This window comes from Uloborus diversus, chromosome 3 (genome assembly GCF_026930045.1).
Source record: "Uloborus diversus isolate 005 chromosome 3, Udiv.v.3.1, whole genome shotgun sequence".
Taxonomy (NCBI): Eukaryota; Metazoa; Arthropoda; class Arachnida; order Araneae; family Uloboridae; genus Uloborus; species Uloborus diversus.
Window position 1 is genome coordinate 140,449,293 of NC_072733.1, and position 144,179 is coordinate 140,593,471.

Here is a 144,179-nt window from a genome sequence, read left to right on the forward strand (position 1 = left end):
TATTGTTTATGACAAGAAGACATATTGTTAACTGGAAGCAACTGATAATTATGAATCATTCACTATCATTTTTATATTCTTCTGTATCTTATACAAAAAGATTTCTGTAAAACTTTCGAGTTTTGACGGGTTTACACATTGTTTGATGGGTTGAACTTATGGTGGACATTTTTGAAAATGTCTCTTTGCTTGTATGTGTGCCCGTATGTATGAGACCAGTCTTTGTGGAGGCACTAACACCAAACATACTTGATTGAAATTGAACAAAATTTGGTACAAAGTGTTCCCTCGTGAATTGGTGCTGATTATATTCTGGTTCGAATCACTTAAAAAGGGGTGGGGAGGGACAAAAAACGACCAGCATGACCGCTAAATAACAAATCTACGACTTCAGGGGGGTGGCGAAATGGAATGCTTTTCTCCTCCAGAGGGACTGCTGTATCTTAAGACGTAAGGTCTGGTGGGTTAAAGTGGTCATAAAATCGTAGGTTTTCGACTTAGGTGGATAATAAGTACAATAAATTCTTTAAACACTTCAAATTTTTTTGTTGTTATTTTACATTGCATTATTAAAGAGCACGGTACATTGAATTTTAAGGAAAAAAATATTGATTTAAGAAGTTTTATAGCACATTCCTTTCCTTATATATTTATGACCACTTTACCCCATGGAGTGGGGGAAACTGGTCATAGCATGGGGTAAAGTGGTCATAGTTAAAAATAGATGCAAAACCATTATAAATAACCTTAATTTTATCTTTCGGTTATTTTTATAGTTGCAAGTAAATGCACAAGTAGATGTGTGTAGACAAGAATATATACGTGTACTGTAAACAGGAGTAAATACGTTCATATATGAGAAGATACATGTATAAACCAGATACATGCATGCACGTGCCTACTCAAGTATATGAGTGAATACACGGGTATAAAAGCATGTATACGTGATTACCGACAGGAGTGTATACGTGTCTACACGAGTATATACGTGTCATGTGTATATACGTGTATATACGCGTATTTAAGTGTACATACATACATACATATACGAGTATACATGAGTTAATTCGTGGATACATCCAGTGCGTGTTTGTACGTGTCTACTCATATATATATATGGAAGCAGGAATGTATGGGTATGTATACGTGTAAACACGGTTACATTCCTATACAGACGTGTATACGTACATTTACGCGTATACACCAGTACATGTATGTATACGCGAGTATATACGCTTGTATACATGTATGCCTACGGAGTGAATCCAAGTTCTTGGGCAAAAATCTAAAGGATGTGAGAGGGGAGGCCAAGAATCAAAGAATCATAAGGAATTTACGATCGTTTACGCGCAACATGCATACAAAGCCAGAAACTGATGGATGCAAAACTGGTCACAAATTTGTTGCACAAAGATGATTTTACCCAAAATTTTAGTTTTTAAGAAATATTTAGGACAGTTGTTAAAAGTTACGGTCTGTAGTAGCTCTAATACACGCATTGCAACAAAGGCGACTGATGAAAGTTTTCCACAAGTCTCGTTATTGCGACAGAGAGTGTTTTGTGATTGCGACGCATGTATTACAGATGCAGGCTGCAAATTTCATCAATCGCTTTAAAACTTTAAGACCTAAAATGTTGTGTAAAATTGTCGTTGTTTAATAATTGTGTGACCTGTTATGCTTACATCAGTTTCTGGCTTTGCATGCATGTAGCGCGTCAACATTGTGTTTATGACCATATGTTCCTTATATTTCTTGCTTCTAATCTTCCCCTCTAACACCTTTTAATAATTTGCCAGTGAGTTTAAACTCACCCTGTATATTTGTATTTCATATGCTTGTATGTAAGTGTCGACTCGAATGCGTACGCGTATACGTTACGTGTCCACCTAAGTTTATAAGTGTTCGTATATATGCGAGTATAAGCGAACATATACGTGTATAGTCGAATGTATATCTGTATACATAAAAATACTTTCAGATAGCCATATACGTATTTATTGGCGCATTTATGTGAATACGTCTATATACGTACCTAGACGAGTATATGCCTTTGCATACGCATATACTTGTATATTTAACCGCGTTTACTGTAAAAACAATACATATTAAGTTTAATATAATATTTAATTTATATCTGCCTTATCGTCACTTAAAGAGTAACCCTAGTACAGAAAATATACCAGCAACAACGTCTGACATTCAACAGAAAATATCATAGATTGAAAAAAATCCCCGCAATGAAAATTTTGGACTTGGACCTCCATGATTTCGACACACTTGTACATGACATTAACTTAAAGTCACAGTATACTGTTCATATTTGACCTAATAATGACGCTTATAAATACTTTCTCACTAATATGACTTAGTGAGTAGCCCTAGTACAGAAAATCTACCAGCAACAATGTCTGACATTCAACAGAAAATATCATAGATAGAAAAAAATCCCCGTAATGAAAATTTTGGACTTGGACCTCCATGATTTCGACACACTTGTACATGACATTAACTTAAAGTCACAGTATACTGTTCATATTTGACCTAATAATGACGCTTATAAACACTTTCTCACAAATATGACTTCATGTTCATAAAGAAAACGCAAATTAATTTTGATTGGTTCATAAAGTCATCTTATCGTTCATAAAAATCAAAGAAAGTTTGATGAAATAAACCTGTATGAAAAAGTAAGAGTAGTTTATGGAGGAATTTACACACATAATTAATAACACGATTTTTGCATCAATACTGTGGACTGTCACTAGTAACATATTTTTTTTCTGATTTTAAGCTTCAACAAAATGTTCGTAAGTAGCTTTTAAGAATAAAAAAGATTTGTAATAAGAGGCGAGAAGATTTGCCGCCTTAGAAAAATAGAAATATTAATAATAATGATAAGATACGAAGTTAGAAAAACAACATTAATTAGTTGTAAAAAAAATCACCTTTTTCAGTAATCAGTGAACATAGACGACACACCAGAAAATAACGTTTGTAAAGAAAAAAGAAGCAATAAGATATGAAAAGTTTTCCCGTTTGATAAATATGAATAAATAAACAAAACAAAGAAATAAAACAATTATAAGTGAAAAGATATATCGTCGAAAAAAAAGAAAAAGGTGCAAAAATATCTCTTGTTTGCAAAAAAAAAAAAAAAAAGGGTGAGATGCAAAAAGATTAATTGTGGGGGAAAAAACCACGAACAAGTATAGTACGAAAAGTACCTTTTTCAATTGCCAACAAATTTCATTTAAAATAACAAAAGACAGACAAATAAATAAGTAAATAAATAAATAATTAACTTTAAGAAGCGAAAGAAATTGTCTCCTGTAAAACTAAACTAAAATAAAATAATGAATGAGTAGTGCCGTTTTTTTAGACATATGTGCACTTCAACAAAACACCCCTAAAAACGTTTGCAAAAAAAAGCAATAAAAAAAGGAAAAGTTTTGCCGCTAATAAATGAAACAATAAAAAAAGTTAATAAGACGCAAAAAGATGTTTCTTCTGTTAAAAAAAATCAAGTTAAGACATTAATATGATAAGGAAAGGTTTATCGTCAGAAAACAAAAAATCAGTGTGTAACTATTTGCTTTACAAAAACATCACAGAAAATGACAATTTGTCAAATGAAAGTTTTGTAATAAAAATTTTATCATGTTCAATCAATGGAAAAATGTGTGTTCTTATACGGGTTAGAGGTGCTCATTCACTCGGCTGTTGCACTGCTTTCATTTGAACATCCGCAGAAACCTGAGACGGTACTTCTCACTTTTTTAATATTACACTTAAAAAAAAAATTACTATTACGTGACTAATATTATAGTTTTTAAAAATACTACAGTTTTTTTAATGAAATTGTGGATAAGTATTAATTCACTGTTTGTCTGCCTTATAACAAAACTTTTTATAGTCATTTTAAAAAGAAAAAAAAGAAATCTGTCAATAGAATTTGTTTGAAGGGATGAATTACTGTACTACACCTCAAACCATAGCTAACTTTTTTAAGTCACAAGCGGGTTTTTTCCCTTCCCCTCATTTTGTTACAAACAAATTACCGATGTCGAAACATTGCTTTTCTTTTGTGAACGCTCCTATACGAAAGAGAGATCTATTTATTTAAAAAGAGTGCGAAAATGCTTTTTCACACCTTCTAAAACATTAGCCCTTATTCATCTCGCAATGTTTTATTTATTTTTTTTCCTTTCGTTTTATTGAAACTTCTCTGGACTTCGAGTTTTTTGTTCAGAAAATTGAATTTTTGATGATCACGTGTTAGTTAGTTGTCAGTAATGTTTTACGCTTGGGTTGAAATATTTCAGTTTAATTGAAGTCAATGTTTGCACAAAATTCTTATTTTACGTAATCTGTACACTTCGTAAAAAAAAAGGAAAAGTTAAAACAAACATCAAAAAAAAAAAAAAAAAAATTTAAATTTATGAGATTTGATATTTTACCCCTTTTTTTAACAACTTGAAACATAAGGCTTAATTGAATTTTTCTTCTTCGAATAATGATACTTATGTTCAAACGTTATATGAAATTACACATTTTTTTATTTTTATGAGAAGCTTTTTTAAAAGTTAAAACTTTGTTGCCTAGTGACTTTTCCTTCTTCCCATTATGCGTGTTTCTTACTCGTTTATGACTTATTTATATGTATGAGAGTTAACTGCATAAAAATTTTCTTGAACGTAAATAACAACTCGAGTATCTTTAACGTTCGCAATGAAAAAATATTTCTCATTTATCATATCATTTCATATTTACTTGGAAGTTGCAAAAGTTACAATTGTTAATCATAATAATAAATTTATGTAAGTTTTAATCATAAGTATATAAGTAAGAGTCAATAGCAAACAATTGCACATACGTATGTATGCATAACTATCCTTTTTTTTCAAATAAAGATTCATGGTTGTTACTAATAAATCAATAATACACAATGCAACCGAGTAAGGAATTATAAATGCTTTAAATCACCTATTGAGAGAGAGAGTTTGTTTTATTTTCGGCAAAATTTTCCCCTAAATGTCAAATTTCAGTTTCAAATATTCTTTGTTTCAAAAACTGCTTTAATGAGGCAAATTTTAATCGAAATATTATTCTCATTCCCCTATGATTTACGACAATTGGTAGGAACAGTGTGGTAACAAAATATTACATTTTCAATCTCCTCTACTCTCTCGAACGCTGCAGCTTTTTAGTTTTGCATCTTTAATGCTTTAACTTTTTTTAACATTTTTAATTTTTCCGTGTTTCAACAAAGACAGGATTTTTTGGCGGGAAAAAGGCGAAGCGGGCATATCAGGTGGAACCTGCGCTTTTTTTTAAGCATATATTTTTCTTTTTTGATATATTTGTGAAGTAAGTTTTGATCGTGGACTCAATGAAGCTGTATTTGCACAAATTTATTTTTTGCTTAAAACACGAAAGATTTTTTCGGATTTTTTTTATTTTTTATTTTTTATAAAGATTTGAAATAAGGCATTTACTAAAGCTTTTTCCATCACATTGTGTCGTTAGAGCAGTTCACGTTGTGCTCTGAACCAATTTCCAGAGATTTATTAAGGAGTAAAATTGACTAAAAGTTAGATTTAGTAGGATTAGAAAGAGAGAAAGAAAGTACGAATATTGAGGTGAAAGAAAATCCTTCCAGAGAGGAGCAACAAAGGCTTTAAATTTATCATTTGTTAAACTCATATATTTTAACCTAAAATCACTCGGTTTTCTTTTTTTTTCACTTCACTTTAGGTCATCTTCAATTTTTGTCGCAGGTAATGTTGTTCAATCGGATTTCTCTCAGTTATTATTTTTTTTTCGAGCTTTTGCTTATAGTTTTATACTGAGTGTCATTTTCTTTTTCCCTGTGTTCTGTTACACAAAATAGGGTTTTTCTGATCAATGACCACTCAATATACGCGCCATTTAAACTATTTTTTAGTTTTCCTTTTTGTTTTTTTCCGGCAAAACGCCAATTATCTTCAAATAATTTTTAAATTTCACTCACACATTATACTTCCTGACACGGAGGTAAATGGAGTGACATCGGTATGTATTCTTATTTCTTGGATATTCAGTCTTGTGAAATTGACCGTTGGCTGTGGTGTAATCTCCGATCAGGAAAAAAGCAATTTTTCATATAAACCATGACTTTCCTAAAAACCCATAATTTTGACTTTTTTTTTTTCCGGGAAATCAAACTCGCATGCAATTTTTCAATGCATTCGTCAGTCAGAGAAATGTCCAAAAAAAATCAATAAATATTTGCAAGTATGATACTTAATTTTCGACTTCCAATTAATTTCGTATGTGACTTTCAAATGAAGCGCTAGATCTACCCCTCTCCTGTTTTTGATTCAATCTTTAACAATGGAAGAGCATTCTATCTGTTTTGTTTTTAGACCCTTCAGTCTTACATTAAGTGATACCTAATAATATAATACGGTGACAATAATTAGTAGGCAACAAAACGTCTTTATTCTCCCACCCGTTGGCAAAATTATATATTCAGAGATCATGAGTCCCCCCCCCCCTCTTTTCCCCAACAATCCCAGCTTTGTATTCTTATAAGGACTAGGATAAAATCTTTACGCTTTCTTAGCCAATTTGCACCAAATTAAAGATTTGTATTTTAGCAGCAAATGATGCATAACGAACCTCGCAAAAAGAAAGATGACAAAAGAATCGCTTTGAAATTTTCCAGCGGCTTATTTAGTGTCAGCACAACAATTTCTCCCAATCATTCGTTCGTCAATGTATGGGTAATTGGATGGTTCCCTTGCTGGTTTTGATGGTTTTGCTGAATTGATGGTTTTGAAAAAACTCGATAAAGTGAATCATTAGAAGATATATGACGCTTTATCATAATTTTCCTCATATCGTTATAACTTAAGTAATTTGAATACAGTTCACAAAAAGCTTTTTAAAAATCTGTAGTTAGATTGGGTCCGGGAAAAGCAAAGAAAATTTCTTTAAAATTTCTCTCCAGAGCATTGAGTGTATAACTTGCTCATAAATAAGGTCTTTTGTAACCAGGGGATGGCAAATTTCGGTAGTTTTGGATTATAAATATCAATACCAAATTGATACAGGGCAGTAGATATTAGAAATGGACTTCGATTCATTTACTCGCTTTTCTGAACTACTCGCGGCTGTAACTACCTCTCTGTTATCATCCATAAGCCTCGTGGTTTAATGCTTGCACACCGAGCCTCATCAAGCCAAATTGAAAAACTACTTTCGGTTTCCAAGGCAAATATGTTGTTGTGTTATCTTTCCTATAGCATAAAAAAGGTGTTCTGATTACTCAATCCCTGTCGAGATCCAAGAAAATGCCACTGCCAAACTCGAGAACAATCGAGCTATTGTTCGTACGGTGTTTCTTCAATTGCTGCATCTGTATTGTTTTTTGTCTGATCATCTGTTTTCAAATCTCTTCAGGATGCACCAAGTGTAGTTTGGGAAAGTGAACTGCTATTGTCAAATCGTTAATCCTGTTTAAATGACAATAGAAGTTCATATTTTGAAACTGACGCTCAAGGGTATTTCACAAAATCTTACCCTTTATTTCGATAAGTTTGCTAGCTATGCATGTGACATCAAAAAAGAATTGTTTTTGTTAAAACATTGCGTTTTTGCAATGATTACATAATTTCTGTCAAGTGAGTTTCAATATGTGTCGAGAACCATCGTATTGTCAGTTATGGAAATAGTTCAAAAAAACAAGAACCTTATGTCACCTTATTAAATATTCTTCGAGATGTTTTACTGCTTTCAAAAAATAGCACGATATTTTTTAATCGCATCTGAAACACATGCAGGGAAAAAAAATTAAAGGAAACTAAATTAATCCCAAATTTTATTTAAATATGAAAATATGCTTATAAATTGCATGAAATATGCGCCTATCAGTTTTCTACTAGCATTTAAAAAAATTGCCCGATTTGTGTGAATGTAACTTTCTTTTTTGTTCTATAGATGTCCATAACAGCACCACGAATCCCACATTATGTTTTCTGATTTGAACAATTTTAAATTCCCTTTGGAGCAGTTCAAAATAGCAATAATAATAAAATTGGTAATAGGAATAATAATAATAGAATTAATAATAATAATAGAAAAAGAAGAAGAACAGTAGTCTTTGTGAATGAATTTAAGTTCCGTTAACTCTGATAAATAGGTACATTTACTTCCGCCGCTATTTGTGACAAACAACTCCTGATGGAAACAGTTTTTTTCGGTTTGATTATTATACGGTTATATTTTTGAGTAGTTAAACAATTAACATCATTGTGTACCGGAATAGTTAAAAGTTTTTTTTTTTAATTATTATATCACTGAAGATACGGATTTTTGTACTGAGTAATTGCGAGGAATTAAAATATATTTTCCTTCCTTGGTTCTCTAAAAGTCAAAAAACATTTTATAATTGAAATTTTAATAGTCTCTGATACTTAACATTGATGTAGATAACTGCATGATTGATTGGATTAAATTTACGAAATTGGGGGGATTTTAAAACTTTTTTTTTTTTTTTTTTGAAAGGGAAAGGACAGTGTTCTACCTTTTTAATGATGGGATTTTCTTTCTTTTGGAAACGATGAAAAAGGGAAACAACTTGCTTCCTATAAAAAATAGGATGGCAATTTCAGGTAAAAACTAAACTACCTTAAAACTTTAGGAGAATAATTTTGAGGTCACTAATGTTAAAGTTCAAAATTCCCAGTTCACATTAAAGCGACATCTATTGCTTTTAGAAAATTGTTAGTTACTCTTTTTCTGCTTACATAACTAAAACATGTTTCTCAATTTTAAAATTCTTTAAAATATTGAATGCCTTAATTGAAGCCTAAATCGACTGATGGATGTACAAATGTCACTAAATTGATGTTGGCTTGTTGGAAATTAGCCTCATTTAGAACTAGAAGCACTTTTTCAAAAAGAAGATTATAGTTACATAATAAAGCATAAATTAAATATGAAGTATTGGTACATATCAGGTCTCAATTTTTGGATACATCGTAAAATAATGCAACGTTTGTTATTGAACACTCAATCAATAAATATATTACAGGTGATTTTATAAGGAAAAGTATGGTTCAAGCACCATACTTTTGCTTATAATATTACTTGAATTCATTTTCAGCTCCAGAATCAGAATATTTCGCTACACGAGCGCATACCATGTCGCGTAAATAGAAGAACAATCTAACTGATAGCTGCAGAGCTGGTGGTCATTAAACATAAAAGCAAAAATCATCAAGGGCATTGACGGATAGCCAAAAAGGATATCCATGCTGGTGCCAAGTGATTTGGCAGTGAAATATCTGTCAAAGTGTGAACACGAATGGTTCTGTTAGTATACGCCAGCTCGTCGTTTGTCAGCAGGAGCCAATTATTCCTACGTAGGAGCAGATATTCGATAGAGGGAGCAGAGGGCTGCTTCCCAGTCGTCAGCATTGAACAAGTTTGTTTTAATGTCCCGTGACGCTCGTCGCTTTGCATAATTTCAGTGGGGTTAGAATGCTATTTATTGCTTTTTAGGGAAAGAAATATTTTACATAACTCGAGTTGAAATAATCAAACCTACCATAATAACAACGGATGACCGACGAATTATAGCACCAAGAGAAAAGTGAAAACGAGACACGTGAAAAAGAAAAAGACACGTGTCTTCATTGCGTAGCGATTCCAATTGAGAGTTACTTTCTCTACTAAAATACTTCTTTTGATGTCTCTACTGAGCCGTGAACAACTAAACACATTTTTTTTCAGTCTAGTATCTCCGTTAGAGCGCGAAAGAAAACTACTGTCCTCTGCGATAACGCTTTGCGCATTCTTACGAGCTGGTGGAAAGAATTAAGTGGTATAAATTCAAAATCTTTGACCCGAGATGTAAACTCACTCAATAAGACCGTACTTTATAATAATGAGACTCTTCTAGTAGGGTGTACCTATTTTTCATACTTGCATTGTACGTCTACGGAGAATGTCAGAATTAGTTGTCTAACAGTTGATATTTTGTGATGTGACCAGAAACAGTGAACAGCAGTTGTTGAAGTTATAGATGTTTGATCGTGTCACGGTTCGATTAGTAATTACAGTGCTACAGTAAAAGCTTTTCGTCAAAAATGACTATAAATCATAGTCAATGAAAATTTCACATCTAAAAAGTTGCAACGCCTAAGTTCTAACAGCGTGAGAGTAAGTTTCTTCTATGAACTAGAACTTCAGCGTCACAGTTCAACAGCCCATCCAAATTTTGAAAAACCCTCCACCATACCCGATTAGTTATTTACCTTTTGGTTAACTTTTATTCATTCCAGAGAAAATCCCCAAAACAGGCAGAATGTCAAACCTTTGTCAACCAGCAGACCCTTGTCAAACAGCAGAGTGGCAACCTTTTTTGGTGGTTCATTTTCGGTCTGCTTTTTCCGCGAACGGAGTGTAGACTGAGCATTAGGTTTAGCTTTAGATTGTTAACTTTAAAGGGATTATGGCTACGATCAAGTGTCCATTTGGTGAGCTGAACGGCCTAACTTTTGGCTAAAAGGTTTTCAATAGAGATAGAAATTGACTTTCTTTTTAATAATCCTTCATCAGAGGCTCGGATGTTTTTTTTTTACCCGTTCATTGAACTCGTTCATTTGTAAGACTTCGGTTCATTAAAAAACATTGCAGGTGATATCTCTACAAGAAATACTCACTGCATTTGAAATTTCTATTTTATAAGTAATATTCTTTTAAGGTGAAACAACTTAAATTTTAAAAAAAGTAAAAAAAATATGCCGATAAATATTTAATCAAAACTTTTTTTAATTTAGTTTAGATGTAAAAAGCAATTACAGTTCGCTTCGTAGATATTCCTGAGTTGCCGAGTAGTAAAGGTAGGTTTTCCATTTCAAAAATTCAGGTTCAATTTTAGCAAAGCACAAAATGAAATAATTAAATTCAATTTTAACAAAATCCACAATGAATATCAAAATAATAATGATAATAACAACACCAATCTTTCTGCGTGTTGATCTGTTCACACAACAGATACGTTCCAATGCCAGAATATTCCATATTAGTGAAAAGAAGGAAAAAGAACAGGGAGGAGGAAACACACACACACACTCATATATATATATATATATATATATATATATATATATATATATATATATATATATATATATATATAATATGAGTGCATAAGGTTAATTTGGGTAGACTTTGGTAACTGACCTTCTTTTGGCTTTAGTACAGTCATCTGTTAACTATGGCATGTACCCTATGAAAAGAGATATGTACGTTACCACATTTTATTTCAAGCTATAGCAGTGAATGCACATATAGTACAGTAAAATTAGACCAAAAAATGGCCAAACCCAAACATCCAAAAAAAAAAGGTGAAACCTGTTGCAAATTACTTCTTACCCTTCCAGCAAGAAGGGGTAAAAAGTCCCAGCACTTTGCGCGTCGGGTTTTGGGGGGAAGGGGGGGGGGCAAATAATCCTCTATTTAAATAAAAATAATTTCTATTCCTTAAAAAAAATTCTCAAACCTCGCAGAAACCATTCTATAATAGTAAAATAATAAACTCTCACAGAATAAAATTCTAATTAACAGGGGTGCACAGGTGGGGGGGGGGAATGGGGGGAGGGGTTCATGGAGCAGCTTTGCGTCATCGAAATTTTTAAGGAAGTTTTTTTTAAGGGGCATTTCTTTCTTCTTTGAGGGCTTTTATTCAAGTTGGATACTCCGTCACACTTAAGGGGTGCGCCATCGCTTTGGGGGGGGGGGGGACCCTGAATTTACATTCTAAAATCAACTATTGCAGTGAAGTTCACGAAAAAATTTCCCTGATTTAAACTTTTCCGAAGTACAAAATGCTACACAATGATATGGTAATGTCAGAATGATTATTCTAAAAGATCTAAGCGAGCTCAGTAACCAAATTATTTGTGATTAGAGTTATTAAACTGTTTAAAGCGCTGGAAAACAAAATTCCTGTGCAGCAGAAAAAAAGTCCAAATTGACCAAGTTTCCCTACTTCTTCTGGATTAACTTACTTCAACTTTTCTACAATCTTTTGCCATCACCGTAAGGGGGAAGGGGGGACAAACCGAAATTGCCAATTGTGAGACGGGCAATGCTGCAATTCTGCACCCTCCAAGTCGGTAGGGTTCTCATTGGCAAACACCGAGCTACCTCTCTTTTACGCAGCTGGTTATGTAAATTATGCTAAATATGCAGACATATACTTGCAACACTATCTCAGACTTTTGAGTACATTATGCGATTTAAAAAAAATTGATCACATCAAACATCAGCTAAAACATCAGCTATCCAACGTACTAACACAGTGACAAATTCAGGTAATCTAGAACCTGTAGTGATTCAACGATAGAACAAGTCTTGATGAGAGCAATGAGCAATACAACAATAGAATGCTAAATATTTACACCTCTTTGCCTGCCACTTTGGAAATCACAATACGTTTCTAAAGCCCCCAGAAGTTTCTTCCCTCTCAAATTGGTAGTGGTATTGCTCGCTGATGATAAGATGAGTTGCGATGAGACCTTTAACGTTCGGGTAGTAACATCAAAGGATATTGAAGGCAAAACATTTTGTGGCATTTCTTTGCAAAGGATGTAAACAGTTATGTCTTTAGCTTCTGTTACGAGAGTAGTTACTATCTGTAAAGATGTGTAAGCCCAAACCATCTTTTACACCGAATGGTATGAACAGTAAAGATGGAATAACAAATTGTTAAAAACTTCTGGTACGAGTTATGCGCTGATCCTCCATCAGTATTCGATTAATCTGGTTTCAGAGGGAAAGAAATCTTGTATCGTTAAAGTGTTATTATTTGAAGCAAAAGGTTCATCCACCATCACAAAACGAACAGCTGGTGTCATATATGAGGCAGTGAGAAGCAAAGGGATGTAAGTGGACATTTTCAAATTTTGAATAAAACGCGTTTAAAGATAAGATCCTAGGTAGGCTTTCACTGATTTTCTTTTCTAAATAATGCTGAATAGAAGCAACTACCAGGTCTACTAGTACCATCTCTTGGCTCAAGATAGAGGAGAGGTACACCAACCATTTGTGCTGGTTATCTCCAAATTTTTAATTTTGCCACTTACATCCCTTTGCTTCTCACTGCCTCATATGTAATAGATGGAAGATACCTGCTTGATCATATTTTTGGTAATGATCTGTAAGCTTCAAGGAAATATGCCAGCAATGCAGTGTATAATTAACTTGTAAGTATGGGAACGCTAGTGTCATTTTTGATGGGTGCAAAGAAAGCACCACAGAAATATAATCTGCGTCCTATTACAACAGCCAAACCTTCTGCTCTAGAAGACTTTCTGCGTCTCAAATCTTGTGCTTTCTCTGAGGGGATATATTTTAGTACATTGGATATAGTGAATGTTTGAAAAGTCTGAAAGTGGACTGAACCCCAGTAGCACCAGAACGTTCAAATCTGGTACAGAAATCGTGTTATTGGTCGAATCGAATAACGGTGTTAAGTGTTACTTGCACGTAAAATTAGACGTACAGCAACAGTAATATTATCACGGTGCCAGTTTAGTTCTGAGGTGATGTCATATTAGACGTTCAAAAAACGTTCTAATGCCACGGTGTTATTCCCGTGCTAAAATAACGTAATATTTGACGTTCCGATATCACTGCATCCGAGCGCAATCTATATCTGTATACAGATATAGAGGGCGCTCGGATGCATGGGTATACCTTGGAATAGTTCCAGAAACTTTCTTTGCTTGCCAACTTCAACAGCTTTCGGAGCAACTGCTCAAAAACAATCGGAGCAAAGGTAATTCTTTTATTAAAAGTAAGTGATTAATTTAATTATATTTATTTTTAAATCTTTCACATGTAAATTTTGTCTATAAGTCGAATTTCATTTAAATTTTGAGTTTATTGGTTTTTTTTTTCCTTAGCTTCGAACATTCTGCAAAACTTAATTGTTCCATTTGTATAACTTAATATCAATGACTATTTCGCGGATACATTTTTTCCTAACATTTCTTTGTGAAATTTTCATTTCTGATCTGAATCCGAAATGATTGCTACCTTTATTTCCGTAAAAGGGGTTGTTTTAGTTATTCCATGCAGAATGCGTATTTCTTGTTTATTTTATCGCAACAAAACAAAATGGCGAGCGGCTACCAGCTGTTGATTGTCATCACCTGGTGCTTGAAAGTTTTCTGCGTTTATTATTTCTTCACAGACTTAACAAACAAAAAAGACTGGCAAAAATCAACTAATGAATTGGAAACTGATGGGGAAAGAAAAAGTGTTTGAACTCGGATTTTTTTTTTTTTTTTTTTTTTTTTTATTTTAAGTCTTTATTTAGAGTTTTAGATTCGGGTTTTAAATTTGTAACATCTTTTTGACGGGAAGAAAACAGCCTTGCTCTTGAATCAATGGGCATCTTATAAGTGGAATTAAATTGTATTTAATTATGAGTTGAGTATGTTTTGTGTGCAATTTTTAAATGGGATCGAATTTATGTCGAATAAAGGGGCAAAAAAATCCCCAACCTGACCTTTTCATATTTTCATGAAATTTTCAAAAATCTTACTCTTCCACATCTTAAATTTGTAAATAATTTAAAAAAAGAATTCAATCATCCATAACTTATGATTTTGAAATTCGTTAAAAAGTTTGTTTTGCTGGTCGGCAGTGCTTTCATGCTTAACTTCAATTCTATGGGAACTTCAGTCTTGTAAAATAGCTCCTTTTAAAAGACAACTACGTGCTCCTTGATTCGACACGTAAGTTGAAAACCTTTTCAAAAAATGCTTCTCAAAAAATTCAAAATTTTTTGAGATATTGTCTTTCATCTCAAAAAATGAGTGCTAATCAGGGTTGTTTGTGATCTCTAATTTCCGAAAAATTTCGGCCGACAGATTCTAAAACTAAAAAAATAGTTTAAAAAAATCTTTTAAAGTGGTACTTTTCAAATGATTTCAAATTATTTTTCTATGCATATTTGACAAGTTTTCTTCACGAGGGGGGAGGGTAAAGGGGGGGGCAACTTCCAAAAATTTCAGTTTCCAGAATATTTTACTTGAATCCACCATCACCCCTGGTGCTAATCTCTCAATAGTTCCAGTGAAAATCTTTTTTTTTTTTTTCAAAATCTCAAAAAGACAAAATCTTAAAATTGAGAATTTTTTTTCTAAATATTAAATTATGTGAAAAAAATTTTTTTGAAGAGTATTTAAGTTACTGACCACCACACACAAATCAAAGTGCATGTAATTGTCAGCTATTACACAATCCTGATGCTCCCATAGCTTTGAGATATGATTTCAAAAGCACCGAAGGAAGGTACATTAACAACCCTCAAAACTTCATTACGCACTAGCTGCTCTCCCGGCTTTGCACGGTCTACCTCGAAAATGAAAGTTGTGTCAAGTGACGCGTGTTCAACAATCACGCTTGAACAAAACAAAAAAAAAAAAAGAAAATTAATTTGAATTCTGAAATTTTGAATTCAAATTATGTTTTTCGCAATCACGAACTGAGACAGGACCCTCCTCATTGGAGTTATTGTTTCTAGAAACAGCTCCGTCCCCCCCCCCCAAGCCTGCCTCTCCTCCTGGGCGGTTACGTGTGCATAGTTGTGTGTGTAAGTGTGTAGGCTTGTGTGTGTGTGCGTAGACCTGTGTGTATGCACGTAGGCGTGTGCGTGTGAGTGTACGTGTGTGTGTAGGATATTGACGCCTTCGACCAGGAGAAGCGGATAGCTCAGGACCGGAGCAGCCGCGCCGCGCCGCCTGCAGAGGAGGGTGGGCGGTGGTGCTGCAGAGGCTTCTGGTCCAAGCTGAAAAAGGCACGGAACATCAAAAACAGTCATATGAGAACAATAAGCAATCGTGATTGCTCAAAAAAAAAAAAAAAAAAAAAACACAGTAAAATTTTGCGACAAATTCCGGAAAAATAACCGAAAAGGAAACGTTTTAAGTCTACCGATTGCAGGAAAAGCCTCAAAGCAAAACCCAGAATTTTATTTGTTTATGTTCAAGAAATAAAATGGCAACAGATATTCCTTGGTTTTCTTCACGCTATAAATTTCAATTTCATGTCGATAGAGAGAATAGAGATTTCATGTCGAGAAGTATTATCCTATGTATTATCCTCATATAAATAATAGTCGGTGATCAAGTAATCCGCGTGTTTCAACAATGAAACTCTGAGAATGTTTTGGTAATGTTTAACATGCAGGGAAGTGCTTAATCGTGACAAGGCTGAACTCGATCCGATGACTTAACTGTTTTACTGGTACTAAGACTCATTTTAGGAGAATAAAGAAACGTAAAAATGGTCAACAATGACCACTATCTACTGGAGTTAATGTTTAATCCACTGGAGTTAGGGTTTTTTGCCAAATTTAACTTAAACTACCAAAATATCACCAAACAGGCATTCGCTGCGTTTAAATGTATATCGAAACAAATTTTCACTAGAGTTTAGAGTTGATCCACTGGAGTTAGGGTTAAAATTTAAAAGTACCAAAATATCACCAAACAGGCAATGGCTGCGTTCAAATGTAGAAGCAAATTTTCACCTGTCATACCATGACGGATGACATTCTAGTAATAAATAGTTTTCAATTGACATCTCTGCTAATTATTATCGGAGGATTATGTTAAACAGCCAAACATAAGACGGGAAAATTACGAATCCAATTGTACCTGGTTTGATGGTCAGTTTACTGGCGTTCGGGAGAAGTTACTCGGACATATGTATATAGATTAATAATAGATTGATAGGTACAGACGCTCAGATTTTAATTATGTAGGATGATTTAGGAAAGATTTTTTTAAAACCATATGTATCTTTATGATATAAAAGAGCAATATTTCTGAAAGTTTTATGTTAGTATGAAACGGTCAGGTTCAGTGCCCACCTGATTTAACATGAAGTCACCCAATACGAAATAGAACACAATGAAATTAATACAGTAACAAATGAAATAAGCTTATTAATACGTTTTGAATTATACTGTCTACAACTCCTAGACATTAAAGTCAATGACAAATCTTTGCATCTTTCGAATTATAAACAAAATAAAATAGTTGAAGGAAGTACATGTATTGCAAAATAAATAACAGGTAAAAGCATCTAAGCACTCATTAATACACTTGTTATAATTCGTTACGTAATTATAAAATTATTGGAAGACAAGTGTGTTAAATTACATACTTTATAGCATGAATTTGGGGGAAAAAACAACTAAAATTAGACATGTGATCCTCGCATATAATTTTGTTTCTTGAAAACATGAAAGTAAGATGCATACAAAATAATCAAAACACCTATATGTCACACCAAATAATTAAATGACATTTTCCCATTAAACCCCACGTATTCTCAATATAAAAGATACAGCATGTGCTTTTCTATACATAATGGGTCTTCTACAACCTCAAAATAGTGAATAGTATCAGAAAGAGAAAATTACTCCATCCAATCATGAACATTTTTAGTGAAGAGGCTTTGTTTGTCTGTATTGGAAAGGTGGAAAGGTTTTCAATTCCTCCAAAATATACCAGCTTAATTTTGGGAAGATTCTGATAGGGACAAAAACTTTTCTGTTTTTCGCAGGATATGTTACCGGCAGGAATAAGATACTTTAGCTGTCCGTTATTTTCTAGGAACATTTCGAGGTTTTTTTTTACAATGAAAAAAAAACAAATTAGTGCACATCTCTTCTTTGTCCGACAACTTCCATTTCATCCTTTGTTAGAAGTCTTAATAAACGCGATTTTGGAAAAATATCAATGAATATTTTCATATCTTGAAAATAATTCTAGTAATATCTCTGAATATATGTGTGGTACATTGATTCTTACCTTTCTTCATTATTTACTCTGAGATGTGCACAAAATAGATAATTTAAGTAATGCAACTAGCATCTTCTCCTGAAAGCAGCAAGCCATGTTTTATATGTGTGCAAACTAGTTTTACTGTGTAGAAGTAGAATCAAGTTATGACACCTAAAATTTTTACCCAATCAGACTAAAAATACTAACCAACTTAGGTTCCAAATCAAACAACAAATAAACACGCGAAAATGATGCATAAATGCAGAAATAAAGAGTATCTATTTTTAAAATAATGAAAATATGTTTTTTGCAGTATGAAATGGTGGGAAAAAAGTACTATCATAGGAAACGCATAGAACTTTCTTAGTGATATTTTTCCCCATTTGGACAAATTAAGGGTCTTGACCGATATATAGCACACAAGTCACAAACATGGATACTCGAGTTGGATTTTGAAATTCCTTTAAAAGCAGCATGGTTTTTCCATAATTAAAATTAGAATCATCCTTTATGTTTTTTCTTTCACATACATTATTATGTTTTTTTTTTCATCAAAGAAAATCAAAGTCAAATTGTCTCTTTTGTTAAATAATGTATTCCCTTTCTATGACTATTTCTAAAAAATGATAAACATACTGGGCTCCCAAGGTATGATCAACGGTTGTATTGTACTATTGGATTTGAACATTTCGGGTTACATTTTTTTCCAACTTATTTAGTTTAGTTTGTATCATTCAAAAAATAAGAATGTTTACGTCAGGTGATTTCTGACTGTACTTCAAATTTTTTACGCACTTAATCTTATTATAAGCTGCAATTTTTGTCTTTTTATTTGTATTTTAATTTCAGGCAGCCAAGGTCATTAATGGGACGAAACGATCAACGCATTTCTTTTTAATTCCTTTTCGGTTGTTCCTAAAATCAAAATATGTGTAAGAGTTTATTATGTAAAATGAAGGGTATTTTGTGATTAAATTTTTTATTAACTTGTATGTATTACTTCATTGATTTTCTGTGTGACTTACGTGATTCTTTTGCAATTAACTAAGGAATAGAGGAATATAATTCACATGAGTTTTTCTGAGGACTAAGAAACATTTTGCATTTTAGAGAGAGAAAAGGGGGAGTAGAGGAAATTCAAGGTTTTAACCATTAAATTCTTTAATCAATCAAAAAGTTAATGGCGTAAAATAGATTTAATAGGGAAGTCCATTGAAAATTTGAGACCCTTTTCAAGTAGAATCATAAAATGATTCAACTAAAGTAATTTTTTTATCATCCAAATGTTATTCATCACAGGCCAACTAAAAAGAAGCAGGCACTTCAAAAAAAAAAAAAAAAATCCCTAGCAATTTTTTACATTTGTGATAGTTTAACTAATATCGCTGTATTTCATTTTTAAAATTTATTTCTCCATATATGTAGTAGACACATCTTAGCCATTATAGTGCATCATTTGAAAATTGTAAGAACTTTTAGGGGAGTCAATACCCTAAATACTTTCAAAAATTCGATTTTTTGATTTCTAGATGTTTTGATACTCCATTTAAACACCTTTTTAATGATACAAACTTTTTGATTGTGCTCATATGAGAAGTAAGTTAAAATAAGCTTTAAAAAAATGTAAATATATTTTGATAAGGTATGATTTTCTTCTTTAAATTGCTATATCGAGAAATGGTATTTTTGAAACTAAATGTTCCCTTTCTCAGAACCTAGATTGTGTTAGGCTTTGTAATTTTTGCCACCAATTCCATACATCTAATTAGAATATTTTAAAAAAGTTTTCTTTCTGTAAAATTTTACTTCAGTATAGAGAAAAAGTCTACTTAAGGAAAAGAAAAAATTCATAATTGTATCTTTAATAGATTTTCAGAAAAAGGTACATGAACATGTGGAAATTAACATTAACGGTATAGGGGGTACTAACTCCCCTTAAAATATGTATTTTATTTATTGAATTATTTAAATTTATTAACGTACAGGATTCGTCAAACCGGGCACAGCACGAAAAAAAAAAAAAAACTCGTGGGTTTGTTAACTCGGGCCACTTGAAAAAAATAAACTATCTCGATAAAGTGGATTTTTCTTTCAAAATTTACCGCATATTGAAGCATTTACTTCAGAAACAAACTACATATTAGATCTAAAATAAATAATACCAAGTATGAAAATTGGCATCTGCCTTTCTGAACAATTTCTTAAGTTTTAGTAATTAAAACTGCATAAGGATTTCACGATTAATTAAAAAAATATATTTTTGCTGGGAAGCCAAACTAAGAAATTTACTTAATTTATTTCAATCACTTTTGAAGATTTTATTTTATTTCCTTTCGTTTTTTTTTTTTTGTATTGTTGAAAAAAAATGATTTGATTAACTCCATCAGGAAATCTCTTTTTTTAATAGATGTTTAATGCAAGATTTCAAAGTATAAAGGTAGATTACAATAATCACATAAAATTAACCAACCTGTGTGATGACTATTCCAGATTCCATAAACTGTAATCATACCTGAAAATTTTCTCACATATTCTGAATTATTGTGTGCAAAATTATTTTGTGACTTTATAGTTACTAATTTTAATATTTTATACAGTTCAAATTTTTATTTCCAACTTCTTGTGTGGAAGGATATATAAAATACTTGATATGATTCATGGTTATGGTTCATGCGGCTCTTTTTAACGCAAAATTTAGTCAGAGGTTTTTTTTTTTTAAACAAACTGAAGAAATAAAATACTACTAAATGCCTTTTGGGACTAAAAGGAAAGCTTTTCTCAAAATGTGACATACTTGCTTCTCTATGGATGAATCTGTTTTGTATTTATGGTGTGGTCGTGTTTCAGAAAAATTAATTTTGATAATATTTCACCTAAATGCTAAATATTTTCAGTAAGTTTTTCAGAAATTAGCTAGCGGTGTATTTTATGTAAATGCACATGGTTTTCAAATTCATTTTTTTCTTCAATTTTGACGATTTTTGTAATAAATTTGAGTAGAAATAAATTCAGGATTTAAAATTATTCATATCTCTATGAAAAAAAAGTAACAAAGTAGTACAGTTTAAACAATGTTAAAATAGTGATCAAGATTAATTTTTTTTTCTTGTGAAAAAGTCCGCAATTTTCAACAATGACCAGGGTACTTGATAAAAAAAAATGCAGGGTAACTAAGGTTTTTTAAATTACCCCGGTTTTTCTTCAAACCCTGTTCATGTACTCATGGGAAATTACTTTTAAAGTTATGTTGTAATACACCTTGAATAAGCCCAAGAGTCGAACCTCGAAATTGTGGTGTGGCTGCAAGACGCACTGCTATAAACTGCTATAGGGAGTTGCATTTCAGGACAGTAAAGCCTCTACAAGTGTTCATTTCATCAAAAACTGTAAATTAATCAGTATTTTTGTAAATTTTGTGTTGTTATTTAGTCTGCAGAACAGAAAATATAAAACCCTAATTTACAAAAACTGTACACATTTAGCAGATATTGTAAACAAAAGGTTAAAAAAAAACTACTTTTAGTAAAAAGTGCACAAAATCTGAGTATTGTAATTCAAGGTAGTATTTACGGGAGGAATCGAAGTACCTTGTCTCCTCTCAATGTGCCAAAATTTTGCAAAACGTTAAATTTATGTGTGCTAAATTTGGCTAAGCTTTGATATTACCTGGATTTTGTATAAGATATTTTTGCATTTTACTATAGAAGCGAAAACTCCTCTACTTGAGTTTTCGAGCATCAAAACACTTATGTACTAAATTTGGAAAAGATCCGTCGTGAACTTGAATTGTCAGAGGAAAAACCCTTTATGAAGGGAGGCCAAACTCCCCCCCCCCCTTTGTAAATTTTTGCTCATCAAAGGAACTGTGTGCCAAATTTGGCAAAGATCATAAACTCGATTTATTAAAAGAAAAACACTCTATGGGGTTTTTCTTCCCTCAGGGGGTGGGGAGAAAACTCCCCTATGTGAATTCCTGAACATCAAAGGATCTCTTAAACGATCCAACATAAACTGAATTTTGCATAAGGTCAAATCTTCTTTGGGGGAATTTTCACCCCCATAGGGAGGCGAAAACTCCCCTATGTGGATTTTTCAGCATCAAAGAAAGTTATGTGCAAATTCTATCAAAGGCCCAGTGTAAACTAGATTTTTGTAAGAAGGAAAACCCTCTATGGAGAGTTTCGCCCCTATAGAGAGGGGCGAAAGCCTCTATGTGAATTTTTGAGCATCAAAAGACCTATGAGCCAAATTTGGCAAAGATCCGACGTAAACTGAATGTGTACAAGGAAAAACCCCTCTATACATCGTTTCCCATCGGCAGGGGGCGAAAACCCCAAGGGAATTCTTGAGCATCAAAGTATCTACGGGTCAGATTTGGTAAACTCACTTTGTAAAAGGAAAAGCCCTGAATGTGAGCATCTGCACACCATAGAAGGGGGGCGAAGACTCCCCTATGACACTTCTCGACCATCAAATGATTTAACAAAATTGACTGTGTCAAGTTTGTCAAACATCCCACATAAACTGAATTTTTTTTTTGTAAAGAAAAATCCTCATTGTGGTGTTCTTTGCAGGGGGGGGGGTCTTTCTATGAGGAATTTTCGATCATCAAAAGGCTTCAGCTCGAAATTCGGCAGAGATCTGACGAAAACTGAATTTGTCAATGGAAAATCCTCTTATGAGGTACACAAGTATTTTTTTCGATTTTTTTTACCTGTGAAAGCAGAATATTCAGTATTGTTTTGCTAACACCAAAATGAAACGTCATCCTACCACTTTAACATAACGTAATATTCCACGTTCAAAATTGGAGCAAAAGTGGTGGTACAACATCATATTTCGACGTGCTATACGACATCGATCGACGAGACACATAGACGCTTTTTAGACCGTTCTGAGAGAACGTAATTTGAACGTGTCGGCTGGTGTGCTCTGAACGTGTTATAGAACGAGCTTTGAACTCCTTTGTGCTGCTTGGGAAGTGCTCAATTATATGCTCAAACTGTGTTAAACATAGCTGCAACAATAACGATTTTGCTGAGGATCTAGATTCCAAAAAACAGCTTGATAACGAAGACTTTTTGTTACAAGCTTAGGAGAAATCATTTGAAAGCAAAAAACAGTTCAGCGTTATTTTTCTGGCCATTTAATCAAATGTGCACCATCAGAGGGGGTGGAGGAGAAGGATAATATTTTAGTACATAATTTCGTTTTGGGAGGTGAGCTACTGTTCTTATGGGGTGGACAGTCCTGATTTAATGCATTTTAGATTTGCATGAAATGATACTTCTACTTGAACTAAAGGGGGGGGGATGAGAATTTATTTTATTTGGCGTTGGGGGGGGGGGGTGGCCTGTAGCTTTGAGAGGAGGTGCACCATCGATCTTGGAGGATGGACACACTCGATTTCTAACTTTAACTTAGCATAAAATAATATTTTCATATGAAATGTATGGAGGGGGTTTCGGGGGTACTGCTTCGTTTTACGGGAATAGGGGGGGACTCTGTCCATTGGTGGGTTATGTCATCCCTCTTGGGGGTCAAACACCTTTAATTTCATGCTTTTAAATTTAGTATGACATAATATTCTCACTTTAAATTTACTCTAAAAATTCTGGAAAAATACCCAAAACAACAATTTTTAGATGCCCCCCCATTCCAAAACCCGACGCACAATGGGGTGGGACTTTTTACCTGTTCTTATTGGCAGGGTAATAATCAATTTGCACCAGGTTTAGCTTTTTTTTTTTTTTTTTTTGGATGTTTGGGTCCGACCCCTATTTTTACTGTACTAATATAGAAGTACCAACAGACCATATATAAAAAAAAAGTGACCAAAAGTACAGCAGTAGTTCAGCCGGTGTACTGGATAATTTAATATAAAAAAAAATCATTTAAATATTAGGGAACTTCAAAATTATTCCATAGCAACTATGGAGAAACACCAAAAAAAAATGTTGTTTTACCACCCCAAGTGCATCAAAACAATTCACCGTTGAAAAGAATGGTTGTTCATTTTTCAGGAGATTGTACTGAATCGTTCATTTTAAGCGGTCATCTAGACCCGTTCGTGTATGACATTTCCCCATGGAATCGTCAAATGTCCGAAACGCACCACATTCTGCCTTCTTAGACTACAGTCTGAACTATTATCTTTACAGCAGATCAGGACAGTGCGTAGAATGAAAGACGCAGTTTGTTTTATTTAAACTGTGGAAATAAAACCTTTTTGACTTTTTATCTTTTTTACCTAGCTATCACTATTTTTAATTCTTTTTTTATTTACCACTTCTTTAAATTTACTTTTCACATGTACACTAGCTGCGTTTCCCAGATTTGCATGGTCTACCTCAAAAATAAAAGTTGTGTCAAATTACGCATGATACGGCTTCAATAAAAGGGAAAGAAATGCAAAATTTCTCGTCAACGTGCAGAAAAGAGAAATTTTGTGACTCAAAATAAAAATTTAAAACTCTTGAAATGTCTTTAAAACTCCAAAAATTCAGTCATTGGTATTAACAGACGTAAATATTCCGGTTCTTGGAAGTTACGCAGAATATCCCCTTACTCGAATTCCTAAGCATCAGAGAACGTTTGTGCCAAATTTGGCAAACAACCGATCCTAACCTCGGATTTGCATAAGACAAGGATTCGAACCCCCTCCCTCCCCCTTTCCATACGGGAACGAAAACAGTCTTACGTGAATTTCTGAGCATCAATATACTTCTGTGTCGAATTTTGCAAAGATAGGATACAAACTGTGCATTTGCTTAAGGAACAATTACAACACACACAAACATGCAGCCATTTATACGTATATGTGTATTGATTACGGTTCAAATCTTTCACATCTGCAACACTGATGATATTTTACATTCAAAACTTTGCATTAAAAACATACTTTGACTTGTTTAATAAATCTTTTCAGTAGTATTTAGGAATACCGTATTACTGTAAATGTATGACTATTAATTTATTTATAGGTCCTTTTTTATTTCCGTCCAAAAAAAAATGTTTTACTGCAATGACGAAAACCGTCCGTTTAGTTAACAACTTCATATTTTGCCTTCCCTAACAATCAAAGTTATTGAAACAGGAATTAAAACTTAAATTATGTTATAGTGTTGTTCGTCGCAATACCGAGAATGAAGCACGATATATTCAATGCATAATTATTCAACCGAAAAGAATCTAATAAGAAAAAAATATACACTACAGTACGTCACAAAACACAAGCAAACCAAATTCTGCCAAACACTGTATTACGCAGTTACATTTAAGATATTAGTAAACATAATCAAATTTTTAATGTTAGAAGTAGAGCAAAAGACTTGGTGAAAGTAAATTTTTAGTAAGTATTTGAAATTATATTTCATCAACTAACTTCTGTAATTTCCAATAAGAATGATATATCTACATAAAATACATCGCCAGCTCCGTAAACTCGGAATGACTGAGCTGGCGGTATATTTTATGTATTTCTGCCTTAGCCCTGGCTATAAGTCGGTAACTTATTTTTTAAAAAAATGATACATCAAGTCGAGGTTTTTTTTATTTATTTTTATTATTTTATTTTTAAGAGCCTCTATTAAGAGTTTTTTTCATAATGGACAACACGTGTAAAGAACAAAATGAAAAATAAATATGATTTTATTTTATATGATCCCTCAAGATGGTAAAGCAATTCAATCAATTTTGAGCTTTTTGTAATTCTTGCATCATTTATTCTCACAGATATTGCATGCGTTTTCTTTCCTAAATCATATCCTAAACTCTTGATGCGTGCGAGCTCGCCGTCAAAATCGAAAAATATGTTTATCATTTATACGGAAACAGCACATTACCAAATTCATATTACCTGTCTTTTCAACAGAGAAAAGTATGAAGCACGGGGATAAAAATCTAAATAAAAAATCTAAATGTATCACGTTAAGATCATTAAAAACAATTATTCTGCAAAATTGTCCGCCCACGAATAAAAAGGCGGTTCATTGAAATCAACTTTTTTATATAAACTTCCTTTTCTTCCCACAAAAGAAAACGCTTTATTCCCTTTAACATTTTTGAAGTTTTATTTCGTGGTGAGTGTTCGTTTCTATTTCTCATTATGGCGATTCCATTCAGATAAAAGATTCGTCATGATTTTCTGCAAGGTCCTGCTTGAACAATACTACACAGTTTCCATCTCCATTTCTTTGTTTTAGTTACATATCTTCAAGCGTAGAAAAGGTCTTGTTTCACGTAAGGTGTCGTGTTTCCTCGTGAATTGCTTAAAAGGATGCCCAATTGGATTTGTTTCTACCTTAGCACGACTGACCTTGTTGTTTGTTTCAAGGGTGGAGAAAATTATTCCGTGTTGTTTTTGTCGCGCTTCTGAAATAATTTCCGCAAAATTTAAAATGTATGCTGCGGTCTCAAATGTTTTTCTTCTGAAATTTTAATCAGCTGATGCAGTAGAAATGTTTACACACAATTATAAAGCAAGATTACTTTTAATATAAAAATGGGTAACACGGAAAAGCACACAAGTGATACAAATATGCGCGATTATTCTGCAATTATATCATTAGCTTCTTACTATACAAATACCATTTTTTCAAACTTTTGAGTTAGTAGTTAATTAATTTTAAACATCAAAAACAGTGCCAGCTGGGGAAAAGTGGGTTCATGAGGTAAAGTTGGGATGTGTCGCAAAACTCCAATTTTTCTTTTTTATAACTAAGATATTTGTGTATCCTTTGAGCTAGATCAAATATTTTTATTTTAGTTTCAGAAAACTAAGTTAAATAAAACTAAATAAAATGCTTACAAAACCTTCATTTAGGGGAGGGTCGCCCAAAGCGGATAGGTTCCCGAAGAACGCCCGAAAATTGTAGTTTTTGGACTTTTATCTCAACAATTTCGGTTTTATTTCCTAGCAGGGTTCTTGAACTTCAAAATAAAAATTAATTTTTGTATTATTTTAAACCCAATATTAATTTATCATCACACTTAACAAACATTTGAAAAATCCGCTTTGCCCTACCAGGGAGCCCAAAGCGGGAAAGCTTTACTAATTGTGGTTAGGTACATTTGCCAATCAATTATGAAGTTATATAGAAAATCTAAGTGAGCACACGAGTCAAGAAATTATAAATAAATATATGATCAAGTCCTATACCCGCTTTGCACGACCCGCCTTTCCCGAAGGCACGTTTTTGTGTCAATAATTATAACCTTAAATTTAAAAAAGAAACAAAACGGAATGACTATCGTAGTTTGTAGGTGGATGGTGTCAGACTAACGTAATATAATTGACAATAAAAAAAAAGCTGGTCTTTGACTAATCAAAAGCTACAAAACACCATTTTTTTTATTTTAAGCCTTGCTGCGCCATGCCATTTCAGTGCTGCTTCGCTAGGACTGACTAAAACTCGGGGGTGTGCATGTGAACATGACCTACGTATGCATCGCCGCTTACACACCATAGGGGGGGGGGGGCATACGAAAGCCTATCCGCTTTGGGAGACCTACCCACTTTGGGCCACCCTCCCCAATGCTCATTGCATGTGGTATGAAAAAGTATGCTGCCTGATGAACTTTTCTTTAAAATCATTATTCATTAGCAAAAGCTCTTAGTTTTATTCTAGACTTCTAGTAGAACATCTATGTAACAGACTTGCGTAAAAACGTAAATACAAAATTTTAAATCTTGTTTATTCTGAGATGTTTTCTAAGGTGGAGTGAATTAAAGCTATATGGTTAGGTTTATCTAAGCGTTGTATGATAATGTTACAAATTTTGTAAATTGAAGCTATTTTCTTTTCTTTTTGTTCTTACTTCGTGATTACCTTGCTAAACTTGGCGTTTTATCTTTCAAATGTTGCCTCCGAACCCTTGGGTTACTCACAGGCAAGAACTGTGCGCCTAGGAAATGACTCTTGTTGGTTGCTTTTTGTGTACCAACTGTGACTTAAGGCAAAATATTAAACTTCTACAGCAAAAGTTTTGAAACGAGTTTCAAAGTATGTACCTAAATGGTCGAGAAAATATAATGTGGCCGGACTATATAGTCTTATAATGTCTTTGCTTAAAACGTAAACACCTGCTAGAGAAATAAAGAGTTAACTTTTCCAGACAACATTTTTCATTTGGAGAAGCCATTTCTTTCATGTGAGTGCAAACAAAACAACTCACATTCATTTTGAGGGATAGGGCAGGAGTTCTTCATTTGCTAGATATATTTTAATTGCAGTTTCTTTCAAAGTATATATAGGAGAAAATTTGTACAGCTTAAAAAATTGCATTGAAAACGAAGTCAAAAGTGTGCTTTTATTCCTGTACTATACATATCTTCAAAACTTTAGCTTTGATTACTTTGAGAAGCTTTATTTTAATTTTTTTATGCATAATTTTACTTTTTTAAACCTTTCTTATATTATTTGTTCCAGGAAATGTAGGTTTCAACTTGTTTTGAAAAAGATTTCCCAAACTTCTTTCAAATCGCTCAGGTCTTTTTTTCCTTTTCTGTCGCCATTTAGAGGTCACTTGTATTTCATCTCCTTCCTTACACGTAGAAGGAATTATTATTTTAAATCCGGACATATTAGTAAAATACAGAAAGCTATTTTATTTCCTTCCGTATTTGCTTTTTTTTTTTTTTTTTTTGCTTTTATTTCTTTATTATTCATGTAAAACAACTATAGAAAGTAAGATAAAATTACTCTCGGTCATTTTGAACTCCAATTCTTTCATTTTTGAGAATTAGCGTAATATTATTTATTTATTGATTTATTTATATATACACACACACACACACACACACACACACATATATATATATATATATATATATATATATATATCCCGGGAAAACGCGCGCTATAACTACATACGTTAGAACGCGCGGTGGGTCTCCCAGACCCGGTTACCTGTTTTTGTAAAATAATACTAACAAAAACATTTTAAACCACAATTAATGCAATTTTAATGAGAAAATGATCACTGTATGAACGTAATACAAATAAATATTTACAGAAAATACTTACAGTTTATTCACATTCCTTGCAAATATAAATCGTGCGCTCGCTGCAGATATTTTTATTACACCTGGTACAGCAAATTGCAGATTTTCTGTCCTTTTTGCTTGGGCAAATGTGGCATCTTTTCTTTTGGCTACATTTTTGTAGTTTTTTTGGTGGCTCACTATCCTGACTGGGAGAACAGTGCTCGATGAGCTGTTGCCTCAGTTTTCGAGGAAGTGATAGTTGCGTGCTTCTCTCTTGAATTTGTTCTTTTATCAGCTCCAAAGCAAGTTCTTTCAAAAAATGTCGTCGACTTTTGACTGCTGTTTGGCTTTTGGCTGATAATAAGAGCACACGAGCATTTATAGCCGCTGTGTTTAGAACAGAAAAAAACACCACCATTGGCCATCTTTTACTAATTCGTGCAGTAGAAAAGTTTGCAGACATTTCATCTACGACATCAACAGCTCCCTTCGTAAGATTGTAAAAGGTTATGATCTCAGGCTTTTTTGCATCTCCAGTTGATGGATCTATTGAATCATCATAGTGCATTGTTGAGCTGACATTTACACATTTATTCTTTTTGGGAACATACGAAACTAATGTCATGTGTTTCTGGAAGCCGAACAAAGAGGAATGTACTTCTCTATTTTTTCCTGTGATAAACTCCTTGGGTAATTCTCGTTTATTTTTTCTAATTGTTCCCACAAGCATAATTTTTTTCTTTAGTAGGTCCTTGGCCAAATTATAGCTTGTGTACCAGTTATCAACGGTTAGGTTTCTTCCAGAATTTGCGAGTTTTTCTGTTAGTCTCTTTACGATTTCATCACCAGAATTATTTGTCTTATACGGGCCATCAGGTTGTTTACCCGCATAAATTTCTAAATTCCAAGTATAAAAGGTTCTGGAATCTACAAGAGCAAATACTTTTATGCCATATTTGGCAGGTTTGTTGGGGATGTATTGACGAAAACTGCATCGTCCTCTGAAAGCTTCAAGTTTTTCATCAATTGTTATGTATTCACCCACAGTATAGCAATTTTGGCAGTTGCTTACAAAACTTTCAAACATACCTCTTATTGGTGCGAGTTTGTCTGTCTGTCTTCTCTCGGCACGGTCTGTAATATCATCAAAACGTAAGCATCGTAATAGGAACAAAAAACGCTTCTGAGACATGGTTCGATGGAAAATGTCCAGGCCTGTTCCATCCGTAGCCCAGAGATCTTTGACATTCACATGCGAGGATTTGTGAAGGCCTCCAAAGTACAAAAGACCAATCAGTGCTTTAATTTCTATTATTGAAGTTTCTTTGGCATCACGATCTCTGTCAAAATTATGTGCTATAGTCTCTATAAATTTATTTGTGCAAGCTACGATATTCAATAGGATACTATCATCAATCAGCAGCTGCCAGGAATCTAATACGGAAGAAACTTTTTTTGCATCACCATTGTTTCCTGGTAATTTTAGAATAACATTGTGAGAAGGGATTCTTACATTTTGACGGTTTTTAATTTGGCTCCATTTTGTGCCGTCTTTGCCAACGTAGCAGTTTTGAGACAAAATGTCTGTGCTTTCATATAAATCTTCATCAGAATCAAGATCATCCTCTGAAGAAGAATTGTGCTCGCTAAAGATTTCATCATCATTTATTTCTTCATCCTCTTCATTTATTGATTCCTCATCGGTTGGTATATCTCTAAGCATATCTTCAAGTCTTTTCATTTCATCCTTATAAGACAAGTAACGCTTCATTTTACTTTCTAAACTCAAAAACAGCAAAAAAGAAAAAATTGGGACTGAATGCACGAGCAGGCGCGTCGGGTCTGCTAGACCCTAACATCAAAAATACCTAAGTTGCTATATTCTTTTCCCGATTTTTGGATATGTCTCGATTTTTTAACGAAGAGTATGCTGACATGCATTTCGTGTACGGATTTTGTGATGGTAATGCTCGCAGAGCCGAGAAAGAATACCGGCTCCGTTACCCAAATCGTTCTGCATCTAAGAGATGTGTTTGCCTCTATACATCGAAAGCTCAGAGAGACAGGTTCATTTGGTACGTTGTTCGAGAGGGGCCAGGATCACCGTTCTGCCAATGTTGAGGAGTATGTGCTGGACCGAGTAGTGGAAAACCAAAGTGTGAGTTCACGCTCGATTGCTATAGAACGTGGACTATCACAACGTAAAGTGATGAAAACATTGCACCAAAACAAGTATCACCCGTATCATTTTACTCTAGTACAAGAACTGCGCAATTCAGATTTAGAAAAGCGGGTAACATTTTGCAGATGGCTACTAGCCCGAGACACTGAAGATCACGATTTTCTAAGAAAGATATTGTGGACAGATGAGTCGTTGTTCACTAGAGGGGGCATCATATATTTGCATAACTGGCATCATTATACTGAACATAATCTTTTCTTAACCCAAAACTCATCATTCCAAACTCGATTCAGCATAAATGTTTGGATTGGCGTAATAGGAGATCATTTAATTGGTCCGTATGTGTTTCGAGGTAACCTAAAAGGAAACACATATTTAGAGTTCATTGAACATCATTTGCCTGACCTTCTTGATGCTATTCCTGTTCAGGAGAGGGCAGAAATCATTTTCCAACACGATGGAGCCCCTGCACATTCTTCAAATGCCATTCGGGAATTTCTAACTGAACAGTATCCCCAATGGATTGGTCGTATGGGCCGCATCCCTTGGCCCCCTAGATCCCCAGACCTGACGCACCTGACGCCAGTGGACTTCTTTGTTTAGGGATTCTTAAAACAAGAAGTTTGCAAAGCAGAAGTAGCAAGTTTGAAAGAATTGAGCGACCGGCTTGTTGAAGCAGTAGGGAAACTAAGGAATGAAATTTCTCTAACGCTCTTATCAACCAACGCGAGTAACTCTGGGGTTCAAGGGTTACCTGCCAATCGAAGGGTTGACGTTTAAGAGCAACGGTTGTTTCCGTTCGCAAAAGGGCAAGAGCGTGTATCAGATGTGGCGGCGACCAATTTCAGCAGCTATTGTAAATTTTGCAGGTTTATTAAATGTACTAATCGATGTTGGTGTAACATTTTTTTGTTATTGATTTTCCCTTTGTGAAAAGCACGGGAAAGTAATGCTTCTTTTATTTCTACGAATCGTTATCTCATGTGTTTTTTCTCTAAATTAAATGTTAAAACTATTATTTTTATATAAAAATATTATTTTCTTAAACAAAGAAAGCAACATGCTATCGTGAAACAGAAAATTCAAAACAGAAAAGTGCGACTCTTTGCTGGTTTTCCTTTTTTAACGAATGCAGATTTTTACACTGTTTCAAACAAAAGCCTGACTTTCAGCTGAACTTGAAGCCCAATATGATTTGTTGTTGTATCATCTGAAAGCCAATAAAATGGGCCAGGTTTTGGTAGATTTGCCCGATTGTAGCTCTTACGGTTGTTTTTGAAAATGTCGATTAAAAACGTTGGCACCATTTTAATTCTGAGTGTGTCAAATGTTTCAAAGCTTGTAGCTCTCAGTAAAATGCGACTATCTTAATGCGAAAGGTATCATTTTGTAGGATTTAGTCTGCTCTTTCTAAATATGTACTTATTTTCTTTGTAGGTCCTACAGGAATTTCAGAAATCAGTCGTTTTCTCAGAATTTTGTTTTTTTACTCATTTTCCTTAAATTTACCAAAACTCGGTTACGGTTAAGGATTGGACACGATAATGGGTGGTTCTATGCTCCGCTTGGGCTCTTCTATCACCCCCTTTCGTATGGCAGATTCGATCGAACTCACCCTGTATATATATATATATATATATATATATATATATATATATATATATATATATATATATATATATATATATATATATATATATATATATATATTTGTAAATAAACTGAACATAAAAGCTACCTATGAAAATTTATTTAATTCCAATAAAATTGATTTTAATTAAGATCAAACCGCAATCTCTTTAACACAATGATTGTCAAAATACTAGGAGATTTTGTAAAAATTTTAATTTTTGTCATATAGATGAAACACAAAGTTATCATATATTTAATGCGCAGTATGCGTTACATCCTTCTGTATTTTTTGCAAGAATTTAAAAAAAAAGTTTATGTTTATAGGGAGTATGTATCTAGAATGACTGTTTTGTTCTTATGAACCATAATCAACTTAGTGTTTATGAGGCTTTATCTAATTTAAACTCCATAGATCATCATACTTAACTCTCGTATGAATTAGAACAAAATAATTGCCTTCCATTTCTAGATGTTCTCGTTTCTCGAAGTCCAGTTTTGAAACTACTGTTTATCGCAAACCATTTTGCTGTTCCTCTACCTCCACATGGACTATCGTCTCAACCACTTAATGAAAAATATTCTACGTTTGATTCTTTTGTCTATCGTGCTATTAATACTTATTCTGCACCAGAACTTCTTAGTGCAGAACTGAACTATCTTAGAGCGAGGGAGATTGATAGAGGCTATTCGCCTACTTCGATTGATTCCATTTATAAAAAGCTTTCTAAAAAATCGTAATGTAATGTTCTTAAGAGTACTTTCAATACTTACAATTCCGTTGTTTTGCCATTCTTTTCTATTAGTTTTCAGGTAGCTAAGATCCTCAAGCGCAATTCAAGGTGGTGTTTTCGCCAGTTAATAAACTTTCGTTCCCGTCTCTTAAGGATCCTATTTATCCTCTTAATTGTTGGGAAGTTTATAAAATTAATTGCAGCTGCGGCCTTGCGTACGTTGGACAGACCCGTCGTTCTCTGAAATTTCGCTTGAATGAGCATAAAAGCTATGTGAAAAAACAACGTTGAACAGATCTAGTATTGCTCAACATTGCTGGAAATCAAATCGCTCCTTCAATTTTAATTCTTATGATATTATTTAGAAATGACCAAATTCTTCAGATCTTGATTTTTGGGAGTTTTTCCACGTTTTGAAGAATTGTTAAATGTCATGCTGGTGTTAAGCTTCTGTCCTTAATTATTTTTGTTTGTCTTTTCGTTTCCATTTCTCATTTTATTTTACAAATGTTTAGCAATTTGTTGTACTGTCTCCTGAACATTTTTCAGGTTTTTCCTGTATTATGTTCGTTCTGCCTTTCACTAAACGTTACAATCAACTTTTTACAATTTTTTAACATAAATTTATTGCTAGTTTATAAATTAGCGATTTCACTTTGTCGGCAGAATTTATTTTTATGGGATTTTTGATGAAATTTATTGCATAACGGTTTCTCCTCGACGGGAATCATGTAATAAATTTCGGCTCTCAGTTCCTTTTTGTTTTGTTTATTTTGTTAATTTGCTATTTTTGCTATTTAAACTGTCTACTGCTCATTCTTGTTGCTTTTACTGCATGTCTTTTCATCCAAAAGCTCGATATTTGCATGGATAAATAACTTCCATGAAACCTCGAAACACGTGAAGCAATCTTTTAATTTGTGCGTCAAAACGTTGTTAATTACAATTTAATCATTTGTCTATTTCACTTTTTATTAATAGGCAAAACAAAACAAGTTAAAGAACTATGCAGAGTTCTTCCTATGCATGCATTGTTTTGAAATTTGTATTTTCAAAAAATAGTAGCCTGAAATTGTCACACACACTGAAGCAAATAAAGTACGAACAAATCATTGTGCATTCTTATACTTGGACAGTTCCACGAAAATGTCAACCTAGATATCAAAATTTCAATATTAACAAAACTATAAGTATTTTATATCATTTAAAAGCGTAGAAAATATATTTTTAAAGTGCACCAAGTTAAATTTTAATTTATAATTTTTCGTATTGAAAATAAGCCGTAACAGATGCCTGTGTCCTTTTCGGATTTTTTGGGGAAAATTTGACATGTAAGTAATCATGTTTTTTTCCTAAAACAAATTCTAACAAAAAGGAAAACAAGTTAGTGTATTTTGTTATACTCATAATACAGTTTTATACTGGAAGTTTATATCAAAAAATATCTTTATAGTGTTTCGTTCAGAAATAATCTTAAAAACGGTTTATGAATGTCAGTCAGTTACCATAAAAAATTAACTTTTTCCCCTCAGCATGAAAATAATTGGTGGACATTTTCCAAAATTCATATTATCTGCCTATATCAAGAGTATTTAAATGCTGAGTAAGTAGAATTGAAAGTTCACTTCCGGCACACCGAAAGATCCTTGGTAACTGACAAACACACTTGATACGGTAACTGACTGACATTTTGTTTAACTTTAAAATGGCTGCAATATATTTAATTTAATACTCCTGAAAACAGAACCATTTTATTTTTAGCCTTTTAAGTGATATCAAACAACCCAACTTTCTTAATTTTTAAGAATGATAACATGTATTTTATTGGTTTTATTCATTATTCCTTCTTACATAATTTAGTATTGCTTGAAAATAAATTTCAAAAAAAATTGCCTAACATTAAAAAAAAAAAAACATCAACTCAAAACAGAAGAGAAAAGCATTTTACAGTCAAAACAGTCAAAAGAAAAATTTAAAATATCACGACTTTCAGAGGGGGGAATAGAAGTTCAAAATATGGGAAGTGACTGCTATTAGAGAACATTTCTATGGAGTTGCTTGCGATCTACAATATTTTGTAGAAAGACTGATAGATGGTAATAGGGGAAAGGCTAAGGTGAAACTCTTGAAAAAATGACTTGTTCAATCATATGAGTGGCTAAGATAATGTAGAGGAAATAGAAATAGTTTACCTTTTATAGTTCAATAATTTTACAAGGATGTGATCTATTTTTAAACACTGAAGAAAAAGAAAAGGTTTTCAAATTCTGTAGTAATTTAAAAAAAAACTATGAAGGGAAAAGAGGTTATCGATAAAAAAAAAATATTATTTTAATTACTTTTCTTTTCCGTATAGAGTTTTATTTACAAATTTTAAGGCCGTTACACATTCGGTGTTTAATAGATGCTACAAAAAATACTAACGAAGGAAGTGCTGCAGAGTTGCAAGCGCCTACAGTTTTTTCATTTCATATGCTACAGCTAGGATACACTGAGGGTGTAAACTACTTGAACCTAATACTAGGTAGCACAAAATTGTTATTATGATGTTAAAAAGCAATCTTTTTATACGTTTTGTATCGCCCTTGCTTTTAAACGTCATAATTAGTATATTAAAACCATATTTTGTAGTAATTTTATATGTGGTCTAAATAATGCCTAACTAAGTACTAAATAATGCCTAACTAATAAATCTATGTGGTAATTTTCTATTTTGGGGGTCCTCACAGGCTAAGGGTCCCCTTGTCTAACCCTAATGACACAGAAAGCTCTGCTTTTGTGTACACTTATTTGTATGTTTTACTGCGTAATTCCGAATTTTTTATGGAAATTTAGAAATGTCAGTCAGTTAGCTCACGAAGCTATTCTAATTACGGTAATTTTGTTATTTTAGTAATATTTTTGAAATCAAATGCCATATGCGGGAAAGTTATTCATTCTTCCTTGACCCCAATTTAAATTTATGAATAATTCCTTTTGTTTTTGAGGAGAATCTTTCATTGAATCTATATTACTTTTCCCGCAGGTTGCATTCATGTCAGTCGGTTACAATGCTTTTAACATTTTTTTAAAATCATCTAAAATGCATTTTAAAAATTCAATTATATCATTAAAATCAGCTTGAAGAAATCAATAAACTAGGAGAAAATGTTTTTATTTTTTATTTTTAATGGATATTTTGTGTTGCATGTTTGTAATATCAGTCAGTTGTCAATATGTCAGTGAGTTACCAACTTGTCGTAAATACTGCAAATATTTATTTTAGCAATACAGTGGTCACCTATTATATAATTTACATTTGTTCTAAACAGTTTTGAATCAGTAAAGCGACTGATTCAACAGAGCGGCTAGTTTAATAAAGCTGGATTTTGTTCTGTTTTTGGCAATTTGATACATTAAAGCTGTTGACTCAATTAAACACTGAATCAATTAACCGGAGTCCACTGTACCAAATCTAACAAATGTATTTCCATTGCTTACCTTTTGTATAAACTTATTTATTTGTTTTGCTGCTTAATTTTGAACATTTGCATTAGTACATTTAGAAAAATTCAGAAATGACAGTCAGGTACCGGGATGTCAGTCAGTTACCAAGCTATTCTAATTACTGTAATTCTTTATTGTAGCAACATTTTCCAACTCAAATGCCATAGGCCGAAATTTTATTCACTGTCCTTTGATTATGATTTAAATTTACTAAAAATTCCTTTTACTTTCAGAAAAATCCCTTCTTGAATTAGTATTACATTTCACATAGGTTGCATTCATGTCAGTCAGTTACCATGCTTTAAAAAATTTCTAAAATCACCCAATATGTATTTTGGAAATTCAATTATACCATGAAATTCAGCTTAAAAAGTACAACACTCGAGGAGAAAATATCGTTTTAAAAATTAATATTTTTGGTTTATGTTTCAAAACACTTACCGTTTTGCTCTGTGAATGTCAGTCAGTTACCCGTGGAATTGCCCATTTATAGATAGAACTTCAACTTGGGAACGCTATTGGGCAACAATAACTGCCCTGAGTTTCCAGTACATGTTTTGAAGGGTAATGTTGAAAAAAAAAAAAAAAAGAATCGAAAATACAAACAAGTAGTTAGACCTTTATGCCTGCAAGCAACATTTGCAACTGCTTTTGTTTTTCTCCACGCTATAGAAAATATCTTGCAATTCTTTTACTGCGATGCAAGCAATGAAAGGTATACAATTCATCAGTAGAGTCATTATTTTATTGTTTCATACCTTCCAATCAACTAAAAAATGTTCGGCTGCAAAAGTTCCCTTCAAAATACGAAAATAAGTACGGTCTGTAAAATTCAAGAAGCAAAGCAGTAATTTGTTTCGCAGATTAAAAAAAAAGTTCTCAGAATAACCCTTTTGAAAACGTCCACGCCGAACATCAAGTAACTCTTTAAAGTAAAGGGGGTGAAAGTGAATTTTACAGCTATAATTTGGGAAATAAAACGCCGGAATAAATTTGGCTGATGGGTATCATCAGGATAGATGAGGTGTATCGTAGCCGACAAACGTAATAATAGGTGTCATCCAGCTAAAGGAGTTGGCAAAGGGCGTGTCAGTATGCTATGCAGTCGCATCGCTTGCGCTTTAACAAAGTAGTAGCCCGGTAGACCTTCTTGACTACTGTTTAATTAGCAATAATGTGTTCTCGGTTAGACATGCGTTTATTATTGATAAACTCTCCTCGGAATATTTGTGTTGGAAACAAATTTCAGTCATTTTTCTTTTGAATGACCAGGAACGGCACAAGCAGGAAGTAATACTCATTACAAATTTAGATAGAGATTACATTGTCAAAACTACGGGTGCCTTTGAATAGCTATTTGGCTCCCTGGGGTGAAAACATGGTGCCTCAGGGTGCAATGCAGACTAGGAATTGTGAACAAGGTGAATGACGCTAATAAATGTGAAGACGAGCCACCTAAAAGAGAGGATGAAACGTCGGCGTATGAGCTCTGATGACATTGTTCATCAACCACAATCAATGGCGGACGAACGAAGTAACAACGTAGATGCACTTCCACATTGAATGAAGTACGAAATCGGATTAAAACTAAAGGTTTCTGCAATTTACTCTTCGAAATTTCGCGTAAGTACAGGCATTTGATCATAGTGTAGCTGTGAAGGCTTCCGAACGTATTTGTAAGTGTTTCAAAGTATACTCTGATTCTTCAGTTAGCCGTTGTGTACATTTGCTATTTCTCTCATGCATAAATTTTACCAAAAATAGCTATCAGCACTGGATAATTAACATTTATTAATCAAAATGCTTAAATTAGATGATATTTGAAAAGTTATTTCAACTATTAATTTTGAATATGTGGTTTTTCTTGCTTGTACTGTCAAAAATCTTGTGGATTTTTAACTAAGAGATTTATTGTTAACAATGTGATGCACTCAGCAAATGAACGGAAATTCTAACGATGCTGCGTATAAACAAAACATAAGAGCTCGGATAAAAAAAAAAGCTGTTTGAAAAAGAATTTCCTTCTCCGTCTCGATTTTTTTTTATTTATTACCTCATGTCTAAGTTAACTAGCTTTTCTCGGAGTTATTGCTTGAAGCGAATGACTGAGCTTTTTTCGTCACTCTAGTAAGAATGAATATATCGTTAGAATTTGTTTTGGCTTTTTATCTGTCGAAAAATTTCACATTGGGAAAAAAAAAGTGCTTATTTATGATCTATACGGATATTCAAATGTCGAATCATATATACGTACGGCTCTTGATTAAAATTTTGAACGTTTATGAAACGGTTTTATTTTTCAATAATAAATTGAAATTGCATATGATATATGATTGCAATATAATTTAATACTTATGGTTGTAACTGTAAATGATTTACAAATACCTACGCTCTTCAATTTCGGTACGATCGTTCTGCAGTTAATGTCAATAACATATTAAAATTACTAAGCAATTCAAGCGGATGTACGAAAATTATTGGACGAACAGACAAATTAAAGTGATGAACACTTCTTCTATGTTGGAAAGTTGAAATGTAATCCAAATGCATGAAATTACAAGTTTTAATCATTTTTAGAGCTATTCAATGTGGAAAAATGTACCAAGACTTAGTTTTTCATAACTCAAAACAATAAATAATAATTTACACATTTTTATCCAAAAATGCACACAACACGGAAGGGGGGTTGTCAGTAACAGGAAACAGAAAGGGTGCCAATGTTCTGCCATATTGCTCAATTTTTCACTGCGGTGCACGCTGGGTTGAGGGTGCCAGTTTTTCGTCCGTGTTAAGGGTGCAATTTCGACACCGTATAGGTTGTCGCTGGTGAACAAGCTTTTCACCCTTAAAAGGTGACAAATGCAACCTGTAGTTTTAACAGGATAGGAATCGCTTATGATAACAATTATAGTTATATTAAAATAATAAGGGGTATTTCAGTCTAAAGAAATGGGAGAAAGATGGAAATTTTCGAAGAATTTTTCGGAAGACAGCAACGGTAGGCGCAATTAAGGTTAAAGGACTACTAAAAAAAAATGAACACGAAAATGGTCCCTCAGCATGTTTCTGGAATATTCCATGAAATTATACAGATTGATTCAAAGGTTTTTTTCTTTCTTTTGCTTCTTAAACCCTGAACTTGACTTTTAACAAAATTATCGACTTATATTGTGAGTTCCAGATATGCATCGTATTTTGCTTATATTTAATAACCTGATTTCATTATTTTAAGTTTTAATACCTGAAACGTTTTAAAGAAAACTTATTGTTTTTAATTATAACGTCCTTTTGATTTCTTTTTTAATTTCATTTCCTATAATATTCACAAAATGCTGGCTTTAGCTAATAGTTTTTTGCAGGGCTGCGGAGCAGGAGGAAAAATGACAGGCTCCGGCTCCGACTCCAGAAATTTCGCAGCCTTCGACGCCGACTCCTTTTCCTCAAAATAAGCTCGACTCCGACTCTGCAACCACTGGCAGAAATGTGGGCTTAGAGGGAAAATGATTGCCTCCGACTCCAACTCTTTAAATGTTGAACCTTCAATTTCCGACTCCGACTCCGTTACCCCAAAATAGTCTGATTCCGACTGTGACTCTGACTCCGCAGTCCTGAATTTTTGTATCAGAAATCATTGTATAGTTGTAATTCGCAACCACTTAAAACTCATACTTGTTTACTTTTCAGAATAATGTGTAGCTATTTTAGACGAATTACTTTTTTTGATTTGAGATTTAGAATTGAAAATATACTGTAACAAAAGTGATTATATAGATTTTTAGTTTCAGAGTAAAGTAAGAAAGATAAAAATACAATTTTAAAAAATAGACAATTAGAATTATAAGTAGCGGTTAAGCATCGTATCACAGCCGTTTGATTTATCATTATTTATTTGAGGGTTCAAAAAATATGTCCATATCATCTGTGTTTTCTGATCCATCCAAAATTCGTTGTTAGTCTTAATCATTATATTTTTAAAGAATAATGATTATTTTTTTATTTTGAGAAATCACTTTCGGTTAATCAAATGAGAATAAAATACGATGCTTTATTGGACTGTTTTGTTTTGTTCCGTAATTTCCGGCGTGACTCTCCTTACAGCACGCACATAGTTTATGCATGGCGGAATATTAAGCTCAAGGTTGGGCTTAAATCTGAAGATATACTCATTTAGTTCTCTCGTCTTTAACACCGAGTAATAATAAAAGAGAGTGGAAGAAATAGGGAAGTAAGTGATCTACGCGAGGACATGGATACGGTTCCAGAGCATGGGACATCAGAAACATTCTTTGGTACGGATGAATGAAAACAATATGGGAGTTGGTTTTGAGATCTAGCGCATCATGGACAACAAATAAGGACATCCGATGTGATAAGTTCCTAAAAAGAGAATGCATATTGCAGTTGACGATTACTGTACAAAACATGAATGCTGCAAAAGAGAGAAAGGCTTGAATGAGTTCTGAATCCAGAAAGTACATCGACTTGGACATTGAGTAAAATATGTGCCCTCGCATCATTAATTGCATACTTTTATCATGTGCATACACATGTATCCATACTTACAGGAGGGGTCCAAACTCTTAAGCAAAATTTAAAGGGGGTTAGAAGGGAGCATGAGAAGCAAGAATCGTAAAGAACATGTGGTCTCAAGCACCATGCTGATGCGATAAATGCACACAAAGCCAGAAACTGACGGGTGCAAAACATGGTCACAAATTTATCACAAACAGATGATTTTACAGAATTTTCCAAAATGTGTCAAATATGATGACCACACTGGGAAATCTTTCGTCGGGCTCTACTCCAGTGCGGACGAAATCCTCTCCAGGAGAATATTGCAGTCTCCAGAGCAAAAAAGATTTGACGCTCTTCGTACCAGTTACAAAAACCGTCCCAAACAATAGCGTTAAGCAATTTCTGCACAATTTTGACTGCAGAGCAGACAAAACTCTTTTCCCTTGGGAAATATGCGGAATATTCTAAGTGTTTATTTTTACATGTTGTGTCAATCACACTCTTAGGATAGAGGCACCCTTTCAGGATGCCATGCGAACTGTAGTACTACTAGTTCATTTACAAAGTAAGCAACACTGGTTCGTTAATCCCTGTTAAAATCATCAAATACGACACTACTCTCAGGAGTCAGCACATCAGTCAACACCCACACCTTACTGATTACATGTATACTTAATTCGGTGTAGTATCTGTTGCAGGTTTCTTTCAAATCTGTTTAATGTGCGAAGCATATGCAACATGAATTACAAAAAGTTAATTACCAATACTGAACAAAACAATCCTCACTCCAGCTCAGTGGTTCCCAACCTTTTTGACGTCGCGACCCCCTTTTCACCAACTAAACAAATATATATACACACACACACACACACACACACACATATATATATATATATATATATATATATATATATATATATATATATATATATATATATATATATATATATATATATATATACGATTTTCAATAACCTTTTGAAGTCGGGGTCTCCTATAAACTACTACCTAACGTAACTGACAACCCATCGAATCCTGAATTAAACACTAATTTACTAAACACGAAATTAGTCTTTAAAACTAAGCCAGTTATGCAACTAGAACTAACGGTTGCAAAAATAGAGGTCTTGCAGGTAAGAACGGCACACCCTGTATATACTCTCTTAAAAAATTCCAGCGATTTTAACTCAGACTGAGTAAATTTTCACTCCTTTACAGTTTCGAAAACGCACTTTCCTTATAGGAGTGAATTTCATTCCTTTTGCGGAGCGGTTATTTTCACTCCATTTGGATAAGCTAATTTCACTCCCTTTTGATAAGTGTTTTCCACTCTTTTTTAAGACTAAATTAATATCCTAAATGAGTGACTGCTTTCCGTTTTGGAAAGCCGCTATTTCACACTTTTTTAGAATAAAATAGATAAAATCATTTCACTCTCATTTGGTGAAATTGTTTTTTAAATGTGTTTTCATGTGCTTATGCTGTGTATTTGAATTTAAAACTGTTTTTAAAATTGTTATTTCAGTTGAAAAAAAAAATAGGTTAAAAAAGTGTGAAAAAAAAACTGTTTTTAGTGTTTCGGAAGAGGTTGCACAAAAACTGTATGGTAAGTACGAAGACTTTTCTAATTTATTAAAACTTTAACTGGTAATATTTCTTGAACTACTCGTATATCGTTACAAATCACCCACGTGCAATATTACGTACATTTCCGAATTTAAAGATTGAAATAAAATTAAACAAACCCACACAGTTCCAAATAAATAGATTTAAAATTTTGAAACTCTATATTGATATTCTCGGTGTGCCTTTTAACATTAATAATGTTTTAAAAGTTACCTCAGTTCAAATTAATTTAAAAAGTCACTCATAAATTATGACAAGATACGTTTGAATTCAATATTGTTTCTTCGGGGCCATTCATTAATTACGTAAGGACAATTTTGGCAATATTTTTGACCTTCCCTTCCCCCTATGTAAGGGTATGTAAGATTCCCTCCCCCCCCCCCATCTTACGTAAGATTCTTTTTTTTCTTCACAATAATAAAATAACAAATATTACATCACTGGGATCGTTCTTAAATTAACTATCATTATTATTTTTTAAAACCTTTTTGAATAAAGAAATGTTTACTGTAAGGAATCTAGACCGAATGTTTTTTCGACAAATAATTTTTGTATATGATGCGATACTAATTAAAAATAAGACATGCAAAACACAGAGCGATTCTTTTATTATATTTTACACGTTTCATTCTTTGAAACACAAAACAGCTCATCCTATAATACATACTTTTACCTTCCTGAAGCAAATGAAATATAATATTTGCCAAACCACTTGACCGCGGATTTCTAATATAAAATATCGGCTTGGAAAATATTAGTAAGAATGGATCTAACCCCCCCCCCCCCTCCAAGCAAGGGTATGTAGAGAATTTTCCACCCCCTCCCCGTCAGGACACTTACTTAATGAATTGGATGTTACACATATGAATGAGTGTATTGTAAAAAGTTTATGATACTCTTTAAAGTTTATTATACACACAAACAATATTTGATTAATTTAAAATATACGCAGTGGTTGGAGCTCCGACCATCGGGAGCGGATTCGGTATCCGACCTATCGATTTGCGCATGGTCGGGTCTGTAACACCTGCCTAAAATATATATACAGTACACACCCGAGTAGCATCAACTCATCGGCCGATCATCGGCCGTTCATCGAAATCCGATCAAACTTTGATCGGTCGATGATCGGCCGATGATCGGATTCCGATGAGTTTTCATCGGAAATTGCTCCAATATGTCTCATCGGCAATAGTAGAATCCGATCATCGGTATCCGATGAATTTTGCTCCCTATACCGATGAGATTTGGAGCAATATACGAGCAGTGCTTCTCCGAGGCGATGAATTTTGGATGAAAATACGATGAGATTTGGAGCAATATACGAGCAGTGCTGTTCCGAGGCGATGAATTTTGGATGAAAATACGATGAGATTTGGACCAATATACGAGCAGTGCTGTTCCGAGGCGATGAATTTAGGATGAAAATACGATGAGAAGTAATAACAACCGCGATATAGGGACAAGCAGGAGGAAAAAAAATTAACAGTGGGAAGATGGGTCCGCCATCTTGGATGATCACGTGACACTTCCGCCATCTTTAAAACTTCCAGAAGGGGTATTTTCGGATGACGTCATTTGGGACAATTATTCAATATGCTTTAATTTCTTTTAATAACTTCTTTAGTTAATTTCTAATTTAACAACTTTTGATGAACGTGAGTCATGAGCTCAATCTAAGTCGCTTTCGCCTGGAATCGAACCCTAGACCTCTGGAATACGAGATTCATACGCTAGCCACTAGACAAGCAATGCTCTCTCCAAGGAGGAAAATAATGTATTAAATGGAAAATCATTTGTGGCGCCATCTATCGGAGGGTAAGGCCATGACAGATTTCTGAACGGAAAGTGAGAATTTTATTCAGTGAATATACTTGTGGCGCCAGCTAGTGAAGAGTCGGAGTCGATCATTTTGCCCGCGAACCGAGTCGGAGTCGGTAATTTTGGGAGTCAAATTGAACAGAATGGAATTGTTTTGGAGATAGAGAGAAATCATTCAAGAGTCGGAGTCTCATTTTGTTCGCAATTCCAGTGAGGTAATCGGGGTTGGAATCGTGGAGTGAAGTTGAATTGATTTTGCAGCAAATCGGAGTAAACCCTTCCAAAATCCAGGAGTCGGATTCGGAGTCAAAGTCTCAGTCATTTTTCCTCCGATTCTCAACCCTGAATGTTGATCCATATAGCCTTACGTTTGATCAATAGTCGGATATTCGAATAATAAAACTTATCCTATTTTAACAGTTGGGAGATTTCCAAAAATTTAAGATTGGGAAAACTTTTATCGGAAAATTTAAACGACCTACTTTTTTTAAGATGAAATGTAACTCGGCAAATTTTCATCGGAAAATTTGATCGTTACGATCTCTTTTTCCGATGAAATGTAGCTCAGCAAATTTTCATCGGAAAATTTGATCGTTACGATGTCTTTTTTGGATGAAATTTCGCTCGGTAAATTTTCATCGGAAAATTTGATCGTTACGATCTCTTTTTCCGATGAAATGCAGCTCGGAAAATTTTCATCGGAAAATTTGATCGTTACGATCTCTTTTTCGGATGAAATTTCGCTCGGCAAATTTTCATCGGAAAATTTGATCGTTACGATCTCTTTTTCCGATGAAATGCAGCTCGGCAAATTTTCATCGGAAAATTTGATCGTTACGATCACTTTTTCCGATGAAATGTAGCTAGGCAAACTTTCATCGGAAAATTTGATCGTTACGATCTCTTTTTCCGATGAAATGTAGCTAGGCAAATTTTCATCGGAAAATTTGATCGTTACGATCTCTTTTTCCGATGAAATGCAGCTCGGCAAATTTTCATCGGGAAATTTGATCGTAAGGATATAGTTTTCCGATAAAAAACAGCTCATCGAAAACCGTTCTCGGATTCTGATCGCAACGATATCAGCGTGCATTACGCGATGAGTTTAGGAGGAGTCGATGATCGGCCGAGCAAAATCCGATGAGTTGATGCTACCTGGGCACACACACACACACCAAAGATGGTAACGACTGTTTCAAATGTCCTATTTTTGATTCGATGACCGAAACAAAATTGTTGATGAAAGTTTCATTCATTTGGAAGAAAAAGTTACAAAAAGGTCGCCGTAACATTGCAGGTGGATGATTTGTAATGATATACGAGCAGTTCAAGAAATATTAACAGTTTCAAGTTTTAATAAAAAAGAAAATTCTTCGCACTTACCATGCAGTTTTTGTGCACTTCCTTCAGAAACCTCATTCGGCAACAAATATTGTTTAAATTCATTAAATGAAGACATTTAGATAGCGACATCCACTTGGTACTCGCGACCAACGTTGGGTAAGCCTAACGTGGAGGTATAGAAGATTCTCTCTAAACAAAATCACGTGACAGAATCTAACCAATGAAAATGTTTTTGAGTCCTTTTAAAGAATGTTTTTATATTTCGCTCACCAAACGGAGTGTTTCCGAATTTCACGCAAATAAAGAAAAGTTTTAGTCTTGGTTTTTTCGTAAAGCGTCTTTTTTCGATAAAGCTAGCACTCAGAAAGAATGAATGCACCCGCAATAGATTTCACTCTTTTTAAGAGTTATTTTTTCGCTCTTTTGAATTAAGAGTGTAACTTTTCCGCTAGTTGAAAATCGAAATCTCTACCATTATTTCGCTTTTGGCAAGAGCACAGAATTTAGATTTATATTAACAGGATACAATTGAAATTTCTACCATACCAATGTAAAAACGTTTTCTACATACTTGCAGAAATCATTTCCATGTTGTAAATTAAAATTTGAACATTTCACTTTAAAATTATGGACTTTATAGTCTTATTTTCGTTACGTTCTAGCGACACCCGTGCGCTCTGCACGAAAGCTAACTTTCAACTGAAGGGCACAAGAGTAGGTATGAGATTATACCCTTATCCTTTTGAAATTTAATGCAGAAGTTATCCCTCTATAAATCCCGCAAGTCAAAATTTCCCGAATCAAATTTTCATTTTTTGAGGTTTCGGCCAGCTTTTTGGGATGTACCCAGTGTGTGTGTGGGTGAGGTGCGGTGACACTGTCGCGAAATGGATCGTTTTTCCCAACCTCAAAAATGCTCAACGCGCCTAAAGAAGTTAGCACTTCAAAATTTGAAGAGGAATGCAATTTTTTTCAAAAATGAGATTTTATCACAAGTGCATAAACACAATGTTCCAAACTGCTCACCGTTCAAAAGAACGGTCGTTCATTTTTTGAGTGAACGAACGGATCTGTTCATTTTAAGGATTCACTCTTTTTGAACCGTTCGTTCATGAACGACACATCCCTAGTATATTGCAATTACCTACAAACATCAATCTCATGGGGAGAGAAGTTACTGTTTCAATTTATTTTCTTTAGTCTGGTGTGGGTGAAAACACGCTGAGTACAAAGCATAAATCTTTTTCCCTCGATTCAACCAAATGAGAAAGATGGATCGAAACTTGAGGATTTGAATCTCTTATATTTACCCCAACTAAGACTTCTTCAGTGCAAAAACTACGAATCAAAAAAAAAAAAAAGTTCTTGTATGGTTAAATGTAAGTGAAACATACATACAAATAACGAAAAAATTAAAATAATCAATTAACTAACGTTTTGAAGCACAAAAATTGCAAATTACTGCAGACACGTGTTTTGGTGTTACAAGGAACATCTTTTTCAGTGCAAAGAAGTGTGAGCAACTGGATGAAAAGTCATCCGAGAAAAGCAACACGGTGGAACTGGAGACGGTATAAATACCAAAAAATAGAAATTTAACAAAACAAAAAAGACAAAATGACACCTGGAGCCGATATTTATTAGTGGAGACTGGGGATACTTGATCACCACTTTAGCGTTCAATTTTTTCTCTGCTGCAAATTATCAGTTTGTTTTTTTAAAAAGTACGTGAACAAAGGTAATTTTTTCCTCTATCCGACAGTATTTTTTTAGTTGAAATGAAACAGATAGTTTTGGTAAAATAATTTTTTTTAAACATTTCATAAAGGGATCATGTATCCCCACATCAAGGGATACATGATCCCTTCATGGGGGATACTTGACCCCACTGACAAAATAAATAGACTTTTCATTAGATCGGCAATTTATTTATGGATTTTATTTTTCTAAATAATGTTCCTTTAAAAAAAAAAAATCTAATTTTCTTTATTAGATTATAATTATGTGAACACAAAATAACACAGTTTCAAATTTAACTAGACATTTGTAAAAAAAAAAAAAAATACACCAATTGCATGAACTTATGATGCTTTTGATCAGTTACTTATTATCCAACACCGTTGTAAACAGAAAATACTATATTTTATAAATAAAACAAATATTTTTACTTCCTTTTACAAAAAAGGAAGTATTGTATTCGCGAAAATATTTTCACTCAAAAATCGGCCTTAATTTCCATTTTGCTCACCCCCGAATGAATGTTGCGGTTTTTTTTTTTTTTTTTTGACCCGACCACACGGGGATATAAACACATACTAGGAACGTACAGACACCCGAAATATCAATTTTGACGACCCCCACTTAATTACAACGAATTTTCTCGTGACGTCTGTATGTACGTATGTATGTGCGTATGTATGTCGCATAACTCAAGAACGTAATATCCTAGAAAGTTGAAATTAGGTACGTAGACTCCTAGTGGGGTCTAGTTGTGCACCTCCCTTTTGCCCCTTTTCGGGGGGAAATCATTGTTAATTTCGATGTATACTCACGTGGTATTATAATTTGGAGGACAGTTGGCGATTTATCACCAGTCTTTTGGTCGCCAAGTTTTGTCGCCAACTTGGCGACAATTTTGGTTATTTTTTTTTTAAATCTGGTTTCAATGTGGCCATTGTTGGTCATATTTAGAAAGTTAACTCTTGAATCACATTAAAATTGCAATAATGGGGAAATAACATTAATAAATTGGTGTAAAAGAAAGTCATGTGATGCGCACATCAGCTCGTTGTTATAAATCTAACTATTGTAAAATCATTTTCTTTTTCTTTCAAACAAAAATTTGACATCTATTTCAACTTGTTCAAGCTCATTTGGCTGATCAGAACATAATTTATCAGTAGAGTTAATTTATGTTTAGATGTTTGAAGTGTTATGTAGGCTACAAGTGCGTACTGATATTTCAATTGTTTAGCATATTTACAGTAGTGATTGTTTAAATCTTTCACTCAAACTACGTTAAATTTTATTATGTTAACATGGTTTTGAATGTTTAAAGTTAATGTCAACTAAGTAAACAGCATTAGTATTGTTTTTATTGTGCTTATATTGTCATATGGATACTTGATCTCTAGGATCATGTATCCCTCTAAACGAAAGGATCAAGTATCCCTAATATGATGCGATTTTTACAAATATACTTGTTCTGTTATTAACAATCAGTGGCAATAAAAATATTTCTCAATTATTAAAGACTGTCCATACCTTTTAACATTACGCTCCGGAGTTTTTTAAAAGTTGTATTTACCGGATAATGTAAACTTTGGAATACTTTCTTAAAAAAAAAAATCTCTTGTCACAATCAGACGATCATTTCTTGAGCTAAAACAAAATGGCTGGAAAAAAAATGTTGCCAGTTTTTATGTACAAGTATAACTTTAATATAATTGTCAAGCTTCAAATCTCTGCTTAATGATTTTGGTTTATTTTTGGCTATGGGATCACGTATCCCTAGGGATCAAGTATCCCTAGCCTCCCCTATATAATTCCATCAGGAAAAAGGTGTTAATTTTAACACCAAAACACGTGGCTGCAGTAATTTGCAATTTTTGTACTGTAAAACAGAGAAAAACATTTGTATGTATTAAAATAATCAATTAACCAACGTTTTGAATTATTAAGAATGTATCATTTCAAGTATTTCATTTTGTGTTGGAGAGAAATTAAAAAATAACTTTTCAATTGTTCTGCGTAGGGGAAATTTCTAGTGATTCAACATGGAATACTATTAGACACCAAGAAACTGAAAAGCATTGTGTTGCTCCGGAAACTGGATTTTGCTCATACTCTGATGAAAAGGGAAAACGGATTGCATGCAACCTATTGTCTTTAACTTCTAGCTTCCCGTTGCAACATACGCAAAAACAGTAACGTACCAAGCACCGATTCATTCAAATATCCAGGGAAGTTGGGTGCTTTTCTAACTTGAAATACGAATAATTGTATGTGTAGACATTATGGCGGAACTAAGTGTTAGGAAGATAAGATTGATCAAGTATTTGATCCTATTATTCTCTTAAAGCTGAGCTCCAAGGTCTTCGTTTACGGTTTCAAGTTCTGCTGCTGACATGATGATGCCCTTTGATTTCGAAACGAAATGAAAGAGACCTGTGGAACTCGAGTCGTCAAAACAGAAGAGCCGATTTCATAGGGTATTATGGAACATGTTAAACAGCTTAATGGTCGTTGCTTACTTGAATTACAAAAGCGAATATCTAAAATATTATTTAAAGTTTACCCAATGGTTAAAGACTCAAGCTTGTATGTGTTACTTGAAAAAATATCTACTTTTTATTTCAAAAATATGATTAATGGTTTAGAGCCTACATATGTGCCCTGCATTGTTTTGTTTAATTTTCAGTGGAGTATTTCTAAAGTTAATGTTTAAAGAAAAAACGCTCTGACATATCTATATTTTGCGCATAAGAGTTTCAAACATAGATAATATATTTAATTTGTAGTTGGTGGATGCTGTTTTGGAACATTAATGTTCTGCTTATTTGTTAACTAGCTCAATTATGCAAAATCTTTCACTTCATTTGTACACCAAATCATCAAGACTGAAAAATTCATTAGGAGCACTTTGACGTACAGTTTACTAATTCAGCTTCATAATTATGTATTTTTTTTAACTTTCAGAACTTAAAAAACGGACCATTAATGCTTAGGGGAAACTAGAGAAACCTGACCTTTTTTTTATAAATGTGACTAAAACATGTATACTTTTAAAACTCATTTCCCTCAAAACTGAAGGTAAAAATCTCAAAAATTCTAAAATCTTCAATAGTTGTGTGACTGGTCCACCAATAATAAGACTAAATTTTTCCCTAACTATCCTTTTCGTACAAAAAATCCTCATGGATCAAGTCTCCCTATGGGTCAACCTCTCTAGTTTCCCATACCAGCTGTGCCCTACCATCTGTGCTGTCATGTTCCTTTTTAAAAATACTTTTTACGCTACAGTATTTGCTGCAAAATTTATTTCGTTTCCCTCTCAGTTGTCGGTAAATATATAAATCTTCAATTTAAAAATCAGAGTTCTTTCTTGGAGGGGGGAGGCTCCCTCCCCCCTCTTTCCCTGGACTTTCCCTTTTTTCAATTATGATAGAATTTACTATTGTCGCACACAACAGCTATTTGCGAATTTTAAATCTATTATTGTTTAATTTAAATTTAAAATGCTTTGCGAATGTTTGCTTTTCCTGTTTTATAGTAATCACTATCAGTTTTATTTAATATTTTACAGTCTAATTTTTAGTTTTATAAAGACGATTTTCATAGTTTAACAACTGTGTAACTTTTTACAGAGTTCTTACGTAATTGGTGGGAACTTGGTGGAAAATTGTGGTGGTGGAAAAACTCTCGTTTTGAAAAGCAACAGGTGTAAAAGGATGCCGTTTCGTGCTATTTCATTTCTAAGAGAGTTGTTATTTGGCTGATATAATTAAGAAATATGAAACAAAGTGTAAATATTTTTCCGTGCATACATTTAAGACGCATCTTTATTTGCTGACTAATGCTAAAAAAAATTTTGTCTAAGGTAAAATTTGAACTCCTTTTGTTTCGTTATGAACGAAGAACAGGAGGTGAAAAACAATGCTCTTTTTTATGTCTTATCCATTTACAAATGAGTAGGTGAAGTTAATGCAAAATGATACACATTTTGAAAAACAATGACTAAAAACCTAATTACTAAGCATTTACATATTTTATGGTGGCAGCACCTTCTATTGCTGCTGCTTTATCATTATTTTTTTTCCAAATAAAAATAAGCAAATTTTGAAAACAAGAAGAAAACTATGTAAAGTGGCTTAGGGCACACCACAGCATTTTACATTAAACCACGACTGAAATTCGTTCGATAGAAGGTGTAAAACAAGTTTATTAACGTACAAATTATTTTTAATAACCTTACTCACATGTAACGCTTTAAAGCAAAATATAAAAAAAAAACACCTTGTCTTCAATAGAAGACTTTCACTTCTATCAAAATTTTCCAACGGTCTCAAAAAATTTACTAGATCATCGTTAAACTACTCACAACCGTAAATTACTCTATCTCCTTGTTAAATTAATTTAGAGCTTTTTGACAATTATTGTGTGAGTTGTATAAGCCCCAAAATTCCGAAGAAAAACGGATGCCCACTTTCATTCTTATTTCACATGAAAACCTGATAAATCCACAGCAAATTTGAGGTTCTACAGCCGTCAAGCATAGCGTCAATAAACTTTTTTTTTTAATATTAAGTTAGTGTACTCAGTCCTTTTTCTAATCAGAGACTAAGCACTAGACATTAGTTTAAGATTTAAGAGCTTTTCTCTTTAGAAATAATTGTTTAATTTCTGCACTTTGTGAAATATTTCAGGAATGCCTTGATACAGTTTAAATGATTTAAACTGAATTCATTAAATATCCATGATGCATTTCAGACTGCTTGGGTATATAACTTATATATTTTGCCAACGGAAAGTACAATTTGTTTGGAGCAAGATACTCCAGTCAAAATGAGGTTTCACGTCTAACTTCGTAAAAGATAATCAACTATGAACTCCACAACATGTTATTCTGCCGATGGGAATTATATTATTTTTGAAATCTGAATCAATTCTAGATATTTTTTTTATTTCTCAGCTTTGTGTGAAACGAATTAGTTTTCAGGTTTTAAAGAATAAGAGTATATGTGTGTGTGTTAAGCTATGTAAATATTTATGACTTAATTTCCTTTCACTAATACAACGAGTTCATCGCAATTAAAACCTAAATGGCGCAATTTAAGAATTTGAATTTTTTTATCAATTTCGGGAGATCTCGTATTTGCATTTTGCTCCCCCCCCCTCACAGTTGTATTTCGGCACACTACATAGTCCATAGATGTCTTTTGTGGCTCTGTGTCATTTTCTGATTTTAAGACTGTAAGAGAAAGTAGCTGAAGTAAAATAATAAAATTTACGGAAAATGACATGATATTTACATGAGACTTTCAAGTGACTACCTTTTCGCACTTGGGTCATTTTTAAAAAAACTGCCAAATTACTATCCAGGCTATTTTAGATCTGTTAATAATTTTTATATGTATTTAAACAGGAAATATAATTTAACTGTTGCTTATTGAACTATTTTCAACATACTTATTAAAAATGTAAACGATTTTGTGCATATTAATATTTAAAACAATTAAACAATGACAAGAAAACTGTTTTTTTCTGCTGTCTGAAGACCAATTATACATTTTTAAATTTGTTTTCCGGAAAACAATTTATGTTATTCATGCGAATAAATAAATACTTCATATTATGAATGACTTCATATAGCATATATTCATATTTAAAAAGCAAAAAAAATAAACTCAAAGTAAAAATATTGCATTTTTAAAGCCTGTCCTGAAATTGTGTCATGAGTGTTACCTTATTTTGTTTTAAATATGTATAAATAGATAACACAACCATCTGCAAGCTTTTGGCGTTATTTTTTCTCTAAACTAGTGTAACACAGTAAATGTGCTTTGGTTGGATTCTGCGACTGATTTAAGAAATATTGGGATAAAACAAGGCAAAGAAGGGAGAGTATTTTTATTAATAATCATGAGTGTTACTTTATTTTTTATGATTAATTATTGGCTAAGATGGCTTTATTTTTAAGACATAACAAGAACATACACAGGTTATTTAATAAGCCTAAAAAGTTACTTAAGTATTGATTATTACTATAGAATAAACTTAGCAAAGTAAACTTTTGTCAGGAGTGTTACTTGTCATGAGTGTTACTTTTTTACGAGTAACACTCAAGAGAAAACTATGTAAATCAATGCTTTTATAGAATTTAGTTAGCATAATTTGTTCAAAACCAAAAGTAATAAATAAGGATTACATTTTTAAAAAAAGTTTTAATTTGTAGAATATTATTTATACAGAATTTTTGTTGGTTTAAGTTTCATTTCTCGCCCCGATGGATTGAAATGTAAAAAAAAAATATTACTATATGGTAAGAACTAAAGAAATCAAGGAAACATACAAGAAATTTGAACATTTTTTTATGTGACAATGTAAGCCATGCTACTGCGGGAAAGAAGGAAACTCGAACCAGAAATAAATTAAAGGTGCAGAAAACGTTTTTGCAATATACTATGAAAGTATTGAATTAAAAATTTTGCAATAAAAAAAGTACTTTTTTAGCCTGTGTCATACACATTATTAAAAAAATATAGACCTTTTTTGTTTTGAAGCAAACTGATGATGATAGAAAGATACACTTGCGTATAACATGCGAACTTAAAATCATGTCTCACAAACTACACAATTTGAAAGTTCTGTTTACTGCAAACCTGCATGTATTGACATACAATTTAGCTTGTGATAAAAAAAAACAACTTAAATAGTAAGTTCATTAATTATAGAAGCTGTATTCATAATACATTTCCAATATTAGTTTTAGATCTGGACTGTAGTACAATTTGGAGAAAGTGAAGCAAAGTAAAGGAAGAAATATGTGGAATAAAGGATAGAAAAAGTCAGTGTTTTGTGTGACTGTGCAAAAAGTTGAAATGCTTCATGGAAACTGTTAACGACTTGAATAATTATTTCTATAACCAGAATAAAGAATTTAAAGCTTTTTAAGTTTTAAGCATCAACCTGGAGCGTATGTGTTGATTAAAATTTTTGAAGAAGCACAGCACAGATATGTTGGAGTCTGTCAAGAATGTGATGCTGTATATGGAAATCATAAGGTTGCTTTTTTTTAGTGTAACTAGTGAAACTGGCCAGTTGTTTTGACTAATGGAGGATGACACTTCATATGAATAATTTGACCAAATTATAAGTATTTTGCCTGATACTCAACTTGCAATTAAAGGCAACAGAGTTTACTATCGCTTCCCATTTCCGATTGATATTGTTGAAAAAGCATAACATGCATTTTTTTACATCTTAACAAAGTCTAACCATTTGTGTCCTGAGTGTTACTGGATGTCATGACTGTTACTTAGTAAGCAAGTTCTAAAATACAATTAAAAAAAACACAATAAATGCATAATAACTTCATTCAAATTTGTAGCTTACTGAAAAGCAATGTATTTTCACAACAATATTATTTAAAAGTATTTTTTTGTTAATTTCATTTATAGTTAGTACAGGTAGTGAGAATATGATACCTGGTAACACTCATGTCATTGAAGAGAAAAAATTCCTTTTAAAGTAAAATATCTCTGTTCGTATGAAACATTAAGCTCAAACATGACTGTATCCTTAAAAAATAATTATTTCAAAGAATGTATCCAAAGATAAAACAGTTGATGATAATAATGTTTGAACTTTTTCAAATGCTGTTTGGGCAAATATTTTGAAAATGACTCATTTACCAATTACATGTTGTCAAAGCGATGGGTGCTTACAAAAAGTAACAATCCCAATAAAAAATTCATACCGAAACACATTTTTCAACCTTTGAAATATTTATTTTCAAAAATTCACACTTTGAGCAATATTTCAGTTTTATTGAAGTTCGCATTTTTTAAAAACTACTATTATATAATATTTAAATGATTTATTTTTTTAACAAGATTGTTTGATAAAACCACAAATCTTACCATGTTATGAAATTAAGAACTTCACACCTTTTTCAATTTTTATTTCTTTTAAATAGTACAGAACACATGCAGATTTCAGAACTGCATAAATATATGTACCAACGGTCAAATTTCAACTTCAGCACTCCCTTAATTAAAAAAATCTTAAGATATAGAGCAATCTGTAAATAAACTTCAATTTTTGTATAACATATATTTCTCCTCACTGAGTGCGAAAAAAAAATAGAAAAAAATTAAGCGGCAGTTTAGTTGTAGTTTTGTGTGATGATTCCTCACCAAGCAACGAAGTGTCGAAATACATTAAATATCAGAATTACTTTTAGTAAAATGCTTTGGTTTGTTTCCAATTATTCAAAACAGCTGCTGATTTCGTGCCTTAAAAATGCTACTTTCCGATGATCCATAGGCAGTTACCACTCTGTTATTTTAAAAGTAAGCGAAAACAGCGTGAAGAACTATCATTTAGTGTCAGGTGACACTAAATGAAAAAAATAAAAATGTCAAATCTTAACATTGAGTTTCTGAAGCTATTGTTTTTTGCCGTCCCATAAACAATGCGTTCCCTTCTGAGAAATAGAAGAATATAAGAATTACAAGAAAGCCTACAATGGAATTACGTTTTCCGGTCGTGATATAGCACAAGGTTTTGAAATCATGGACAATACGCTTAGAAGAGTGAGTAAACGGTAACTAGCTACGAAAATGTCCTTTGAAAAGATAGCACTATTTATCACTCTTAAAGAATTCCATACAATTTAACACGATTTTTTTTTTCAATTTTTGACTGTTCTGAATGTTTACATTAGTAAATCTCTGAGATTTCAAAACATGAGACTTTCCTTATCCACTTCCTAAATCACTATAAATTTTAACTATTTATGTTGATTTTTTTTTCCTTTTTTTTTTCGTTTAGGAATACTGATAATTATTTTTACATTTAGTAACTTCCCGCAGCCTCACAGCTTTTATTTTCTCTAAACTGCTTTTGACAGTTAAACAGCAGTATCAGCAGAAATGAGTTTTTGATATATTTCAAGAAATGTGTTTTGGATTCAATACACATTTATAGGAATTACATTAAATACGAATACATTAAATAGGAATATGTTGGAATTACGATTTTTTTTTTCGAGATTTTTCCAGCGGAAACCAAATAAGCAAGTTTGTACAACAAAGCTAACGTACAATAGATGACAAAATACCTACCCACGGCAATACAGTTTTTACTTCCTTATACAAAAAAGGAAATATTGTATTCGCGAAAACATTTTCACCCAAAAATCGGCCTTAATTTCCATTTTGCTCATCCCCAAATAAATGTTGAGTCTTTTTTTCAACACGACCACTCGTGGATATGTGCCTAGGAACGTACAGACACCCGAAATATCCATTTTGACGATCCCCGAGTTAATTACAACAAGTTTTCTCGTGACGTCTGTATGTACGTATGTATGTGTGTTGTGTGTATGTATGTCGCATAACTCAAGAACGTAATATCCTAGAAAGTTGAAATTAGGTACGTAGACTCCTAGTGGGGTCTAGTTGTGCACCTTCCTTTTTAGTTGCATTCGTATGCTCCAAAAGGGATCTTTTGCCCCTTTTTGGGGGTAAATCATTGTTAATTTCGATGTAAACTCAAGTGGTGTTATAATTTGGCAGACACTTGGCGATATATCACCAGTCTTTTGGTCGCCAAGTTTTGTCGCCTTGGCGACAAATTTGGCGATTTTTTTATTATTTTTTTTAAAATCTGGTTTTAATTTGGCCAATATTGGTGATATTTAGAGAGTAAAGTTTTGAATCATATTAAAACTGCATATAACGATAAAATGAAATTAAATTGGAGTAAAAGGAAGTCATGTGATGCACACATCAGCTCCTTTTTTTTTTTCTTTTTCTTTTTCCATTTTTGAACTTACTGAAAGATGTGGACCATTATCACAAAAATAGCGCAAATCAAGTTCAGCCCCTTTGAATTTTATTTATCAAGTTGAATAATTTTCACCAACTAATGACTCCTCGATTACGCGTAAATAAACTATCATCAATGGTTTCTGCATGGGTAATTTATGAAGGTTTTTTAAATATTTGACCGTCTCCGTGTAACAGAGTGAACATATTCACTATTTAAGCATCAATGGTTTGTAAATAGGTAATATATAATATTTGGCAGTCTCTGTGTAACAGAGTGAACACATACCAGCATCAATGGCTTGTACATATGTCATGCAGGAAGGATTTTAAATATTTGACAGTCTCCGTGTAACAGAACATATACATTATACAAGCATCAATCGCTTGTACACAGGTAATGTATGAAGGATTTTTAAATATTTGACAGTCTCCCTGTAGTAGAGTGAACATATAAGCCTCTACAATTCGTTCTAATCACAAAGAAAAGTTACATTTACAGAAAAAGCATGAAACGAAATAATGATTCAAAAACCGTTTTTTCGTCCGTATTTTAATATTTTTTATCATTAATGTAAGTGTAACAGAGTGTACATTCAACAATTCAAATTCACAATCGGACAAAAAGAAAAGGACTCACCTTGTTGCTGCCTTGTGTGCTAACTAAGCGCAGAAGTTTGACATTTATTGAGGAAATACATTTCAAGTTCGCGTACTTGGTCCCATTGGACCCGTTTGTAAATTCACGTCCAATATGACAAATAGTACAACACAGGTACATAGTGTAGGACAGAATTTACAGCGCAGAGAAGGAAATTACAAGCAGGGCTAAGGGCGTGACCACCACTTTGAGATTGAAGCGTTTCCCAACTGCGCTATCGAGGCTTAGCGCAAAAGTGGTACAACAAAACTTTTTAACTCTTAAATGCGTCGTTTTGCTTTTTAGCAAAATTCCCAATTCAGTCTTCTAAAATAATATATTGAAGTTATATAGCTGCCAATAACTCGAAAATATTAACTGAAGATCAAATTTTTAAACTCTGAAAATGAAACTTTTAAATAAGCACCAATCTGATGGAAAATAAAAGTTTCTTTTTTACTTCCTTTTACAAAAAATTAAGTACTGTATTCGCGAAAAAAATTTCACTCAAAAATCGACATTAATTTCCATTTTGCTCACCCTCGAATGAATGTTGAGTTTTTTCTTTTTTTTTTCCCCGACTCGACCACACGTGGATAAGTGCCTAAGAACGTATAGACACGCGAAATAACCATTTTGACGATTCCCGAGAAAAAAACAACGAGTTTTCTCGTGACGTCTGTATATACGTACGTATGTGCGTACGTGCGTATGTATGTACTCAAGAACGGAATGTCCTAGAAAGTTGAAATTTGGTACGTAGACTCCTAGTGGGGTCTAGTTGTGCACCTCCCTTTTTGATTGCATTCGGATGCTCCAAAAGAGGTCTTTTGCCCCTTTTTTGGGGGGAAATCATTGTTAATTTCGATGCAAACTCAAGTGGTGTTATAATTTGGCGGACACTTGGCGATATATCGCCAGTTTTTTGGTCACCAAGTTGTGTCGCCAACTTTTCGACAAATTTGGCGATTTCCTTTTTATTTTATTTTATTTTTTCTTTTCTTTTTTTTCTTTTTCTTTTTTTTTTAAATCTGGTTTTTATTTGGCCACTGTTGGTGATATTTGGAGAGTAAACTATTGAATCTCATTAAAACTGCCAATAATGAGAAAATGACATTAAATTGGAGTAAAAGCCAAAACACCTTTTACTGGATGTCTTTACATCTAGAAGTTCACACCTTTAAATTGAAAAAGGGGTTCCTTGAAACCTCGAAACACGTGTATTCTGAAATTTGTTTATTTGTGCTAAACAACGTTGGATATTTCCTGTTATAAGTATAAACATTGTCTCAAGAATTAGTCCTCCAGATAGCTCAAGATTACACATTCATTTTCCTTAAATGACTTATTTCAAAAAGTGGCACCACTAATGGAAAAGAAGTATTTTACCTAGTTCATGAAAGTTTACATTGAGTTTTCATAATCTGCACTGCTTTTGTTAAGTTGTGATATCATCAACTTCATTTTCAGGGTATGCGCTTTTATTACTTATCATCAGCATATGTTGTAGAAAACCAGTAAAATATCAATATTATTAAATTTGTATGATATACAGTGAAAAACCTTGCATTTCAACTCTTATAAAAGTTTATTTCGCATTGCGGACTAATGTACCCCCCGCTTGAGGCATGTTGGTCCGCTTCACTGAGTTCTGTTAAAAAATTAATATAAAAATGGTTCATAAACTGAACTTAAAAAAAAAAAAAAAAAAAAACTGGGAAATATTTAGTGAAACTCATGGTAGAAAATCAAACAGCTCATTTTGTGTTTTGATGATATAAAATATGAAAAGTAGAAAAGTGGACTAACGTGCCCTATCTTCCTCTTATCTTATTTATATGTAAATATCACTTTTCATTCTCAAATTATATTTTCGCGACAATCGTGTCGTCATAAATACAGGAAAACCTTAATAGTATAGACTGAGAAAGGTCTGCTTTTATCATGAATTTGAGTCTTTCCTCTACACAAAAAGTGATGTCTTCGCAACCACAATTCCTCACCGGGAATGTGCCAGAAGATGGCGCTTCTTGATATCGCAAAAAACAATGTAAGCGGCGCATCTCCAGAAATATAATATACATTAATGCATTTAATGTAATATGTTCTAAGCTTATTTAATTTTCTTTTTCAAACTTAACTATGTGAATGTAACTTGAACAAATATACATGTATATAATACAGAAATTTTCTCCACTGAAAATATACTGTGCGACTCGTATGTAACATGCGGTGTTGCCAAGATTTTTCATTTTTCCCCACCAAAAAAAATTAAAATTCATTCATAGGGGTCATAGGAGAGAGTCTGATACTCTGGTTTTCTACTGAGAAAATAATAAATATTTTGTAAAACAAACTCCTAGGTTAAAAATGATCGTTCTTGATGACTTTTTAAAATTTTTGGCGGATAACCCCCATGAGTTTCCCGAATTTCTGAAAATGTTTATGCTTTTGAGCTTTGAAACTCTTCAGCCCCTCAAAAGATTGTTAATGCCCTTTCCCTGAAAATAAAAATAATGCCTAGGAAACTGTCAATAACGGGAAAAAAATCATGCCATTATGTACGTTCCCAAGTCATCTTTGCCCCAACTATCGACAGACACCAAAGACGAACCAAAACTAGCGAGAAACTTAATCAAGCATAAATTATTAATTTCGAAAGCCGAATTCGTATTACATACTTCAACACTTATTGGAGTGAGTTGCGGAGTCCTTGGGTTTGAAAATACTAAGGTCGGATCTAACAGTACCATACATGCAGGGAAACATTCCCCCTCCCTTCAGCATTATACCTAAATTATGGAGGTGGAGAAAGATTGATGCGATCATCTATCAGAGAAAGTTTAAGCCTCCAGGTTTGCTCAAGTAATCGAGATTGTCTTTCCCGTATGGATGGCTATATTGTAAATGACCGATTGGGACCATTAGCCAATTCTGTCACCATTAACGCCTCGTCGAAGGGTACTTGAAACAAAGCAGAACCAAAAAAAAAAAAAAAAACCACAACGAATACAATGTAAACATCCAATAAATTTTAGCACTGCTACTACATGATCTCAATGTTACTGAGAAATATAAAAATATCTTCCTTCAAATTTTAACAAATTGTCTTTTCTCAATGACTAAAAACAATCACTTTCTCCGCGTTGATTCAGTTTTATTACTAAAAATAAATCACTCGTTTTGCAATTCAATGGTCTTACTGGAACAGCATTCTCAACAACGTGAGTGCTTGTTTTTTAACATTTTAAAGTCATGTCGGAACATGAAAAAGCACCCCATCACGACAATGCGTGACGAGCCGACGACTCGTCCTCGAAGACTACGTGATTGGTTCAAGGTCGACACGCGCTCAGATTGCTTTCTTCAACCAATTTTAACGATTACTGGAACAATACTGTATCTTGAATTATTTATTTGATTTATAAACATTGCGCAGGAAGCGATATTTTTGTCTCTTTCACGCTACCGAACAAAAGGAATCTTCCTTGATGGATCATCGAAACTTCACCTTCATTCCGGAGGACAATTGTTAGCACTGCTGTGTTTAATAATTTATAACGGAGTCAAAAACGGCGTCAGAACCACTGGTTGTGTCACAATGTCATGAAAGCCCATTTGGAATTTGCTCGTGACAATTCTCTCAAGTTTGCCAATTATCGAACATAAGAAAGGATGACAAATGCAGGATTTCTTTAACATAAGGTAGTTTAATAGTATTTCTTTAATAACTATTAGTTTATGTGAAACCATTGCCATTACACTAGCTGATTTAATTACCACAAGAAATCTGAAATAATTTTTCACCGCACTTTTTATTAAGTTTAACACTCGCTTTTTATCTGCAGTAATGTTGAAGTACTGTAAAAGCACTTGCTTTCACGAGGCTTTAATTTTCGCGATTTTCGCGAACCCATCGTATTTGCGAAAGTTTTAAGCTCGAGAAATACTTTCTGCAGCAGATTTTTCAGCTTTTGTTTCTGTTAAAATAAAATTCGTGAAATCATCAATATCTTTTTTTTCGTAAAAATTAAGACACGTGAAAATAAGGGTTTTTACAGTATGATGCGCTGAGTCTGTGAAGAGAGAACCAACCTCGATCTAATCAACTGCACAGCAAAATTCATGACCATCTTAATTTTTCATAGTTATGATCATTACTGTACAGTACAAAATTATTACAAAAGTGGTGCAGTTTACTATTATTTCTGCACAGTCTTGTGTTTCATCTTTCCCTGCTACATAGCAAAAACAAAAAACAAAAAATTCTAGAAATTAATGAAACGCTAGTGCGCCCAATTTCTGCCAGTAACATTTCTAGCAAAAACAGAGCAATTCTCGATAAAAATCATTAACCTTCTTGAAATTAACCTGGAATCATCCTGAAGACTTCAGAAAACTTCTCAATAAAAACTAGTTACGGTTCAGGAATAAATCAGGTACTTTCAAGGAAACTCGATAGCTTGGCACTTTCCTGATTTACCATCGGGAGGACTCCTAGAGCATACTGCAGTTATGGTAGAATTTAAGACAAAATTACAATCAAATACCAAATAACTCATTTACCTGCTGTTCTTGCATAACTACAGTAGCCAGAAAGAGCCTTTCACCCTCATTTTGGGCAAAGCCAATCTGGAGTGGCCGTACTCTTTTGGTCCTGTAGGCAAAGCATCAAGTAAAGAAGATGAGGATATCTTCACACTGGTCGCTAAAAACTGGTCACGCACTGGTGGCTTTTTCACAAGTGAGAAGATTGCATTTATGTAACTTGTAGCAATTAAGTTCACTTTTTGCAGAGAACTGTGGAGCAATATTTTGTGTCATATCGTTTTAGGAAAACGATCTAGTCCGATCCATCTCATATTGCATATCTCTTTAGACCAGAATACTGTCTCAACTTTTTACTACCTAGCTCTTTTGGTTTGTAGAGTTTGAGTGAGTTTGTTGAGTTTAAAAAGTCAGTTTTTAAAAAACTCTTGAATTTTCAGTTAGCCGTCAGAGGCAAAACATATTATCTGGTCATGCTAAAATTTTCGACTTTTCTTAGCTGTATGGGTGCACAACGTTTCCTCACCAGTATCATCTGTCCCTTCGAACTTCGTGTGGCATATCTCTCAAGGTCCATGCTAAAAATAAAGGTGTAAACTCATAACTCGAATATGAGCCTTAAATTACGCACTTGGTAGTACTTACAAGGTGCCTCGTTCTGCACTTTTTTCCTGAAGTGAAATGAAGTATCTGACAGAAGCAGTTCCTGCAGACATTAGATTTTTTTTTCAATATCAAATAATATCTTCTCTGAGTAGTTTGGCCTCAAAATTTTAAGCAAAAATGTTCACCAACTTTAGTTTCAGTAAAAATGGCATTAGGAGATGTCAACTCTGATGAAGTTTGATGTTCAACCCTTGAAAAGTTAGTTAAAAACTCTTAGGGAGTACAAAAATGCCTCATTTCGTGCTTGAAATGGGGCCTAAATTCAATAAAACAAGCAGATTGTTTACATTTTCGATGTTTTTACAAGTTTAAGGGTTTTTTTTTTTTTTTTTTTAAATCTTCATTCGTTTCGTGTTTGGATTTTCGGGTAATATCAAGGTGAAAGATCAGTTAAGTCAATGACATGTGACTTAACTGGTCTTTTGAGGTTTGAAGATCAAATTTTAAAACCCTAATTCATTTCCCAAACATGACACGAAGAATATTAGAAAATTCTTATATCGAATATTTAAAAAATCTGCTAATTTTACTGAATTTACGCCCTATTCCAAGCACCAATGAAATCATTTTTGCCCTCTCTAGTAATAAACTGACTTTTAGGGGTTTGAAGTTTGAAAATCAAATTTAATCACAGTTATCTTTTTCTAACGTAAAAGTTCACTTTTTTACGGTAACTAAAATTACTTAACATTTTAGTGTTTTAGCAGTTTTTTTTTTTTTAATTTTGAGGTCATACATCTCGTAGAAGATGTTATTTGATTCGAAAAAAATATGTCTGTAATATACATGGGAGTTGGCTACTTTTGGTAGCTCCGGAGAAAAAGTGCTAAACGAGGCACCCTATTGTTTACTTAACTCCAACATACACTATATGACCAAAGTATTGGGATACTTTCAAAAATTCACATTTTTACGGATTCCTCGAGAAATAAAAAACCAATTGCTCTGTAATTTTTTTCACATTAAAAAGTATACTCTAGCTGTAATTTTCCAACAACAATTAAGTCTGCTATTTATTTAAAGGACCATAGCAACAAATTAAAGGAACCAAAAAAAAAAAGTTTTTGATCATTTTTCATTGTAAATACCTGGGAATAAGTTATAAATTTAAGAAATAAGTTAAAATTCTATCAAAAATTTATTTTTATATTTTCGTGAAAGTATCTCTTATACCCACGGAGATATAAGCATTGCTTTCAAAAATGCAAATTGTTTTGAAGGTTTTCAGCTCATGTCACGCAAAGTTTTTCGTCAAACGTTACTAAACTTTCAGAGTATTTGACAGCGTATTAAAGAAACATAATAATAAAATTTGAAGTTAAAATATTGAAAATTTAATGAAATATGAACGTTTAAAGCAATTAATTTTTCACTGCGCATGCACGAAAGAGAGCAACTTATAACCTTCATAATCGAAAGCCCAGATATATCCAACAACGCATAAAAAAATTCCACATCAATATTTTTAAAATTAAAAAGTTATCAGTGACCTAATGAACCGAATTTCTATAACTCAGGATAGGCGACGAATGGTAAGGGGTCGTTCGCAAACTGGCAACACTTTCCTGCTATCGTTGCAGAGTAATTCATAATAAGAACGGATTATTTGCGAACGATCCCTCACGATTCGTCGTCTAGCCAAGAATTATTAAAATTCGGCTCATTAGATCGTTGATAACTTTTTAGATTTTAAATATATCTAGGTGGAAATTTTTCTATGAGATGTAGGATATATCTGGGCTTTCAATTATAAAGGTTATAAATTGTTATATTTCCCGCATGCGCAGTGAAAACTTAATTGCTTTAAACTTTTTTTATTATATTTTTAATATTTTAACTTCGAATTGTATTATTATGTTTCTCTAATATGCTGTCAAATTTTCTGAAAGTTTAGCAACGTTTGACAGAAAACTCTGCGTAATATGAGCCGAAAACCTTCAAACAAAATTTGCATTTTTAGAAGAAATGCTTATATCTCCGTGGGTATAAGAGATACTTTCACGAAAATATAAAAATAAATTATAGATAGGTTTTTAACTTATTTCTGAAATTTACAGTTTATTCTAAGTTTTTTACAATGAAAAATGATCAAAAACCTTTTTTTGTTTCCTCAATTTGTTGTTTATCCCCTAAATGAATAGTAGACTTAATTTTTGTTGAAAAATGGCGGCTGGAGTATACCTTTCATGTGAAAAAAATTACAGAGCGATTGGTATTTTATTTCTCGAGAAATTCGTAAAAATGTGAAGTTTTGAAAGTTTTCCAATACTTTTAGTCATATAGTGTACAAGAACTCATTACCTAAGAAATATAAGTTAAAGCCCTGAATAGTAGAATAAATAGCGACACGTCCGCAATCTCGAGGCTAAACGATGCTCTCTTCTTCTAGCTACTTTGGTGAAGCAGCGTGTTTTGCATCTTTTCATCTACTTTCTTTAAGCCATTGCTCATATTGTTGTTGAAAAATTACATTATGTCATTCAGACATAAAAATTTTAAAATATTAAGGGATATTTTTAAAATATTATTATTATTGTCTGTGATCAGTAGGCTAACTTAGGAGCACTTTTAATTTAAAATTTATTTTTAGTTACTAGTAGCTATTTAATCCAAGACTTGTATTCCATACTATCAGTTGCACGTGCTAAGAATTTAAAGGAAGTCCGTTAAAGAAAAAAAATCCAAATCCCCCCCCCCCCACACACCTTCTGATGTGAAATGATAATTTTTATTCAGCTGAAATGCGTACACACCTTTTCAAATAAAACTATTACAGTTTCTTTGAAATTTAAAATTATTCACCAAAACACATAAAAAGATAGCCACCTGCGGCGACCAGCTAGTTCACCTTTCTATGCAAGCAATCTCAAAGGGGGGGGGGGGGGCAGGTGAACCTTCAATGTCCTTTTTGTCAGAAAATAACAAAAAGCACGTCCACTTTTATACGAATGTTTCATTTTTTCAAAAACGTGGGGGGGGGGGGCATTGATCACCCGTTGAAGTTCCGTAAATACGGGCCTATCTCTTACTGACCATCTACCTATACCAACCTTTATTTATCTATCGATCTATCTATACGATCCATGCATATCTGCCTCTGATGGTAATTAGCAATCTTTTTGTATGTAGGAGAATGTGGAGCAAAGTGAGATGGTTAAGATCACTTACTTTTTCAAATTGAACAAATTGGAAATTTGTTTTGAAAATTACGGTACATAAAGAAAGAACACTATATTTTATACCAAAACTTGCTCTGAAACATTATTTTTTATTTTTGACAGTAAATTTGTACCTTCAAAAAAAGATTAACATTTTCCCCTTCTCTTTTTCATGAGGCAAAGTGAAAAATAAAATATTTTACCAAATAAATATTTTCTATTCGATTGTTAAAGACATTTTTGATAAAATAAATGAGTAAAAAAAAGAATGAATGAAGAAATGAAAATAAAATGAAACAATAAACGAATAAATAAATATATAAATAAGTTAATACATGAGAAAAATTGAATGAATGAATAAAATAGCTAATAAGGAAAAAAATAAGTGAATGAATGAACAAATATATAAGGGAATTTTTAAATGAAAGATTGTGAATGGAACAACGAACTTACTTATACGTAAATGGTTTTATAAAAGATTGAATAAGTAAATGAAATGGACTATATTTCACTTGGCCCCGCATGGACTTGACTAACTGTACAAAGCATTTGAAATACAAATAAGCTTAGTATTAAGTGAATAAATACTGCGACGTATATAAATAGGTCTCAATTAAAATTTAAAATATTAATAACAATGACTTTATCATTTACTAATGAGAAAAATTTTTTTGACTTACAACAAAACATGTGAATATGAATATCAATTTTTGAAAACCTCTTGTATTATCATATTCCTGATTTTCAGCGGTAATTTTTTCTTGACTGGAATAGATTACTTTAGTTACGAAACAGTTAAATTATTACTAGGCAGGTGAAGCTAAAAACAGTAAATATTTGAACATTTCACATCATACAAAAAACTGCGCGCTTTATGTATTTAATTAAAATGACACCAAAAAAAAAGTAAAAAAATTCTCTGTTTCCCATAATGTGCAAATGATCTCACTGCTTTTTTTGAATCAAAAGCACACAAATATGTAACGTTAAATAACAACAGAAAAGCGTCGGGGCGGGGGGAGAAATGAATAAAATTCCTAAATGGAAATAAAAAGAAGTAAAAGCAAACGCTGCAGTTAGATTACTTGGCCATAAACGTCATTTCCATGACGTAATAACCATCCTAAATTGAAGATTCACAAAACCGGCTATGCTTGGAATATGTGCCGAGTTCCGTATTAAAAAAATTGTAAAAAAAATAACTATTGCGTATTTTTGAATACTTTTTTTTCTGAAGAAGGTGAAACGACTTTACTATTACGTAGTTAAATTTCAGAAAACAGGCCTTTATACTTTTTGCCGGATGAGTTTAGAAAAAATTAAACCCAGCAAAAAATGCAAAATAAATGTTTTTTTAAAAAATTCATTAAAAATTCAAAAATCGCTCTTTCCCTATTGTCTGGGTGAAAAGAACAATCCCTTCTAATCCTTCACTAAGGATTTTACTTCGCCATTTTAGGTTTTTAAAAAGTCGACATGCACCCAGACATTAGGGGAGAGTCTTGTACCTTGGGACACTACTAGTTTCTAAAAATCTATTTTTAGCAGCCTTGTTTTTGTAATCTCTACTATTAACCTTCCCCACTAAATGGTGCCACAGTAAAAATCAGAATCAAATGAGTAAAATTGACGATTTTGTGAGAGAAAGAAAACTTCATGACTCCTCAAATAAATATTTTCTTTATTTTCAATTAATTTTCTGTTTTTGTAAATTTAATCAACTGAATTTTATTTTGTTATAAAAGAGAAGTACTTTACATATTTTGCTTATGAGATAATAATGATAGTGCATCCTGATTGACCATCATTTTAATTATTCTTAAATCACGTGGTGATTGTACCTTGGGACAGACAAACATTTTGTACCTTAGGACACGCGTTCCAAGGTACAACATATGCATAGTTCTTAATAATTAAGATATGTTTAAGAACATGAAACAAGGTTCTAATCTTATGTTGTCTTTTAAACACATTTAATGTTCGATTATATTTCATAATTTATAATTAATTATTCATGATTTAGTTTACTACCATGAAAAAAATGTTTTTTTTTTTTCTGGTGTAAAATTGGTTCAAGTATATAGCTGTTTCCTTAATCATGAAGACTTTCCCATAGTGCAACAGGATGTGTCCCAAAGTACAATAGGATGTTGTACCTTGGGCCAGCTTGGAAATCTTAGTATAAATGGCTGGCAATAATTTATTTTCAAACTGTCTGAATTTAAAAAAATATGTTGCATAGAAGTATGTTAGTGCTATTTATTGTGACTTATAGATTTTAAATTTGATTCAAATAATTGACGTTAAAAATTAAAATATGAAAAGTGTCCCAAGGTACAACACTCTTCCCTACAGCACCAAAATCATATAGATTAAATTTCATTAAAAAAAACTTATGTTGTATGATTATGATTGGGTAAAAATGTATTCGTCTTACTAAAAGAAACAATGATTTTTAGCTGACAAAATATTATATTTTTTGAGATGCAAACAACAGCAGGATTTACAAAATGTCTTTTCGTACCTGACTGAGACAGTTGTTACATCTATTGAGAGGCACATTAACGAAATTTCTGACTAGTCTACCTAAATACGACGGTCTATCTCTTCCGGAATTACCCTATCGATGATTGAACGCACAATTGCAGTCCTCTTTTAAAAAATATTGTTCCTGCGTAATATGTTTGGTTGTAATATAGTTGTTTCTTTTAACTTTTTGAAGAATCATTATATTTTACGAACTTTTGCAAAATAATTACACCCAAACCAGTTTTTATGCGGTGGATAGGGACCGAATTAAAAAATCGCATAAAAAATTAATCGAAACTTCACGAGTAGCTTTAACAGTTGTTTTCGCAACACAGTTAAAAGCTATATATATATTATATATATATATATATATATATATATATATATATATATATATATATATATATATATATATATATATATATATATATATGCGGTGGATAGAGACCGCATAAAAAAATAACCCAAAAACTTACAAAATTGTAATATTTAAGCGAAATCAAAATAAGCCAAGTGAATAATTTTTGCAGAGTACTCGGACAAAATTTCCCGAATAAGGAAATTTTTGGGAGGTCACAGTGACTTTCCATAGGGGTGACTATGTCGTCACTTGAAGATAATACCTCGCATTCGTTTTAAAAATAATTTCGTCAATTGAATCCCAATTTAACCGAAATTTCAATATACAGCACGAAAAAAATTCGCACAAAAAAAATAGCATAAAAAAAGACCGCAGAAATACAGGTTTGGGTGTATAATATGATGCAAAAAGATAGTTCGATGGTATTGTCCGTTTACCAGGAGAATGTACTTAGCTCCGCCTCCGCCACGGGTTTTCCGACGGTTCAGTTTCGCAGTTTTCAGAAGAAGGCCTATGATCATATTATTTTGCCGTTAAAACAGCAGTTTTTAAAATTTTAGAAAAACGAAAGTAACATCAGACAAACGAAACAAGTGACGTAAAAGGCACTAAGACTTCGCAGATTTAAATACGCTCTAAAGTTAAGATTGTCTCACCTATTACAAGCACGGGAATGTGTTCCTCAATCACCCCCCCCCCGAGCTAAATTGAATTCTTCGTTCTATAAGGCGGGGTGAAGTGCCATTTCGTTGTGAACGTACACTACATTAATTTTGCCAACAACTAATTAACTTTTTTTTTTCAAATATGAGCTTTGCTGTGATCATGGGAAATAATAATATTTTCCATTATTCAGCTCTTCTTAAGACATATGAGGCAGTGAGAAGCATAGGGATGCAAGTGGACATTTTCAAGTTTTGAGTAATAAGCGTTCAAAGTTTCGGGGCTAAATAGGCTTTTATTGAAAAGTTTTTCTAAATTACGCAGTATAGCAGCACCTACTAGTGCTATCTCTTGCCCCAAGACAGAGGGGAAGTTCACCTACAATTTGTACTGGTTATCTCCAGATATTTAATTTTGGCACATACATCCCTTTGCTTCTTACAGCCTCATATATAATTTAAAAAATCATTTTTTGTGATATTTATTGGAAACAAAAATTTGAGTGAACATATATTAATTTTTCTCGCCTTACAATAATTAAGGAAATTAATAAGTAATAATGAAAGTAAGTTACCAGTTCTTCTTACTAGTTTAATTCTAAAACTGATGTTATCTAATCATTTAAACTTTCTTCAACGAGAGAAAGAAAAGCTTTTCCGGTAGGAAAGTAATCACACAAATTCGATAGACCTCGGCGGGTAGAGAACAATGCAAAGTAATTGCCCTTTCTGGACCAACTCTTTAATAATGGTAATGCTAACCTTGAAATTTATCCTTGAAAGAGAAATAAGTCGTGTGTTTTGTGGCTTATGAACTTTGAATGGTCAGCGCAGCTCGGTGATGCGAAGAAATCATGTATGATCATATACACGTTTTTTTTATTATTATTATTTTTATTTTTAATGCAGACAGCAATCTTTTCAAGTTACTCTTCATAAAAGCACACCGTAAGCTTAGGAGGAGAAAAAAAATCATATAACGGTTGAACTCAATGAAAATTTATGGCACATTGTGGTTTGCGAAAATTCTTCCAATAGAGGAGAGAGTAGATGGCAGAAAAAAAATGTAATTTCTAAAAATGATTTGAAATTCCACGGATCCAAGAACCGTAAATGGGGAAAGTGTTTCCCAAATTTGGGGAAAAGGAAACACGCCATCCATTGCTGTAGTATGAGAGGGGAGGGGGGGGGACACCTTTCGACCAAATGTTTGGTTCATTATTCAACAAATAATGCCGAATTTACTTCGATTTAAATTAAATTTTTAAAAATAAATTTAATTTTAATGTAGAAAGAGTGAAAGCAGTGATATAGTTCTGGAAAAGTAAGAGCGTACCGTCCCCCTCCAGCGTTCCCTCCCCTGACAGTTGACTGAATGTATGTAAATATGAGCAAAAGCAAATTATTCTGCAAGAAATGATTATGTCTTCCGTAAGTATTATAATGAAGGCAGCGAGACGCAAACGGAATGTAAAAGGATATTTTCAAGATACGAGTAAAAGGCGTTTAAAGTTCTGGTCCTAGGTAGGCTTCCATTGAAAAGTTGTTCTAAATCATGCTGTAAAAAGCTTGACGACAGAAAGATGGCGAAAGGCCTTGATTCAAAAACATCATTTGTAATAGATTGTTTGTTACTGTTTTGTAATAGATAGGATCAGCGAGAACGTGCCTCTTACTACTCGGCGCTTTCTGGCTGATTCTACCAATTACAAATAATTGAAATAAGTTTTCGATTAAAGGTCATACGCCATCTCATACGTCAGTGCTCGGCTGACCACCTAACCAGAACCTAATTTGCACCCCAGAGCCTTTTAGCAGGAAAAAAGAGATGGGCAGAAAAGAACGGAGAAAATTTTGCTAATTTCTCAGGGATTTTATCAACCTCACTCTAGGAACTGTAAAAAAACTGTACGTGTTTAGCGATGTATACGCTGGTCAAAATAAGAACAACACTGTAGGAGACTTTTTCTAGAAATAACACTGAAGAAATTCAACAAGATTGTTCATAACTTTCCTCTGAGAAGACGTTCGTTTCTCCCTGGGGACCGCATTTGGGACAGTAAAACGAATGTTAAACAGATATGTCAGATTATTGCCAGGTGAAGTAAAAAAAAAAAAAAGAGTCAAAAAATACAAAAGACTTTTTATAAATTTTTATACGGGCCCTAGGCCCCCTTATTTATATTTAGGGAAATAATCTCATTGAAAAATAATTCCAACACAAAAGGTTTGACATTCGTACGACCGATATTCACCGAGATGTGAAACGCAGCATTTTGTGACTTACACCACTCTACACTCGCCGTCAATAACACTTTTTGTGGGAAAATATAGCAGCTAACAAGGGTTTAAAATTATATTTGTGCATATAGTGTGGTTTTTAAATTTGATTGAGGTTTTTTAGTGTGTTTTTGAGTTTTATGGCATAGCATTTCCTTTATTTTTGAATAGGAATAAAAAGTACAAATACATTGTTTTTTTTTACTTCGACAACCTGTCATTTTTCTGAAAGTGCGATAAGTTCCAATCTCATCTTCTATATGGTTACATAAAATTTTGAACTCGAATATCTTCTTGAGTTTTGGTCACACAAAAGTCAAATCTTTTGTGTTAGTAATAATTTTCAATTGAGGTTATTTCCCTAAATATAAGTTAGTTGATCTGGGGCTCGTATAAAAAAATGAAATTTGTATTTTTTGACTCACTTTTATTTCCGCTTCAAACTTTCAATATCTTATTTCTGCATCAAGGATTAACGGTTGCGAAAATAGAGATTTCGCAGGTTAAATGGGGAGGGTGACCCAAAGCGGTAGGCCTTCGTATGCCCCCCCCCCATGGTGTGTTAGCGGCAATGAATACGTATGTCGTGTTTACCTGAACACCCCCGGGTCATTATCAGTCCCAGCGAAGCAGCAGTGAAGCGGCATGGCGCAATAAGGCTTAAAAAAAAAAAAAAAAAAAATATATATATATATATATATATATATATATATATATATATATATATATATATATATATATATATATATTTTAAAAATGAAGTTTTGTAACTTGTGATTAGTCGAAGGCCAACTTATGTTTTTGATTGTCAATAACACTAACTTATTCTGACACTACCACTTATAAACTACGATGGTCATTCCGTTTTTTTTAATTATTAATTTAAGGTCATAATTATTGAAATAAAAAAGTGCCTTTGGGCAAAGCGGGTATAGGATTTACTCATATATTTATTTAAAATTTCTTAACTCGTGTGCTGACTTAGATTTTCTCTTTCAATAGGATAAGTATAACTTTAAAAAGTTATTTTTTAGGATGGCACAATTAATTAGTCTATTAGTTGACTCAGTTATTTCTTCATGTTTTACAAACAAATGTACTGACATTAAATTGGATAAGTACAACTGTTTTATATTTTTATATAATTACAGGTAGCTATTCAACTATTTTAATCATTTATTCAACTATTTTAATCATTTATATCTTCATATTTGATTGGAAAATGTACCAAATCACAATTAGTTTAGCTTACCCGCTTTGGGCTCAATGATAGGGCCAATCAGGTTTTTCACATGTTGGTTAAGTTTAATAATAAATAAAGATTGGGTTTGAAATAATACAAAAATCACTTTTTATTTTGAAGTTCAAGAACCCTGCTAGGAAGTAAAACCAAAATTGTTGCTATTAAAATCCAAAAATATTAATTTTCGAGCGTTCTTCGAAAACGTACCCGCTTTGGAACACCCTCCTCTCTCTCTCTCTCTCTCTCTCTCTCTCTCTATATATATATATATATATATATATATATATATATATATATATATATATATATTGGTGTTCCGGTTCAAGCAGCAGGAAGGGATAAATCGGAACGCAGATTTAAATCTTTATTCGTAACTATTCATCCTTTCACAGCGTAATAAAAATAATTAACTTTGAACAGGAGTATTCAAACAAAAAATTTATTTTTTATGAAAGTGATTTCACTTTTTATGACACAGTTTGAAGAATTTGTTAATTATTATACGTTAAACTGTTGTGCAGGTCTGTGCATGGTCAAAAATACTTTCCCTTATTTTAGAACACGAAAAGATCAGTTCTTATACAGTGCTTTGCAAATGGTATAAATGTGAGGTTATTTGACATTACTCGATGTGCGGTCATGTTAATTACCCCAATCGGGTTTCCGACAAAACTTCTTTCCTATCTCTTCCTGTTACTTTCTAAAAAATAAATTGGCAACGAAAAATACCCAAACATACATTTATGGGGAATTTCTATGTATTATTAGGAAGTTTCGTTCTATTTCACCCCGTATTCTGATTCATCCCATTTTACGATAATTCTGCTACAGTCAAATATTAGTAAAATAATTTTATGTTAATGATTTTATCTATTTGCAGATGTTATACGGAAACTTTCTAAATTCTACTTACTTTTTCATGTAGCAGTCGTTTTACTAGGCTATTATTTGGAGCAGTTGTCAAACCGAGGAACAAGTTTCATCGATTATTTCAGAAAGAGTCTTAAGTCCCACAAATGAAACTTTTCAGGATTGAATAAGTAGTGTTTATTTCATTCATAAATGAACTAAATTCTACAAGAATTTTTATGACTAAGCTAGCAATACTTAGGATAATTACGTCACCTATAACTACGTTTCATTTCGTCACTGAAAAAAAAAAAATTTTAAGTGGACTTACGCCCTTTCTGTAATTAAAAATTGAAAGTCTAGTTTAGAGTGATGAAAATGTAAATCAAGTAAAACAGTTTTATTTTAAAGCTGAATTATGAGTATTAAAAATGATATGACTTTGGGACAAAAATAATTAGTACGTACGCATAAAATCATTATCTTAAGAAAAGAAATCCTGTATTTTCCTGTTACTATCGTATTCTTTTTGTGAAATAATAAAGTCTGGTGTAAAATTTAATAAAAAATAAAGACTCTATCAAACTGAGAAAAAGGCAAAAGTTTCACATGTGTATTAAAACTATTCATATTACTCAAATGCATTCTCCATCATCCTCCAAACCTTCTTTTTCTGTCCTTTTCTTGTCTAATTTTGTGGGCTAAGTTCGATGTAGTTGAATATGGGGCAAAGTGAAATAGCGGAGCAAAGTGAAATGGTGAAATAGTTACTCCGCGTTTAGCGCCACTTTACCCAGTAATATTTTAACTATGCAGTTACATATGTAGGCAATTCCAGTCAAGAAAAAAATTCCTCTCAAACTCAAAGCATATGATACTTCAAGCAATTTTTAAAAATAGATGCTCAAATTATAATATTCGGCTGTAAGTCAAAAATTATTTTCATATTATCAAGTGATAAAGTTCTTATTAACATTTTAAACATTTATTGGACCTTCTAATGGTCTTTGCAGTGTTTTTTTAGTTAATATTTATCTCATTCGAATTTTTAATATTTTTCGCAATTAGTCAAGTGCATGCGAGCGAAGGGGATGGTGCAAAGTAAAATAGTTGACTTCGTTTACTCATTCAATTATTTACTAAATCACTTACGTATTGATTTATTAACTAATTTATTTACATTCCTTTATTTAATTATTTACTTATTAACTCATTCATTCACTTATTTTATTATTTATTCAATATTTTATTCACTCATTTATTCTTTCTCTTGTATTAATAAATTAACTTATTTATTTATTGGTTTACAATTATACAATTATTATTATTATTATTTGCTCATTAGTTTGTTTAAAAATATCTTTCACATTTTTTCAAATACAATGTTATTTCTTTATATACTGTAGTTTTTAAAAGAAGTTTTCAATTTTTTCGTTTTGAAAAAGCTCAGTAAACGTAACTATTTCAATTTGCCGTACATTCCCTTACATATTAATATGATTATGTTCAAAATTGCACTAAATAATCATCTTGATATTTATTATTATTTCTTGCATCATGAAAATTTTCCCTTTGTATTCAATATTGGCTAAAGAAGTTAATAGTTCAGCTGACAAGCGTTACTTTGCAGTATGCTCTTGAAAGTCGTCTATGAAATATCTAGTCTAAAAAATCGTTCCTTTGGTGTTCTATTGAATGTTTAAGCCTTATGAATGTTGAGAATTAAAAAAATTTATCTTCCCAGACAATGTTTTTTTCAAAAATCTCAATTTGAAAGATAAGTCCTCTTAAAAATTGAAGGGCACAAACAGTTTCAACAGCTACAGATTTCATTGGCTTCAACAGATTTGACATTGAATCTTGATGTAATTTCAGAATTTTACTCATAGGAAATGGAATTTCGCATGGCAAGAATCTGTCATATCTGTTTAACTTTCGTTTTACTGTCCCAAAATCCCGGTCACAAAGAAAATCCCTAAGAAATAAGCAAATTTTCTTCCGATACCTTTTTTCCTTACCTCTACCCAGACCAGAAATTTCGAACTATCTGGGGGGGGGGGATGTATACTAAGCGCAAATTTTATCGGAAAGCAATGAAAGTCTCGCCCACTAACATGAAAAAGAATTTATTTTTCAAAGTTGAGTTACAACGCGATTCCGTCCTCCCCTACTCCCTCTAAGGTTGCGTTCGACAAACCTCACCGGTCGACCGGTAAGTAACCAGTTACTAACCGCGGCGTTCTATGATCAACCGGTTACCACACCGGTTACCATTCTAAGCAGTTGATTGGTTGATTGGAGCGCGTGATCATTAGCTGTCACGTGATTAACTAACCGGTCGCTACCAGTCGTGTTCGTCGAATGCACTTTAAATGACGAACTTGCCGCAACTGTAATAATGCTAGAATATAGGTGTTATTTGTTTTTACTTCACTAGTTCTTTGATCGTGCAATATTTACACATTGCGTTTTACTTTTCCTTCCATCGCGCTGAGAACGGGAACGGCATAAGTCCGGGACTCATGCCCTTTCTGCACTAAACAGAAATTGTGGTCCTTAAATCACGTGCTTTGTTGTTCAAGGATTAACTTCCCTTCTACACTAGTTGCTTTCTCTGCAGAAAAATATAGTAAAACCACAGTTATATACAGGGTGTTCTGTTTTAACCTGCAAGACCTTTATTTTTGCAACCATTAGTCCTAGATGTATACTTCCGATTGCAAAAATGTTCAAAATCAGACGCAGGGTTAAGATATCGAAAGTTTGAAGCAAAAATAAAAATGAGTCAAAAAATACAAAATGTACTTCTTATACGGGCCTCATGTCCCCTAACTAGTATTTAGAGAAATAATCTCCATTGAAAACTATTATTGACACGAAAAAATTGACATTTGTGCGATCAAAACTCAAGGAGATATTCCATTTCAAAGTTTTAAGGGACCATACAGAAGATGAGATAGGAACTTATCTCCCTTTCCGAAGAACAACAGGTCGTCAAAGTACGAAAAACAAGGTATTTATATTTTTTTATTGCTATTCAAAAATAAATACAAATATTGTGCCGTAATACTCAAAAACACACTACAAAACCTCGAACAATTTGAGAAACCACGCTCTATGCACACATATCATTTTAAACACTAGTTAACCGGCTATATTTTACCCCAAAGGGAGTGATTGACCGCGAGTGAAAAAAGGTCTAAGTCACAAAACGCTGCGTTTCATATCTCGGTGAATATTGGTTGTACTAATTTCAAACTTTTTATGTTGGAATTATTTTTCAATGGAGATTATTTCCCTAATAATAAGTTAGGGGACTTAGGGCTAGTATAAAAAGTTAAATTTTGTATTTTTTTTTTATTTTTTATTATTTTTTATTTTTACTTCAAACTTGCAATATCTTAACCCTGCATCTGATTTTGAATATTTTTGCAATTTTAAATATACATCTAGGACTAACGGTACGAAAATAAAGGTCTTTCAGGTTAAAATGGAGCACAAACTTATGCAAAAAATGTGGCCTATGCCCATTCTGAAATAATCGATTCATTTATAGTAAAGCAGTTTAATCAGTTTTTTTTTTTTTTTTTTTTTTTTTGTCACACATGTCTTACATTTTCTTCTAAAACTGTCTTGAAGTTAAGGAAACAAATGTTTAGAAGTTGTTGCTTCATATTGTCAAGCAAAAACAGTGTTTAAAACGTCTGCATACAAGTAAGATCGTTCGCAAGGTAGAAAAAACTCAAAACATTTCTCACTGCGAAACTAAAGCTTGACCACAGATAGATGGCGGATGACCTTGAAGCAAAACATCATTTGTATCATTCGTAATAGGAAGAATCTGCCAGAAAGTACCGAATGGTAAGAGGTACGGTCTCGCTAATCGTATCTATTCCAAAATAATACCAAAAATCCTATTACAAATGATACAAATTATGTTTTTACTTCAAGGTCATCCGTCTTCTTTTCGTGGTCAAGCTATACAAGTAATTTCCAGAGGAACAGCGGTTACAGTTTCCTTTTAGTAAATCGAGTCGTCAGAACAGGACACCTTGGACCGCTGGAATCACGAAAAATATTTTAGAATAAGAAGCAATAAAATACAAAATTAAAATGCCCTCTATTATTACACGAGCACCGTCATTAAAATAATACGCATCACGTGACAGTTCAAAGCACCTTTTTCAAGTTGTCTAATTTAACCCTTCCTTAGGCGCTTCATAAAGCATCAAAAGGACCGCGAGGACGTTCCCAAGCCTCCATTGACAGCCAAATGGTTTTCCAAAGTGACCTTGATTTCTAATAGTGTGCAATCGTCTTTTTAAGACTTCAATTTCGGAGGACTTTTCGGGGAGGGGATCAAAGTTATTTTTAGCATTATACTGAACGTCAATATACTTACTGAGTATGCAACATATTGTTAGACATTATCAATAGCGGACAATTATTTTTTGCTAAATGAGTTCGAGTTATCTGAGAGATATAATTGGCTTTGAGAGAAAAAAGCATTTACATATATTTTTTAAATATTAAAATATATTACAATTCCCTAATAATTAAATTTCATGATTTCACTTTCTTTAGACACTCTCCTTAATAGGGTGGAGGAATGATTTTTTTTAAATATGTCATACCGATATAACCAAGGGAAAGTTGAATTTTGGAATTTAAGTAAATGCACTCTTTTTTTCCCTTTTCATCCCCACCTCTACCGGAAAAAAAATGCAATCGCCGTGAAAGTAAAATTACAGCATCAATCATTTTTGTAAGGCGTTGAACAATAACATAATAAATAAGGATTTCAGTGAAAAAACTAGCTTTCGTTTTTGACCTTAAAAGTGAAAAAGAAGAATAAGGACTTTTTAAGGCTTTTGTTCACTAAACAAAATTTGAATTCAGCGTTTCCCGCACATTTTTGTTTTATGAATGAGCTTCGACTGCAGTTAAAGTCTCCAATTTAAGGCCCGATTATGTGTCAGAGCAATGCGAGTACTTATTTCTTTAGTGTTGAGTTAACAAAGTGAGGCTAAAACTGGGGAAATGTCGAGATTTTGTATTTCTGCTCGGAGGAAAAAAAATCGAAAATTTTTCTTTGAACCTCGTCTTTTGTACTAAATTGCTCGACTAACGCGCCAATATTTACGGTAATTATATGTGTCTGGCCACGTTGTGAAAGTTTGGTAGTAATCCGAAACACGGCATAGCTACTCCGCAATCCAAAACTGATATCGGTCCCTTTGCCGCAAGATTACTTTTTATTATGCAGTAAAAAATGATAAACACTAGAGGTGGGCAATGTCGTTCTTTTTAATGATCCGTTCATTAGAGGATCGTTCATTCTTTTGATCCGTTCATTCAACTCGTTCATTTGAACGACTTCGTTCATTTAAAAAAATTGCAGATGATCTCTCTGTTGGACATTCTCACTTACATTCGAAATGTTTCATTGGATCAGTAATTCTTTGAAAGAAAAATAACTAAAACCATCTAAAAGTAAGAAAGCATGCCCATGAAAAGTGAATTTAAAAAAAATATATTCAGGTTTAGATGTACAAAGCATTATACAGTCGGATCCCGATTTTATGCGTAAATCGGGGTTATTCGTAATATCGGGGTATGATTTTTTTTATTTTTTTAAATGCACTTACCGTATCTAAAACCCCTACTAAGCAACTGCGTAAAAATATCCATAATTAGAAAGTTTACACTTTTTATTCAGAATTCCACGACTTATTACACGCTAGTTAATTTGAAAATTTTAACTACTGAGTAATAGATGTTTGAACTATTTCCTTGATACTTGATTGGAAAAAGTTCTCCTTCGAATTTATCAAGAGAAGAAAATGCTATGTCTTTGAAGCCTGATGCATGAGATATGTTTTTACAGTTTCCAGGCCATGTAAAGCATTTGAAAATGTAACAGTTTTAGTGGGAGCTTCACTATTGCTTTCAGCATCAGAATCATGATTCGTTGGTTGCCCCCCCCCCCCTCACCCATCAAAAATTGCTGGTTTTAAGAAAAGTCTTTTTCTGGTTCGGACAATATGAATATAACCTTTGGAAAACAATCCAATATTTTCAAACTAAAATTAACAAAAAATTTTTTTTGGCTGTTAAAATAATTCGTTACTTCGGAGTTTATTATTGAGTAAATAATGGTTGTTGCCTTCATTTTTATCGGGGAAAAAGAAAAATTCGCTAAATTGCGAAGTTTATTTAATGGAGATTCGTTAAATCGGGATCCGACTGTAGTTCTTTTTGTGAGATATTTCTCAATTGTCGAATGTTAAGATATGTTTTCTATTCCAAAAATCGCATGTTCCATCTCAGCATGTCACAAAATTAAGTTCATAAATTTTACTATATAAAAAAACAAAAACATAAACTGTTTGTGACGTCAGGAAATTTGCAAAATTGAACTTAAGTGAAATAGTGCACTAATTTAAGGTAAGTATATAACATCTGCCAGTGTAGTATGGTCACAAGTAAAAATATAACAAAAAATAGTTTTGAATGTTTACTTAAGGTTGCACTTAAAAAGAAATTAAATCACAAAATAAATAAAAGAGAAAACAACAACAAAAAAATGTATGAAACAGGCTATAATATAAAACACGAGAATAAAGAAATGTACGTTAAATACACAGAAACTTAACAAAAATATTACAATTATTAAACGTCTGTTTTTTAAATAGAAAACTGGCTTAAATTGCCGAAACTGACCTTTCTTGACCCCGAAACAAACATTTGTCAACCATGACATATACCCAAAAGAAAGAGGTGCTATCCTTCAAATATTTTGTTTTAGTTACAGCACTGTATACATACATATAGTGTCACCAATAGAAGCTGTATGAAAAGGTAACAACAAATATATTGATTGGTTAGCCGGAGTACCGGATAACTTAATTTAAAAAAAAAGACTCACCTAAATATTAGGGAGCTTCAAAATTATTCCACAATCCACAGTACCAATGAGAACAGGAAAAAAACGCAACACTTTTTTTAATGAGGAGGAAGAATTAGACAGTAATAATCTTTATTAAAAATCTCTGAATATTATATGTAAAATAAGCGACTTGGATGTTGCCAAGCAAGTTGAAAATTATGTCAAATCAATATAAATAGTAGTTGATAGACAGAAGACAAAAGAATCGTCAGAAAAGTGATAAAAGATATTTTTAGAAAAAAAATGGTGACAAAAAGCGCGAGAAGGATTTTAGCAAGTAAGTGGGATAGTAGAAAGTCCAAACGTATTGTTAGTAGCTCAAACAAATGACACAAAACATTACTAATGGATGCATTAGAAAACCGCAACATTTAAAGAAACATGATGAATAAAGCAGAAAATAAAAAGGTTCGAAATGAACTTTTTGTACAGCACTGAGAAAAAGGAGAAATTTGATGTTGAATAAAGTTAAAAATTTAAAGATGAATGTAATCAAAAAAAAAATGCGATTTTATTACAAGTGCATCAATACAATGTAAATTGCTCACCGTTCAAAAGAACGGTCGTTCATTTTTTAGATGAACGAACGGTTCCGTTCATTTTAAGGATTCGTTCTTTTTGACCCGTTCTTTCGGGAATGACACATCCCTAATAAATATATATATATATATTTTTTACTTTCTTTCTAAAAAACACCCGTGATATATCGGAATTGAGAGGTTTTTCAACGCCGATGAACCGATATTTTTTCCAAGTTAGCATCGGCCGCCGATGTTGATGCCGATGGCTAAATTTTGAACAATCGGCGCCGATGCATTGGTCGAGCTTTAAGGTAAATATAATTTAAACAGAAGACGATCATCTCTTTTCATTTCGGTGAATCAAAATGAGATATTGATGAGTTTGTAAAAATTCTCGTATAGCCATGAATGACTTTGTAACAATAAGAGAACATTTTTTTTAAACACACAAAAATTCCTAAATAGCAAAAATTTAAAATTTACACTTTTTTTATACTTAGCAAGCTTTTTATTATAACACGTTTTATGAACCCGATTTTTATGAAAGGACCATTTTGTGATGGCTGCATTTTTAAAATATCGACTTGACGGAAAGTTCTAGTTTCGGAGATAGCGATTTTCATGAATGCTAATGCGATTTCTGGGAAAGGTTTGTTTTTGAGATATTGTTTTTTTCCGATGGGGTGTTATAAATGATATAGCATGAAATTTGGTATATTTCTGTTCCTTGTTACCTCAAAAAATGCAACAAGTGAGGAGATTTTAAGTTTTCAATACTCAGCCCGCGTAGAACATGCGTAGAATAATGCTTGATATCTAAACTTTCCCCACTTATTACTTCCTTTTACGAACGAGCTGATGTGTGCATCACATGACTTCCTTCTACTCCAATTTTAATGTCATTTTCCTATTATTGGCAATTTTAATGTGATTCAATAGTTCACTCTCTAAATATCACCACCAGTGGCCAAACTGAAAACGGATTGAAAAAAAAAACGCGCCAAATTTGTCACCAAGTTAGCGACAAAACTTGGCGACCAAAAAACTGGCGATATATTGCCAAGTGTCCGCCAAATTATAACAGCACTTGAGTATAGACCGAAATTAACAATGATTCCCCCACAAAAAGGGGCGAAAGACCCCTTTAGAAACACCCGAATGCAACCAAAAGAGGATACGCACAACTACACCCCACTAGGAGTCGACGTACCAAATTTCAACATTCTAGGACATAATGTTCTTGAGTTATGCGACATACATACGCACATACGCACATCCGCACATACGGCCGTCACGAGAAAAGTCGTTGTAATTAATTCGGGGAATGCAAAACGGATATTTCGGGTGTTTATACATTCTTAGGCACTTATCCGCGTGTGGTCGGGTTGAAAAAAAAACTTAACCTTAATTCAGGGGTGAGCAAAATGGAAATTAAGGCCGAATTTTGAGTGAAAATTTTTTCGCGAATACAATACTTCCTTTTTTTGTAAATGGAAGTAGGGGAAGCTGCTGTACCCACGGGCGGTTGTACCTACGGACGTTGGTCGGGAAATTCCGGGTATCGTCGAGAGATATCCTAAATGAGGTTCCACGTGTGTGTCACAGGCCTCTCCAGTACCATAGGAATTTTCAACGCCATGAAACGAACATTCAAGATATTAGCACATTTTTTCGGTTTTAGTAGGATCTAAGTAAAAAAAAAACCATGAGCAATTTCTTTCTTTTTTTTTTTTCGACCGTCGTGGATTGTATTATTCATTTTTGTTGTAGGTATCATGATTGCCTATATTTTGAAGGTTTTGTTTCTGATTTTTAATGTTGTAAAACTGGTCCTGTCGATGCAACTGGGTTACAAACCAAAAGGCGTACCTTTGTATCCAAGGACAAATAACCATATGTACCCACGGACAGCAATTTTTAGTCTCCTAGGGTCACACGTGAGTCTTCTTACAATGTGAAGTACCTCAAAATGGTGCCTTGTCATCAACGTCCGAAATTTGCTTTCAACAATGATGATGAATTTGAAGCAGGGCTTGAAGATATAATGGTGAAGTAACTTCCACCTGTGTCGTAGGATCTACAGACCGTCAATCCCACCTGTTTTTATTTGAAGTCGACTTTTCTAGATTTTTATTGGTTAAATCTAAACTGAGTTTTTTTTTTTTTTTTTTTGTAACTGGTTAATTTTGGTTAAAGGTTTTAATTTGCATATAAATTGAGGAAATAATGTAGGTACACAGAGAGCCACAATATCATGAATCTAGTTATTTTTTTTGTTTAAAAACATATTAATAATTCATAACAACATTAACTCTCTTAAGAGTAATAACTTTTTTAAAGAGTTCACTGATGTTAAAAGTTAAGGAAAATTATAAAAAAATGAGCTGATGTGTGCATCACATAACTTCCTTTTACTCCAATTTTAATGTCGTTTTCCCATTACTGGCAATTTTAATGTGATTCAATAGTTTACTCTCTAAATATAACCAACAATGGCCAAATTAAAACCAGATTTTTAAAAAAAATCGCCAAATTTGACGCCAACTTGGCGACAAAACGACGTCCAAAGGACTGGCGATTTATCGCCAAGTGTCCGCCAAATTATAACATCACTTGAGTATACATCGAAATTAACAATGATTTCCCCCCGAAAAGGGGCAAAAGACACTTTTAGAAACACCGAAAGGGGAGGTACACAACTAGACCCCACTAGGAGTCTACGTTTCAAATTTCAACTTTCTATGACATACCGTTCTTCAGTTATACGACATATATACGCACATACTCACATACATACATACGTACATACGAACGTCACGAGAAAAATCGTTGTGATTCACTCAGGGAATGTCAAAATGGATGTTTCGGGGTTTTATACGTTCTTAGGCACTTATCCGCGTGTGGTCGGGTTGAAAAAAAACTCAACATTAATTCGGGGGTGAGCAAAATGGAAATTAAGGCCGAATTTTGAGTGAAAATTCTTTCGCGAATACAATACTTCATTTTTTGTAAAAGGAAGTAAAAAAAAAAAAAAAAAAAAACCTTCGATTAATTTTCAAAGTTTAATTTATGTTGGATATTTTATTAAATGTTATTTTCAATGGATGTTTGAAGTATTTCAATATAAAATGGCTTATGAAAATGTATTGAGTATAATTGAGTGCCTCATACCTATATATATATATATATATATATATATATATATATATATATATACACACACACAGGGGCGAACTGGGCCAACTGCTTAGGGGGGCCAACTTAAACAGTTGACCCTTTTTTGTCAATCAAATTTTCATTAAAAAAAATTACTTAAGTTCTTGCCCTTCAAATTCAAGTTGAAATCGTGTATAAAGTAAAACGGGACAAGTTTTATAGAACTGAGATTGATGCTATACATCAGTGGGGCCCAACCATTTTTAGTTTTACCTCAGGCCACACCTCACATTAAGAGGGATATCGCGGGCCAGAACAAAAATAAAATGCATTTATTTTTCTAAATAGCATGGGAAAACAAGGAGAAATAAAAACAATTTCAAACCAAAATTTGCATCCATTATTACAGCACACTTATTTTATTGATAAGAACTTTGGATCTGTTTTTCAGAAACCAATACATGACTGCTTAGCTTCAAATTTTGCAAATATCATTCGTAATACTGAATAAAGATGATCAGTAGGATTAAAATGTTTCAGAATGTATTTTGCGTTTCATAACATTGAACACAACTAGGTGCCACATAGATGAGCTTCACGGGGCCCATGTGGTCCGCAGGCCGTAGTTTGGGCACCACTTCTATGCATGATGTTTTAGTCGTAGACCAGCTATCTTTATGCACCCATTCCGTGGTGAAAAAAATTTAAGGCTATTAAAAAGGCTGATAGCCAAGAACACAACAATATAAGCACTTGGACTAAAGGAACAACTTTTGAGAGAAATCGAAAATTTGCTTTCTGCAGCCTCGAAAATTATTGACTGCCCATTTACAATTGGGGCAACAAAAATGAGAGGACAATATCCTGAATTGCTGGCCCAATTGGAAAAAGGCAACCGTAGCATTCACTATGTACTCAGCTGGTCGTGACAGATTCAACTAAATGCTGTAACTCAGCAAGAGATTCCATTGGTCTAGTGTAAATTATCGCTACGAATACTTACATTTCAGAATCGCTTACGGGAAACCAAATCTGGACTACGATAGTCTGAACCTGAAATAAGTCAAAATTTCGGCTTGGGAGAGGGAGCTCCTGAATCTCTCATCACTTCCGCTATACGTTTTTGAAGCCTCGATGTCAAAAAATTTCCTAGGTAAGCCCCAGAATCCTCCCCGTCACCAAACATATCGCAGAAGTACGTTTTTTGGCCTTCAATTTTGAAAAATTTCCTAGGGAGAGTATTTAACTTAAGACTGTGAGTGCTTAAACGTACTTCATATGGAAAAATTCGTAACGTTCACTATAGAGAAAAAACTGCATTTTTAAATCTTCAACGATGAAAATCTCTGGGGATATCCTGACACTTCTACGTCCTCAAAGATAGCCTAAATAAGGCTTTCAATCTCAAAAAAGCAACCATGAACCCTTTAATATCCTAAAAGATTTGAAATTAACTTAAAATTGACTTTGCGAAAAATTTTATGATTAAGTTTCGAGAATCTCGAACCTTGCACCCCTTATGTCTCCTATCGTTTCCAAACGAAGCCTTAAGTCGCGGTTTTAGAACTTTAAATTCAAGAAACTTCGAGGAAGTTTCCCTTGTCTCTACTTTTGGTAAAGTCAGGGCTTTCTCCTAAAGTCACCAACGATAGTCTACAGTTGAGGGCTTTGATGCAAGAACCAGGTTAAGTCCAAATTTTTCATTCTTCTTTTTTATTTTTTAAATTCATTTTTCGTGTGGGGAATATATTAGATGTTCCGATTGGTGCAACAACCCGGGAGAGAAATTTAAGATCAGATCTTTGCTATACATTAAATCAAGTGGAAAATATAATAGAGTTTCTATTCTGCACTGATTTGTTGATCTTACCAAAAATGAGTGAATCTGGACTCACCTGATTCTTGCATCAAGGCCCTCAATTGTGTTTTTCAGATTTGAATTTCGAAAAATTTCCAAACAAAGTCTACGAACCTTCGCCATTCCATTCAAGTTACTAAAGAGTAAAGAAGAATTTCACTATAGCTATAGAAATTATCGTGGGAAAGCTCCGTGACCCTTTTATCTGCACTATAGCCTAAAATTCATTTCAGTTTCTGAAAAAAATGCCGAGAGGGAACCAGTGTTTCCCCCAAACTAAAAAAGGAGCAGTGCGTTTTCAGATAAAAAGGCACTTTTTGATAGAAGTTTTTTCATGTAAAAACGGTGCTTTCTTACTTTTTTGTATACTACGTGTACACAAAGTCCAAGTGTTTTCACTGGCATTTAGTATTAAATATTAAAAAGTTTTTTTGATGTTTAATTTAAAAAAAAAAATGCTAAAAATATTCAGTTATATATTCTGATCAGATTCTTGTTGATAAGTGATTGAAATGTGGGACTGACGTTTCAAGGACAGACTTGTATGAGCCTTTACTTTTCGAAAAAAATTTACTTTTGTGAACTTTTTTGAAATTTTGATGGGCAAGGAGGGTTGATTAAGGGTCAAACGTTAGCTTAAAAGTGGAAAGGCACGGCGCAATCCTTAAAAATCTATGTGCAAACACTAAGGAAACCTGTCTCCTTTTCTTTTAAAGTTTCCAAACGTATTCTGAGATTTTATGTTTTTAAAATTTCAACGTCGAAAAATTTCGATAGAGAATCGCCGGACTACCTTAGTAACTAAATGTAGTTTAAAATTGGGTCAAGTAGACTTCAGTTTTGAAATGCTTCTAAATGAGATCACTGAGCCTCCTTCTCTCTCTAACGTGACCAAAAATAGTTTTGCATTTTTTAATAGTTCGACGTCGAAACGTTTTCGTTAAGAGCCCCCGGTGTTTCCCTGTTCCATTAATTTTACCAAGGGTAGCCTAAAATTGAATTTCTAAAACTTCACATTTCGAAGAATTACCGGCAAGAGCATCCGGCATTCTGTTGTAAACAAAGATAGGCGAAAATGGACTTCAATTTTGAAAAGAAAAAGGACAGAAAACAAAATTGCGGGGGAACTCTTCCTTTATCTCTCCTGTAACGTAACCGAAAATTGTAAAATTGCAGTGTTTACATAAATTTTGAAAATATCGCTTGGAAAAGAACCAGAACCCCTTCTCTCGATTCTTTGCTCCTTAAGCCTATATAGATCAACCAATTTCGAAATACTTCCGAGGGAATTTACCTGATTCCTTCCTTTTCTCGGGTCCTTTCTATGTTGTCGGTATAGAAGCCTAAACACGCGTCTTTTAAGACTTGTAACCATTAGTATCCTTCTTTCAAGGCACATAAAAAATACGTCAAAGTTAGCTACATTTTACATTTCAATTTTTTTAAAACTTGATTTAAAAACGTAAAGGAAAATGGGAAATATCGGTAGTTTAATGTCTTTGCTCGATTTCGGAAGGATGATATCTGGCACTGTTTAATTTAACCTTTTTTCATTTACAAAGGTGGGCCAAAATATTCTTTTGCCGAGTGGGCCAACATCAGCCAGTCCGCTCCCTGTATATATATATATATATATATATATATATATATATATATATATATATATATATATATATATATATATATATATATATATATATATATATATATTGTATGTCCATGGGTACAAAGGCGGGGTGAACGGGGTGTTGTACCCACGGACAAAAAAGATGGTTTAGAAAAAAAAAAATAAGGTGAAAGCGTTAAGATTTTCACCTGACAAAAATTGCCAAATTAGACGATAAGTTGTAGATTCTGCCAGAAAAAATTTCCGAACGATTATCCATTCCCAGAGACCAGCAAAAATTGAAAAGTAAATTTTGTCCGTGGGTACAGCAGCTTCTCCTAATGTATTCGTGAAAATATTTTCGCACAAATATCGACCTTAATTTCTATTTTACTCACCCCCGAATGAATGGTGAGGTTTTTTTTCGACTCGACCTCACGTGGATAAGTGCCTAAGAACGTATAGACACGCGAAATATCCATTTTGACGGTTCCCGAATTTATTACAACGAGTTTTCTCGTGACGTCTGTATGTACGTATGTATGTATGTGCGTATGTATGTCGCATAACTCAAGAACGGTATGTCCTAGAAAGTTGAAATTTGGTACGTAGACTCCTAGTGGCGTCTAGCTGTGCACCTCCCCTTTTAGTTGCATTCGGGTGTTTTTAAAGGAGACTTTTGCCCCTTTTTGGGGAGAAATCATTGTTAATTTCGATGTAAACTCAAGTATATTATAATTTGGCGGACACTTCGCGATATATCACCAGTCTTTTGGTCGCCAAGTTTGTCGCCAATTTTCAATTTTTTTTTAAAATCTGATTTCAATTTGGTTATTGTTGGTGATATTTAGAGAGTAAACTATTGAATCAAGTTAAAATTGCCAGTAATGGGGAAATGACATTAAAATGGGGTAAAAGGAAGTCATGTGATTCACACATCAGCTCGTATTTTAATAGTTTTATTGTATTTTTTGGTATAAAACGAAAGAAATATTACTAAACTGTTGTTCAGTTACCCAAATTTAAGACGTAACAAATATGAAATCTATTTTAAATGAGCTATTAGCTGAGCTAAAACTACCAACTAGTTTAGAATAACTTGGAAGAAAATGAAATGAAAAATATTTTGATAAAGTAGTTCAAATTTATTGCTGCAAAAGAAGATTTCGAACTGTTTAAAAAATCCTGACAAGATTTCTATCATTTAAATTATTGCTAATGAAGGAAGAGCATTTACCAACAACTTAAAAATTAGCTTCATAACAGTCTTTTCAGAATTATTGAATGACGCAATTAGCAGTGTACAATATTTCCAGCTCCTGTTATGTAAAATGAAAAGTAAACGAGCTGATGTGTGCATCACATGATTTCCTTTTACCTCAATTTAACGATAGTAGTGCCTTGGATTAAGCAAAGAAACACTTTAAATATCTTTATCCCAAGTTTGTTGCGAACCGTTTGTTGCGAACCGGAGCAAGAAAACGTTTATACAGATTAATTTCCCCAATTAAATGTGATTCAATGGTCAACTCTCTAAATACTGCCAATATGAAAAAAGATTTAGGAAAAAAAAAATCAAAAAATGTCGCCAAATTTGTCACCAAGTTGGTGACAAAACTTGGCGACTAAAAGATTGGCGATATATCGCCAAGTTTTAGCCAAATTATAACAAACTTGATTTTTCATTGAAATTAACAATGATTTCCCCCAAAAAAGGTGTGAAACACCCCCTTTGGAACATTTGAATGCTACAAAAAGAGAGGTGCAGAAATAGACCCCACTAGGAGTCTACGTACCAAATTTCAATTTTCTAAGACATACCTTTCTTGAGTTATGCGACATACATACGCACATACATACATACACACACATACATACGCACATCCGCACATACATACGCACATCCGCACATACATACGTACATACGGACGTCACGAGAAAACTCGTTGTAATTACCTCGGGGATGGTCAAAATGGATATTTCGGGCGTCTATACGTTCTTAGGCACATCTACGTGTGGTCGAGTTAAAAAAAAACCTCAACATTAATTCGGGGGTAAGCAAAATGGAAAATAAGGCCGAATTTTGAGTGAAAATTTTTTCGCGAATACAACACTTCCTTTTTTGTAAAAGGAAGTAAAAAAGAGAAAAACGAACGCGCAAATAAAATGAAATAAAATAAGATTAAAAAAAAAGTTTCAAGGGCACAAAAAAAAATTATATATATATATATATATATATATATATATAAAACTTGAAAGCGCATAGGTTCGAGGGGCGCACAAAATAAAAAACAAAAGCACTCAGGTCAAGTAGCAAAAAAAAGAAAGAAATGAAAATGCACAATGTTTTGAGAGCACAAAAAAATATGCATATAGGTTCGAGGGTGCACCGCGGACCGATATGCCGGCACTGGGGCGAAAACACCAAAAAGTGCTTATAAATGGGAGTTTTTTCCTATATTAAACCAATTGAGGAATGAGGATTAATAAATTTATACATACCTAAATCTTAGGCAATCAGAACTGGAATTTTAGAGCCCTTCGTCCACTGCAAAGCTGAAGGGAGCCTTTAGAAAGTTGAAGAACCATAAATTCGGGAATTTACAAAAATTGCTTTTTAGTGGTCGATAATTTTTTTTTTTCTTATTAAAGGCGGGAATATTTAATTTCTCTCGTGTCCAAGGATAGTAATAGGACGAAAAAAATGAGTAATCGAATTCTCAAACCGAAAATCGGTTTTGATCAGCACCGAAAACTTGGGAATTCAAGGTTTTTTTTTTTTTTCAAAGCAAATCTCTACAAAAAATGTCCTTTTAGAAATTAATATTAATTAGTCGTAAATGGTCTGTAGAAAGACCCTGAAAAGGAATTAGCTGCGTAAACCTACGAAATTTGGACCCTAGCCCAAATCAATCAAAAAAACTTCACATTAACATGCCTATGTAAACAAAGAGGCAAGAGAGGTTTAAAAACATTTTAAAGCGCTTTTTGACGCTTTCGCCCCATTGTGGGCCGGTACGGCGCGCGGGACAGTCCTGCGCTTTTTTAATTTATTTATTTCTCTGTACTACTTCTTAAAACGGTTAGCAGATGGCAGCACAAAAATTAATTTTGAAGAAAGGCAACTTTGGCAAGTTTTTTTCTGTTTGTTCTAGTCTGTTGTTGCTTATTCTGCATGGTAATCAAAATAATTGGAAAACAAAGAAACTTAGACAACGATTTTTCAAAACTCCTGGTAGGTGGAGTTACATTTTGAAACGCAATGTTGTTTATCAGAGCAGAGACATAATAAAAAAAAATTTAAGTGCTTTAATAGTAAAAAAGCCCAATTAGCCATTCTAAGAGTTACACTGTACATTTAGTAATTGGCAAACAGGATATGCATATGTACAGAACAGGATAAACAAATAGTTACAACCATGAGAGAAGCTGACCCTGTAATTACTACCGTTCATGCAGGGTGCCCACCTGGGGGGGGGGGACCCGGGGGGGGGTTATGGCGCAGATTGCGCCATCGAAAATTTTAGGAGAGGTGTTTTGAGGGCTACATTTTCATTTTTTAGGGTGCTCTTGCTTTTGGTGGGGGGAGGGGCTTCGCGATATTTAGAGGGGTGCGCTTTTGCTCTTAAGGGGTAGGCACACCAGGATCATGTATGGTAGCATGTTGGAGACAATTCTTTAAGTTGACTAAATCACGGGTATTAATGCCAGATTCCGTGTTATTAGTTTTCGTTTAGTACATTAGATGGCGCCATGAATCAACCGGGACTTGCAAAATTGAAGATATCTGTGATTTCGGGAGCGAACATGTTCACCAATTTCATACAAACCTCAACTGAACCGAAAGTAGATAAGTGGTTGAAATATTTTGCTAGGCTTAAATTTTCGTGATTGCGACGCGATGGGTTGGCAAAAATTAAAGGCTTGGAAAATCCTTGCTTTTTCAGTGTACATTGAAGTCAAAAATTAGTATTTCTGTGAACATAAAACGAACGAATTTCTCAAATACTGAAACGTAAGGGTTATGAATTTTTATGCACTTATATCACATGCAGAACAAAAAGGTAGGGCGTCTTAGTTCAGTGCAGAAAATTTGACGCAAAGAAAAAAACATTTTTAATGCATAATTTTTTGCCCAAAACACGCAGACGTTTTTAAAATTCGTTACTTAACGCAGCTGCAAAAAGAAATGGAAATTTTAAAAGACTGCGAAACATGTCAGTTGTTCCCCACATTTCATTGTCATAAATATTTTTTTTCCCTTTTTCCTCTTTATTTTTCCAAAAAATTTATCGTCGCCTCAATGCAACAGTTATGCTTAGTGTTGCTCTAAGGCTACGATATATACAAAACAAAAATTAAATTAACATTGTTTCACTAATTTTCTAACACTTATCTTTCGCAGCAGTTTTTAATTTCTTCTCGAAACCGAAAAAGTGCGTGATACGCAAAAGTGAAAGCAGTTTGGTCTATCACAGTATAATAAAAGTTACAAATTAATATATCTCGTTTGATTCTTTCACCTGCAATATTTCTTAAGCAGTGTCATAGGCGGCTCGTACGGGGAGGCAAGGAGGGCAACTGCCTCCTCACTTCCAAGAGTAAAAGGGCCTTGCCCCCTCGCTTTTCAGAGTTAAAAATTAATGATTGATTGAACAATTAATTATAACGGGAAGATTGATTGGTTTCACGAATGTATTGTAAAAACTAAAAATTCCAAAGAAATAGACTTTTCTCATCTTATTTCATAAGAATTGAACTTTAAAATGGAATGGGAAAGTTTACGGTGGAAAGTCATCAGTTTCAATTTTTTATGCCACATTCAGGCTCGGATCTATATATTTTGGGCCCCAAGCAATAAAATCTGTAGAGTCCCTCCCCAGAGGCAAGCAGTTTATATTTGCAACGTTAATAATCAGTTTAAGTGCCAGTTTTTTTTTTCTTAATTTCTTGGGCCGCTTGGCTCCTTAAGGACGTGCCTCCCCCCCCCCCCGCACTGCGGTGTCTGCGTGTAAGTAGATCCGTACTTGGCTATATTCCCCAGTTTTAAAATTTATTTAACCAATAATACTAAAAGCCAGTTATATAGCCCAAATTTACAAAAAAAAAAAGAAAAAAAACTAAAAAAAAAATTAATTTGAATTTTGTCATCTTGAATTCAAATTATGTTTTTCGCAATCACGAGTGTGTGTGTGTGTATATGTAGGCGTCTGTGTTTGTGTGTGGGGGTATGTGTGTGTGTGTGTGTAGGCATGTGTGTTTGTGTCTGTGTGCAGGCATGAGTGTGTGGGTAGTTGTGTGTATGTGTGTAGGTGTGTGTGGGGGTATGTGTATGTGTGTGTAGGCATATGTGTTTGCGTCTGTGTGCAGGCATGAGTGTGTGGGTAGTTGTGTGTATGTGAGTGTGTAGGTGTGTGTGTGTTTGCATGTGTTTGTGTGTAGGTGTATGTATGTGTGTGTAGGTGTATATATGTATATGTGTGTAGGTGCGTGTATGTATGCGTGTGTGTGTAGGATATGGACGCAGCCTGGAGACGGTTTTCGCTAGAGCATCGTGAGGAGCCGGTCGACGGTGATGCTGCGGAGGGTGCTGGTGGGAAAAATCAAAGGAACGACAAAAACAGTCAAATGAAAGCAATAAGCAATCGTGATTGCTCAAAAAAAAAAAGAACAGATTTGGAAGCCATGCACCCTAACTCCAACACTTCTTTTGATCCCCAACTTTTTTGGTGGGTAAAATTGTGATAATTTGGTGGGTAAATTTGTGATATATGTTCTGTAATGTAATAAAAATATAAGCGTAAGGGAGGCTATAGACAGTCAGATTGTAGTCTTCTTCAAAATAAACCAGAGCAATAAGCACACAAAGAAAGAAAATGTCCTTCTAATACACTTTATGCAACATGGTGCCCCTCCCCATACAGAACAGCACAAGAATCCCTACGGAACAATTGCTAATGATTGGGTAATTAACCGGTACTGTCAAATGGCGGGACCTTCTAAATCAACTAATTTGATTCTATATGGTTTTTTCCTTTGTTTTTTTTTTTTTAATTGAATGTGTACCATAAATTTGTATCAAATTTCAATGACCTACAAGATCACATAACACAAAATGTGCAAATCAAATGCATTACATTCCGTCGTTGAGCATACCGCGTGCAGTATTGTGTGTTCCAAGGAACGAGAACTTGATCTGCATTGCTATGCTAAAGTGTATTCCATCTTCAACATTTTCCCATCAATTAGGCAAGCCATTCAATGTTTCATTTTAATTCTTTGTTCATGTATTACTCGTTATACTTTTATAAACCTATGTGTCGGTGATTGTTGCAACTAATGTTTTTTTTTTCATTCTAATTCCTTCTTCCTGATTAATGAGTGCACTAATTTTCGTTTCATTCGGTTCATTTCGTCGCGCTACAGACAGCTTCAAATAAAGATATTTATTTTATAACCATTCAGTAGATCCAGGAATACTTCGGAATGTTTTACCAAAAGATTTTGAGTGAAATCGATGCAAATATGTGTATCGCATTTTGCATTGCCCGTGACACAATTGGTGCCGGACGCAAATGCCAAGACAAGGAAAAAACTATTTGTTGATAAAAATTCCCTTTAAAATTTGATATCTTTGCAAATCAGAATTCCACTCCAAGTTTAGTCTGTTTTCCCTATTAAAAGTTATAGCAGATGATTTTGATATTTAGGGTGTATTGCAACGGGCAAAGTTTTATCTACATCTTATATATTTATCGTATACTATATCTCTTCTACGTTTTAAATGTATGTACTATACCAGGGCCGTCCAACCGCAAAGAGCCCAGGGTCCAGAATTCCGGTCACTGATCACCTGGCGGGGTGCAGTTTGAAAAGGTTGAACAACAACCTCTTACCTCTTATACAAATAACAATTAATAGTTAAATTATTAACTATAAAACAATAGAACAGAAGGATTATAAAACACTTTATTTACATTTTAATAGGAAAAATGACGCAGATCCGCCTTCTTTACAAGGGCAGGAATGCCAACCTCAATGTACAGGTAGTTATCAAAATAATGGAAACACCTGTAAATAAAAGTGACATTTTTGAATGCGCTTTGTAAGTAATAAAGAATAAAACTAGATATTCATTTTTTTTATAAATAGCAATGTATATGATCTGGTAGTATTTGGTAGTTTAACGGAAGTTCTGGAAGTCATGGATTTTTTTCAAGCGCGTGAAATGTCGGAACTCTCAATTTTTTAAAAAGGCCAAATTGTTGGAGCGCGTCTAGCTGGAGCAAATGTAACTGAAACATCTGAAATTTTTGGCGTTTTTAGGGGTACAGTATCTAAAGTCATGCTAGCGCACACACATCGCGGCAAGACAAGCTTGGCAAAGCAAAACAGTGGAAGGAAAGAGAAGTTCACTAAAAGAAACCGACGGGTGTTGAAGTGAATTGTAGCGTCCAAAAAGTGAACAACAGCAGCAAATGTGACCACAAAACTAAATCACGATCCGAATTCACCAGTGTGAGTGATTATAGTTAGCAGGGCTTCTTTATAAACAGAACATTTATGGCAGAGTAGCGATTCCGAAGTTTTTTTACTAGTGTTTCCATTATTTTGATCACTACCTGTGGGTCAACATCGATGTGGGCGGCACAATATGTGTTAGCGGACCACATGCGGCCCGCGGGCCGCCAGTTGGACAGCTCTGTACTATACTGTGACATGATGCACCATAAAATTTAGTATGGTTGTGGTAATACGCAAGTATCGAAATATTTTATACGCTGGCACAAAATGAAATTCGTGACCAGTGTCTTCAAAAATCTTAGTCGGGCCACATCATCACTACTTATCAGAACTGCATAAAAACGTTTCTCTAGTGCATACAAAGACCAGGACTCGCGCTCTTATAACATGGGTAGATAATTAGATAGGAAATGTTTAAAGAATTGCGTTGATATGGCTCAATGAGGAATAAGATTTTACAGACAATGCAGTAATAAGCTAAAAACTGCCATTTTTAGACTTACGTTAGTCTGGTCGTGAGATGCAGAATTTTTAAGCAGGTTCAAAATTTGTAGAGTAGGCCTTAGCGTGTTAAACTATTACATCTACCCTTTTAGTATTGTAAACGGATACCATGATAAATTCACGCAATGAAGGTAGATTATTTTTATGAGAAGAAAAATAGTACTTATCTAGATTTTAAAATAATTCGAAATCCGGAGTTGCCGAAACTCCGTGGATTCGAGTAGCAAATCGATCAGGCTTGAATTCTTGCTAGCAATGTATAACGAGAAAACTTGATGCAACAGACCGAGGAACAGTTCGTAATTTGAAGGAGCAATCTCAGAAATAATAACGATCTTGTTTCGATACAGTATTAAACTATATAAGAATGCTTTTCAGAACTTTAAAAAAAAAAAAAAAATCACGTTTCTAAAGAAATGCTCACCGTTAATTTTTCGATACCTCGAATATTGGTCATCTGAGTGTTTTCTCGGTTTCGAGCAGATACTGAAAGGCTAAAAAAATATTTATGCATTAGTAGAAACCAATGATCTGTTTTATACATAATCAGGAAATTGCCATTAATTTCTCAAATTTTGAAAAATATTGCGCACAAACAACATTCAAAATTCCTAGACTTTAGGGCTTTCAACAGTCAAAATATATTTGAAGTAAACTTGAAACTCAAATTCATGTATTTCATTTTCGGTGCAATACTCTCGTTAATTTCATCCTCTTCCCCCCTCTAACAACAAAAATAATCGTTTGTGGTATGACGGCAACAAATTTTTCAGTACAAGTTGAGGGCAGTTTAATATGAGAGATGACAAGCAGCTTGATTTCAAAATTACGTCCATCAAAACCAGGTTTCCTGTTTCGTGTCATGTACTTAAGATGAAAGCACAGAGTATTTACAGTGATAACTTTCAGTTTTAAACGATGATATACGAAACGAGATCATATATAGTTAGGAATTTTAGGTAGCATTTCGCATTGTGAGCGACAAAATAATTTTCCCCGTTTAATTCTAAGTACGCCTAGTGCGAGACCTTCCCCGGCACAAAAGCACCTGAATCATTGACCACTTTCCACCTCTACTCCCAGCCACCTAACTACCGCACCTAGAGCTAAAAGGTGGGGCGTGGTTGGAGATAAGTTTCTTTAACGAAATCGAATATTGTGCATAACTCGTGCAGAAATACACAGTTATCTCGAAAACAGCATCTCATACCATCCTCATTCATATAATAGTCAAAATCACTGATCAAGAATCGCTCTGACGTTACCAACTATGACACTGGCTTTGATTCTTACACTTTGCCTTTGACTCTGGAAGGTTAAAAATGAAGTTTTAGACGATCGAAAGAGAAAAGAGGAGGAGGTTCAGAGATGCTCTCTAATTGGTCAAAAATGAAAAGGAAATGTCCTAAAAACGATTAGTTTTAGATCATCTTTGTTGAAGTTAAAAGAAGAAAAGGGGTTCGAGCAACATTTCCCCGGAAATTTTTGAATTTGATGTTCTTAAAACGCAATCATAAACCATCTTTGTAAACGTTAGAAGAAAAGTTTGGATTCAGAGCCGCTCCCCGGAGAATTTTCAAAACTGATGTTCCAAAACCGAAATTTTAAATGTTTTCATGATTTGGGGGGAAGAGAAGATACGGGGTACTTTCAAGGAAATTTTGGAAATAAACAGAATAGTTGATTATCTTTGATGACAAAGCAAAATGTTCAGAAAGCCTCACATGGAAATGTTTTGAAATTAAAGTCCTAAAAGCGAAATTTTTTATGCGTATTATTATTATTATTATTATTATTAATATTATTATTTTTGATGTAATTTGGGGACGGGATGGGGTTCAGGACTCTTATGGGAATGTTTCCAAAATTAAGTCCTAGTAATGAAATTACAGGACATCATTCCTGATAAAGGTTGGGGTTAATGGAATCTCTTACGGAAATAATTCGAAATTCAAGCTCCAAAAACGAAATTTTAGACTATTTTAGATGTTAAAGGGAGATGAATTCGGAACTCTTTCGCGGAAATTTGTTGGAAAACCTGTACCATGATATTAGAGAACGTTGAAGACCAGGTACTCTGGTATGAGGGGGGAGAGAGCTGCAATTCCATAGCCCCTCTCCTCGGTTCGTCACTGCGTTCAAGTACTGATGCTATTTTAAAGGGAAACTATTTTTCCCAACGAATTTTTATTTTTAAACTATGAAATGATATATTTTTATATGTTGTGATAATGTCGCTACACCATAAGAAATGCTTCGCAACCCCCGTGCGTATCGCAACCCACAGGTTGGGAACCCCTGTTCTAATAAGTACTAATGAAGATCATATCTCAAAAGACGACGGATAACGAAAGAAAGGAAATCAAGATAGTTAGAGAGGCAAAGCCAGAGAGTCGCTGAATAGAATTCGTTCCGAGCCGAAAAAGCAGCCGCTCTTAGAAGATTAATTTCGAAAAAGATATCCTTAGAAATTTAAAACTTATTTCATGATTTTATGTATGGATTCCTATTTCACTTTTTACTTACCAGTGTTATAAGAGCGCAAGTCTCAACCTAAGTATGCAGTAAACAAATATTTTTAAGCTCTCCGGTAAAGTAGTGAAAATTTTAGGTCGGATATTTATTGGAACATGTCAAATTCAGTAAGTTCGTGGACAGTTCATCTCTCTGATGAAAAGGCAATTTGTCGCCATCATACCACTAAGGGTTATTTTCTTGTTCATAATAATATCCGATTAACATGAATTCGCATAGCTTATATACAGGGAGGTCCAAAAACATGAAAGTACGTTAAGCTCCTGATTTCAAATGCATTGATATATGTACGATTATTATATACTGTAATATATTGACATTGCCGGCAATAAATCATGAGTAATATGGAATCACTAACCGTTGAAGAATGGCTAATTACCGTAAGAAAATTTTATGGGCTCATTTCCTGCCAAATCACCTGATGCATGTACCTCTATTTCTCAGATTCTGACCATTATTTTTTTTACGAAGAGACATCTATGAGATAAGCTAAAATTAGTTTTTTAGATTTTTTGAATTAAAATAAGGTTTTGGAGATTTTATTCGAAAAATCGTTTTTTTTTATCACTTTTCAGAGCTACGTTTTTGGTGTATATTTAGAAAAATCTCACTAATTTCTTTATTTTTTAAACAATTAAGCTGATTCAGGTATCGATTTCTAGAAAACACTTCCCGTTTTCAGTGAAAATAACAGAAAGTCTCATGTAAATAGTAGAGTGGTGCCGCACCTTATCTAAAATCAGTTTGTTTTTTCGAATGGGAGATTTAATAAGTCATATCTCCCAAGAAGCAAGTAACATCTTGCTATGTTCAAAAAATTAGAAGGACATTTTGGTGTTCTGAATTGAAAAACTAAAAGATTGTTTCGCATAAAACTTACTTCAAATGTAAGTTTTCTAGAGTCTTTTTACAAAGCCCTTTTGAGCTAAAAAAAAAAGCCCTATACCTTTTCAGATCAATTAGTAGTTGAATTTCAAAGAATAAAATATGATTTGTATTAATCGTAAATCGTTACATAGCTGTTCAGTTTGGAAAAAAATTGCACAATACCCCGTTTTAGACTTGGCAAAAAAAAAAAAAAAAAAAAAACCTTTCGGTTGAAAATATACTAAATAATTCGAAGTAATAATACACTCCTGTTTGTGAAAATTGCAACAACACAAAGGACTTATTCGAGTGAGCAGAAAATTGCAGGAAATGTAAAGTAGGGCATGATATGCAAAAATTAGAATTGCAGACCAGTAGCGCATGCGTATGCTGAGCAGCGCCCTCTGAACGGCGGATCGAACCGAATATAAATAGACGGCTGTTGGAGGCGTTTATGATTATCGGTGGTTATATGCTAGAGTAAACGTTAACTGAATCTTTACTATGCCTCTTCGACGAAAGAAAGCGAAATTTGAGCAAATTTCGGAATTTGAACGGGGCAGAATCGTTGGCCTTCCTAAAGCTGGATTGCCTTATCGTGCAGTAGCCGTTCGTGTGCAGCGTAAAAGCAGCACAATCATGCGTGTTTGGAAGCAGAGGACGGACGAGGGTCGGACAGCTCGGAAATCCGGGAGTGGACCCTGAAAAGTGACGTCAGCTCGCGATGACAGACACCTGGTGCGTATGGCGCAGACGGACAGCGCAGCTTCTTCGAGACAATTGGCAGTACAGTGGTCAACAGCTACATGTGTTTCATTGTGTGCTTCATCAACTCGGAGACGTCTGCGCGCAAGGATTCCTTTATACAGGATTCCTCTCACGCAAAACCATCGCCGTCTGCGGCTACAATGGGTCAAAGTGCATAGGAGCTGGCGTGCTGATTGGCAGCAGGTCGTCTTTTCTGACGAATCCCGCTTCAATTTGTGGCACCATGATGGCCGAATTCGTGTCAGGCGCTATGCCGGTGAACGGCACATTCCGGAGTGCATTATCGAACGCCACAGTGGACTAACACCCGGAGTTATGATCTGGGGTGCCATAGCATATTATGGACGATCACATTTGCTACGAGTTGTGGGCAATTTGAACAGTACCTGATACATAAACGAAGTTTTACAGCCCCAAGCTATTCCTTTTCTCCAAGAATTGCCAGGGGCTGTATTCCAGAAGGATAATGCCCGTGCACATGTTGCCAGGACTATCAAATATCCTAACTTGATTCGCAGCAGGTACAGCTTCTTCCTTGGCCTGCATATTCCCCGAATATGTCACCGATTGTACATGTGTGGGATTTCGTTGGGCGGCGTCTCGCTTGTGGTCCTGGTCCTGTTGCTTCGACAGACGAACCTTGGTTGCGCATACAAACGATATGGAATACTCTTCCGCAGGTAGATATTCAAACTTTGTGTCACTCCATGCCGAGTCGTGTAGCAGCTCTTATTGCGGCGCGTAGTGGCCGCACAAAATACTAATTTCTATCTCTTTTTATTGTTTGTTTGGTTTGAAAATGTAATCATTTATTTGTACTATTACCACTCAACTGTGCATTAAATTTCATTCAACTATGATGCTTCCTTCATGGTGTTGCAATTTTCACTAACAGGAGTGAAACAACAATCAGGCAAAGTATTTTTAAAACTTTGAAATGGCTTTATTTAGCATTTTTAACACATTAAAAGACAAAGAAAAAAACTGAAACAATACTGAAAATGTTTCATAACATGAACTTGTTTGAATGCAGTAATGTAGGAGTAGAGGATCATTGTTAGGTTTGACTTGCCACGTAATACCTGACAATGATCCTCTACTCCTACATTACTAATATAGTCCAACTCTCATTTCTTCGAGGAAGAATATTTTTGCTGATTGAAACATATTATAAAATAGCTTTGGACCTTTTTAAAAAATTGCTAAAGGTTTTAATTTTTTCCCTTTTTGATACAAAGGAAACATGTTCCATCTGCCATCTTTTTAAAGAGACCTCTACATCAGCCCAAACAGAAAGAATTGAAAGCGAAGACCATAAACAGAGTAAGCCTTGAGTTTCCAGCTCATGTAACGATCTTGGAGGAGGATTTAAAGCAGCAACCTGTCTGCCAAGATAGTCCCAAAGATGTTCAATCGATATCAGGTCTGGAGATCGACCTGGCCTTTCGATTCATTCCAAACCGTACTTCACAAGATACTTCTTACCAATCCGAATTTGGCGAGGTCGTGCATTACCATCCATCAGAATGAAGCTATTACCAATAGTACCAACATATGGGCGGACATATAGATCAAGGATCTCAGCCCGATATCTCAGACTAGTCAGAGTTCCTCCATGGAACACATGCATGTCAGCGGGACCAACGAGCGAGATCCCTGCCCAAACCATGATTCTACGATCTTTATAACTATGCATTTCAACAGTGTTGGATTGATGGTTTCTAGTGCGCTGTTCCCTCTAGATCAGTAGATGACCTGAATCACTCTCCAATGTAAATCTGCACTCGACTGTGAACAGCACAAAAGCCCATTGCTGCTGGGTCCAGGAAACATGTTCGCTTGCCCAGCATAAACGGATCCTTCGCTGTGATCCGTTGAGGGGAACACACACAACTGGTCGTCTTGCATAGAAACCTGCATTGTGAAGACGATTTTGCACCGTAGTAGTAGAGATTCTTCTTCCTGATGCTACAAAATGGTCTACAACGAGCTGCAGCACCGCAGTGGTTCTTCCCCTTCGGGCCGAAATTACTAGAAAACGGTCTTCTACATGTGTTGTAGCTCAGAATCTTTTGAATGATCCCAAAGTCACTGAACAACACTACGAGACACATTGAGATGTCTAGCAGCATCAGCCTGTGACAATCCTATTTCCATCCATCCAACTGCCCGCCACAATACTGAATTGGGCAAACGACGTCTTTGAGACATTTTCTAAACTGTATTGACTATCAAGACCGTAGCCAGGGGAGAGGGTCAAGGAGTTAGAACCCCCCCCCCCCCCAAAAAAAAAAGTTTTAGAGTTTCACATGCTGGAAAACAAAATCGCCAAAAATTTCGTTTTTCAAACTTTAAGTCTGAAAAATTCAAGTTGTCCCCCCCCCCAATATTACAAAAAATCGTCTAAGCTTTCGTTTTCAGGGCTTCAATTCCGAAAAAAATTCCGGGGGAGCTTTCCCGAAAATTGGCGAAGAGTGGCCCCCAAACCCCTCTTCCCTCTTACTTTACCGAAGATCTTTTAAAACTTGTGTTTCAAGAGCTAACTTCAAGAATTTTCCAGGGGGTGTCTCTCTTCCCCCTCCCCTTTCCTTCTTGCCAACATCTTTAACGATTGTATTAAATTCAGTTTTCGGGGCTTGAATTTCGAAAAGTTCCCGGAGGAGAGCTTGAAAACTCGTACCGCTTACATCATTGAAAGTCAACCAAAATTTCGTTTTTGGAGCTTCAATTGGGAAAGATTGCTGGTACGCTTAACCTTACCAAAGATGGTCTGCAATCGTGTTTTAAAGATTTCAATTTCGAAAAATTAAAGGGATTAGCCCCGAAACTCTTTTTTCCCTAACATTTCTAAAGATTGCCTAAAACTACCTTTTTGCAACTATGATTTCGAAAATTTTCGAGGGAGTGCCCCCGAACCCTCTCTTCATAGCGTAATAGCTAATAATTAACAATGGGATTTTAAAAGATTCAATTTCACAAAAGGACCAGGGGGACGCCCCGCTTCCTTTACATTACCAAAAATGGTCTAAAATGCATTTTTAAAACTACAAATTAAGAATTAGAGGATATTATTACAATTGCAGTTTTTTACAATTGCAATTTCGAAAAATAGGCGGGGGAGCACCCTTAAACCTCTTCTTCCCCAACATTATCAAAGATCGTAAATAATGCATTTTTAAAACCACGAACCATTAATCTGTCTGGGGAAGAAGCGTATTTAAGACACATGTGATGGGGAAGAAAACGAAGCATTTGCTGTCATATACCTCCTTACTTTTTTGACCTCGGAAAGGCCATGTGGGATAAAAACACCGCTGATCCAAAAGAAGGTTTTAACCCCTTTGACAAGACCAAAAAGAGTCCAAAATTGCGTTTTCTGACACTTAATTTTGGACAATTTTCGGGTCGAGAGTCCTCGATACCTTCCATCCTTCTTAATATCACTAAGGATAACTTAAAATTGCTTTTTCAGAATTTTGATTTCGAAAATTTATGGGAGGATAGCTACCGATCACCTACCCCTTATGCCGTCATACCAAATCAAAAATAATTTTCTTGGACTTCGATTGCAAACAATTTTCTGTAGGGTCTTTTCCTTGTCTAACGTTGTCGAAGAGAACTTTAGAATGTGTTTAACGAAGGGAAAGTTCCTAAAATTCAATCTCCTTCCCGTAAACCCCCTCCCCCCCCCTAAAAGAAAATTTGTAATGGCGTTTTTAAAGTCGTATTGTCAAAAATTTGAGAACCCCTCCGAACCTTCTCTTCATCCCCAGCGTCATCAAGCATTGGCCTTATAGCTTCAAAACATTTCCGAGGTTAAGCTACCCACCTCCTCCCCTAACATGTCAACATGTATCCCAAAATTGCGTTTTAAAACTTCAATAACAAAATTTTCCGAGGACAGTCCCAAATGCGTTTTTAAAGTTTCAAAAATTTCCAAGGAAACTTGCGCTAAACCAAATCAAATATAGCCTGAAATTGCGTTTTTTATGAAAATGATTTTTGAAATTGCGTCTAAAATGAGATACCAAATCCAGTGTCAGTTTGGCATGTATTTCAAAATATTAAAAATACTCCCAGTTCTGCTCCTCCGTTATATACAATCATTTAGGCACTCCTGATCCTATAAGCTCATAAAAAGTGATTGGTAGTACATATTACTATTTCATGTCCAACATGAAGACCAATTAAAGGTATTCATGACATTGGTACCTTTGCCAGTTGCGACATTTACATCACCGTGCATCGTTTCTTGAACCAACAAGATTTGTACATTATTGAATGTTAATTAAATGATAATTATAATAATAAATTAAAATTATCTGAGAAAACATTTGCTCTCATTGTGATAAAGTAACTTACTCTTGGTAATTCTGTAAAATTAGTGTTCAAAAAAAAAAAAAAATTAAAAGCATCAATAGTATCGTCTGCCGTCCACCCTCTCCCGTCTTCTTCCTATGTTTTTTTTCCTTTTCCTGCTCTGCCCTCCCCCATTGTCATATGACTACAAATGAGCAATATGCTTCAAAAAATAGCAACAGGTGACTTTCTGTCGCAAATTTATGACCCCCCCCCCTCCCCGAAACAAATTCCTGGCTACGGCATTGTTGACTATTGTCATTGAAACTGCCAACAACAGTTGAAAATCAACACAACTTACATACAAAAGTACAAACGCATGATATTTGCATATTTTCTTCTCACTCATAAAGATATGTTCTTTTCTATAAAATAAAATGTGCAGCTATCGTTTTTTCAAAAATGGCTTTAAAGTTCGTTATTATCATTCATGCAAACTATGCATTGTATTGTTACTGCCATCTTTTTTAATGGTGAGCTTCGAAAAACATGTTTTACCTTAACTTTTTGAGGTCAGTGCAGTACCAGGTACAAAACCAGGTCGTTTTCTAACTATAATGGACAAATTATTATTGGTTCAGAGATTTCATTTAATTTTGCAACGACTTCGTTGTCACCTAAATGATCTGGTTCATACCGACTGTTTGAAAAAATTGATTTTATACGACTACTTTGAGGAACCATTGAAAGCATTTCTTTTCGGTGAGAAGTACATAATTTTGTACCTTGTTCGAGTACAAGCAATTTAATATAATTTTAATACTTCAAACAACACAACTTGTTGTACACACATTGTGCACATCATTCTTCTTGCGCTTTGAAAGTGGACTGACACATATAGCTTTTTTCAAAAATAAAATGTTAAGGGTCATTCTCCAGAAAACGCAACTTTTGAACGCAAACATTTTTCAATTTTGAAACCTTTTGTTTTCTTTTTTTCATTCTTGCATGAAAGTGTTACCTACGAAAAGTAACTATAAACAATGGCCTAGCTGAGTTCCAATTATTTTACTCATAAATAAAAAAAAATAAATAATGCCTTGTTCACGGAAATAAACAAAAAAAAAAAAGAATGTAATGCTTAAAAATCGAGGCCAATTTAATATCAAAGCAGTAATTTTGTTAATTGTGCAAACAATGAGCTATTTTAATGATTCGTGGGAATATAATATTAAGCTCTCTTAATTAGAGGACGACTTAATTAGTAATTATCCTTTTAGTTCAAATGTCTGTTAAAAATCGTATTTAGTAAATTTGAGAATATACTAGCAATTTATAATTGTGGTCGACTGTCTAAGATTGATGTAATTCCCCTCCATCATTTATTTTCACCTCAGAAATAATGACATTGGTAAGGTCTGTCACGGAGGTGAGATTCACGGAAGTGAGGATCTTTCCATCAGTATAGGCCTAATGGAAACATTTTTCAGGGAAATATGTTTTTTCTTCGTTGCTACAATCTGCACATGTTAAGCATATGAAAACATGTTCACTTCTTTTTTTACAACAATTTACATCCCTGAAATTTAATTTCACGGAGGTGAGAAGTCACAATAACCACAGTTAGTTTTTAAAACAAAATCTAAATCTTCCTGTTTTTTGACAAAAATCTCAGAACTTCTTTATGGCTGAAAATAAACAAAGGGGCTCTAATGTATTATGGAAAAAAAAAATTTGACGTCATTACCGCCACGTGTTAATGAGGAATGGCGTTTTGTGTTTAGGCAACGGAGGTGAGAATTTTTTGTGTGACACTACTTCTTATCCTAAAAAAACGAACTAAAACACAATATTAAAAAAATAAATATACTTAAACAATTAGTATTTGAGACACTTGTGAAAGGAATAATAAATTAATAAATATATATTTTTAATTAAACAAGTTATTAAGCACGATACACAGTTAAACAAGGTGTGTGACATGCCACGGAGGTGAGAATTCGCATATTGTGAGCCAAAAATATACTAAAATAAAAATTATTATTAAAAAATTGTTGGCAAGTTTTAAAAGATATATTTTTGATGAAATTAAAAGTTAATGTTATTAAATTATTGTTAAATGAATTGTTCCTTAAAATTTTTTCTTTTAAAAGGCGTGTGACAGAAAAGTTACACTTTTCGAAGAATGACCCTTAAGCAAAAAGCATGCTTATGCCGTCGGCATTTTATTTTAAAAATTACTCTGTTATATTTCAATTAAAAGTTATCTTACATTTCTTTACTTCAGAACTACTTACAAAATTTCTTTCAATACCTTCTGTTTGAACTCTTTAAAAAGATGGCAGATAGTACAGATTTCCTTTGTATCAAAAGATAAGAAAATCAGAACTTTTATCAATATTAAAATAAGTCTCAAAGAAATTTTAAAATGTACTTCAATCAGCAAAAATAATCTTCTTCGGAAAAATCTAGAGTTGGGCTGCATGAGCAATATAAGGGTGGAGGATCACTGTCAGGTGTTACGTTATTCACACAAGTTCATTTTAGGAAAAATTTTCAAAATTGCTTGGAAGTGTTTTTTTTTTTTAATCCTTGATGTCGAAAAAGATGCAAAAATATACCATTAGAATTGTTTTTTAAACTATTCTTCTTATTATTCTTAATACTTAGAACATTTTCAAACTTTTTTTTGTTATGTCTGAAACGGAGGCTTTTCCACAACTCTTAAAAGTGAAAAACTTTTTTACGATTGATAGAAATCAAATTTTATTCTTTCAAAAACTAATATTAATAGTTCTGAAACGTTTTTGGGGGCCGCCTGCCAATACGAAGGTATCGAATTCGGATTTTGCGTTTCAAACTCTCGTTTATTCTACCGTACAATTTTATAGTAGAAAAGGATTTTGCGGTAAAAGTTACTGTCAACATGGATTGCAGTAACTTTGACTTAAAATTTCAGGATTTTTTTAAACAGTGTGCTGTATATAGGGTAGACCGGAGCACGTTTACGCGAACTTTTTTCAATGAATTTTCTAATTTTTATGTTTGAACCTAGGAAATTTTAGAAATTGTGGTTTTTTGAAGCAGCAAAGTCAAAATTTGCTTATTCAGTTGTTGTTCAGCTTGGGTTTTTAGCCGTAAAAAAAAAGTCCAAGTTTACGAATCGAGTGGGGCACGTTTACCCGTATTAAAAATGATACCAAAGAGTAAGTGAAATAGATATTTAACAAAATTTAAACGTTTTATTTCTCTTAAAACACATTAAAAATAAAAAAAATACAAATAATTAATTAAAGAACATTGTATAGGCTAAACTAAAATCATAGGGCTTATTGCTAATTAAAAACAGAAACTATTTAGTCATCTTCTTCATTTCTACTAGATTTTACTGTCAAGAATAATGTATTTCGTTTCGCGTACTTGTCTTGGAAGGCAACGAACCCTGTCTTGTCCTTTTTTCGATCAGTTTTGTGCTTTCAAAAAATAGATGTAAGCACAGATTTCTGCTTCGTAAAGAGAATTTTCCTTTAATTTCCTTTTTACAGAGTGCACTAACTTTTTCCCATACTTCGTAAAGAGAATTTTCCTTTAATTTCCTTTTTACAGAGTGCACTAACTTTTTCCCATACGCAGGTATTGGTTTTACTTTTTTCTTTGATGTCTTTTATTTCTGCTTCTATAGCAATTTGTAAATTTTGAAGTAGTTTCTCCTTTTTGTTTTATTCTGCCCATTTTGTTTGTAACTTCTATCTCATCTTCTCTGAGGGCTCTTTAATCGGAGTAATTGTGAGCATTCTCTTTGTGTTTTTCTTTCCTAGGTTCTACGCTTTGATTCTACTTTTTCAAATGGCTTCAGTTGGGGTAGTCCATATGTGACGATTTGGACGACCTACTGCGGAAAATACTTGGATTATAGGCAAGCCTTTTCATTATTTTGACATCTAACGTGGTTCGTGTTTTGAACGTAATGTCTTACCATCTTTAAAATAAAGAAAATGTATTACAGGCTGAATAGTGTATTAAGTTAAAGCTGAACAGGCATGAAGACAGCACTATAGGATTATAAGCTATAAGATACAAACCTGTTATTTAATTAGAAATGAATGGTAATTTTCAAAACTAAATAGCCGGAAAATACAATAATGATTGAGACAGTTTGGAGCGAAAAAGTGGCAGGGGCACGTTTAAATAAGACACAGTGAGAACGTGTGTAAATGCGCCCCAATGAAAATACATAAACGTGCCCCGTCGGCAAGTTTGGATTGATTTTAAAGTGCAACAAAATTTAATAACTTTTCTGTCCATGCAAATACAATTCTCAAAAAAGGATAAAGTTCTGCTATTTTTATATATTTATTTGTTTTTAGCAAAGTATTATTTATTCACATTAAGCTTCAAAACGTACAACACAAAATTTACTCGGCTTGATAGAAAACAGATTTTCTTATCCGCATGCTAAACTGAAGCTCGACTGATGCTCAAAAACTTGTGAGAATATTAGCTATTGGGCAGCATCAATCTGGTATGACTGTTGGATCTTCAGTTATAACTCGTTTTGGAAAAAGGGCACTGTGTAAACGTTCCCCGGTCTACCCTACTTTATGTTTAAAAATTTTTCGGCGGAGATCCCCCGATATTCCTACATCCGTCCTTCGTCTGATGCCACAAAAAACAGGCTTAAATGCGTTTTTTGGATTTGTAATCTTCGATATCTATCTTTCCTCCAAAGAAATATTTTTTATGTAAAGTGTTTGCCATTAAGAAACTTTTATAACGTTTCATAAATTCACCCTATGTCTGTTTCTTTTCCTAAATTAGAACTTGATATAGACATTTGAAGGAAGAAGAGTAAAGGCAAAAGTTTCAAACTTTTGCCACGCTTCGGAAGGGAGGGGGGAGCAACTATCCGGGACACTGAAATTGCCCCCTCTTCAGCAATATTCTGTCTCTACGTATTATATGACTAAATACGTGGGTCACATCCAACAGTTTCCATGTGCATGATCAAAACAAATGCATGTTAACGGATTCATTTTTTATCGAAATAAAAAACTTCGGACGAGCTGCGTAGCGAGGACAAGTTGTTTTCTTTGCATTCATACTCTGCTCACTAAGAAAACCATTCTACAGAACTCATAAATTTTTATTCAGAAATTACACGCAAGGGCTATTGTAACATATATAAGAAATGAGCACGATGAAGAATTATTTAAATGTTAGAAGCTTGTTTAACATTAACTGCGAATTATTGAGACACTCGGTGACTTTTTTGTGAGTAATTTAAATAGGAATTTTTCTTGCCATCAATCAATACGATAATGTAATAATGAAAGATTTTTAAATAAGTTGAAATTGAAAGAACGTAGTAAAACATGTTTCTGGACGCATAAATTATTTGCCCTCGTGTCCCCGGTATCGAAATATGAGGACTTTAAATCTGACGAAATTTTAAGAAAAGGCGCCAAGTTTGAGGAGTTTCGATGGGTAATGGAAAATATCGTTCTCAACCTATGCTGATGATGTCCCGCAACACGCAGATTGTGAATTCGCGTGGTATCAGTTTCTCACTAAGTCTTTAAACTTGGCTCTTTTCTTTAAATTTCGGTAGATTTTAAGGCCTAATATCTGGATAACGGGTGCATATGTAGAAATATTTTTTGCGCCAAAAAACGTCTCAATATCGTCGCCGCAGAGCAACAGTAAGACATCTAATCCCAGGAATAACAGCAAGATATCCTACTGTTGCTCTGAGGTGACGATATGCTCTGTCGATTGCTACATACTTCAACATGTTTCACTATTGCACTATTCGTGTGTTTCCTTGGTTAGTACTAGGGTAGTAGGGGGAGTCGGGAAAAGTGAAATAGTGGGGAAAAATAAAATAGTGAAATATTTACTTTGTTTTAGGTGGCAATATTTTAACTATGTGGTAAGACACGTAGTTTATTCTAATCAGTAAAAAGTTACTTCTGAAGATCTATGCATTTCACAGTACTAGCAATTTTCAAAACATGCTCTTATTGTCATATTTTGTTGAAAGTCGAAAATTGTTTTGTTATTATAAAATGATAACCTTTTTGTTGTTTAGTGTCTGGTGGGGGAAAGTGGTTAATGGGGTAAAGTGGTCATTCTTCAAATAAATGGCTATAGCTTGGAAATAAATGTTCGAATGAATGTGAAAATTTTATTATAGAGTAGGGCAGTTAGAAACTACATTTTGAATACAAAATTTTACAACTGGAAAAATTTTATTTGGTAAAAAAAAAATATTTTGTATGAATATGAAAAGTTTTAAAATCTTAACACCTTTTTTTAACTTTCTTGGTAAAATTTGTTTGTTAGAATTATGAACAGATTGACTGTATACAAAGCTTCCAAGATGTCTCAAGAACTCTTAAGGCCATGTCACACGTAACGAAATTCGCTCAACTTACCCGTTCAACTTCAAGCTTTCATTCAACTTTCTCTTGGAGAAGTTGAACAGGGTTGCCAGGCTCTCAAACGAAGGGTTGATCCTAAACGTGGCTTCTGTTGACCATTTTAGGCGAGTTAGCACAATGTACTCTGAGCGATGTTTTTCTGGATTTAATGGGGTGTTTTTTTCCTCAATTTATTTCAAAACTGTAAATAAATTTCAGTTTTGAAAGTTGCAATCTTTCGAAATTATGAAAAAGTGATTTATAAACATCTTGAATTTACTAGCTCAATGAAGAGATAACAGCCCTTTTACCTAATAACCATGAGTAAAAGCAGGCCTGGATCTATAAATTTTGATCCCCCCTCCCCCGATAAGAAATTGAATAAAAACGTGGAAGCTTTTCTTTACTTTTTTTTTTAAATTCAATATTATTATTTATTCATGTTTTAACTCGCTATTTTGATTTTCATACAAAGATTTTTTTTTTCTTTTGACTTATTTTGCTTCTGAGGGAGTTTGAAATTCTTTACTCCTGATTTTTCTTTTTCTCATTTTACGTATACGTTCATTATAAAATCAATAGATCATATAAAACTTTTTACATTAAAATTTTTTGTTTTATTCATCTTTCTGGATCCAAATAGTAAGTTTTTTTTTTTTTTTTTTGCAAATGTATGTAACTCTTATGTAACTATTGCGTTTTTTACACTTTCATTAGTCTTCTTGCTTTTCATAATGTATTTAAAGGTTTTTTTTTTTTTTTTTTTGAATAATTTTATTTGAAACGGACATTTTCGTGTCTCATGTAAAGGTAATTCTATGTCTTTATTTCACATTTGCTGATTTTCCAAAATAAAATCTTTTAATTATCCTGATACTTTGCAGAAATGTCCCTGATGTGTTTGCATCGTTGAAGGTTTAAGTGTATTCGTTTATTTAAAAAGTTTTCCAATTTCTTGGGTCGTCCCCCCCCTTCCCTCCACCTGCAGGCATGCAGATGTGGACCTGAGTAAGAGTCGATATTTATAAATAACTTGTCTATTAATGTAAAAGTTGTGATTTTTAAACCAGTAAATTTGTCTACCACTTTAAAATATGTGTTAAAAATTTAATAACAGCAATTATAAATCAAGTAAATGGACATTTCTGCGTTATTACTTTTAAACACTCATCTGCCCAAAACCTGACAAACAAAATTTGTATTTACTATAAAATTACTACAACAAATGATTCTCAGTTTAAAATATTTTGATTTCACACAGTAAAGGAAACTTTTCGACCGTTTCAGATAACAAAATATATGTTTAGTAAAAAATCTCAAACAGAATGTTGATTCAACAAGCTGCTTGTCTGTAGAATGAGACAGATGAATAAAAGAGCTACTATTAGTATAGGATAAAAAAGTATTAGAAATAGCAGTAAATTGAATAGCAACAATAATAATGACTATTTATTCCTTAAATTTTTTTAAACTGAAAGTGCAAGGCAATTCACTACAAAGTGCAAGGCAATGCACATACATTTGTCTAGTTTAATTTGCAAACTTTAATAAAATTTGCATCTTTAGTCAACATTTACATTTATTCCCACTCTAAACATTTTCTCCTCAAAGCAAGCAGTGATAAAATACTAATTTCAAATCCTTTTGCACACCATGTCCATTTTTAAGTTTGGAATGGATCAATTCAAAACTGGAGAATATCCTCTCTATTGATGCTGAACAGGGGTATATTGTTTTGTCTTAAACCTTCCCATCATACTTTTGCTGAGACATCCTGAATTGAGAGATAACCGTTACAAAAGCTATTAGAGGTGGTATTTAAGTTTTTGACACTTATGTCTTTGGTTGTATCAATTATTAGTTCCTCTATAAACAGAGAATATTTATATTAGAGAAAAAATTAAGAACATAAAAAAAAGTAAATAGCACCATTCAAAATATTTAAATACTATTATACTCAACTGTTGAGTGCTGATCAACTTAGTTTCACTTTTAGTCAAAAGAAAAGAGACATTTCATAAATCCTTTCCCAGTAAGACTGTTGATTGATAAAATTAATTGTATCTAATTGTTACAAATAAATTAAGTTATTAAAAAGTTTAAAACAAAACTACTTTGAAGACTAGATGTATAAGTTTTAATATCCATAACTACTTTTACAGTGTAACAAATTTACAAGAAAATTTATCAATTAATTTTATTCAGACTTATTAATTGAACTATTAATTTTATTGATGTAATGTGAAATAATTTTTCAGCATCAGGAAACCATATGTGTTTATAAAAATTATCAATGTCAGTATTGGAGTTTTCAACAGGTCATGTCAAAAACAGGTTTTTCTTTTTGTCAAAAACCCTACTTCGTCTAAGTATTATTATTTTGCTATTGAATGTACACCAAGTGTAGTTGTTAAAATAGAAATCTTTTTAGCAATACACAAAAAGTGGAATAACAAAATTTTCTACTTTTATATATACATGCTACTGTTTTTATATGAAACCTCTGTACCCATTCTATTTTATATTTCCAACACACGCACATAAAATTTATTACTTTAAAAAAATCAAAACTTACATTTTTAAATAGTGAAGTGTATAAAGTACTTATTGCATAGTTTACAAGTTACATAGAACGCAAGAATACTAACTTTTCTACTGATTTAGGCAGGTTTGTACTCTTTTTCATAGTTTGAAAAATTGGACTTAAAATGGTTCTATTGATTAAATTGAGTCATGCAGGTACATTCAATTAAGTAAGAAATTGTGAGTTGTTTTACTTTTGTTCCCTGAGAAGAACAATGCTTCATAGATGTTTTTACAGAGCATACTGAAAGAATATTATCTTTTATATTATATACCAAGAAAGAAAAAAAAATTGTTCATTTTTCTTAGTATTCAATTCTTTAGAGAAACTGACACGTAAAATTTAAACATAAACTTTATTTACAATAAGTTACATACACACACACACTCACATGTATTAATATATAATTTCAATTACATTTCAAAGTTCAACAATAATTAACTTCGGCCTGGTGCAAACAGTTTTTGACTGCAACCTCTATAACTGCATCTGTACACAATAACATGAATTCTTTCTCACATAATCTAAAATTATGAAAACAAATTAGACAAGTATATTTATAACATGAATATTATACAGGCAGGAGGAGAGGCAAAGTGTCCCCTAGTTTTTATGAAATCAATGTGATTCCGTAAAGTATAGGCATGGTGTGTTTGCTTTTTTTAAACAATCAACGAATTGCTTCACTTGAACGTAATAATAAAGTGAATAAAAGAAGAGAATAATGAAGCTTGAATAAAGTTCATTTCGGGAACAAGAACCAGTAGTATAAGCAAGAAACATAACGAGTAGGGTCCTAACACAGCTTGTGTTTGCAAAAAGCATAATTTGAATTCAATATGTCAAAATGCAATTTTTCACTTTATTCATTCATTTTGATGAAATATCCATACAGTATGCGTTTACCTCTTCTAGGGGCAGGGGAGGCAAAGATGTGTACTAAATTAATATTAAAAGTAATAGTCTAAAGATGATTTGCAATAACAGCTCACTGTGTCTGCGATATAAAGAAATAGCTTCAAATTAAAAAAAAAAAAACAGCTAAATTTTAAAGCATTAATGCAGATGTATTATATTAGTTAAAAGCTTTTTTAAAGGTTTTGTTTCAAGCATAAGTAGCTATTCAACCAATTTCAACTAAAAGTCTCTTCTCTGATTACTGTACTTAGGAACATCAAGTAAAAATTTTAAGTCAGAAGAAAACTTATCAGCAGTAAGTTACCTCCCCTAACCCAGAGCTAAAGCAGAACCACATGTAATCTACCAGACAGCCCGGTTATCATATCCAGAGACTGCAGTTTCGTTCTCATTAGAACTCATCAGTCTGGAAGAGTGAATAACTGAGCTGGAGGCGGATGTCATCTCAGCGATTACATCTGTCTCCAGCCTCTGGATGTGATAAATGGGTGCCTAGTATTTTACATGCAGAAGAAAACTTAAGTAAAAGATGATAAATTGTAGCACAAAAAATGTGTTATTATTAATAACAATTGATCGATGATGTGTATATACTTAAATGTTTAGGACACAGGAGCTAAACATTTATTTCATTTATTCATTTGTTTATTTTTTGTGCATATTTCTATTGCATGAATTTAATTTATTAAAGAGGAACTTTTGTTGCTGTTAAATGTTTGGAAAGTGAAGTTTTTCTATGAATTAATTTTTAACTTTGTGTATGTGTTATTTGGCCAACTTTGATGCAATATAACTCTGATACCAGTTGAATCTCAGTCACGAAATTGTACTCATAGGTTGATATAATAAAAAAGTGCTACCTGTATCAATTTCATTGTTTTTCACTCGGTCCCTCTTGAAATATTTCGCTTTAAACTTTGCGAAAATGCAATATTTGGCCAACTTTAATGCCCTATAACTCTAGTACCAGTTGAGTCTCAGTCATCAAATTGTAATCATATTTTCATGTCATAAAAAAGGTGTTACCTGTATCAATTTCATAATTTTTCACTTAGTCCCTTTCGAGATATTTGACTTTAAACTTTGCCAAAATTCGATTTTTTCCATTTTTGAAAGAGTTTGCAAAAAAAATTGGACAAAGTTCTCAAGTTTAAAATTTCTACAACAAGTAGTCTTATATTATATCTACACAAGAAAAAAAAATAGAGCTGAGACTCTCCTCCTTTTACTAATTTTGTAGCATTAAAACTCGTATTTTATGCTAATTTTTAGTTAGTAATTGTTAATTTTTTTACTCACCTTTCTCACCATTTAAATAATATTTTGCAAGCAAATCGTATCTAGGGCATCCTTCTGGGTGATGTAGGATTTTGCTTTGTCCTGAGGGTCTGATAATGATTAATGTAAAATTAACCGAGTTAGATGCATTTACGTAAAACTTGTTTTTGGTCCAAAAGCGGCAACTAAGCAAACTTAAAATGGCGGGTTAAAAAAAAATATGAGCCTAAAAAGATTTCTTTCAACACTTCTGAACTCACCTAGTAGTTAGAATTAATTGGTAAAAAAAATAAGAAAAACAAAAATGTCGAGCAACACGGCCTGGGTGATTTCTACTGGATTGACCCATTACCGTTGCTCTGCTTCAGATTGTTTACAAACATTCATTGATTTGGCAAGATTACACACTACGAGATTGGCGAATTTGGCAAGAGAATTCTTACGAAGACTTTAAATAGAAATCGACCTTTTAACACAATAATAAGTTGGAGGTTTATGAAATATTACGTTTTATATTTGTTTTTAATAAAAATATAGTAATAACTCACCTGAAGTTATACTAGTAGTTTATTCCATTCCTTGCACCCGCTGTTGATGTTGTTACAGGCGGCCATGTTGCATTTTGACGTCACAGGTCAAAGGATTGCTTCCTCCTGATTGGCTGAAAGTTGAGGTTTATCCAACTTTTTTGCCGAGAAGATAAAAAGTTGAATGGAATACGTTCAACCTCGGAAAGCATAGCACACGGGGATTTTCCGATCGGAATTCGCTCTCGCGGTTGAGTCGAACGGAAGTTGATCGTCAGGTTGAACGAATTTTGCTACGTGTGACATGGCCATTACTCATTAGCAGTTAGCTGAATCTATTTTAGATAATTTTTTAGAACAATTTAAGTAAGATGGGATAAAGTGGTCATAATATTAGGCTTAACGAATATTGTTCTTCTAAAGTCACTTAATCTTTAAGTATAAGGCAGATATAAATTAAATATTAATTTCACTTAATATGTATTATTTTTACAATAAACGGGGTTAAATATACGAGTATATGCGTATGCATACGTATATACTCGTGTAGGCACGCACATAAACGTATTCACGTAACTGCACCAATAAATACGTATATGAATATTTGCAACTATTTTTAATCTATACAGATATACATTCGACTGTACACGTATATACTCGCTTATACTCGTATAAATATAAACACTTATATACTCAGGTAGACACTTATCTACGCGTACGTACTCGAGTAGACACTTGCATACAAGCATATGATATAAAAGTATACAGGGTGAGTTTAAACTTTTGGGCAAATTATTAAAAGGTGTTAGAGGGGAGGATAAGAAGTAAGAATCATAAGGAACATATGGTCACGAACACAATGCTGACGTGCCACATGCACGCAAAGCCAGAAACTAATGGATGCAAAACAGGTCACAAATTACACAAAGGCAATTTTACCCAACATTTTAGGTCTCAAGGAAGTTTTAAAGCGATTGATGAAATTTGCGGCCTGGCAGCTATAATACATGTGCGTCGCAATCACAAAGCAATCTCTGTTGCAACGAGACTTTTGAAAAACCTTCATCAGTCGCTGTTCCTTTGTTGCGATGCTTGTATTAGAGCTACTGCAGGCTGTAACTTTTAACAACTGCTCTAAATATTTCTTTAAAACTAAAATGTTGGGTAAAATCATCTTTGTATAACAAATTTGTGATTTGTTTTGCATCCATCAGTTTCTGGCTTTGCGTGCATGTAGCGTGTCAGCGAACGTAAGTTCTTAAAATTCTTTGCTTCTTATCCTCCCCTCTCACACCCCTTAGACTTTGCCCAAGAGCTGAGATTCACTCTGTAGGCACACATGTATGTAAGCTTATATACTCGTGTATACATACATGTACTGGTGTGTACACGTAAATGTACGTATATACGTCTATACAGGTATATAATCGTGTTTGCACGTATACATACGTATATACTCGTGCTTCACAATATATATATATATATATATATATATATATATATATATATATATATATATATATATATATATATATATATATATATGTGTGTGTGAGCAGACGCGTACAAACACGCACTGGATGTATCCACGAATTAACTCGTGTATATGTGTATGTACACTTATATATGCGTGTATACGTCTACCGTACACGTATATACTCAGGTATGCACGTATTACTCGAGATACAAGTGCATACATGCATATGATATTCTTTTACACGCGTATATACTCGTACATACACGTGCCACGTATATACTCGTGTATACACGTATATACTTGAGCAGGCACGTGCATGCATGTATCTGATGCATACATGTATCTACTCATATATGAACGTGTTTACTGATGTTTACGCGACATCCACATACTTGTGTAAACATACATATGCTTGTGCATATACTTGTAATTATAAACATAACCGAAATATACAAATATTAGGGTTGTTTATAATGGTTTTGCATCTATTTTTAACTATGAACACTTTACCCCACGCTATGACCACTTTCCCCCACCCCATGGGGTAAAGTGGTCATAAATACAAAGGGAAAAGAAAGTGGTATAAAACTACTTAAATCAATATTTATTTTCCTAATACTCAATGTACCGTGTTCTTTAATAATGCGATGTAAAATAAAAACAAAAACAATGTAGGTGATTAAAGAATTTATTGCATTTATTATTCACCTAAGTTGAAAAGCTACGATTTTATGACCACTTTACCCCACCAGACCTTACATTTTAAGCATTATTTGGGTCTTACTATTCGGGGCAGTATTTGTTTATTTGATATTAAGGTTTTTTTTTAATGCCTTGTGCGATTAGTCAAGTTCATGCAAGGCAAAGTGAAAGAGTCCATTTTGTTTATTTATTCAATAATCATTATATCACTTCACATCAATCATATTTGTTTTATAATTGATTATTTTAATGATTCACATTTTTATGTAGTCATTAATTTTTTTTATAATTCATTCACTATTTTATTCACTCATTCGTTTTTTCTATATCTTAATTAAATTATGTATACATTTATTCGCTTATTGTTTCTGTATCATTCAATATTGCACTATTAGAGTTCTCTTGTTAGCACATGAGTAGTAGGGGAGTTTGTAGCAAAGTGGGATAGCGGGTTAAAATGAAATAGTGAAATATTTACTGTGTTTAACGCCAGTTGCTTTCATAATTAATTGTTTATTCTTGCGTCTTTTTATTAACTCAGTTATTTGATGTAATAAAATATTTTTAATTCTCAAATAGAAAGTATTTCATTAAAAAAATAATTTATTTCTCACTTTTCCTCATAAAGTTAAAAAAAAAATTCCACATTTGTCTTTTGTTTTTTTAAGTAGAAATTTACTCCCAAAAGTAAAAAACCAATGTTGCAAAGCAATATTTTACTATAAAGGAGGGGAAAGTGGGACAAAGTGAAATAGTTAAAATAACTTATACTTTTTCCAAAATGCATAAATTAGAAATTTGGTTTGAAAATTACAGTATATATTTTTTTAAAAAATAATAAAATAAAAACAATGTATTTTATAATACATCTTGCACTGAAACATTATTTTCCATTTTTTTTCAGCAGTCAATTTGTATATTCAAAAAAAAATGTGGAAAATTTTCACTTAACATTTTTTTCTATGGGGCAAAGTGAAAAAAAAGTATTTCCAAAAGGAAACATTTTCTGATTATTATTTATGCATTTGATCAAATTAACAATAAATAATGAGTGAATAAATGAATAGATATTGAAACAATAAACGAATAAAAAACATATTTATTGATTAATACATGAAATAAAATGATTGGAACACGAATTAAGAAATAAGTGAATAAAGCAGCGAACGAGTAAGGAAATAGAGGAATGAATGCATAAAAAAAAGAATTTTTGAGTGAAAGAATGCAAATGAACTAATTAGTAAATGAGTACAGAAGTGGTTCAATTAATAATTGAATAATTAAATTAAACGAATAAGTAGGGAAAATTGGGAATACTTGCCGCCTGCCTTGTCTAATGGTCAGTGAAGTCTGACTGTGACAGGAAGGTCCGGGTTTGAATCCCGGCTCGGGCATGGACGTACTTTCTCTCTCCTGCCCTTGTCCTTTCTTTGTGTGAATGTGTTGTTCTGCTGTGAATGGTTGCCTACCCTATAAACGGGTCCTTATCGCATATGTGTAATGTAGAAGTCGAACTTCACACCAAATTACGGTACAGTTGGAAAAGTGAAGCAGCGCACCCCACATGCCAGCATCGCTGGCACACAACAACACAACTGGGGATACTTGATCCCCAGTTTAGTTTTCGATTTTTTTTTCTGGTGCAAATTTTCAGTTAAAAAAAAAAAAACAATTGCGTGAACAATCGTAATTGTTTCTTAAACTCACATTTTTTTGTTCAGTTGAAATTAAGCAGATAGTTCTGCTTTTTTTTTAAATATTTCTATAAAGGGATCATGTATCCTCACATCAAGGGATACTTCATCCCACTGAGAAAATACGTAGACTTTTCATTAGATCAGCAATTTTCCTATGGATTTTAGTTTTCTCTAGACAATGTTTCTAAAAAATAACAATATTTCTAATTTTTTTTCTTAGATGACAATAATGTGAATACAAATATAACACTTTTTTAAGTTCAACTAGGAAATTTGTAGAAAAATGTACACAACTTTAATGAACTTGGATGCTTTGGATCAGTTAATTATTCTCCAATACAGTTGTGAACAACATATTTTATAAATAAAACTGATAATTATTTTCAAAATAGCGTAATGAAGCTAAAATAAATAGCTAATAAAAATTACGGTGATACAAAAATCAACTTATTTCCTTTTTGTCTTGCAATAATAAAATTAAGAGTTTTTCAACTGAGATATATTTTAAGAAAAAAATGTAAGTATATAGTTATGAAAAAGAAAAGAAAGCCTAGCATATATTTTCAAAACCTGAAAAGACAAATGCAAACATTAGTTGTTGTACAAGAAATACACCACCAGCTCAGTCATTCTAGCTGAGGACTGCAGTTTCGTACTTATTAGCACTCATCAGCCCGGCTTAGGAAGTGACTGAGCTGGAGGTGGAAAACCTCTTAAGGAAGCCAAGAGTTCCAAACAAACTGGTAACTAATATAGAATTAGCACTGACAGACGAGTGACCGAAGCAATGGTTCGGTTCAACTCAAAGATTGAAGGCAAGGCATGGTATTTTCAGTAAGTTACCAATCTACAGCCAGGGGTAAGTAGACTTAGGGGGGTCGCAGGTTTTGTAGTGGGTGAAAAGGGGGTCGCGACGTGAAAAAGGTTGGGAACTACTGGAAATATAATAGAATTTGTTGAGCTAACTTCTGTTGTTCATTACGTGAAGAAATACGGAGAACACACATCTGTTTAATCTCAGTGTCAATGTATCAGTTCAACGGATCGTGAGAACATAATACTAACTAAATTTCCAGAGCCAGCAGAGGTGTCTTGAGCTTTCCATTTCACTTTTCTTTCTACAATGATAGATAAGCATTTACTTTCCAAGGGCCAGCTTAAGTAGTCTTTTTTTCCCCTTTAATTATTGATTTGAATTTGGTTTGTCTTGAATTACTTTTTCAAGCACATTTGCTCTGACAGCAAAACAACGAGATTGTATAGAAATTCTTATATTGGTACACATTTTCCTCCGAGGTTGGCGCTATAATACACTTTAGAGGCTGTTGTAAAACGACTTTGATAAAACTATGATGCATCAGAATTTTTTTTTTTTAATTTCTTGTGAACGTTTTGAAATCTATAGAAACAATCTTATATGATAAATAAGAAAATACTAATTTTTGGTAAACAGGCACTCTCTAGAAACAAAGTTGATTTTTGCTGAAATTGATGCTAGAATTGAAAAGTGCAGATATTTTTATGTCACAAAATGGGGTTTGTTTTTATACTATCTGAAAAAAAAATTGCTGGGTCATGTCCATTTTTCGTGGAATTGCTCTATGGAGTTTTTTGGGACGATTACTAGTTATAGGCAGAATACTAGAATTTGGTGCAACTATCAACTCTTATATGGTTCACTTTTTAAAAGACAGATATTTAGGATTTAATTAGCTCAAAAATAATGATACTCTGCTTGTAGAAGCAGTTTTTTTTTTTTTTTTTTGGCACACTCAAATTGAGTTAATTCAACTGAATCCTTCCATTCAATATCTTACACTAATGTAGAAAAAAAGTAAAGAAGGGACGATAATGCAACATAAAAAAGTTTTTAAAAGTGTAAAAGTAATGAAAGTGCTAGAGAATAATTACAAGAAGTTTTTTATGTGTATGCATTCGATGGTTACATTAGTTACTCACAATCTTTCGTAAAAGTACCACTGAAGACCAAACAAAAAATCAGCTACAATAAATACGTGGTATATTTTTTAAAATAGACTGTTTATCTTTTACAAAATCAGCCAATTTCAAACGCATGCGTAACTTTCAGAAAAATTTGCCTTGTAACATAAGCATCGTTTTTCGGCGTTGCAAAAATGTTACGTTAGTCACAACTCCTTTTTTACTGAAAAACTACCTATCGGCGGTTATTTTACTTCAAATTCTTGGTTTAAATCTGCATATTAAACCAAAAAGAAATCTTCTTTTTGCTTAAGGTTTTAAGTAAACAAATTTAGAAAATCAGCTGCAAATGTTACGTTAGTTACTATAGAATGACCCCTACTAGTGCAATGGTGTGACTCTTCATTACAATCCTTTAAATACCTCACTTTCTCTTTTCTCTTTTCTTCTGTTAGAAAACTATTTCTGTGGCCCATGTATTTTACTCCATGCTGTAATTTTCGACATAACATTTTCATGGAAAAAAATAAGAACTAAAAATGTGTCATAGGCTTTAGCTATTAAATTTATTTATCCATTAGTTTTTTTAAATATGATTTGCCATCGGTTTCTACAACGTATTGACTATTTTTGTTCAAAAAAAAAATGTTTGAATGTTTGAAACCTATATTTTGGCCGTCCTTAGTTCGATCTTTCCATCGGCCATCGGCAGTTTGAGACAGAAAATAATCGGCCATCGGCCGTCTTTGAACCATCGGCCAAGAATCGGCATCGGTCCATCGGCCAAAAATTGCCATCGGTCGAGTCCTACTAATACCAACGTTATTTTACCTGAGGAAGGTAAAACTTCACTAATGGGTCATTCCATACGAAATGAGCAAAATTCACAAAAAGTGGTTGGCCGCATGGTAACAGATTTTTATGAAATTTGGTATACAGGTTTCTTTTATGCCTATATAAAAATATCTAAAATTATTTTAGCTAAACATTTTTTATTTTAATAGTTACACGCGATTGAAAATTGGTCAAATTGAACAGCATTCTCATAAATGCTAAATGTTGCATCTTTGAAGGCTTGTATTTTATTAGCTACTAGTGGTACCCGCACGGCTTTGCCCGTAATAGAAAATTAAAAGGTCTTTTGGTTCGCTTGTATATTCACAAATAATGTATGGTGAATTTTCTCGCCAATTGGCTTCTGCCCATGTTACGGTTCCACGTTATGATAATTTCATAATTTACTCGTTCATCTTACGATAATTTTGTTCTTAAGATTGGAATAGAAAAAGAACCACATCGAATTTCCGAAAAATGGCTTCGAAGTGCACACCCCCATGCTACAAACTAACTTTGTGCCTAATTTCATGAAAATCGGCCGAACGGTCTAGGCGCTATGCGCGTCACAGAGATCCGGACAGAGAGAGATACTGACAGACAGACTTTCAGCTTTATTATTAGTAAAGATTTAATCAAAACATAAAATTTATATATAATTGTAATCTATGGAGTAGGGAAATTCATCTGATATGATTAAATTTTTCAAGATTATTATAGTTAACTTTTAACCGTGTTTTAAAAACTGAAAATATTTCAGTTTTCTCATAATTAAGCATTATATTTTTTAATCTCAAGCTTTAAGGAATATGTAGCTTTGATGAAATTGCTACCCATGCTAAGTGTCATAAAAGAACTACCTTACTTTTGAAGTTGTATTTTAACTCCTTTTATCTTCAAAATCAGTTTTTAACTTAGGGACATTTTGTAAAACAGCGATTTTTCCCTTCACATAGACCCAAAAATTTAAACGAAGGAAATTTTCGACAACTTTCAAATTTTGTAGGAATATAGAACAGTACTTCTACTATTTGCTTGAAAAAATTCGAAATTTGTTTTTAATTTCCAAGCTTAAAAATAATTCAGAACATTAGCATTTTTTTTGGGGGGGGGGGGTTGTGAAATTACGAAAATTCAAAGAACTAGATAAATAATTAAATGATGAAAAAGCAAGTATATCAAACATTAATTTTAATTTTTTGAAAAAATGTACTGGCAGGTGAAATTTATAAAACAATTAGTGGATAAAATTTATATCTTAGCAATAAAAATAACTTCAACAAATGCATCAAAAGATTTTTTTTATCTTTACAAAAGTTCTTTCGATCTGGCTAAACGTTTGAGGCTCAATTTTTGTAGGAAAATCCAGCGGAAGACATTAATAGTACTTTCATTAATATATTTCAAGAAGTTCCAGACGTCATCTTTAATAGGTCATGTGTACTATCGTAATGGTACATGTGGGTTCACTAACTTAATAAAAAAAATCACTTATCTGAAAAGATATCGATGCATAAAATCAATGTGCAGGAAAACATCACCCAGCCACAAAGAGTTGCTATATATATGTAACAAACAAATGTAATTATTGATGTTGGATTTAGCCTGATCTCTAAACTCTTTCTCTTCAAACATATGCTCCTTTCACTAATGACTGAGATAAATCTGAGACTAGGAATTTAGCTGTTCAATTGTTAATTTAGCCGAAACGATGATGATTTCATATCTCCAAGACAGCCATGAATACTTCAATAAACTGTTATTCAACTTAACTTTCAAGATTAATAGGTTTTATTCACGAGACAAAAAAAAAAAAAAAAAAAGAAGAAGAAAATGTGATTGTAGCAGGCAGAAGAAGAAAATATCTTGCAGTTATAAGTGGATTATTGTATGTCATATGCATACTTGTTCTGACGGATAATAGTTTGATAGTTTTATCAATATGAAATAATATGCATTTTTGCCATTGATGGTAGAAAGAAAAGTGATCTGCTTTCCATTGAAAATTAGATTCATTGTGTGGCAAATGTTGTTTAAACTGGCAATTTTTATTCTGGACAGAAGAGCTATAACTAAAATAGACGAGTTTCGCTACCAAAGGAATTCTTTTGTTTCAAAGAACGTCGCAGCAGGATGGTAGGAATAAATGGGTGTATTTCGTCAAATATACTTATTCACGGATAAAACAAACTTCCTCAAACTCATAGCCCAATCTCAAATGCTATTGAGAATTAGAAGAGATGGTCCCTCTTTCTTAATGCTCTTTTACTCATGCTGACATGATAGGTTTTCTAGAAACTTTACAGTTATTTTTTCCTATTCCACGGGTAGAGAGGAAAATTCAACTTTTAGTGGCACAATTGTATTTAATTATGCATACTGGACTATTATATACTTCACAATAATTCGGGAAACATTTCAGCAAGTACATCATAAACATACTTTTGAGAAAATGAAACATGAAAGAAATGGTTAAGTCTTGCTAAACTTGCAATACACAGCCATAACTAAAGGAATTTTACCTTAGTTTCAAGTTACTCCAGTAACAAAAGTACGCCGATTCCAATGATTAAAATTTAGTATTATCTAAAAGACACTTCAATGTATTACGTAAAAAATGAGTAAATTAAGGTCATTCCGTCAAGTTCAAACAAGCATCTAAAATAGAGGAAAAAAATGAAAATTTCGGAAATATTTGATTTTTTTAAAGTACAATTTCATCATCAAGAAATTCAAAAATAATTACTAAATTAGAGCAGACAGTTAGTTATAGATAGTTTTTCAGCCTAAGTCCTTTTTGTTGTTATTTTTTCATTAAAAGCGCTAGAAGAGTGATTTAAAATCTAAAGTAAATTGGCAAGTTTTCAATCTTTGTTAATATCTCAGATTCAAAAAAAGCTCCGAATAAATTTTACTTTCCTCTTTCCTCATAGAGATTTGTTTATAGAATGTAGAAATATTTATTTTATACGTTTATAACTTACGGAGTTATTGAGTCACAAACTGGCTGCCATGAACTCTGAAAATTTAGCCTTAGCGTAAGCATCAACTTCTAATTTCAATAACAAAACAACAAACAGTTTTTAAACTTCCATACTTTTCATTTCCTCATATATATGCATGATTTACCTGAATAAAAATTTTCATTGAAATCTTTGACATGTGAGCCACAGCTGATTTGCTCATTTCGCATGGAATGACACTAATTCAACTGTTTCGCTATTTCTGAACACAGTAGAAGTTAAATTTGATACAATTTGTATACGATGTTTCATGGTTAACAGGTACAATTTCTCTAACAATGCAGTACCATTTTATCAAACAAAACGAATAAAATAAACTCGAAATTTATAAAATGAAGAATTTATGTTTTAAACAAGGAAGGATAAAATTTTTATACGTACTCCTATCTCCTCTTATTTACATGCGCCGAATTTTTTTTTTCTGTTGCGCAGTGATTGTCTAACTCCAATGCTTCAAAGTCACAATATTTCATCTGTTCAAATTCTGCATAGTATAGAAAATTCAAAAAACCCAAATGAGCGACATTAAGCAAAGAAATCATTTATTATCTAAAGACATCGTCATAACTCCGAAAGAATCTATGTCATGCAGCTAGTAACAATTCCAGTACAAATTGAACTTTGATAATATTACGAGAGAAAGCATTTAAAAGTCTACTTTAAAAAATAAAATTGCAATTTTTAACTAATTAGTGCCAGACTTAATCCTGTAGTCTTTCTTACACATATAACGCGCTTTTCACATATTGCAAATTATTAGAATAGTTCTTATTAAGTGATTGAGATTTGAGGACAAAGCCTTCAGAGGATCAAAAAAAATTCAAATCTATTGTTTGAGTCTGACTTTTATGAAATGCTATGGATAACAGGGCAGGGTTCTTTCATTTATTAAGTTTTTGTAGGTTTTCACGTTAAAGTGGCTGGAGTTCATTATTCAAGATTAGTAAAATAAGATCTGATTCCTTTCACTTTTGCCAAAGAACTGAAGCAATAAGCTCTCCTCCCACAGTGCAAATTTTCAGGAAATTAAGATAAATGAACCTTATTCTAGTTAAAATGCACCATGTGTTTTCTAAGCAAAGTCACACTTTGAGTTATCCTACACTGTTAAAAATTTTCCGGAAAATTTACGGTAATTGCTACTGGCATCCATGTTGCCAGTAACTATTACCGTAAAAATCAAATGTTACTGTAAAATTTTACGGTATCCTCGGTAGGCCGCAGCAACCAATTGGCGCTGAGATCGCTTATTTCTCCGGTATAAATTACCGTAAAAATCAGCGATGCGTCGGCGATGCAATTTTACAGTAACAATTACCAGAAAATCTTCCTGAATTTTTAACAGTGTAGGATATTTTAAAAAAAGGTTTGAATTGATATTATCAGCTGAAACCGTAATTGGACATTCTACACTTTTTTTTTTTTCATTTTATTTCAGGTTGTAATGGTTGCACTTGAGGTAATTTAATTTTCGATTATTTAGAAGGAAATGTGAAAAATCAATCCTCCATTCAAAGACGCACTATGAATTTATTTAATTAGACACATGACGTTAATGAAAAACTTTCAAAAATAATGTGCAGTATTAATGTCCTGAAACGAACGCACCAAATTGGCATATATAGTGATAATCAGCCAAACATAAGTAGTAAATTTTTTTCGAAGTTATAACATTTTTTTAGACCTTGATATTGATAAATCAATAAACATTTTGCTAGATTTCAGTGAACGCATAATTAAGAGAAAAATAAAAAGCAAATATTGGTTTCGTTACATTGCCATGAAGATTGATTTTAATTCATTTATCTATTCAGTTCCAGACTTGTCATGTATTATTTAATGTAATATAATATTTTACTTTTAAGTACTCTTTTAGGTTTTTCATGTTCTCTCTTTTTTTGAGCAATCACGATTGCTTATTGTTCTCACCTGACTGTTTTGATGTCCTTTGATTTTATTTTCCCACCGCCACCCTCTGCAGCATCACCGTCGACCAGGTCCTCACGATGCTGCTCCTATAGCGAAAGCAGTCTCCAGGTTGCATCCATGTCCTACACACACTCGCATACATACACAACTACACACACACGCACGCACGCACACACAAACACAGACACACACATACACACAACTGCCCCACACTCTCATACCTACACACAGACACAAACACATATGCCTACACCCACATACGCATACCCCCCCCCCCTTCTCCCACACACACGTTCATATACACAACTACCCACACACTTATGCCAGCACAAAGACACAAACACACATGCCTACACACACATACACATACCGCCCACACACAAACAAACATACCGCCCCCACACACACACGCTTACATACACACACACACACACTCGTGATTGCGAAAAACATAATTTGAATTCAAGTTGTCAAAGTTCAAATTATTATTATTATTTCTTTTTTTTTTTTTTGGCGATTTCACGTAACTTACATGTTTATTAATTATATTGCCATGAAAGCAGGGTTCGCGCTACGGCTCTGGGATTGTGCAATTCCCGCAACCTTTTCCAAAACCAACCCAATAAAAATATCTTAGCACGCTGCTCTCGCTTTTCACCAATTAGCGAACATAAAGTAAAAAGATCGGGACACTTCTCATCTCGTATTTTTCTATTTTTCAAAGTCATTGTAAGAAGTTATTTTTAATGAGCAAAAGATCTAGGAGTATAGTCTTGAAGAAACGTGAAGAAAAGATTGAGAATAGCTTTATTCTCTTGGTTTATCTACTGCTGTTATATGTACCAAAAAAGATGTATTTTTAAATCCCTTTCAAGCTGAAGCTGCACCAAAACGCCTTTGTTGGGAAGATCGCCATTTTTGGACTCTTTTCTTCGAATTATTGAGATTTTTTTTAGAATAATTGTGGATACTTTATTACACATCATTTACTAAATAACTGATTTTATAAAGAATCATGCCTATGTAACTGACATTGAAAGAGATTTTAATGTTATTTTTTTCTTTAAAAACAAATAGTCGATATCGCTAAAAAAAATATTAGTACCTCGGCAATTTCATATCAGATAAATCACTTTTTCACCTCACCATCTCCAATTTTAACGAAAATTGATGTGAGGGACAAATCTGTCCAGATAAGTTATCCTGTCGATTTTTTGAATTCTACTTTTAAAATTTTACGAAATACAGGGCTGTTAAAAAAACTGAAAAAAAAAAAACGAAAAGTTGTGACATTCAAATGACTGTAACTTCTCTCCTAGTTACAGTAGAAAAAAATTCAAAAATCGTTGTAAAGTTAAACAATAGAGCTCTGTATTGACATAAAACATGACTTTCTTACGACAGATTGAAGTTTCAAGGTCATTCACCGTGACTTTTGAACTTGAATATCTCAAAACATGTCCAGTTAGAATTTCTTCAAAAAAAAAAAAAAATATTTTATAGCTCTAACACTATTCTTCCACTACACCAAAACTTAGACTGGGATCGCAATGGCAAGATATTGAAAAAAAAAAAAAAAAAAAAAAACAAGAATGTTCACATGTTTTACATTGTGAAATTCCGTATGTCAGGTCAGTCAATTTCTTGACATCCTCATCATTTCCGATTTTAATGAAATTTCGTGTGAAGGACACGTGCAACATAAGTAATCCTGCCAATTTTCAGAATTCTACTTCAAAAATGTTACGAAATACAGGGCTGTTAAAAACTTTAAAAGTGCAAAATAAACGGAAATTTGTGACGTGTTTTTTTGTTGTTTTGAAATAAAAAAATAAAGTTTGTTTTGCAGAAATTACAAGTTTTCTATTTTTTTAAATCCCTTTTAAGCTTAAAAAAGGACAAAAACGTTTCAGAAGAATTAATACTGGACTCTTAAAGGATATGTATCAATAGTTAATCGCTAAAAAGTTGTTTACTTTGGAAAAGAATTGTGCAAAAACCTCCGTTTCAGACTTCGCAAAAATAAATAAATAAATAACTAAAAAACACTTTTGATTGAAAGTGTACTAAATATTAAGAATAATAATTTGAAGAATAGTATAAAAAATATTTCTAATGGCATTATTTAGCTTTTTTTTTTTTTTTTTTTTTTGACAAAAATCCCAAAGAAAAAAACATAAAACTGACTTAAGATAAAGAGTGGCATAACCTAACTGTTCATAGACTACTTTCTGTCATTCACACCGAAAGGGAAAAATATTAGCTTCAAATTGATACCAAATTCAGCTTAATTGGTTGAAAAATAAAGAAATTAGAGAGATTTTCTGAATTCATGCCAAAACGGTGACTCCGAAAAATGATCAAAAATCGAATTTTTGAAAAAATTCTCCAAAGCGTAATTTTCATTCAAAAAATCTAAAAAACTAATTTGAGCTTTTCTCATAGATATCTATTCGTAAAACAATAATGGAAAAAAATCGGAGGCATGACGGCACGGCCGACTATTTAATTTAGGCGATTTGACGTGGAATGATCCACCTTCCTTTTAACATTAAAAGATTCGATGCTACGCTCACTGAATAAATTTTGTACTGCATGATATGCAAATATTTTGTTCAAATAAATATTTACATAAAAGCTCCAAGCCATAAACTACACTGCCAAAAAGAAAAAAAAATCTCACTTCCACTTTTAAATTCCCTCTTAAGATTTTGGCCTGGGTGAGAAATATGACCTTGCGTTTTTCCCCCCAATGTGAACCCTGCCATGAAGATTGATTTTATTACATTTCACATTTCAGTTCCAGGACTTCAAGTGGAAATTAATGTAACAAAGTACATTAATTTTAAGTAATCCAGTATGTTTTTGTTGCACTCTTTTTTTTCCAATTCGATGTTGCTTACATAGTTAGTAGTTATATTGCCATGAAGATTGATTTTATTACATTTGTCTTTAATTCCAGAATTTTAAAATAGCATTGAATGTTACATAGTACTTATTTTTTAAGTACTCAAGTGTCTGTTTCATGCTCTTTTTTTTTCCCGATTCCATGTAGCTTACATGGTTAGTAATTGTATTGCCTTTAAAATCGATTTTATTACATTTCTCTTTTTAGTTCCAGAATTTTCATGTAGTATTTAATGAAACATAGTACTTTGATTTTTAGTACTCTAATATGTTTTTCGTGCTCTCTTTATTTCCCAATCCCATGTAGATTTTTTTCGGTTTATCCAGTTTTGCGCAATTTTAATTCTGCTTTGGCATCGCTTGCTGCGTAAATCGCAACGGAATGGTAGAGAGAGAGAGAGAGAAAAAAAAAAGGAGTTCGCGCATGCGCATCTTGAATCCGGTGCAGCCAGCGCTCGTTCGCTGGCCTGCTATCCGCAAACATGAAGGATTGCGAAACTAACATCTTCCTTCTGGCCGTCCAACCGATTTAGAGCCATTCTTGGAGGCATCGACGGGATATCAGGTATTTAGAGTCTTTTCCCGTAAAATCCTTCTTCACATGTTTCTTTCCGGTATTTTCACACACGGAACTGGAAGGACGCTTTCAACTGGAGATAGCTTTCATCTTGTATTATTCTCGATAGATATGGCTGAAAGGGTATCCCCAATGGACGAATAGTTTTATTGAACCTCTTTTTTTTTTTTTTTTTTTTTTTGCTCATGTCGTGAATTCCGCAAAATCTTTTACATTGCTAATGGATAAAAAAAAACTCGGCTGTTATGTATTATTATATTGAAAACACAATATCCTTGTTCACGCTGATCCTTTCAAAATAGTGACATTGTTCGGTTTAACAACAGAAAATAAGGTGAAATATTACTATTACACAGTCAGTAAGCATAAAATATTCATTCTAACAGTATTTTCGGTCACTGGTAAAGATGTACATTAAGTTCAAAGTTTCGCATTAAGAAAGAAGGCTCAGTGAAAATTTTATTCGAGATGTAACAGTTTTCTCTTTGTCATGAAATATTTCGGAAAAATGACGGAATAATGAAAGAATAATAATTAATTTTGTTGTTAAGAAAGTATCAGTTTTTTTTTTCTTTTCATATTTATGTTTTTATAAATGTATGCATCACAGTCATTTTATTAAAACATTCATGCAGCGAGAAAGAAAAAAAAATCACCTAATTATGCATAAATAGAACCAGTGGAAAGAGCTTTTTTACTAAGGTTACTTCGAGAAAAGTAGAGCAAAGTGAAATAACTAAGAAAGTATCAGTTTTTTTTTTCTTTTCAAATTGATGTTTTTATAATTGTATGCATCACAGTCATTTTATTAAAACATTTATGCTGCGAGAAAGAAAAAAAATCACCAAGTTATGTATAAATAGAACCAGTGGAACGAGTTTTTTTGCTAAGAATACTTGGAGAAAAGTAGAGCAAAGTGAAATAATTAAGATACCTTAGCTTTTTTAAAAAGAACAAATTGGAAATTTGGTTTGGAAAATACAATGCATAAAGAAAGAACAATCTTTTTTATAATGAAATTTGTCCTGAAATATTATTTTTCACTTTCAGCAGTAAATTTGCACCTTCAAAATAAAGTGGAAATTTTTAACTCTGCCCCAAACCATGGAACAAACTGAAAACAAAATATTTTTATAATAAAATACATAAAATATGTTTAACTAATAAAACTAATTTTCATCAAAAAAATGAATAAATGAACAACTAAATTAATAAATAAGGAAAATGTTATCGAATAAAATAATAAATAAATAAATTAGTATAAGTGAAAAAATAAATGAGTGAATAAAATAAAGAATGAATAAAGAAATAACGAAATGACTGAATTAAAAAGTCAATTAATAAATGCAAGAATATAAATGAATTAAATAATGAACAAATAGATAAGAGATGCCCCGAATAAATAAATAAATAAATAAATAAATGTAATAAACTATTTCATGTCCCCCATTCACTTTGCCCAACGTTTACTTGACAAATTGTGGTTATAGTCAAAACACGCCTAATACTATCTAAATAAATACTTAAATGGACATCAATGGATTTCAGTTAGTATTTAAATTGTTAAAAAAAAAAGAAAAATAACATATAACAACGTTTTATTGCACAATATTTCAGATTATTGCAAGTTGCGTTGTTATATCGTATTTTACTTTCCAAGCACAAGGGTATTTTTTCAATTCTTATTTAAAGTGTTATTTCAAAACTTTTTTCTTTTATAATAACAAATATTATTTTTGGTCAACCACAAAATATTACATGTGTACCAAATTTTGAAAATGACTTGCATTGTTATACCTAGACCTTCAGAGCTATTTATGTATTGACTAGAATCACATATATGTTTAGGAACATAACTAAAATATTGATAGATAGGTGGCTCTGCAAACTGTAAATATATTATCATTTCACTTTGTCCCTCTCTTTATCTTTACCCTTAAATCTCCCATATTTAAAATTAAAATACTTATTCGTTTAATAAAATTCCTTGCTTCCTATAAATTTTTGGACACTTACAATCGAAATATAAAAATATAAAAATTAAAAAAGTGTCAAAAAATACAAAATTTATCTTTTTATACGTTTTCAAGGTCTCCTAACTTATATTTATGGCAAGAAGTTCCATTGAGAAAAAATATCAACACAAAAAGTTTGACATTAGTACGACTAACATTCACCAAGATTTGAAACGCAGCGTTTTGTGACTTGTACCACTTCACACTCGCCGTCAATAACACCTTTTCGGGGAAAATATAGCGGTTAACAAGAGTTTAAAGTTTTATGTGTGCATAGAATGTTTTTTCAAATTGTTCGATGTTTCGTGTGTTTTTGCGTATCATGACATAACGTTTGCATTTATTTTTTGTATAGCAATCACAAATATAAATATTTTGTCTTTTTACTCCGACAACTTTTCATTCTACTGAAAGGGTGATCAATTCCAACCGCATCTGTTGGATGGTCCCTTAAAGCTTTGCACTCTAATACCTCCTTGAGTTTTTGTCGCACAAATGTCAAGTTTTTTGTGTTTGTAATATTTTCAATGGAACTTATTTCCCTAAATATAAATTAGAGGACATAGGGCTCCTATAAAAAGTTAAATTTTGTATTTTTCGACTCTTTTTTTGTTTTTGCTTCAAACTTTCAATATCTTAACTCGGCATCTGATTTTGAACATTTTTGCAACTGGAGGTATGCATGTAGGACTAACGGTTGCAAAAATAGAGGTCTTGCAGGTTAAACCGGAACATTCTGTATATATCGTCGTATCAGAGCAACAGTAAGACATCCCAAAAACAACAATAAGGTACCCTGCTATTGTTCTGAGGTGACGATATGTGTGTGAGGGATAGAGAGAGCAAAGGGGTTTATTGTCATGAAATATTTGATGCCAACAATGGATATCATTATTTAAAAGAGTACATAAGCTAAAAAAATATATTTGGACCTAATTTATCTTTCAATCTTTCTCTATTAATTTCAAGTCACGTTTTATAATATTTTTCTTACTCCCTCATTTCCTGAAGTACCTATGATTTTCAAATGTGATATTGCAACCGAATTGATCAACTAAAGTCGTTCGCTTATTGCAAACATATTGCAAACTTATTGCTAAAAATGGCCTTTTTTTCTTTTGTTGAAAAGTTTATGAAACAATTTTGTGTCTACTTTTTAGCTAAAAAATAAGTAAATCCTGACGCATTACTCACTTCTTTCCATGTTTAAGTATTAAATTCATTTTCCTACTAATGAAATTAACTATATCTCCTTACTACACTCAAGCATCGCTTCCAACAGTTTTTCTCAAAGTCTGGAACTGGGCTCAAAAAATCGCCAAGATCAAGTCAAGAACACCCGAACTCATGTAACTATTAATTGTACATAAATGTTTACTATTTTTTATTTGATACTATTGCAGCTGGTCGATTATTAATTTGAAAAAATAAAGTAATAAAATATGACAGTAAAAAAAAATGTACAAAACTTGATATCTAAACACAATTTCTAAAAAAAAAAAGTAAAATCCTATGCTCCGTAAAAAGGGAGGAGAGGCATGAATTTGTTAAAACTATTATACTGATAGTTGGGACAAATTTACGATTTACGACACTAAGAGAGAAATCACATTCAAGACAATAACGATGAAAGTTCCCCCCCCCCCAACGCAATCCTTTTCAAAGTCAATGTGCGTGCATGAAATAAAGCTCTCCTCTAAATTGCTTACCCAAAACATATTTTAGGGAAAATATTATGTATTATCTTTAAAATATTTAATAAAAGTGTATTTTTCATCAACATAACCGAAAACCCAAGAATTTAAAACAAAATCCCATGAACATAAACTCTATTAAAACCCAAGATTTTGTGAAAAAAGCTCAAGCTTTGGCAGCCCTGTATTCAACAGGCAAAATCGTTCAGCAACAAAGAAATTCAAGTTACTTACTTCACTAACACTAACATATTTTTCATTTTATTACTTTTTGAAAAATATTCCTGCTGAATTGGTTTGGTGTTAATGGGGCAAAGTATTGATTCCTCACCATTTGCAGACCTGTTGCATTCAACAGAGGCTGGCAGCGCTTATTTCATTTGGCACCTCTTTCAGCGGATAGTCTTAACCACTTGAGATTTTTGACGCCCGACTTCACAACAGATGGGAGTAGACCTGGGGACTCATTCTTTATGAAATTGCATTGGAGTTTAATTTTGCCGAAAGTATTCAAGACGTATGAACACCTTAACCTACCGCATTGCACGACACGAACGTTCAACATTTATGCATCTCGAAAATTCACCGACTGAAGCCGAGTTTGAACCCGCGACTTCGGAATGTCGAAGCATTCTCTCCTCTCATGGTCTCCTCACATGTTAAATTTGAACATTACAACTACATATTTCTTTTTTACTCCGTAAGCTTTGTTTTGCATTCAACAGGAGCTCCTTTTAATCCTAAAATGCGCGTTTGCAATTCGTTTTGCCTTTGAGCAGTTTTAATGTTGTTATATACATTTTTTCAGATTATCGCTCATAAATAAACGTAAATAAACATTTTATTTGCAATTTATTCATCGTCCAAACAGTTTCAAATCTGAATATACAGTTCAATATTTTTTATCCTTTTGAGGAAATAATATATATACATATATTTTGTATTTTGAGAGTATTACAATTTGAGCTCTGGCAAGTTCCAGCCCGTCCCACCAAGGGAGGTTTTATGGTCATCTCCACATAATTATGGGCATAAAAATACATCATTAGTTACATGAAATAATTTTTTGAATCACCCTGAAAATTTAAACGTATATGAAGACGCATATAGAAGTATCAGAAATAATAACACAATTAATATTAGATGACAATTATTATTAGATGGTAATATCAGAGCATTATAAAAATAATCACTTTGTTTCAAATATTGAAGTGCTTCACAAAAGTACTTCACTACTTCTTGTCAAATGAAAATGAACATATTAACTTCAAAATTTCCTTACTCCAGTTATTTCGGGACAAAGTTAAGTTTAAAGAATGGCAACACCAGAATGTTTTAAGAATATTTCGATAAAACATCTTGATCGTTATTTTGCGTGATAATAAATTTCTGAGATTTTGTCACGCACGATACACCATCCATTTTCAGTAACGAATTCTCTAGGTTTACTCATGCCTTGTATATTTAGGAAGTAGTTCTATAACAATGACGATTTAATTTTTTTTTTCATTCAAAAAGTCAGTAACAACATTAAACGTAACACAATATATTTATTTCCGGGTAGTCTATGTGTAATTACTTCCTGTCTTATTGATCCATGGGCATCCCGTTAGCTCTGTTTGTGCATGTCATTAATTTTGCTTTACATTATTAAAACTAGATTCGTTTAATTTCTTTTATTTTATGATCCACAGCATATTTTGTCAGTTTGAGTAAATAGAAACTGAATTTTAATGCTTTACATTCAGATATATCCCTTTCTTTTGAATGAAATGATACACTGTTTAAAAAAATCCTGAAATTTTACAGTAAAAGTTCTGGCATTCCTGTTTCCAGTAACTTTTACCGCAAAATATCATTTTACTTAAAAAAAATACGATAGAATAAACGGGAGTAAAAAAACACAAAAAACGAACAGGTTGAATCTCGGGACCTTCGCGTTGACTGGCGACTTTGCAACCCACCTGAGAGGAAATACGGTGTTATCTGCTTCGTACTGTAAGTCACCTTGTGTATCAATTGGTGCTGAAATCGTTATTTTTTTTTTCGGTACACTTTCCTGTAATTTTTTTCTGCAATGTAAACACTCCATTTTACAGTAATAATTACCATAAAAGTTTCCCTAACAATACACAATCAGTGGCACGTAGGTCACATGTGATTAGTTGAATCCTCCAAATGTACTCGGAAATCATTTGAAAGTAAAAATCGTATAAAGAATTAAATTATGCTCTAAATTTATGCAAAGTTTACCTAAAAATGACATTTTCATCAAAGTTTAATCCTCTAAAAAAGAAAAACAATTTTTTCCATTTACCCCCGATGGGTTAAATAGAAACGCCCAAATTGATAATCAAAAATATCTGGGAAGGTAAAATTTATTTTTTATGTATTTAGTAAACTTCTACGTGGCAAGTAAAACTAGTTGAAATCAGTTACATCGCATTTGTAGGCATGCTGGAGAGGAAAATCTAAGATCACCGAACTTTAAAAAAGGACTTTTTTTTTACAGTGTCATCTTTAAAGAATGAATTTCACTAGAGTTTAGTTTTGCCAAGAGTATTTAAAACAAATAAATGTCCCCAATTGTTAAGAAACACGTGAAACTCTCTTAATTGTTTCAGTATCTTCCCTAGTATTCACTCACCAATAGTTTACACGGTTAAAAAAATCCTGAAATTTTACAGTAAAAGTTACTGGCATCTATGTTGCCAGTAACTTTTACTGTAAAATCATATTTTACTGTAACATTTTACGGTAGAATAAAGGAGAGTTAAAAAACGTAAAATGCGAGCAGCAGATTCGATCTCGGGACCATCGGATAGGCAGGCGGCTTTGCCGCCCACCATACGAGTTGGGACTCATCGAGTGAGAAAATCGCTTTTAGTGCTTCAATTAAGAAACATTTTTGTGCGCGAGCCGTTTCATAACTCCACCCCCCCCACCCCTTTCATCGAACGTTGGTTTAAATTACGTTTTTGGAGCTTTAATTTCAAGAAACTGGTGGTGCACTTAGTTTTAACAAAAAGAAAGGCCTACAATTGCGTTTTTAAGGCTCCAATTTCAAAACATTTCTGGGTTAAGCGCCATCCTTCAGGGCCCGAATGATTGCAAGATCTTCTCGGTTTGGTTTGCCCTGAACGACGTACGTGTTTATTTAATTAGAAAACAAAACATAAGTACATGACAAAAACATATAGTGACACATGATCCTGGTTACAAATAAAATTCTTGACTACATATAAACTGAATTCAATGGCCAAACAGTTCCAGTTCTATGATAAGGCGGGAAAAAGAAGTTGCTTATTTTGGAAAAGAAAGTTAATAAGAGAAAGAGCTTTACTGTAGGCCTCTTTATCGATGAAGATGAAACGCTTCCATTGCGCACTTAAATTACTTGAAATCACAACATGGAAATTTGAGGTAAATCTGCAGTGGAAGAAGAAGTGCTCAAAGTCTCCAAGTTCCCCACAAATGCAGTAGGGGTAGCCCCCGCATCTCTCTTTCCCTTAATATCACCATAAATCGTCTAAAACTGCATTTTTCAAAGTACTATTTTCAAATTTTGCCCGGGGAAGAGCCCCCAGACCCCCTTTACCTATCACAATCAGAAGTAACTCCCAATTGCGTACTTGGAGTTTGAAATTTGGAAAATAATCGGGGATGATCCAGAGTCTCTTCCTTAACATCACCATAGATCGTCTAAAACAGTGTTTTTCAAATAACAATCTTGAAAAATTCCCGGGGGAGAGCCCCCGGACCCCTCTCTTGAACATAATCAAATATAACCAAATATAACATACGATTGTGTTTTAGGAACCTAAATTTGGGTAAAAATTATCGGGAGAGGCTATCCTGGACCTCCTCTCCCTTCGCTCCCCAAGTTAAAATATAGTCCAAAATTGCGTTTTTATATCTTCGATTTCGATAAAATGCCAGGAGGTACCCCTCCGACACCCCCTATTTCTGATTGAATATTATCTTTTCAATTAAATTTACATTGCTAGTACTAAGATCTAGTAACCTGACTATCCCTGCTAAACAAGCTAAATCTCTCTCTCTCTCTCTCTCTGCATATTGTAACATGCGTTTGAAACAATTAAGGGGCCGCCAAATGCGTCCCTCCCTCCAGTTTTTTGACCTAGCTACGGCCCTGCGCATAAATCACTTCAGTCGATAACGGAACATTTGACTGACTTTCCCATTGCTTAAAACAATTCTGCGTTTCCCAACTACTATTCCCGCATGCACCGATTTTATTTTCTTCATTTGCAACAATTTTCCTCGGAACCTAAAAAGCCTTCACTGAACTAAATTGCTCTGAACGCGAATTCACGTTATGTCTGGAATTATTCACAAACATTTTGGGATTCTTACTTTTATCAAAATCTACTTTTGCAAAATTAGCTCCATGAAGCATCGAATGGTGAGATTTTAAACAAGTTCTGCATTTATAATCTAACCTGGAACATTCTGGCCGCTTATGTTAACTCAAACAATAAAAGCATAATTGTAATTTACGCTTTAAATTTAATATGTCTTGGACAGGCAATCCCAGAAATTTCTTACATTTGTAAGTTAAATGATTTTTATTTCATAAGAGACAAATAACACTGTTGTATTGTAACACGAAACTTTTTTGTTAACGAACACATTCATGTTTACATTTTGCAACGGGAACACTACGTTGTACATTCTCTAGCGCTTGAATACGTTTTAACAAAAACTCAATGAATTTTTCCAAATTTGGCAGATCATTACAATCGAAAGACATTTCGAATACATTTCTTGATTCTTCATCAAGCCGTTGTAGCATAACATTCATTAAAGTTGCTTCTGACAAAGCATTCATATACAAATCTAGCTGTTTTAAAGCTCTTAAGTTATTGAGCAAATTATCCGTTAAGTAACGCAAATCCTTAGGATTTTCACACTTTAATTTGCTTGCATTTAATATTTCAGATATATGGCTTTGAACAATCAGTCTTTTATTTTCATACCTACTTTTTATTGTTTCAAACAGAGAAAAATACGAGTCATCAATATTTTGCATTGTTTCGCTGTTTCTGTCAACGCCGACTTCAATTGAAACAGTTTTTGTGAATCCAACAGCTGTTTATTCATATCAATTAAAGTAATAAATTGCGATTTAAAGGTTAACCGTTCGGCATATTTCCCCGAAAAATACGGTAATGAAATAAATACTTGATAACTTGATTTAAGCATTCGCGATTGATTCGCCATTAACATTTTCAGCTTTTCTAATTGAAACATTGTGAATCTTTAGCAAATTGAAGATACTTACTTCAGTTTCTTCCAAATAATCCTCGACGTCCGTCAAGATTGCTTCAAACTCTTCCACGTCCTTGTTATTTACAACAGTACTAAAACATTCATTTGGCAAGGAATCTATTTTTTCCTTCGAGTTATTCAATGAGGACTATTTCAATTACAAAACTTTTGAATCGGAATTCAAAAGTTTTGTAATTGAAGTTTCAGAATTTACACAAGTTTTAATTTGAGTAATTTGGCCTTTGATGACTCGTCGTTTTCTATTTAGTATTGTTAAATCAGCAACTTCTTTCGTTGCAGATTCCGTCATTGCAAATTTTTTTTCTTTCAAATTTCAAACACAGTTTACAACTAAAATGCAATTCCATTTCAATGCAATTCAATCCTGGTCGTACGGCCCCAACTGTATACGACGCTCTTGAATAGCATATGTGGACTGTAATTCAATAATTCGTCCAAGTAAAACCAATACATTTATTTAACTAGTATAAAATCAAATCATACAATCAATTCAACTAAGCAAACAAATAAAGAAACTTAAATATCGCTCAACCAACTCACTATCAACTAACTAGCTGGCTAAAATAATCAAGAACAGTGTTTACAACATAGAAGCACGTGACGGACACTGCCAATGCACCCTCTGCTTTACTTTATGCAAGGGGCATAACACAGCGGTTTCCATACGTTTTCTTAAAATTTGTCAAGGTCTTCCCGGTACCAAGTAGTACATAAATTACAATATAAGTACGTAATCCTTTTATATTTTTTGATCCTCATCCTTTGAAGTTAAAAGCATGTAAGTACTGGGGCGTGCACAGAAATTTTGGGGTTTGTCACAAATGACTTTTACGAGACCTCCCCTCCCCATATTAATTACCCCTACGTCTCTACATATATTTTACGCTTCATTATAAAAATTTCGGGCCCCCTTCAGGCTCGGGCCCGGGCCAACAGGTGTTTCTTCTACCGTCATTTGCACGCCCTTGTATAGATAGCACTAACATCGAAAACTAAAGACAGCGTCTGTGAAAGCAATAAAACCTAGGGGTTTGAGGGTCAACTCCCTGAACCTTTGGTTTTAGCACATGTTGCCAATCCTAATATGACAGTTTTGACATATAAGCAGTGTTATGACCAATCCATCACCCCGCAAAAGGTGAATTCCGGTTTATAAAAAGTATAATAAACAGTCTAAATCTCCGAACTACAAAAGGTGCACACTTAAAAGTGTATTAAAGGAATGGAAAAACTTTTTGCGGTAAGGATCAAATAGAAAATTAAGTATGGTGGAATCTGAATTATTGTAGTTTTGAAATAAATTTTCTTTCTCAGTGAAATTCTTTATTTATTTACTAGTGGTACCCGCACGGTTTTGCCTATAATAGAAAATTAAAAGGTCTTTTGGTTCGCCTGTATATTTACAAATAATGTATGGTGAATTTTCTCGCCAATTGACTTGTGCCCATGTTACGGTTCCACGTTATGATAATTTCGTAATTTACTCGTCCATCTTATGATAATTTTGTTCTTAAAATTGGAATAGAAAAAGAACCACATCGAGTTTTCGAAAAATCGCTTCGAGGTGCACACCCCCATGCTACAAACTACTTTGTGCCAAATTTCATGAAAACCGGCCGAACGGTCTAGGCGCTATGCGCGTCACAAAGATCCTGACAGACAGAGAGAGAGATTCGGACAGAGAAACTTTCAGCTTTATTATTAGTAAAGATTACAAATGCCCACAAGATTTCCTATGATGCCATTAGTTCTCTTGCCTTACAATATCTCTGAATTTGACAAGTTAAACACATAAGTTCAGAGCACTAGTCAAGATGTGACTTCAAAAATTTTAGTTTGCTTGCATAGGGGAAAAACGAGGGAGCCCCGAATTTCAAGTCAATGCAAATAATCGGGCAACAGTCATACCCAGTATAAAGACGAAAAAGTGCCACAGATGCATTTTTAGAGAAGTCGGTAAGCCAATGTTATCCGACTATTGTCTGTCGTTGTAAGAGATTGAAAGGGATTGAGGGCATCAGAAACAAGATCATAGCTGTTTGGAAAAAAAAATGATGCATGGATGATGAACTGTTTTAACGCCATGTATAAAGCTTCAATTGTGCATTCACAATGCATGGAATGAGCACCGATAGGTGTATAAACTTTTCCACGACTTTGTAAGCACACTATATTTTAATTAAAAGGATGCAAAAAATAGAGAGAAGAATACTTATACGAGTGTCTGCTCTCTCCTTTAAGTGTATCAATTTTTAAAAGGGGAACAAACTAGTACCGTAAACCCTCGTTATGTCGCACGTGCCCGGAGAGAAAAAAAGGGGTTCGATACATCCGAAACAGCGATGTAATTGAGGTCATAAAAAGTAACGCTTTATTTAACGTACGTACAAATAAATGACATTTGAGACAGTGAGATGTAAGAGCCTAAATTAAAAATTTGGCGTGCCTAAATTAAAAATCGCTCTGTTTTGTTGCTAGATATAGCTCTAGTAGCCCCGGTAGGGGCTGCTATAAAGTATGGTTCAGAAAACCTTTCAGGAAAAGTAAACCTAGGATTTGAACTAAACGTGTTTTGCTCAAAACTCGAAAACGTCCACTTACATCCCTTTGCTTCTCACTGCCTCATATGAAGTACATCTACAAACATTTTAATCTATTGTCATGGTAGGACAACTTTCTCAATAATAAAAAACAACGAAAATTAGCCTATCATTTTTACCTTGAAGTTAAAAAAAAAGAAACACTAATTTTAAATATCTCTGTTAGATATTTTTAAAATAAGAAATTAAAGTTACCGCTTGAACTGCAGCGAATTTAGATGAATGGAACACATACCAGTTTTGCTCACTTATTGAAAAATGGAGAAAGGCTTTTCCCGAGGAATAATATTTTTTCTCAGTAGTCCGAAACTTAAGGAAACTTTTTTCTACCTATATTTTTTTCTGGAGACAAAAGTTCGCTATATCCGATTGAGCTTTGTAAAGATGAGCTATGTAAAGTAGCGAGAGGTTATTGTAATATTTTTCTCTGAGAAATATTTTTAGTTGAAAAAAAAAGACAAAAATACATCGTCTCAAAACTTTCCTT